The sequence below is a fragment of the Eutrigla gurnardus genome (genome assembly GCF_963514095.1).
Source record: "Eutrigla gurnardus genome assembly, chromosome: 2".
In the NCBI taxonomy this organism is placed as follows: Eukaryota; Metazoa; Chordata; class Actinopteri; order Perciformes; family Triglidae; genus Eutrigla; species Eutrigla gurnardus.
Window position 1 is genome coordinate 13,120,410 of NC_139916.1, and position 138,181 is coordinate 13,258,590.

The 138,181-nt window shown below is 43.1% G+C and overlaps 6 protein-coding genes across 9 annotated transcripts in view; all 6 read right to left on the reverse strand.

Moving 5' to 3' along the window:
- Positions 1 to 10,056, reverse strand: part of LOC311027546 (uncharacterized protein) — a 19,429-nt gene extending 9,373 nt beyond the window's left edge. Inside the window, exons 1-23 of the mRNA XM_084031584.1 lie at positions 9,908 to 10,056; positions 9,627 to 9,656; positions 9,431 to 9,454; positions 8,867 to 9,021; positions 8,624 to 8,728; positions 8,341 to 8,503; positions 8,075 to 8,185; positions 7,781 to 7,909; positions 7,436 to 7,552; positions 7,175 to 7,343; positions 6,954 to 7,079; positions 6,658 to 6,839; positions 5,906 to 6,091; positions 5,663 to 5,802; positions 5,321 to 5,481; positions 5,185 to 5,211; positions 5,033 to 5,089; positions 4,798 to 4,911; positions 4,462 to 4,663; positions 4,186 to 4,358; positions 3,369 to 3,480; positions 3,129 to 3,264; positions 2,317 to 2,613 (exon numbers count right to left, since the gene is read on the reverse strand). Of these exons, the coding sequence (XP_083887710.1) occupies positions 2,317 to 2,613; positions 3,129 to 3,264; positions 3,369 to 3,480; positions 4,186 to 4,358; positions 4,462 to 4,663; positions 4,798 to 4,911; positions 5,033 to 5,089; positions 5,185 to 5,211; positions 5,321 to 5,481; positions 5,663 to 5,802; positions 5,906 to 6,091; positions 6,658 to 6,839; positions 6,954 to 7,079; positions 7,175 to 7,343; positions 7,436 to 7,552; positions 7,781 to 7,909; positions 8,075 to 8,185; positions 8,341 to 8,503; positions 8,624 to 8,728; positions 8,867 to 9,021; positions 9,431 to 9,454; positions 9,627 to 9,656; positions 9,908 to 10,021 (3,030 nt within the window). The 5' untranslated portion in view covers positions 10,022 to 10,056. The remainder of the gene's footprint in view (positions 1 to 2,316; positions 2,614 to 3,128; positions 3,265 to 3,368; positions 3,481 to 4,185; positions 4,359 to 4,461; positions 4,664 to 4,797; positions 4,912 to 5,032; positions 5,090 to 5,184; positions 5,212 to 5,320; positions 5,482 to 5,662; positions 5,803 to 5,905; positions 6,092 to 6,657; positions 6,840 to 6,953; positions 7,080 to 7,174; positions 7,344 to 7,435; positions 7,553 to 7,780; positions 7,910 to 8,074; positions 8,186 to 8,340; positions 8,504 to 8,623; positions 8,729 to 8,866; positions 9,022 to 9,430; positions 9,455 to 9,626; positions 9,657 to 9,907) is intronic.
- A 17,482-nt stretch (positions 10,057 to 27,538) lies between these two features.
- On the reverse strand, positions 27,539 to 34,702 carry LOC311023246 (inter-alpha-trypsin inhibitor heavy chain H3-like). Its single transcript, XM_084024952.1, has 22 exons — positions 34,559 to 34,702; positions 34,273 to 34,302; positions 34,077 to 34,100; positions 33,513 to 33,667; positions 33,269 to 33,373; positions 32,986 to 33,148; positions 32,720 to 32,830; positions 32,423 to 32,551; positions 32,078 to 32,194; positions 31,817 to 31,985; positions 31,596 to 31,721; positions 31,300 to 31,481; positions 30,549 to 30,734; positions 30,302 to 30,441; positions 29,972 to 30,132; positions 29,800 to 29,826; positions 29,654 to 29,704; positions 29,419 to 29,532; positions 29,083 to 29,284; positions 28,807 to 28,979; positions 27,990 to 28,101; positions 27,539 to 27,885 (listed from the first exon to the last, which is right to left on the reverse strand). Exons 1-22 carry the CDS (start codon positions 34,670 to 34,672, stop codon positions 27,747 to 27,749), a joined length of 2,730 nt encoding a protein of 909 aa, XP_083881078.1. The 5' UTR covers positions 34,673 to 34,702; the 3' UTR covers positions 27,539 to 27,746.
- A 1,108-nt stretch (positions 34,703 to 35,810) lies between these two features.
- On the reverse strand, positions 35,811 to 48,645 carry stimate (STIM activating enhance). Its single transcript, XM_084022322.1, has 10 exons — positions 47,770 to 48,645; positions 45,565 to 45,613; positions 45,382 to 45,477; positions 45,122 to 45,243; positions 44,731 to 44,843; positions 44,183 to 44,260; positions 43,806 to 43,949; positions 41,895 to 42,002; positions 38,703 to 38,826; positions 35,811 to 36,026 (listed from the first exon to the last, which is right to left on the reverse strand). The coding sequence occupies exons 1-10, from the start codon at positions 47,954 to 47,956 to the stop codon at positions 35,911 to 35,913; spliced, it is 1,137 nt and encodes a 378-aa protein (XP_083878448.1). The 5' UTR covers positions 47,957 to 48,645; the 3' UTR covers positions 35,811 to 35,910.
- A 121-nt stretch (positions 48,646 to 48,766) lies between these two features.
- sfmbt1 (Scm like with four mbt domains 1) lies at positions 48,767 to 65,389 on the reverse strand. The gene is made up of 21 exons (XM_084022309.1): positions 65,306 to 65,389; positions 61,171 to 61,224; positions 60,990 to 61,078; positions 60,317 to 60,560; positions 59,158 to 59,246; positions 57,692 to 57,944; positions 56,625 to 56,722; positions 56,343 to 56,444; positions 55,970 to 56,129; positions 55,715 to 55,797; positions 54,836 to 54,962; positions 54,191 to 54,304; positions 53,983 to 54,025; positions 53,813 to 53,880; positions 53,550 to 53,689; positions 52,731 to 52,840; positions 52,264 to 52,439; positions 51,521 to 51,699; positions 51,211 to 51,432; positions 50,658 to 50,786; positions 48,767 to 50,494 (listed from the first exon to the last, which is right to left on the reverse strand). The coding sequence occupies exons 2-21, from the start codon at positions 61,190 to 61,192 to the stop codon at positions 50,354 to 50,356; spliced, it is 2,589 nt and encodes an 862-aa protein (XP_083878435.1). The 5' UTR covers positions 61,193 to 61,224; positions 65,306 to 65,389; the 3' UTR covers positions 48,767 to 50,353.
- A 1,769-nt stretch (positions 65,390 to 67,158) lies between these two features.
- Positions 67,159 to 88,015, reverse strand: prkcdb (protein kinase C, delta b). 2 transcript variants are annotated; one of them, XM_084032800.1, is made up of 17 exons: positions 88,006 to 88,015; positions 75,999 to 76,129; positions 75,456 to 75,728; positions 73,012 to 73,180; positions 72,327 to 72,358; positions 72,152 to 72,237; positions 71,704 to 71,833; positions 71,503 to 71,603; positions 71,277 to 71,361; positions 70,944 to 71,065; positions 70,006 to 70,179; positions 69,738 to 69,829; positions 69,546 to 69,608; positions 69,229 to 69,367; positions 68,919 to 69,107; positions 68,704 to 68,832; positions 67,159 to 68,525 (listed from the first exon to the last, which is right to left on the reverse strand). In XM_084032800.1, the coding sequence occupies exons 2-17, from the start codon at positions 76,105 to 76,107 to the stop codon at positions 68,367 to 68,369; spliced, it is 2,052 nt and encodes a 683-aa protein (XP_083888926.1). In that variant the 5' UTR covers positions 76,108 to 76,129; positions 88,006 to 88,015; the 3' UTR covers positions 67,159 to 68,366. The 2 variants fall into 2 exon arrangements, with proteins under 2 accessions (XP_083888926.1, XP_083888925.1); XM_084032799.1 differs by lacking the exon at positions 88,006 to 88,015 and adding an exon at positions 85,213 to 85,366.
- Positions 88,016 to 90,809: 2,794 nt separating this feature from the next.
- Positions 90,810 to 120,452, reverse strand: fgd5a (FYVE, RhoGEF and PH domain containing 5a). Of its 3 annotated transcripts, none has more exons than XM_084038517.1 (21): positions 120,213 to 120,452; positions 115,540 to 118,306; positions 110,264 to 110,381; positions 109,169 to 109,227; positions 108,775 to 108,805; positions 105,545 to 105,699; positions 104,519 to 104,675; positions 100,487 to 100,577; positions 99,801 to 99,851; positions 99,555 to 99,613; positions 98,786 to 98,857; positions 98,608 to 98,676; positions 96,045 to 96,128; positions 95,878 to 95,957; positions 95,682 to 95,778; positions 95,087 to 95,224; positions 94,878 to 94,980; positions 94,660 to 94,796; positions 94,069 to 94,170; positions 93,573 to 93,727; positions 90,810 to 92,368 (listed from the first exon to the last, which is right to left on the reverse strand). In XM_084038517.1, exons 1-21 carry the CDS (start codon positions 120,220 to 120,222, stop codon positions 92,332 to 92,334), a joined length of 4,572 nt encoding a protein of 1,523 aa, XP_083894643.1. In that variant the 5' UTR covers positions 120,223 to 120,452; the 3' UTR covers positions 90,810 to 92,331. The 3 variants fall into 3 exon arrangements, 2 of the variants coding, with proteins under 2 accessions (XP_083894643.1, XP_083894642.1); XM_084038516.1 differs by having other exon boundaries at positions 94,042 to 94,170; XR_014599122.1 differs by lacking the exons at positions 90,810 to 92,368; positions 93,573 to 93,727 and having other exon boundaries at positions 94,042 to 94,170; positions 94,660 to 94,789; positions 94,870 to 94,980.
- Between the last annotated feature and the right edge of the window lie 17,729 nt (positions 120,453 to 138,181).

Sequence of the window (138,181 nt, forward strand, 5' to 3'; positions counted from 1 at the left end):
GGGGTGCTGTAGTGGGCGGTAGTTTGCCAGAAATCCATAAAAATAGGCTTTATTTGTACGAAATTGATTGTATTTATTGAAATGCCTCTGTAACAGTACAGCATACTAGCATTGCATGGCACACAGCACAGGCATACATCACTGTCAAAAAAAAAAGCGACAAAATGCAAAACGCACACAGATTGATACTAACGCAAACAAAGTAACCGTTTGCTAAGGTAACAAATGTTGCTGTACAGCCTTGCACCGAAATTGACGGTGAAAACAAACACGTGAAAATATAAAAACTGTTATAAATTAAATAAATAAAATAAAACTTCATTATTGACGCTTCTGACATGGGCATCAAAACAGGCTTAAGACAACCCTATTGTACAGCATTTTAGACAGAACACACTGACTCAAAACATCATAGGCCTACACGACGCATAATTCACGGAGACAGAGAGTTTTTATTCATTTTTTTAATATTTATTTTTTGATCGCGAGTGGTATGACACATAAACCCCCGCACCCCCACTTCCCACGGCTATGGTTAGAGAGGGAACTTCAGGCTTAACTCTGGGTTTTCAGTCCGCTGGTTCACTTCTTACCGGGGTACATCGCCATGACTTATTCTTACAGTGACAGACTGTAAGAATAAAAAAAAAAACTGTTTCTATGTGTTTCTCAATCAGGAGACAGAGTGTACCGGGGACATTTAAAATCATTTTACAAAATCATGAAACACAGGAGGTTACTGAATTTAAGTTTCTCTGGATTATTTTAGACTAACAACTTAAATTTGATGCACATAAAGAAAATCTCAAAAGCAGTAAAAACGAACCTCAATTGTTTTAAACTAATAATAAATGATTACCTACCCAGGCAGCTTAAATGTTTATGCATGCTATGATCTTTTCTCAATTCTCCTACTGTATGACCGTTTGGACCCAAGCATCACCATCTACAACCAGACATATCACATCCCTATATAACCAGGCACTGAAAATAATGGACAAAAAGCCCATCCGTTGGCATCGCTGTCAAATTTTACAAAAATACAATTCCCATCTTTGTTTTCTTAAACTGATTTTCAAATGTCTACATGGTCTAGCCCCCGAGCCTCTTTCCAGGCACATTCAAAGACCTAAGGGAAACAGAATAACTAGGGGCATGGTGACTGGTAACTGTCAAATACCAAACCGAAGAACTACATTTGGACAGTCTGCTTTCTCCATTAAGGGCTGTCAACTCTGGAACACACTTCCAACGGAGATGAAATTAATTACTGATATTACAACAGGGGTTAAGTGTTGGCTAAAGGAGAAACAAAGCTGTGCCCATTAAGTCCTCATGTTCTGATCCTCCTAACCCTAACCCTAACCCTGAATTTTGGAGGTGGTGTATTCAAGAATGTACAGGAATGGTTTTATGGTATGTGTATTAGTGTACAGTGTAAATGTAGGCTTTTTATCCCATTGTGCTGATTATGTATTCTATTGATGTGTAATACAGTTTGAGCATGTTGATCATTTATATAATTTTATTGCTCATGTACAATGAGGGACAAGAGTTGGAAATTAGCAATAGCTATAAACTCTCTGTACAGCACATCAGTTGCATTCTTTGTATTGGAACTATATGTCAACTGTATCCCTGTTTATCCACTGTGTCCCTATTTAAATTCTATTCTATTCTATTCTATTCTATTCTATACATGGGGGCCAACTCTAGCACTGAACTATCACCCACTATTAACTCAATGGAATACACAATTGTAATTATAGTCGATATAGTAGATATTGTAATATCTACTCGTGCCCGTGTGATGGGGCAGTGATATTATAGTGATATATAGTATTATAAGACTTTTTTTGCCAGCTGTCCTTCCTGAATTTGGCAGCTCCAACTGTGTTGCTTTTTGCCTAAATTATGTTTAACGTCTTCATATTTCTATAAGATTATGGTTTGCTCCTCGTACGTGAAATATGCCGCTCTGCTGCCCGGAGACTGATCAATGTTTGATTGGTCAAATACTGCAAACCCCGCCTCTTTTAGCTCGATTGCATTTGTTTAGTGAAGTCAGATAACAGAAAGATACCCTGGATATGTCGTAGTACAGGCCTCTGGTACCACACCTGTCATCTAACATTGCTTTTTATGGGAAGAAATCCCAGTTAGCTGCAAAAACATCATGAATGCTGAACAGAAATTCTTCTCTAAAAGCAGTTGCTGCAGCCAGACCTGCTGGGGGGGATTTCCATGCGTAAACTGACCGTAGAAGAAGACAAAACAGACATGTGTTTACATGCGAATGCTGCACGTGTTAAATACCTGTGTCGAAGCAACTCTGCGTGAAATGACCCGAGCTCCCTGGGCCTGAGCTGGGAGCCAGATGCAGACACAAATCCACAGCAGCATGAGTGTCCAGAGCGCAGGCACGGCTGGGAACCGGAGGACCCTCTGCCCCGACATGGCTGGGAACAAGTGCGGAGGGAATTCTCGGCATGCGGGCATCAAGTCTTCCCATAAGAGTTTCACCCCACCCACACTCTGCAGGAGGAGGAGGAGGAGGAGGAGGGCCCCTCTGCAACTAACTCTGCGTGACTCAGTGTTTCCCGTAAACACAAAAAAAAAGTCCGCAAATCAACGTGGCTATCAAGTGGCTGATTTCCCGCTGTGCGTGCGTGTGCGTGTTTACTGCATGCTTTAAAGGTCACACGAATCTTGAGATTTTCTCTTTCACGAATGTATTTATTTCTTCTCCACATGGTGATATATGAACATGGTTGATTATAGCATCACAAAGTGTAAACTAACAATTAAGACTTGCATCAATGTCTGTGAAGTTTTGTATGCTAGACAATGTTGGGAACAATGAAACACTGAAACGAAATGATTAAATCCAGCTTGAGTCAATCTTTAAGAACTTTGTCCCATTTATTTCAGGACAAGGGATGAGGCTGTCTCCCATTTCCCCCTCTATAATGGCATGTTGTTACGCCCCCATTCTTATAATTCCAGTGTGACATTGGCTCTGTGAATGAAGCCTTAAAGTACAGGATGTCATGCAGATTTTAATATTTATTGTATGAATTGAGTTATATTATTTCCGCGGTAGACACGGATGCGTGCACGTTTTTTTAAACTGTTTTAAAAAGGCCAGACACAACATAGTCTGCTGCATCTCCATCGATGAGGCCTGTTCCATTACTATGAATGAACCAGCAGGGAATCTTTTCTCCGTTCTTCTGATCCCCCCTGAAGTCTCTCTGCCAGCCTCTGTGGAGCGAGACAACACATGTCATTTGGACCATTTATTCATTTAGGACACACACTGCATGCAAACTGAGACAGGACACACTCAGCTCTGTGTGCATGTATACCTGGTCACATTGAGCTCCTGTCCTTTCACAAACATGGTAGCGTCCGGTTTCTCTGGGACTTCACCTGGACGCAGGTCCGACACCTCATATTCAATCCCATGGTAGAATTGACCTAGAAGATGACCCACAATTTAAAGTAAATATCCTTTTCAATCAACTCATTCTAGCCCTGCATCTCTCCAACAGTAAAAACTGCACTTAAATAATTTTTAATCTATTATACTGTAATGTTAAAAAGATTAAAATGTCTAAGCATCCCTCTGTTTATACTGTATGACAGGTGATTAATGCAGATAATGTTGTTGAAATATGTTTTTTGCTTAATTTAAAGCATATTTACACAATGCTGCAAAACAATTTTTTTGAATTATTAAAAATAAATTCCTCCTTTGAGGATCTTTAAAGTCAAATGTTCATTTTACTTAAATAAAATTAAATCTTCTCCTGTTTCATAACGTTTTAAGGACAAACCTAAGGAAACTGTCCTGTTTGATTTTAAGCCACAATATTTTTGGCCACTTGAGTGAAGCGCAGCATACTGTAAATACTCAATAAAGTTGCCTTTTTACACATCCAGTCAGCACAAATAGACATTAGCATTCATTTGGAGTCGTGTTTCTGGCCGCATGTATTAAAATATTAATTATAACTGCTTTAATGTCTTTCACTGATCTTGTTTTAATCCTGCTTTAATTCTGCCTGGGCTGACACTGCATTCCTTTTAAATCGTCATGATTATGATTTGCCCAGTATACTGTTTACAAAGTGTAGTATGAGGTTAAGTCCTCCATTCAGCCTGTAAGTCGTCATGTTGTACCTAGCAGGCCGTGAACAGAAGGAGACAGGAGGTGGCTGTCCAAGGTGTAGAAACCCAAGTAGTCCCGGTGGTACGGGTGCTTCGCCCATACTTTGTGTAGCAGGATGACAAACTTGACCGAATCCTTTAGAGTTACTGTTAGGCTGTTGCCCTTGGTTAAGAGAAGATCCACACTGTAGGAGAAAACAGGGGAGGGAGATGACACGCATTCATCCTGATCTGGATTTTATATTTCCCATGTAGAAAGATAGTTCTCTTTCACTAAAGGTTCCTTACTTGGGTCCTTTGACAAAAGCTGTTTCAGACCACAGCAGCTTGACCCATTTTCCATCCTGGAGCACTGAGATGTCCTGAGTGCTCACCTGCAGCCTCACCCCCAGAGTCTGGTGGACGATGCCAAAACGCCAAAAGTAGGTGTTCATTTTACCATCAGGGGCAATCTGCTTGTCTCCGATGACCTGGCCATTGACCAAAATACCTAAGGAAACCACATGGGATTCAGTCAGTCGCAGTGTAACTGCTGGGGGTGATTTACTGGCACACATCTGACACAAGAAATATACATACATAGTCAACGGTCAAAGGATTGTCGTGATGATGTTCAGGCCTCACCTTGTGCCGGGTCTCTGACCAGGTTGAAAATGGTCCCTGGCATGTTGTCAATATTGAAACACAGTGCGTCGCCTCTGTCAGGGAGCTCTACCAGGAAATGAGGATCTCCATCCACTGCAGGTCACACCAGAATAATGATATTCAAATACAGAATGGATATGATTTTGTTCTGCCGATGACAACAAGTCAACAAGACTAGGAGAGCCATACTAGCGGCTATTTAAAGTCCACTTACCTAAATATGTGGGTGCCATGTTATTGTAGGCATAAGAAGGGGGTGCATATCGATGTGCTAAATATAGGAAAATACAATTAAAATTGAAAGCAATGGAGATAGATTTGACTTAATTAATCCCAGAAGACTTTTTTAATGCTGTCTGGTCTTACCCGTTCTTTCTGCCTGTTGTCTTTGCTCTGTCAAAAAACAGATGGACACAAACAACTTAGTAAAACATGAAACCAATAGTCAGTGCTGCTTGTGCTGCCCAGTATCACTTTTAAAACCCTCGTGTTGTTCCCTTACCCTCAGTCAGTTTATCTGCAATGAGAGGGCTGTCTGGTCCGTCCTCAGTGTCAGGCTTGGTGACCACCATGGAGGTGAGAGGGGTGACAAAGCTGTACTGCAGAGACATTTCCAGGGCCTTGGCTGTGGCGTTGGCTTTCTCGTCTGGGGCGCCGTTCTTGCTGCAAATCATAATTAAGTTGTCACATATGACACTGGGATTCAGAAAACCATCATAGAATCTAATGCTAATGCTATCAATTAATATTACAAGATTGATCAAGGCCAATAGCGTCATTGACAAATGATTTCATGTGACCAAAAGATTTCAGGTGGATTCAGGTGTCAGCTACTCAAACAGACCTCTTCTCCAGTAGCTGCTGGATGGTGATGTAAGCCCACAGGCGCTCTGTGAAGTCCCCAAAGATGTACTCCTCCTTTGGGTACATCACGTCCCAGTCCACAGCGCTGGCCTGGCCCTGCACCTTGAAGTCCTCCTCGAACTACGTGGGAGAAAAAAGGATAATACATCTTTTTAAAACTAGTAATAAACATGTTTTCGACCTCAGCATCATCTCTAAATTGCTACCATTTCCTGTTCCTCACCCCCTGGCCATACACTTCTACCAGGAAGTTGTCCAGGTCATTATCTGTCAGCCGACCAGCCACCACGATCTCTGAGCCGTTAAACAACTGGCTGTAGTGGTTGGTAGTCAGTGAGTCCACTGCGTTGTCAGGATAGCGCAGGTCCACCTCTAACAGCAGAGGGCTGGCCACCTCCTCATAGAAACCCTGGAAGAAACGCATACACATTGTATTATGTGTAGTTGTATAAAAGGTGCTATGAAATAGTTTTTTTTATTATAATTCTATCAAAAACTGTGTTTCCATAGTCGTAGAAGAATGAGACATTATAGAGTGCAGGGATGACATATTTTTGTAGGCCAACCTCGGAATTTGCATCGCACTGGTTCCCTCAGCAAATGATTTCAGAATCTCAGATGGGATTTTCCATTGGCTTTTGGATAATTGCAGAGAATGTGACAAACACAATTGTATGACAATTACGCCTTTTGTTCAGCAAGATAATCTTCACAAAAGAGCACCACTTTTATGATTTTTGAAGATTGAATGCAATATGCCAAAAGCACGTTCAGGCATCCAAACACCCTTTAAACAAAAAGAACATATTGACTTTGAGAAGAGGGAACGGGAAGTGCAAAAATGCTACTAATTTCTGGGCTTTAGGACTCATTCCTGCAGCGCCCTATTTACAATAGCTAGCTGGTATCTTTCACATTTATCTTAACAATCTCAAGAATTGGCTCAAAGATGGGTTAATAGCTTCGAGGCTCCACCTGAAGTTGAACGGTTGCATCCGAACCCTCATAAATTCTGCGGGCCACTCCCTTGTTTTGTTTGCTCATGACATCCAGGAAGGAGTAATCCACATCGTTTCCAAATCCAAGACAGAACAGAGACATATTTCCTCCGATAGCGGAACGAACATTCTCCTGGATGGTCGGAAGATGACTCACTCCTTCAAATGCACAGATACAACATGCAGAAATTGAATGCTTAAGTTCATTAATTAAATGTGCACTCACGTAAATGTACAGTCATCCTTGAGTAGATACACACTCCACATGCTCACCACCGTTTGGCATTCCATCGGTCAGTAATATAATCATATCGGCGCTTCTCTCTGGGAGCTTCTTCTCCAGCCTGTCTTTGATCAGCATGTTCACGCCTTTCAACACTGCATCGTTGATATCGGTTCCTTGAAGGAAAACATGCACAAGAGTGTGTTTATATCATTTACAGAGTTAAGATGACATTGAGCATAAAAGCTGTGTCACTTTTTTTTCTATTAACCTCCATAGTCATATATGCTTCTGATGTATTCCATGCCCTGAGTCACGTTTTCCTTAGTTGCCTTGGTGAGTGATTCCCTCCAAGTAATGATTCTGTGATCAAACTGGATGAGGCCAAAGTGGTCGTCCTCATGGAGGTCTTGGAGGATCGCCAGCATTGCCTCTCGTGTCTACAAAGAGTTGCGAGGTCAGAGGTCAAAATGTATGCATGTGGGCTTCAATATATATTGGAAACACATCCAAAGTCGGAAGAGTCTCTCACCTGTGTCATCTTATTTCCACTCATTGATCCGCTCCTGTCGATCACAAACACCACATTCTTTGGGACTCTGGGCAGGTCAGGGGGAGCGAAGAAGTGCACGAAGTATCCATTCACAATCTGAAGGGAAGAGAATCAATAAAGAGCAACACATGAATGAATGACAAGGCAAAAGTTGCAAGATTGTTTTCCCCCCTCAGTATGTAGTTGATTCATTTGGTGTTGTTGGGGGACAAAATCACAGATTCATCCTTTTTTTATTCTACAACTCAGACATTAAAGAGAATCTGCATAGTTGTACGTGTGAAGCCTGATTTCAATGTGCACGAGTATTCGTTGACAGCTGACCTGAACATCTCCAAGGCCCTGTGCTCGCTTCACATCATAATTGATGACAAAATCTCCGTCGATGACTGTTCCATCGCAATCTGGACACTTTCTCTGCTGCTCCATAGTTGGTGAGAAAGAGATGTGTGCCTGACAACGGGATATGATACAATCAGTTTGGTTTACTCACATTTCTTGGATGAGGCATTTTATTTAATGTGAAGAAAAGAAACTGAAAAAAAAAGAGAGTGGCTATGCAGGAACTGCAAGAAAGGCAAACAAATAACATTAAAATCAGAGGCCTGTTGTAGGTACCTTGTTGTCTGTGACTTGTTTCTCCACCAGGGGGAGCAGCTCATTGGAGAGGAAGGTCGCATGGGCATCCAAATGAGCAATGCCCTGAGGCTCATAGATGTTTGCCACAATCTGTCTCCACACAGGCAGGCAAACACACACACACACACACACACACACACACACACACACACACACACGGACACAGGAGTTGATTGATAAATCACTCACATTTAGAATATCTGAAATGACTGAGAGATAGGATTTGGACATGAACATGGTTTCACCTGAAACTCCTGTACTGGTTGTTTTGGTTTGACTCTGGTTAGAATCTCATACTGGCCCAGCTTCCTCTGAAGGAGCTCCTCGTAGGTCAGAATAAAAGTCACGTTGCTTTCAGCTGCAATGTTCACAGACACCGAAAACTTCTCCATCTTTCTGCCAGAAGCCCTGTAATGAAACACAGACATCATTGACAGCAGCTAATGTTAAATGATCCATTTGGGTAAAGCCATAAAAATGGAGATAAAGTCTGAATTTTGTGTATTTTATACGTCTCGAGTGACTCACTTGACCAGTCCAGCCGTCTGCCCAGAGGAAACCGCCTTCTCATACTGTTTCTTGGCTTTCTCTTTCTCCTTCACCTCCCCAACATACACCTCACCATCAATTTCCCTGTGAGGCACAATGAGGGAGCACAACATGATGCAACTTCAGGAAAGGGACCTAACTGGGAACAGGAAGCACACTCAAATGGCCATGATGCCGGCAGGACTGTGGACAGAGTGGAAATCAGGGTGGAGGCACACTGACATGCTGAAGTTGACGATGAAGGCGGTCTTGGGCAGCTCCACTTCAAAGAAGATTTCCTGGGAGGAGTTTGCTTTGTTCAGAGCCTTGGAGGTCATGACGGTGTGGGCGAAACGAGACGTCACAGTGCAGTCCACTCTCACACTGTACACCTCCACCTGAGACAGAAGGAGAGGGAAAGATTGAAACACTAATAGATACAGCATGTTTATACAGGGAATTACTGCAAGATCTGCCTTTTTTGAACGTTGCTTTGAACTGAATGTTTTTTTAAATTTGCAGTCCACATCATTCTGCCCAGGTCTTTATGTAACTGATTCTACATTGGGAGTGTTTTGTGAGACGGATTGCGTGAGTCGACCTGGGTGCTTCATCCCCTACGCAGGGATAGTGTGGATAGTCACTTTCTTTTATTTGCTGGGTGCTCAGGCTGCAAGAGAAGGATGCTGTATGCTGTGTGTAGTTTGCTTCATACCATTATCTTCATAGAATAAATAAAGTTGGCATGAATTGAATATTCTCAGCATCATTATCATGTGTAGAGATTGAGACAGATTGTTTTCTTACCGTGGCCTCATTGGTACTTCTTTTCTGTTACAAAAAAAAAGAAAAAGGAGATTCTTTTTGGGGATGGAAAAATCCACAACTCCGGAATTTGATCTGCCACTGCTGCTTTATGTTGTTTATTGTTATGAACCATCAATATAGCCGTATCCATATTACTTTAAGGATTCAGAATGAACATTTAGAAAGTTTCTGATACCTGCAGTGATTTGGCAGCTCCTCTTGTCCCCTGAAATACAAATGCAGCAGCAATAACATGAACCAACATATCGGGAAAAACATTTGGTGCTGCTTGAGCAAAGACGTTAGAGGTCATGATGTGATCGTAAAACCAAGTTAGACTTAAGTTGCAAACTAGTGTTGAGATTATTCATAACAAAACTGACCGGTGGCAAAATCAGGAGAACCACATGAAATTAATATTTCTGCTCTAAAACAATGTGATTTCAAAAGTACAGAAAGTTCAGTGAGTGAAGTTACCTGCAGAGTTTCATGGTCCCCGGAGATGACCAGAGCCCCCTGAGCCAGGCCAGGCAGCCAGAGGCAGGCGCTGCCCCACAGCAGCAGCAGGCGAACACCCTGCAGTCCAGACATGACTCCACTTCCACTGAACAGTGGCTGACTTCACTGCTGCGAAAAAAGTTATCTGCCCAGGGGGAGGGACAAAAAGTGTGTGTGTGTGTGTGTGTGTGTGTGTGTGTGTGTGTGTGTGTGGGTGTGTGTGGGTGTGTTTGTTCGTGTTGGCCTGGAGTATTGACCAACAGACCTGAGCTCAATGTGCAGGAGGTCTAAACGTCGTTGGTAGGAACACCAAACTTACACCTAACATTTGTATTGCCTATTATTATATATTAGTGACCCCCAACATCCTTTAGTGTAGGCAAATGCAAACACATTATGTCACAGTTGTCAGGAACTCAAAGGCGACACAATACAGAGTCAGAGGGTTCGGGCTGAATCAGGGTTGTTTTATTCAAAAAAGGGTCAAAACCAGGTGGTCGATCGAACAGGCAACAGTACAAATCCAGCAGGCAGGCTCAAAGGTCAAAAATACACAGAACACGTCACACGGTGAAAACTCTGGGGAAATAATGCTGGAACGCTCGCAACCACACGACAAGACGATCTGGCACCAGAGGAATGGGAAGCACAGCTTAAAGGAGTCATCACCTGGTTTTATACGTATCCAGCCCCCCTTGGATCGCTTTGGATCAATTCGTAAAACTTATTAGAAAAAAAAAAAAAATTTTAATCAAACATTGAGCTTGTTCTGACCCTTTTTCGTACCGCGATTTTATCACGCGAGATTACGCGCGAGGTTTTGACTGGTCCGGATGTGCATTGTATAATATGTAATGAGGCGCGCGTTGATTCGCCGCAGGAAGGACAGAGCCGGGGGTGCTTGCCTGCATGCAGACTCCAAAACATAATGGCGGCGCTTCGGCGATTTCAGGTAGCGGACGGGGCGGGGTTGGGTGGTGAAAGAGGGGTGGGCTTATGCAAGTAGCCGCCACGGTGACGTCACCGAAGGCGCAGAATCAAAATCTCGTGCTTTAGGAATGCACACCCTTGTGTGCTATTCCTGTTCGGAAAAAGAGCAGAAGCGAAAAAACGGCGCCACTTTCAAACTCCAGCCTTTCAGGCAAGTTTCAACTGAGGTCAAACACAGATATGCATGTTTTAACAAGAGAAATTGCGATTTCCAGGTGATGACTCCTTTAAGAGCCCCACGCTAACGAGACACAGGTGAAACACATAGGGGCGGGGTAGACAATCACACAAGCGGGAAACTTGACAGGAAGACAGGGGTAGGACGCTGGCTTCAAAATAAAACGGGAAATGAGACCAAGACCGAAAAAACTCAACTAAAAACCTAACAGAAGACAGTCTTATGTCTGGACCACATTATGTGGTCCAGACAACAGTAGGCAATTCACATTGCAGCTAAATATCTGTGTTGCTCCCCATTATTTATAATAAAACATGATTACTGCGAGATATAGGCGGACATGTATCCCATGTCTTTACTGTTAATGAATAAAATCATGAAATACAGGTTACTGAATTTAAGTTTCTCGGGATTATTTTAGACTAACAACTTAAATTTGATGCACATAAAGAAAATCTCAAAAGCAGTAGAAAACGAACCTCAATTGTTTTAAACTAATAAGAAATTATATACCAAGGCAGCTTAAATGCTATGATCTTTTCTCAATTCTCCTACTGTATGACCGTTTGGACCCAAGCATCACCATCTACAACCAGACATATCACATCCCTAACCAGGCATTGAAAATAATGGACAAAAAGCCCATCCGTTGGCATCGCTGTCAAATTTTACAAAAATACAATTTACTTAACTTTGAGAGCTTCACCCATCTTTGTTTTCTTAAACTGATTTTCAAATGTCTACATGGTCTAGCCCCCGAGCCTCTTTCCAGGCACATTCAAAGACCTAAGGGAAACAGAATAACTAGGGGCATGGTGACTGGTAACTGTCAAAATACATACCGAAGAACTACATTTGGACAGTCTGCTTTCTCCATTAAGGGCTGTCAACTCTGGAACACACTTCCAACGGAGATGAAATTAATTACCGATATTACAACAGGGGTTAAGTGTTGGCTAAAGGAGAAACAAAGCTGTGCCCATTAAGTCCTCATGTTCTGATCCTCCTAACCCTAACCCTAACCCTGAATTTTGGAGGTGGTGTATTCAAGAATGTACAGGAATGGTGTTATGGTATGTGTATTAGTGTACAGTGTAAATGTAGGCTTTTTATCCCATTGTGCTGATTATGTATTCTATTGATGTGTAATACACAGCAAATTCAGAAGTGTTAATTCAACTCCTAGGGAGTTAAATTCAACACTTTAAAAGTGTCTATATTGGTCCACACTAGATCGAGTTAAAATAACACTTTTGATAGTGTTAAACATGACAGAGTTGAAACAACACTCTCAATAGTTGAAATTTAACACTCACCAGTGTAGAATTTTCCTAACACTAGTGTGTAGTGTCAAAAATTAACACTATCATTGTGTTGTTTTAACACTGAATAAGATTCAGATTATATTAACACTATTGATAGTGTTAAATCTATATTAACACTATGGATAGTGTTAAATCTACTACTACTACTACTACTAATAATAATAATAATAATATAATTTACAAAGAAAACCACACAAGTTGCAGTTTGAATCTGTATTTATTTCAAACAAGCTCACCACATAAAAACAGCACTGGCTTTGCAATAACCAACAATGACCAACACAGGTCACACGATATGACAATGTGGCACAATATAATATTTTTCACACATCTCATTAGAAAACTGTTTGTCATAGGGTCTGTAATAAATCAACTCCTTAACTGGAAAAACAGAAAATGAATCTGCGCTCTCACTGATACAGTATGCATTGAAATGATCATCAAAATAAAGAGTGTCCACTCTGCATGTCAAAATAAATGCTTGCTCATTATGTACAAGAATGTTTGTGATCTTTCTGAAAACAGGATCTTCCATATTTGTTCCAGTGCAAACAAACATACCAATCTGATATTTTGTCCCATAGTTCTTCACCCAATTAGTGGTTGACACTTCACAGTATGCATTTACATTAAATACAGAACTTAAAACATCACCTCCTTCCAAGCTATCAATAGTTTATTTTTTCACTGGACCAAACTCAAATCTCTGAAAATCAAAATTCTCCCAGTGGTAAGCTAGCTGTCTCTGGTGTTGTTTCATCAATGCTTTTGTGATGTTTTTGAAATTTTTCACTGATCTTTTAAAGGAGTCATCACCTGGAAATCGCAATTTCTCTTGTTAAAACATGCATATCTGTGTTTGACCTCAGTTGAAACTTGCCTGAAAGGCTGGAGTTTGAAAGTGGCGCCGTTTTTTCGCTTCTGCTCTTTTTCCGAACAGGAATAGCACACAAGGGTGTGCATTCCTAAAGCACGAGATTTTGATTCTGCGCCTTCGGTGACGTCACCGTGGCGGCTACTTGCATAAGCCCACCCCTCTTTCACCACCCAACCCCGCCCCGTCCGCTACCTGAAATCGCCGAAGCGCCGCCATTATGTTTTGGAGTCTGCATGCAGGCAAGCCCCCCCGGCTCTGTCCTTCCTGCGGCGAATCAACGCGCGCCTCATTACATATTATACAATGCACATCCGGACCAGTCAAAACCTCGCGCGTAATCTCGCGTGATAAAATCGCGGTACGAAAAAGGGTCAGAACAAGCTCAATGTTTGATTAAATTTTTTTTTTTTTTTTCTAATAAGTTTTACGAATTGATCCAAAGCGATCCAAGGGGGGCTGGATACGTATAAAACCAGGTGATGACTCCTTTAAAAAAATTATGTTTCGCTTCAAACCGCATACACCATACATGAAGGAGTGGACCTATTTTTCTAATGCAACGCGGGTAATGTAGCATAAAATGATGCTTTGGAATCAATCTTTTCTCTGAAAACAAAGATTTAAATAGCTTGTGGTGGTCCTTAATCAAGTGCTTCAAAAAGTATGTCATACCGTTAGTTACAATAGGTGAAAAAACAATATTCACAATCTGAATCAAGAGGAGGAGCAGATTCCAGTAAGTTATTTCTTTCCAATACATCACCAAAAATAAGAGGAGCATTTCTCACAAGACACCACGACTGTATTGCATTTAGACCAAGGGCCTTGCTAGCATCATCCATTTTCAACCCGCTTGGCCTATTTTTTCTCTCAATATAACCATAGTTGAAACTTTGGATCCTCTGTGACAATGATTCCAAAGACAGATACTTATGGTTGACAAGGTATTGAAAGATTAGTTTGAGTTCGTACTGTACAACACCTTCAAGTAAGTCGTGCATTATGTCAACTGCATAGTTGTCAGAGGTGTGGAAAAAATGCAATGTATTGAGCAAGCATGTCTTTTTGACACCAAATGTTGAACTCAACATAGGATTTTCCTGTAGAGCTGCACAATGTTCTGCATGCATTTCTTTTGTACGAAAAATCATGCCAGGGTCATCTTCAGTAAACATAGACTGTGCCTCAGCCTTACTTGTCAAACAAAATGTACAGTAATAGTTAGCGCTGAAGGACTCGACAAAACCGAACAGTCCATGTAAGCCTAGGTTGTCACCTGTTACTTGTATAACAGAACCAAGCAAAGGTGAGTCTGAGAAAGGCACCTCAATTCCTTGTGTTTCAAGTATTTTAAGATCAACAAGAGGCTTTAAGATGTCATCAAATCCATAAGTCTTCAGGTCTTGTGAGTGCAACAACATGTATATTCATCAACACAGAATTATATTTCTGGAGTACAGCTGTGAACTGCCTCTCTTGCTTGCGTATGAATGTCATTTACAAGATCCTCCATGGAACCCACCATTGCTTGGACTGTGCTCTCAGCAACACCAGATGCTTGCAACTGTGCTACAACAGAAGCACACATGTTTAACACAAGATTATTGTCAACAGAGAGCTCGGTAGTTGTTGGAGAGTCTGTAACTGCCTGTGAAGTTGAGGGCTCACTAACTTCATTCTGAGTGTCCACATTGTCATCAGTATTAGTCAAAGCAACATCTCTATGTAAATGAACAAGATGCTTCTTGAAACCTGAATAGGTGCAAAACGATAAACAACATCCCGGCTGTCCACATTTTAAACGTAATGTCTTTCCAGGATATAGACCGTGCTTGAGTCTTAAATGCTGACAAAGCAATGCAGAACTTTTGTGGTGTGCCTTACAGACATAACAAAGAAACATATTTGCATCCAGGGATATGTATCACCTCAAGCGTCGTGCAAAAATCTCGCTCTGAGCTCCTTGACTCTGGGACTTTCCTTGGCACTTCCCACATCAATGTTAAAAACTGTGGTTTGGATGAATGTATAGAAGTTGAAGAGGGATTCGTGGTAGTTGACACTGAAGATGAAGTGTGCTTTGAAGAGCTCGTCGAAAGCTGCCAAGGATGTCTGTGCCTTGCAAGGGATGGCCTTGTGGTCAATGATGATGTAGTATCTTTGGATGCTGTTCTTCTTTTGACCCACACACAGGAGGAAGGGCTGACCCAGCGCCACACCAGCAAGGAAGGTTTCGACACTGGCTCCATTCTTTAACAAAATGTAAACAAGAATTATGAGAAAATCATGAAATAAACTGTGAAATATGACTGAAGGCACAAGTGAAAGTTTGCATAATTATGTCCACATGTCTCCACGAGTTGATGACAATAGGAGTTTTTTTTATTATTATTAATTAATTGGTCAAAGTTATTGTTATCTGTTAAAGGAAAGGTTGATTCGTTAATCATGTTATCTGCAGCCTTTCCAAAATGGAGATGGCGTACCACAGTGTTTTTGTAAATTAATAATTGTTAACCTAAAAACAATCACAAGATTAGTCAAACAGCCCTACATAAGTACATTACTATTTGCATACCTGCAAATATCGAACAACATGGTCTTCAGCTTGACATGCGCTGATTTTTGGACTCTTTTTGTGGCCTTTGGACGTGGGCGGCAGCAAGTGAACCAACAGTAGAATGCTTGATAAGTCACTGTCCCAGCCTAGGGGAAAAACAGAAGAAAATGTCTGACACATTCACATCATATAATTTTAAAGAGAAGAAACTAACCAGACCCACCTGAGACGTGCTGCGCAGACAAGAGGTCTTCAATGTGTTCATTAGAAGTCAGTTTTTTGCAGTCTGTCAGGATCCTAGGTTTGAAAAAAGTAGGCCATTTTGCCAAAAATCTGCCCGACACTTCCTCTCCGAACATCATGGTGAAATCTTGGTCAATCTACAAAAGAACACACATTTTTATACTTATGCAACTTAAAAGTTTATACATTGAGTGACAATTCACTCAATATAAAGAAGTTGTCTTTCTTACCAAGCCAGTGATGTCGAGGAATCGTGGGAAGACATCCAAAACTGTCGAAGAGCACTGCTGATCTTGAACCAGTGTTTGGCGGTACTGAAAAGTAGCCCTCATCTTCTCTTTGATTGCCGATTCATCAGTTGAATGTTTCAAAAAGGATATTGCTTCATGACACTGCTCACCAAGCAGCTGCTTATCCGTGCTGAGAACCTCCCTCTTTCTCTTTGGACTATCCTGGTAGGGTGTGCTGGTGGAAGATCTCCGGGACTGACCTGCAGTGTTGCGCTGAACAGTCTTTATCCTCCAGGCCAAGTACCCGGATCCACTCTGTGGGTCATAGAAGTGTTCCTGTAATATTAAAAACATTAAATTGTAGAGTAAGTTCAGACCATATTACTACTCCATAAATTGCTATACAAGCTATTCATTTATAAACTTACATATCCATTGTCTGAGTATGGATCTCTGAGGCTGGGAAATAGAGAGATGATGCCCAAAGCATATTTACTTCGCACAGACACAGGCGGGCTCCTCCTGAAAGATCAACAGGACATTACTATAATTCCTTCAGTGCTTACAAGTTTTACTGTTGTAGCTTCACTGAGTTTTAGTCTCTCTCAAACACTTAGTTTTTGTATCATGTTTTAGCCATTTAGTATTTATCTCTTTCATAGGAGAAAATAAATAATACGTTGCTTTACTAATATGCATTACGCAATGTCCTAAAATAAGTGTTCTGTTAAAAAAAAATTGCATTGAGTGAAGTATAATAATGAACAATGAAGTCTTACCCATGAATTTCAACCATGTCAGCCACAAGAAGGTTCACCAACTGTCTCCTTGTGCTATCCATCAATGTTTTCATTTTATCATATTCATCCAAAATAATCTGTCCACCCGGTTTAGCCTTTAGAGCATCTCTCACCATCTGAAAGATAAAGCAAATTAGCAATCACCATCATTAGAGCTGCAACAATTAATCTAACAATAATCAATTATTAAATTAATCATCAAATATTTTGATAATCGAATTATCAGTTTGAGTAGTGTTTTAAGAAAAAAAAAAAGGTCAAAATTCTTTGATTTCAGCTTCTTAAATGTGAATATTTCTGGTTTCTTTGTTCCTTTATGACAATAAACTGAATATCTCTTTGGACAAAAGAAGACATTTGAGGACATCATCTTTTGGTTTGGGAAACACTGATGATACTTTTCAACATTTTTCTACTTTTTATTGACCAACAACTAATCTATGAATTGTTTAAATATTGGACAGATTAATCGATGATGAAAATAATCGTTAGTTGCAGCTCTAATAATCATTACATCCAACAACAAAACAGTTTAACACAGTTCAACTGCACAATATATTTGTGTGTGATATTTGATAACTAAAACCTCTTTTGCCGATTCCCGTTCAGCATGGGTTCTCTTCCCTCCATTTGTCTGAACAATCACTGTTGCATCTGATGAATCAGAGGATACTGCCAGGAAGTCTTCTGACACTGACAGAGAGGAGTTGTCTGATATCGGTGACTCCAACGAAGTGTATGAAAGATCATCATGAAGCACAACTGTAAACAGTTTAAAAAAATGTAAACACAAAAGGAAAAAATAATTCGTTCTCCACAAATCTCTTTAATATTGACGATCCACTCCTGGCCTCACAAGTCTGAGTCTCACCTGTTGACTTGTCAGTTGCCACCCTAACAGTAAGGTTTCCTGCTTGCACAAGCTCCTCAAAACACATCTGCATCGATTTCTGTCCCTGTTTCATCCGTCAAGTGCAGCTCACTCTCAAGTGGAAGATCTAGCTTTTGAATGACTGATAAAAAAAAATTAAATTCAGAGTAATGGAAAAATTATAATAAACAGAAATTTGCTATACTTGTTTTTCTTAACATTTTAGGTCAAGGGCACACAGGGCATTACCATTAGCTATCATAAACACACAGGGCTTGAAATTAGCGGTCGCCACTCGCCATTTGCGACCCAGATTCCTCTGTGGCGAGACAGATTTTTAGCTGTCTCGCCACTTGGCGAGCTAGAAAAAAAGAGACTCCCAATCTGTTTCCAGGATTTCCCCCAGTGTATTATAAGCTTATAGTCACCTGACAACGTCACAACTTAGTCGCGCATAACGGGACACGTCACGGATATCATGCTTATCAGACCGCTGCTGCTTCACAGCTGACCGAGAGGAACGCACCGAGTCCACGTTAACGTGAGCCAAGCCGCGGCTCCAAAAGTCTCAGTCAGCTGCTGTAGCATGGCTGGTAGCTGTTAGCTGTTAGCACGCCGGAGTCGGTGGTCAGACTATCCGACGGACGGACGGGGGGTATTTGAACACTGTACAATCAGCGCGATATAGCGCATTTACGAGCGGCAAAGTGCCAACTGTCCATGCGCCCGTGTCTGTGTGTGTATGTGCTATATAACTAGTGACGTCGAAATACAATAGTGAAGCAACTTGTTGGTTTTGGCTAGTAAAAAATCTGTCTGGCGAGTAACTTTTTTGACCTAGTAGGTCAAAAAGTTAATTTCAAACCCTGTAAACACAACTCCATAATATGAGACATTTACATATCACATAATTTCAGTAGATATTATAATAATTAGTCAATTTCTCTGCTCTATTAAAAATGATGCCAACCTTTCTGAAGAAATGTGTTGAAGTCATCATAGCCATCTTCAGTCTCAGCCACTTTGACATACTTCTGCGTTTCTCCAAATCGCACCTTCACCAACATGATGTACTAAAAATAAAAAATAAAATGAAATAATTAAATAAACTACTCATGCCCGTAAGAGCAGAGCACCGTGTGGCAGGCTAGGGTGGTCTGGTGTGTCTGTTTCTCCAGGAAGCCTAACTTACAGCAGCAACATGCTAACTTAACTTGCCCGACTCACAAAGCTAGTCTGACTTTTAGCATTATCAGCAGTCTTTGGGCAGGCAGGAGCTCAACCCCCAGGCCCAGCCCCGGCTCTCTAAAGGCGGGTCCACACCGCACCGACTGCCCGACTCGCGTCGGTAAATGAAGTCGGGCTACTTAAAATGGCCGACTCTAATGGCGGACATTTGAATCGGCTAAAATGAACGCCGACGTGGGCCGATTCGAGCGACCACACCAAGGAGACTCATGTCACGGACGCCGACTCTCTCAAAGACGCCGATTTTCGGTCCGGTGTGGACCCGCCTTAAGTTACTCTATCGCCTGGCATTTTCATCGAGACGAGACCATAACTAATTAATTACCGTACGCGCACGGAACGACAGATTTTTCCCGACAGAAATCAGTTAGCCTCGTGCGCGTGCTAACGCTACGTCATTTTAGCTAACTTAGCTTTTTCCTCTCACAAGAAATGTGTAGTTATATACCGTGTTATCCGAACGTGTAGCCTATACTTACGCTAAGCAAATTGTGTACATTCATCAACACTGATGTGCAAAAGGAACATTAATGCACCCTTGAAAAAATATAAAACAGCCGCCATGCTAACCTTAACATGGGACTTAGCCTACCTTGTTAGAGCTATAACGTTAGACAGGACATTCGACACATATAACATTAAAATACTACTGCTTACAAAGTATTATTAAATGGGCATGACGCCTTTCATTTACTTACAGAAAGATACTCCGTAGAGTCTGGAGGTGAAAAGAAAGTCGTCCTCTGCCGACCTGCTCGAGCCTCGAGTCTGACTCCGAGTCGTCCCGCTCTTTAGACAAACTCTTTAGACAACATGCTCAAACTGTATACAGTTTGAGCATGTTGATCATTTATATAATTGTATTGCTCATGTAGGGACAAGAGTTGGAAATTAGCAATAGCTATAAACTCTCTGTACAGCACATCAGTTGCATTCTTTGTATTGGAACTATGTCAACTGTATCCCTGTTTATCCACTGTGTCCCTATTTAAATTCTATTCTATTGTATTCTATTATATTCTATACATGGGGGCCAACTCTAGCACTGAGCTATCACCCACTATTAACTCAATGGAATACACAATTGTAATTATAGTCGATATAGTAGATATTGTAATATCTACTCGTGCCCGTGTGATGGGGCAGTGATATTATAGTGATATATAGTATTATAAGACTTTTTTTGCCAGCTGTCCTTCCTGAATTTGGCAGCTCCAACTGTGTTGCTTTTTGCCTGAATTATGTTTAACGTCTTCATATTTCTATAAGATTATGGTTTGCTCCTCGTACGTGAAATATGCCGCTCTGCTGCCCGGAGACTGCTCAATGTTTGATTGGTCAAATACTGCAAACCCCGCCTCTTTTAGCTCGATTGCATTTGTTTAGTGAAGTCAGATAACAGATAGATACCCTGGATATGTTGAACTCGCTTCGTAGTACAGGCCTCTGGTACCACACCTGTCATCTAACATTGCTTTTTATGGAAAGAAATCCCAGTTAGCTGCAAAAACATCATGAATGCTAAACAGAAATTCTTCTCTAAAAGCAGTTGCTGCAGCCAGACCTGCTGGGGGGTTCTATTTCATCCTTACTGACCGCCAGAGGCGGTGCTTAAAGCACTGGATATCTCCACCTCGCGCATGCGCATTTCGAGTACCAATAACAACATAGTCACCTGTGACCCCCACGTGACACCAGGAGGGCTATATCTTCCGGTGTCGTAAGAGGATCTGTTCCTTTTCATCTTCTCGCTGCGCATGTACCGTGTTGCACTTTGTGCTGAGAAGGAACTTGGAAACTTTGCTTACAGCTGGCTGCGTGCAGCCTCGTGACGACAGTCGGAGCCGCGGGCAACCCGTCCTCCAGAGGCTGTGGCTAGCTGATCTTCGTCTGAGACCAGACCAGCGTGGAGTCAGGTTTGTGTCGGCGTTTGTTGGTTGAGGCAGTGTTTTTCGCTCCCGATCCTAGCACTCGTTGGCCTCCTTGCTCTCAATGTTGTGTGTGGCTTGCCGGTGAAAGTAGTGTTTTCGCTCCCGCTCCCGGTAACGCTATTATTTGACTTTTGTTTAGCAGCAGCGCTTACGCTCACAGCTAATTGTCCTTGGTTGATTGCTTACTGGTGAAGGCAGTGCTCCCGCTCCCGGTAACGCTATTATTTGACTTTTGTTTAGCAGCAGCGCTTACGCGCACAGCTAATTGTCCTTGGTTGATTGCTTACTGGTGAAGGCAGTGCTCTCGCTCCCGCTCCCGGTAACGCTATTATTTGACTTTTGTTTAGCAGCAGCGCTTACGCTCACAGCTAATTGTCCTTGGTTGATTGCTTACTGGTGAAGGCAGTGCTCTCGCTCCCGCTCCCGGTAACGCTATTATTTGACTTTTGTTTAGCAGCAGCGTTCACGCTCACAGCTAATTGTCTTTGGTTGATTGCTACTGGTGAAGGCAGTGCTCTCGCTCCCGCTCCCGGTAACGCTATTGTTTGACTTTTGTTTAGCAGCAGCGCTTACGCTCACAGCTAATTGCCCTTGGTTGATTGCTTACTGGTGAAGGCAGTGCTCTCGCTCCCGCTCCCGGTAACGCTATTATTTGACTTTTGTTTAGCAGCAGCGCTTACTCTCACAGCTAATTGTCTTTGGTTGATTGCTTACTGGTGAAGGCAGTGCTCTCGCTCCCGCTCCCGGTAACGCTGTTATTTGACTTTTGTTTAGCAGCAGCGCTTACGCTCATAGCTAATTGTCTTGGTTGGTTGCTTACTGGTGAAGGCAGTGCTCTCGCTCCCGCTCCCGGTAACGCTATTATTTGACTTCTGTTAGCAGCAGCGCTTACGCTCATAGCTAAGTATTGTCTGGTTATTTGCTGGTGACGCCACGCTCCCAGTAACACTATTATTGGCTACCTACTATAGGAAGGGTGATGGCCCATCCATGTGTCGCCTGTGCGGCTCCTCTTGAGTCTGAGGACGGTCATGACCGCTGCCCTCCTTGCCTCGGCCTCGAACATTTGAGAGAGGGCCTCACTGACAGTGCCTGTATGAACTGTGGCCTCCTGCCTTGGGTGCTCAGGGTGGCTAGGCTGGCAGAGTTGGAGCGTCGGGCGACAGCTGACGACCCCTCCGCTTTGAAGAGTCTCCCTCCACATCAGTCCCGCCGTTGTCGGCCTCGACATGAGGGAGCTGCGGCCATGGGTGCCCCCCCCCCAAGAAAAAGGGGAGGGGCGGGCTGTCCTCCAAGGTGGACGGTTTGACGGCCGACATGGAGCAGATGAAGGCGCTCCTCCTGGCCCTTCAGCCTGGGGCTGGTCGGGGGCCGGCTGGGCTACAGCCTGCCCCCCCCGCGGAGGATGCGCCTATGCTGGACGATGCCCTGTCGCTGGCGGCTTCGTCTAGCCTGTTCCGTGAGGCCGTTACGGAGGACGACACCTCCCACACTTTGGGGGAGGCCTCCTGCTCCTCTGCTCGGAGCTCTCTGCAGGGGGCAGCAGACACCTCTATCGGGGCCATCATGCGTATGGCTCTTGCTCGCCTACAGCTGGATGTGCCACAGACAGACGCGGCTCAGGCTAGCGCCTTTTTCAGGCGCAGCCCTGCCCCGACCGCACTCACTGTTCCTCCTTCAGAGGAGTACTTGAAGGAGCTTCATGCGTGTTGGAGGGACACCAGGGCCCTTTCCCATCCGTCCTCAGACGCCCGGACCTTGGCTGCCATGCATGATGCGGCACAGGTTGGGCTAGGCCGCATGCCGCCAGTTGAGCCTGCCATCGCGGCCCTCATTTTGGCTCCTGATGAGGCTTTGAGGCCGGATGCCAGGTGTCCCCGGCCTCAGTGCAGGGTCACGGACGACCTTCTCACAAAGGCCTATGATGCTGCGGCACGCATGGGTCGGATTGGCAATTCCCTTTCCCACCTACTGCTGGGCCTTTCTACCTCTCTGCAGCAGGCACAGATTGATCCGTCGCTGCAGAGTCTGAGTGATGCCTCATTACAGGCATTTGCCCTCATGTCGAGGGAGCTGGGGCGCACAATGTCCACCATTCAGAACCTGGGGAGCTCTTTGGTTCTGCTGCCCTGGAGGCGCTGGAGAGAGCTGCCCAGGCTACTCAGACCAGGCAGCGGCTATCCGGTCTACGCAGGAGTGTGTCCGCTCCTAGCAGGCCCAGGGGCCCCTCGGCTGTCCCCCGGCAGCGCTCTCAGCCACCTGGTTATCCTGGTGGCCTGCGGAGGTCTCAGCGGCCTGCTCAGCAGCCTGTTGTTGACTTTCGGCCCCCCGGGCGCCTACCTTCCCGGCAGCCTCGTGCCCCGCAGCCTGACCGCCGCCCCCCCAGAGCCTCGAGAGGCGGGGGGGGGGCAGGCGCTAGGGCCACGGGGCCGGTCGTCGGATGTTTTTCCCAACAGCAGCTCAGTTACTGGGCTGCCTGTACTTCAGACCCCTGGGTAGTTTCCACCTTAACCCAGGGGTACGAATTGCAGTTCCGACGCCGGCCCCTGGCCTCCAGCCGGGTCGAAATGACGCTTGTCAACGATCCGGCGAAGGCCTTAGCTCTGAGCCAGGAGTTGTCCGCCCTCCTGGCCAAGGGTGCGATCGAGCCAGTGGACCCTCTGCTACACCCCAGGGGGTTCTACTCCAGGTACTTTCTGGTGGCAAAGAAAGGTGGTGGATTTCGCCCCATTCTCGACCTGAGGGGACTCAACAGGTTCCTGAAGGTGCTCCCATTTCACATGCTGACCACGTCAGACACGCTTCGTGTGGTGACCAGGGGGGAGTGGTTCACCACTGTAGATCTGAAGGATGCGTACATCCATGTCCCAATTGCGTCGCACCATCGATGCTTCCTGAGATTTGCTTTTCGCGGGCCGGCATTTTCAGTTCAGGGTTCTTCCCTTTGGCCTCTCCCTCTCCCCGCGGGTGTTCACCAGGGTTGTCTCGGCAGCTCTGGCACCCCTGCAGAAGCAGGGCATGAAGGTTCTGCCATATTTGGACGACTGGCTGGTCTGTGCACCATCCCAGTGCCTGGTGGCCCAGGATATGGCTCGGCTGCTTCAGCACGTGGCCCGGCTGGGCCTGACAGTAAACTTTCCAAAGAGTGTCCTGGACCCATCCCAACGGGTAGTATACCTGGGGATGGTCCTGGACTCAGTCACTATGAGGGCGTATCTGTCGCCTCGGCGTGTAGACGACATCCTCCTCCGCCTTCCCCTCTTCAGGGGTGGCAGGATGGTGCCATTCCTTCGGTTCCTCCAGCTCCTGGGCAAACTGACAGCTGCTTCAGCTGTGGTGCCGTTGGGCTTGCTGTCTCTGCGCCCACTACAGATGTGGCTGAACAGCCTCCACTTGGACCCCAAGTGGCACGGCTACCGGAAGGTCAGGGTGTCTCGGCGGTGCCTCTTTTCTCTGTCCCCATGGAGACAGAGGTAATTTCTGTCTGTGGGTGTACCCCTGGGCGCCATTCCATCCCGCCGGGAGATGGTCACGACCGACGCTTGCCTCTCGGGGTGGGGCGCGGTATGGCAGGGCAGGACTGCCCAGGGGCAGTGGCCGGCCCAGCACCACACGCATATCAATGCGCTAGAGCTCCGTGCTGTGCATCTGGCGCTTGTTCACTTTCTGCCTCACCTGTTGGGCAAGCATGTGCTGGTTCGTTCGGACAACATGTCCACTGTTGCCCAGATCAACCACCAAGGGGGCACCCGGTCTACACAGCTTCTCCAGGTAGCTCGGAGCCTGTTGACTTGGGCGTATCCCCGTCTGGCCAGCCTGCGGGCAGTTTTTATACCAGGGGAACGGAATCTGGCCGCAGATTTTCTGTCGCGGCGGAAGCCCCCACCAGGGGAGTGGCGGCTTCATCCGGAAGTGGTGGAGATGTTGTGGGGTCTTTTCGGCAGGGCGGAAGTGGACCTCTTCGCTTTGGCGGAGTCAACACATTGCCCCCTCTGGTTCTCCTGGACGGAGGTGACCAGCCCCCTTGGCCAGGACGCTCTGGCTCACGACTGGCCGCAGTGTCCTCTGTACGCCTTCCCACCGCTGCCCCTGATTCTTCCAACACTCCAGCGGGTACTTCTGCAGGGCCACAGGCTCCTTCTGGTGGCCCCCTTTTGGCCAGGGAGACTGTGGTTTCCATTGCTGCGCAGGCTCTGCTGCAGCTCTCCGTGGCGCCTCCCCTACAGGACGGACCTCCTTTCACAGCTGGGGGGTCTGATTTGGCATCCGGACCCCGGTCGCCTCCAGCCCTGGGCCTGGACGCTACAGGGCCCGACCCACTGCTGAGGGCTTGCCCTGCGGACGTCAGGCATACTATTCTGAACGCCAGGGCACCATCTACCCGGGTTCAATATGAGAACAGATGGAGGCTGTTCTCTAACTGGTGTGTGGATAAGGCAGTAGATCCAGCACGTTGCTCTGTGGCCACTGTTCTGGAGTTTCTGCAGTCTCTGCTGGATGGTGGTCGCGCTCCTTGAGTCTATGTGGCTGCTATTTCTTCCCGACACGAGATGGTCGACGGAGCCACAGTGGGGTGCCGCAGGTTGGTGTCCCTCTTCCTTAGAGGGGCTCTGAGGCTGCGTCCCCCTAGGACCCTGAGGGCTCCAGCATGGGACCTGCCCCTGGTGCTGGAGGCCGTGTCCGCTCCTCCCTTTAAGCCTTTGACCCAGGTAGGGTTGAAATGCCTTTCTATGAAGACAGCTTTTCTGCACGCCATTACCTCTGCGAAGCGGGTCGGGGAGTTGCATGCCCTCTCCGTGGCTGATACCTGCCTGCGGTGGAACCCCGATGGCTCAGGGGTGGTCCTGTGGCCGAATGTGGCGTTCCTACCAAAGGTGCTTTCACGTGCCCATCTTAACCAGCCTATCCAGCCCGCACGCTTTGACTCCCTGTCTGAGGATGGTCAGTCGGAGCTGCTGTGCCCGGTACGGGCTCTTGAGGCTTACATTACCGCCACTGCCGGTATGCGGCAGTCGGAACAGCTGTTCGTGTGTCATAGTGGCCCTAACAGAGGCCGTGCGCTTTCCAAGCAGCGGCTGTCCCACTGGGTTGTGGATGCGATCACGCATGCCTATGGGGCCAGTGGCCGCCCCCCGCCATCCGGGGTAAGGTGTCACTCCACCAGGAGTGTTTCAACGTCATGGGCGGCACTAAGAGAGGTGCCCCTGGAGGCGATCTGTGCTGCGGCATCATGGACGTCACCTGGCACATTTGCACGTTTTTATCGGGTCAACGTCGCTGCTCCCCATCCGATGGGTGTGGTCCTGTGTCCAAGCGCTGCTGCCCCCAATGAGTGAGGTGGGTGTTGGATTCTTTGTGACCTTGTTGGTATGGGTCATCCAGTGCTTTAAGCACCGCCTCTGGCGGTCAGTAAGGATGAAATAGAACGAAAGTTACGAATGTAACTACGGTTCTATGAAATCTGGATGACCGCCAGAGCATCTTGTCACTCAGAATCCGTGTGTTTTCGCGAGAAGATTCTGGGAACAGATCCTCTTACGACACCGGAAGATATAGCCCTCCCGGTGTCACGTGGGGGTCACAGGTGACTATGTTGTTATTGGTACTCGAAATGCGCATGCGCGAGGTGGAGATATCCAGTGCTTTAAGCACCGCCTCTGGCGGTCATCCAGGATTCATAGAACCGTAGTTACATTCGTAACTTTCGATTTCCATGCGTAAACTGACCGTAGAAGAAAACAAAACAGATATGTGTTTACATGCGAATGCTGCAGGTGTTAAATACCTGTGTCGAAGCGACTCTGCGTGAAATGACCCGAGCTCCCTGGGCCCGAGCTGGGAGCCAGATGCAGACACAAATCCACAGCAGCATGAGTGTCCAGAGCGCAGGCACGGCTGGGAACCGGAGGACCCTCTGCCCCGACATGGCTGGGAACAAGTGCGGAGGGAATTCTCGGCATGCGGGCATCAAGTCTTCCCATAAGAGTTTCACCCCACCCACACTCTGCAGGAGGAGGAGGAGGAGGAGGAGGGCCCCTCTGCAACTAACTCTGCGTGACTCAGTGTTTCCCGTAAACACAAAAAAAGTCCGCAAATCAACGTGGCTATCAAGTGGCTGATTTCCCGCTGTGCGTGCGTGTGCGTGTTTACTGCATGCTTTAAAGGTCACACGAATCTTGAGATTTTCTCTTTCACGAATGTATTTATTTCTTCTCCACATGGTGATATATGAACATGGTTGATTATAGCATCACAAAGTGTAAACTAACAATTTTTTTGTTTTGTATGCTAGACAATGTTGGGAACACTGAAACGAAATGATTAAATCCAGCTTGAGTCAATCTTTGAGAACTTTGTCCCATTTATTTCAGGACAAGGGATGAGGCTGTCTCCCATTTCCCCCTCTATAATGGCATGTTGTTACGCCCCCATTCTTATAATTCCAGTGTGACATTGGCTCTGTGAATGAAGCCTTAAGGTACAGGATGTCATGCAGATTGTAATATTTATTGTATGAATTGAGTTCTATTATTTCCGCGGTAGACACGGATGCGTGCACGTTTTTTTAAACTGTTTTAAAAAGGCCAGACACAACATAGTCTGCTGCATCTCCATCGATGAGGCCTGTTCCATTACTATGAATGAACCAGCAGGGAATCTTTTCTCCGTTCTTCTGATCCCCCCTGAAGTCTCTCTGCCAGCCTCTGTGGAGCGAGACAACACATGTCATTTGGACCATTTATTCATTTAGGACACACACTGCATGCAAACTGAGACAGGACACACTCAGCTCTGTGTGCATGTATACCTGGTCACATTGAGCTCCTGTCCTTTCACAAACATGGTAGCGTCCGGTTTCTCTGGGACTTCACCTGGACGCAGGTCCGACACCTCATATTCAATCCCATGGTAGAATTGACCTAGAAGATGACCCACAATTTAAAGTAAATATCCTTTTCAATCAACTCATTCTAGCCCTGCATCTCTCCAACAGTAAAAACTGCACTTAAATAATTTTTTATCTATTATACTGTAATGTTAAAAAGATTAAAATGTCTAAGCATCCCTCTGTTTATACTGTATGACAGGTGATTAATGCAGATAATGTTGTTGAAATATGTTTTTTGCTTAATTTAAAGCATATTTACACAATGCTGCAAAACAATTTTTTTGAATTATTAAAAATAAATTCCTCCTTTGAGGATCTTTAAAGTCAAATGTTCATTTTACTTAAATAAAATTAAATCTTCTCCTGTTTCATAACGTTTTAAGGACAAACCTAAGGAAACTGTCCTGTTTGATTTTAAGCCACAATATTTTTGGCCACTTGAGTGAAGCGCAGCATACTGTAAATACTCAATAAAGTTGCCTTTTTACACATCCAGTCAGCACAAATAGACATTAGCATTCATTTGGAGTCGTGTTTCTGGCCGCATGTATTAAAATATTAATTATAACTGCTTTAATGTCTTTCACTGATCTTGTTTTAATCCTGCTTTAATTCTGCCTGGGCTGACACTGCATTCCTTTTAAATCGTCATGATTATGATTTGCCCAGTATACTGTTTACAAAGTGTAGTATGAGGTTAAGTCCTCCATTCAGCCTGTAAGTCGTCATGTTGTACCTAGCAGGCCGTGAACAGAAGGAGACAGGAGGTGGCTGTCCAAGGTGTAGAAACCCAAGTAGTCCCGGTGGTACGGGTGCTTCGCCCATACTTTGTGTAGCAGGATGACAAACTTGACCGAATCCTTTAGAGTTACTGTTAGGCTGTTGCCCTTGGTTAAGAGAAGATCCACACTGTAGGAGAAAACAGGGGAGGGAGATGACACGCATTCATCCTGATCTGGATTTTATATTTCCCATGTAGAAAGATAGTTCTCTTTCACTAAAGGTTCCTTACTTGGGTCCTTTGACAAAAGCTGTTTCAGACCACAGCAGCTTGACCCATTTTCCATCCTGGAGCACTGAGATGTCCTGAGTGCTCACCTGCAGCCTCACCCCCAGAGTCTGGTGGACGATGCCAAAACGCCAAAAGTAGGTGTTCATTTTACCATCAGGGGCAATCTGCTTGTCTCCGATGACCTGGCCATTGACCAAAATACCTAAGGAAACCACATGGGATTCAGTCAGTCGCAGTGTAACTGCTGGGGGTGATTTACTGGCACACATCTGACACAAGAAATATACATACATAGTCAACGGTCAAAGGATTGTCGTGATGATGTTCAGGCCTCACCTTGTGCCGGGTCTCTGACCAGGTTGAAAATGGTCCCTGGCATGTCGTCAATATTGAAACACAGTGCGTCGCCTCTGTCAGGGAGCTCTACCAGGAAATGAGGATCTCCATCCACTGCAGGTCACACCAGAATAATGATATTCAAATACAGAATGGATATGATTTTGTTCTGCCGATGACAACAAGTCAACAAGACTAGGAGAGCCATACTAGCGGCTATTTAAAGTCCACTTACCTAAATATGTGGGTGCCATGTTGGCATAAGAAGGGGGTGCATATCGATGTGCTAAATATAGGAAAATACAATTAAAATTGAAAGCAATGGAGATAGATTTGACTTAATTAATCCCAGAAGACTTTTTTAATGCTGTCTGGTTTTACCCGTTCTTTCTGCCTGTTGTCTTTGCTCTGTCAAAAAACAGATGGACACAAACAACTTAGTACATTGCAGAATTCCTCTGTTGGCATATAGTGGAGTAAAACATGAAACCAATAGTCAGTGCTGCTTGTGCTGCCCAGTATCACTTTTAAAACCCTCGTGTTGTTCCCTTACCCTCAGTCAGTTTATCTGCAATGAGAGGGCTGTCTGGTCCGTCCTCAGTGTCAGGCTTGGTGACCACCATGGAGGTGAGAGGGGTGACAAAGCTGTACTGCAGAGAGATTTCCAGGGCCTTGGCTGTGGCGTTGGCTTTCTCGTCTGGGGCGCCGTTCTTGCTGCAAATCATAATTAAGTTGTCACATATGACACTGGGATTCAGAAAACCATCATAGAATCTATCAATAAATATTACAAGATTGATCATGGCCAATAGCGTCATTGACAAATGATTTCATGTGACCAAAAGATTTCAGGTGGATTCAGGTGTCAGCTACTCAAACAGACCTCTTCTCCAGTAGCTGCTGGATGGTGATGTAAGCCCACAGGCGCTCTGTGAAGTCCCCAAAGATGTACTCCTCCTTTGGGTACATCACGTCCCAGTCCACAGCGCTGGCCTGGCCCTGCACCTTGAAGTCCTCCTCGAACTACGTGGGAGAAAAAAGGATAATACATCTTTTTAAAACTAGTAATAAACATGTTTTCTCTCGACCTCAGCATCATCTCTAAATTGCTACCATTTCCTGTTCCTCACCCCCTGGCCATACACTTCTACCAGGAAGTTGTCCAGGTCATTATCTGTCAGCCGACCAGCCACCACGATCTCTGAGCCGTTAAACAACTGGCTGTAGTGGTTGGTAGTCAGTGAGTCCACTGCGTTGTCAGGATAGCGGAGGTCCACCTCTAACAGCAGAGGGCTGGCCACCTCCTCATAGAAACCCTGGAAGAAACGCATACACATTGTATTATGTGTAGTTGTATAAAAGGTGCTATGAAATAGTTTTTTTAATCATAATTATATCAAAAACTGTGTTTCCATAGTCGTAGAAGAATGAGACATTATAGAGTGCAGGGATGACATATTTTTGTAGGCCAACCTCGAAATTTGCATCGCACTGGTTCCCTCAGCAAATGATTTCAGAATCTCAGATGGGATTTTCCATTGGCTTTTGGATGATTGCAGAGAATGTGACAAACACAATTGTATGACAATTACGCCTTTTGTTCAGCAAGATAATCTTCACAAAAGAGCACCACTTTTATGATTTTTGAAGATTGAATGCAATATGCCAAAAGCACGTTCAGGCATCCAAACACCCTTTAAACAAAACAACCTATTGACTTTGAGAAGAGGGAACCGGAAGTGCAAAAATGCTACTAATTTCTGGGCTTTAGGACTCATTCCTGCAGCGCGCTATTTACAATAGCTAGCTGGTATCTTTCACATTTATCTTAACAATCTCAAGAATTGGCTCAAAGATGGGTTAATAGCTTCGAGGCTCCACCTGAAGTTGAACGGCTGCATCCGAACCCTCATAAATTCTGCGGGCCACTCCCTTGTTTTGTTTGCTCATGACATCCAGGAAGGAGTAATCCACATCGTTTCCAAATCCAAGACAGAACAAAGACATATTTCCTCCGATAGCGGAACGAACATTCTCCTGGATGGTCGGAAGATGACTCTCTCCTTCAAATGCACAGATACAACATGCAGAAATTGAATGCTTAAGTTCATTAATTAAATGTGCACTCACGTAAATGTACAGTCATCCTTGAGTAGATACACACTCCACATGCTCACCACTGTTTGGCATTCCATCGGTCAGTAATATAATCATATCGGCGCTTCTCTCTGGGAGCTTCTTCTCCAGCCTGTCTTTGACCAGCATGTTCACGCCTTTCAACACTGCAAAGTTGATATCGGTTCCTTGAAGGAAAACATGCACAAGAGTGTGTTTATATCATTTACGGAATTAAGATGACATTGAGCATAAAAGCTGTGTCACTTTTTTTTCTATTAACCTCCAAAGTCATGTATCCTTCTGACGTATCTCATGCCCTCAGCCACGTTTTCCTTAGTTGCCTTGGTGAGTGATGCCCTCCAAGTAATGATTCTGTCATCAAACTGGATGAGGCCAAAGTGGTCGTCCTCATGGAGGTCTTGGAGGATCGCCAGCATTGCCTCTCGTGTCTACAAAGAGTTGCGAGGTCAGAGGTCAAAATGTATGCATGTGTGCTTCAATATTTATTGGAAACACATCAACAGTCGGAAGAGTCTCTCACCTGTGTCATCTTATTTCCACTCATTGATCCGCTCCTGTCGATCACAAACACCACATTCTTTGGGACTCTGGGCAGGTCAGGTGGAGCGAAGAAGTGTACGAAGTATCCATTCACAATCTGAAGGGAAGAGAATCAATAAAGAGCAACACATGAATGAATGACAAGGCAAAAGTTGCAAGATTGTTTTTCCCCCTCAGAATGTAGTTGATTCATTTGATGTTGTTGGGGGACAAAATAACAGATTCATCCTTTTTTTATTCTACAACTCAGACATTAAAGAGAATCTGCATAGTTGTACGTGTGAAGCCTGATTTCAATGTGCACGAGTATTCGTTGACAGCTGACCTGAACATCTCCAAGGCCCTGTGCTCGCTTCACATCATAATTGATGACAAAATCTCCGTCGATGACTGTTCCATCGCAATCTGGACACTTTCTCTGCTGCTCCATAGTTGGTGAGAAAGAGATGTGTGCCTGACAACGGGATATGATACAATCAGTTTGGTTTACTCACATTTCTTGGATGAGGCATTTTATTTAATGTGAAGAAAAGAAACTGAAAAAAAAAGAGTGGCTATGCAGGAACTGTAAGAAAGGCAAACAAATAACGTAAAAATCAGAGGCCTGTTGTATCGTAGGTACCTTGTTGTCTGTGACTTGTTTCTCCACCAGGGGGAGCAGCTCATTGGAGAGGAAGGTCGCATGGGCATCCAAATGAGCAATGCCCTGAGGCTCATAGATGTTTGCCACAATCTGTCTCCACACAGGCAGGCAAACACACACACACACACACACACACACACACACACACACACACACACGGACACAGGAGTTGATTGATAAATCACTCACATTTAGAATATCTGAAATGACCGAGAGACAGGATTTGGACATGAACATGGTTTCACCTGAAAGTCCTGTACTGGTTGTTTTGGTTTGACTCTGGTTAGAATCTCATACTGGCCCAGCTTCCTCTGAAGGAGCTCCTCGTAGGTCAGAATAAAAGTCACGTTGCTTTCAGCTGCAATGTTCACAGACACCGAAAACTTCTCCATCTTTCTGCCAGAAGCCCTGTAATGAAACACAGACATCATTAACAGCAGCTAATGTTAAATGATCCATTTGGGTAAAGCCATAAAAATGGAGATAAAGTCTGAATTTTGTGTATTTTATACGTCTCGAGTGACTCACTTGACCAGTCCAGCCGTCTGCCCAGAGGAAACCGCCTTCTCATACTGTTTCTTGGCTTTCTCTTTCTCCTTCACCTCCCCAACATACACCTCACCATCAATTTCCCTGTGAGGCACAATTTAGGGAGCACAACATGATGCAACTTCAGGAAAGGGACCTAACTGGGAACAGGAAGCACACTCAAATGGCCATGATGCCAGCAGGACTGTGGACAGAGTGGAAATCAGGGTGGAGGCACACTGACATGCTGAAGTTGACGATGAAGGCGGTCTTGGGCAGCTCCACTTCAAAGAAGATTTCCTGGGAGGAGTTTGCTTTGTTCAGAGCCTTGGAGGTCATGACGGTGTGGGCGAAACGAGACGTCACAGTGCAGTCCACTCTCACACTGTACACCTCCACCTGAGACAGAAGGAGAGGGAAAGATTGAAACACTAATAGATACAGCATGTTTATACAGGGAATTACTGCAAGATCTGCCTTTTTTGAACGTTGCTTTGAACTGAATGTTTTTTTAAATTTGCAGTCCACATCATTCTGCCCAGGTCTTTATGTAACTGATTCTACATTGGGAGTGTTTTGTGAGACGGATTGCGTGAGTCGACCTGGGTGCTTCATCCCCTACGCAGGGATAGTGTGGATAGTCACTTTCTTTTATTTGCTGGGTGCTCAGGCTGCAAGAGAAGGATGCTGTATGCTGTGTGTAGTTTGCTTCATACCATTATCTTCATAGAATAAATAAAGTTGGCATGAATTGAATATTCTCAGCATCATTATCATGTGTAGAGATTGAGACAGATTGTTTTCTTACCGTGGCCTCATTGGTACTTCTTTTCTGTTACAAAAAAAAAGAAAAAGGAGATTCTTTTTGGGGATGGAAAAATCCACAACTCCGGAATTTGATCTGCCACTGCTGCTTTATGTTGTTTATTGTTATGAACCATCAATATAGCCGTATCCATATTACTTTAAGGATTCAGAATGAACATTTAGAAAGTTTCTGATACCTGCAGTGATTTGGCAGCTCCTCTTGTCCCCTGAAATACAAATGCAGCAGCAATAACATGAACCAACATATCGGGAAAAACATTTGGTGCTGCTTGAGCAAAGACGTTAGAGGTCATGATGTGATCGTAAAACCAAGTTAGACTTAAGTTGCAAACTAGTGTTGAGATTATTCATAACAAAACTGACCGGTGGCAAAATCAGGAGAACCACATGAAATTAATATTTCTGCTATAAAACAATGTGATTTAAAAAAAAAAGTACAAAAAGTTCAGTGAGTGAAGTTACCTGCAGAGTTTCATGGTCCCCGGAGATGACCAGAGCCCCCTGAGCCAGGCCAGGCAGCCAGAGGCAGGCGCTGCCCCACAGCAGCAGCAGGCGAACACCCTGCAGTCCAGACATGACTCCACTTCCACTGAACAGTGGCTGACTTCACTGCTGCGAAAAAAGTTATCTGCCCAGGGGGAGGGACAAAAAGTGTGTGTGTGTGTGTGTGTGTGTGTGTGTGTGTGTGTGTGGGTGTGTTTGTTCGTGTTGGCCTGGAGTATTGACCAACAGACCTGAGCTCAATGTGCAGGAGGTCTAAACGTCGTTGGTAGGAACACCAAACTTACACCTAACATTTGTATTGCCTATTATTATATATTAGTGATCCCCAGCATCCTTTAGTGTAGGCAAATGCAAACACACTGCATTATGTCACAGTAGGCAATTCACACATTTATAATAAAACATGATTACTGCGAGATATAGGCGCCCAATGTCTTTACTATTAATGAATATTTCTGAAGAATCAGCAGATACATTTGCCTCATTCACCCCTCACTTTCTGCTTTTTCTCCTCTTTTGCTGGACTCCTTCAGCTCAACGTTCACACTGCTTCACTTTATGTGGATGTTTACGTCATTTCCCACACGAGGAGCAAACAGAACGGTACTGTAAGAAAATCTGATGGACTCGTCTGTTTTTAAGTTAAATAAGCTGGCAAAAATAAAGCTGATTAGTTGCAAGTTTTGGCCAGCAGGCACGGTACATGCACATGAATCAGACCACTGTGATGTGACACTGGGGAAAATAAACATGTCCATGAATAACCCACTGGGGTTCCCAGAGTAACAGTGAACTGTGCGCTCCCACTGACAATTCACAGCTTACCGACACTAACAATAAGACTAAGTAAAATCATTGCACGCATGTGTATATGAATGCTCATGCATGATTGTGCTGTTGAAATAAAGGTTTACCATTTCCGTAGAAATTAGCCAGCATCTTTTTGTAGTTTACTACCAATAAAACACATTAAACGACATTATTTCTACACAAGGGGAAATCATTTATTTCAGAAAAACAGTCAATTAAAAAGAACAAACGAGTTTTAACAGTCCTCGTCATCAAATACATGTCACAACTAATTCACAAATCATCAGCCACATTACAGTCTGACACACTGTGTAAACTACAAAGTATCAAAGCTGATTACACAACAGTAATGTCAACATATTCTGACATAAAACGATCTCTACTAAATTCCACTTTGTTAAAAAAAAAAAGACATGTTTGCAATGTATATAATGCAGCATGACTCAGCACCTTAGAGACAGTGTGTGTCTTCAGGGCTTTGGTTTGATGCTGCAGTGTGATTACTTGTTGAACACAGAGGCTCCGGGAGCTTTGGACGCGGCCGGCTTGCCCAGAGCCGTCTCCGTCCCCGACCGCACACCGCTGAACACAGACGGAGCCACTTTGCCCATTCGTTCTGAACACAGAGACAGACACACACGTTTCCTCAGAAAAACACATGTACATCCTCAACAAGTCAATTCCACTTGGGTATCGTCAGTGACCTTGTTAGGCCTAGTTTAGGGGGGCTGGAGCTACCCTAAATTGTTCCAAAGCCCCCCCCCAATAATTTAGCAATTTTTATTTTATTTTTTTCTTTATTTTCAGAATAATTTCATACTGATGAAAGGGTATAAATAGAGAGTTTAAGGATTATATCATCATAGTCTGTAGAAAGAATATACTTTCAAAAGAAGCATTTCTGTAAAGCCTATTTGTCTTTTTGTTTTTTCTTACAGACACTGTATCCTCATTTTGCTGGAATAAATACAAAATAAATACATACAAAATACAATTATTTGGATAAAGTTCATGTTTATGTTCTCAGATATAACTGTGACATTTAAAATAAGTCTTTGTTTATTCTACTGTATACTTTATGACAGGGAAATTACTGAGCAAAATCACACTCTGATTCAACAAATCTACAGTTTTTTGCACATTTTTTGTTTGTTGTTGTTTTTTTGTCCAAGGTCACATATAAACAGTCTGATAGCAAACTATATAAACCTGGTTTCATTTCTTCTAAGAAAAAATGAATAATTATATATTAGTACATAATTAAATTTGTTTAAGTATGGTAATATATGTACAATTTACTCATTAAATTGTAATTTTTAAGTCGTACAACAAAACACATGCAAAAAAAATTACAGTAATCAGTGTAATGAAATGACATTCTTTAGACCTGCAGCTTATCTAATGGACAGAGGAATTAGATACGGTATCACTTTAAGACACGTTTACATAATCAGGGCCTGTTCTGAGCATGCAGCTTTAATGTGTCTAAAAGTTAACATTCAAGTAACTCTTGTTCAACAGAAGAGAATGGAAGAAGACAATGTCTGTTGTTTAAGTTGTTACTAGCTTTACTTCTTCACTGGTTGTTGTGTTTTCTAATACAGTTCTAAAAATATGCAAGCAAAGAGTTTGCTTGCTCTCCTGGGGGCTAAGCCCCCCCCCCCCTGTCTTTTATGCCGTCCCTGGGTGTTGTGAAGGGAAGTATGTGAGAGTTAAAAGTATCTGCTGGACTTTTGTGACTTATCTCTGAGGTTGGACATTGTCTCTCAAGTAGAATTCTAAAGCTCTTTTGATTTAGCGAGTTACAAAAAATGTTGGCTGCCTATAGGTTGACTCAGATCACACAAACAAATATAGACTTAAGACTATTTGTGTGGGTGGGTAAAGATTAAAGGGCATAAAAACAAACCGGTTGGGGTTTTGCCATTGAAGCAGGGGTGTATGTGTGTGGATGGTGTTAGCTTCTTCCAACAAGAACATATTTTAAATGACTCCGCATTTCCTGTGACCCAGTAATTAAAACTTGATTAATTAACTATGACAGGACAGGAGAGCATTAACACAGCAGTCAGCAACATCAAATCCTGGCATAGGAATAACAAAACAATGTGCTTATATCTAAGCGTTAAGTATTTAGATATAATATATTTATTTAGGCAAATATTAGTAATTTGTGTCCAGTCTAAAATGACCTGCTTGAAATTCACTTGCAAAAACTTTAACTCTAGCTAGATAACTTCTGGTGCCATTTTGAAAAAGATTTGTGTGCAACGTTTGGACGCCTGTCCCTGGTGGTCTAGTGGTTAGGATTCGGCGCTCTCACCGCCGCGGCCCGGGTTCGATTCCCGGTCAGGGAACACGCTTTTGATGTCGGTCTACTTTCTCAAAGACACGGTAAATTGATAGAAAATCCTTAATGGCACTGTTGGGACCTGGAAACTGCTCAGATATTGATTGACAAGGACAAATAAAACGGATTGACGAAGAGCTGTGTAGATTAGACAGCTTTACCTGCATGTTATGGAGGATGATAATTACCTATTCAGAATACAGTACTAATACAGAAATACATGAATACATATTCTACTGTGTATATCACAAGAGGAATATACAGATACATGTTACAAAATGTATAGTAAAAAGTATAATTGCATATATAAATACATGTTGGTATTTTGGCAAACCAAAATATACAACAAGTTCTACAAATCTACATGAATTTATTTTTGTATTTCTAATCATTTTACACATGAATTTATCAAAATAATGATGCATTTAAATATTTTATCTATGTATTAATTCCGGCTGAGATATATTTATTTCGCTTTCTATTCATGAATTCAAATATTTATTACGTCATGTTTATTTCAGCATTGATTTAATTGATCTGTTTTATTTATTAATTCATTGAAGAATAAGTGATATATATATATATATATATATATATATATATATATATATATATATATATATATATATATATATATATATATATATATATATATATATATATATATATATATATATATATATATATATATATATATATATATATATCAGTGTTAGTTAGAGCCTCTTTTATTTAAGTTGTTAGTTGGATACTTAAGTTACATTAACTGTCAAGAAACATGATATTTTAGGTCTATAGGCCAAGGAAAGATTCTTTTTGAGAGGACAGAAAGGCAGAATATCTTTACAGAGGGGAGTGTTAACATCTGAAATGGTGTTACATCATGTGTTGGTTTTTTTTTCAGTGTCAGAAGGAAAAACATTAGAAAAGGGCTTTACTCACCACACTCCACCATGACCTCATAGGTTTTACTTTTGACCTCGCCCTTCAGTCCCAGTTTGCTGCGGGCTCCTTTCAGGTCCTCCTCCTTCATCGGGGGACGCTTCTTCTTCTTCACCTCGGCTGGCTGGGGAGAATCAAAGAAGGATTATGAATGTTAAGGTTGAAAGGCAGGAAAGTGTTACCTCTCTGTCGACACAACATCAAAACAACATATTTGACCTGACTGACCTGTGACATGGCGACTGAAGCTGGTGTGTTGATTCCAGAAACACCTCTTTCCAATGCGACAGAGTCACTGGTTGTTTTTCTTGTGCGCGTCTTTGTCTCTCAGCAAGCCTGACATTATATATAGTCCTGGTCCAGACCCAGACCCCCCACCCTCTGTCCCACTCTGCCTGTTGTCATGGTGTATTATTAGGTGTGACATGAGGGATGGTGCAGCTGCAATGGTCTCCCATCTTTTACGATAATCTTACAGGCCAACAGCTGATAATTCGGGACACAAGTGGCTGTCCGCCTCCCAAACACATGATTCAACAAAATAAAAGGAGTTAAGAAAACCATCCAACTGTTGGAGTGCCATCTTTCCTTTTCTAATGTGAGTCTGCAGGTCAGATCTGGCCCCAGAAGAGCTGTACTAACATTTGCATAGCAAGTGCACCTTTAGTTGTATCTACAGCTCCAACAGCCTAACAAGCACACATAAATATTTAATAAAAATGTGTGATCATGACAGGTATACATTTAAATTAAAGTATTATTATTATTATTATTATTATTATTATTATTATTATTATTATAGTTAGTGCAGTATACCGAGCAAAACATGGCACCATCACCTGAAATCGAGGTGTAACTGTAAACCGTGCAGTGATGGACTGACTCACTGTTTTAAAACGACAGACTGAGCGACACAGAAAGACCCTGAAAGCCTCATTCGAGTAGGAGGACAGTCTTTTAATATCCGAGCATATCCTCCCTCCTGACTCACACGTATGTGATGATTCCCAATGAGTCGTCTTAGCCATCTACTGCGTGTCTCACAATAAAATACACGTTTGTGCAGCTGCTTATTAGGCCTTGACAAGTGCAAAGCGTAATGTGATTAACATTTTAAATGGTGTTACTTAGTAACTGGGGATGGAGGAAAAACGACATACAACACAAGAAACAGATCATCCACAAAGAGCACATTATTAATTGGCGTTGCGCTTTAATCGAAGCCGAGCGCTTCTGAAAGATGACGCTAAATGTGCGTCTCTTATATATTTAAGCTATAAATAATAGTCATATAGCTCAGTCGCCTATGCAGTGTATCTATATATCAACACGGCACTTCGATTTTTACCGGCGTCCCTGGTAGTCTAGTGGTTAGGATTCGGCGCTCTCACCGCCGCGGCCCGGGTTCGATTCCCGGTCAGGGAACTCGCTTTTAACCCACATTAATCAACTGTCACGATAATGCGTCACATAATTTATTGGAAAAGCAATTAGAATGATAAATTACCTCCATCGCTTGTCTTCTTAATTATCTAGCAGTTTCACGATGCAACATAATTAAAGCCCCATTTGTCAGAGTTACCACAACTGCTGCAAGATGCTGCACTTTCTGCCATTTATTCTTTGCCAATGTCCCAAAAACATCGTAGTGAATTTATAACCGTCACCATGTCACAGTCAAAGTACATGTCACTCTCCATTTTCTTCCAAGAGGACCAGCAGTCACGCCAACTATGCACACTTGACCCAGCACGCGCCAGTACATGCAGGTATACTGTATATATACACTAGCATGCACACACAAATTCACACACGCCCTTTCTCCCGACTGTCTGGTCCACAGTCACTTAACAGTTTAGAGGTCTATGCATGTCACATTCTTAACATCAGAGCCTGCTGAATGCTGCTTCATGCCTGCACATCTGGAGCTCTGGATAAATCGGTCCAAAAAAACCCCCAAATAAAAACGAAACAAAACAACAACAAAAAACGTGTTACCTGCTGGTAAGTTCATTCAGGCACATTATTGTAACAAAACAAGTAAAATCACACAAACACAAAAGGAAAGGTGAAAGCTGTGATAAATGGGAAATTGTGCAAGAATGGTTCCCATATATACTCTCCCTGTTGGAGTTAAGGAATAAAGAACACTTTTGGAACAAGCATAGTCACCTTTTTGGCCCGAAAAATACACTCAAAAACTATATATATTTATAAAAAAAAACCCCTGACAACTGAGAATGAGACCAAAATACATTCAAAGACAAAGAACACACAGTCAGCACAACAGTAAAACAACCACAAACGGAGACTGCAGTCTTGTGTCTACAGACGCACAACACATGCAGAGCTGATATCAGAGGGATGTTGCAGTGTGGTACCTGCAGTACGGCAGGTTTTACAGTTGTAAGACAGGAGATTTGAAAACGTAAGGTTGTTGCAAGCATGAATGTGCTCCCTTTGACATGAGTAACATTACATAAAAGATATGCAATAGGGTGAAGAGTTGCATCAACACAGTGATTCAAGCACTCTGACGTAACGCTCCTCTAAATTAGAGGTGTCCAACTGTACGCACACGCACGCCTATATGAGAAAACAAAGGACAGCGTTTGTGTGATCTACATGAGTAATACAATCACTTTAGAGGACATATTAGATGAAATGTAACAAACTCATTGAACAGTTTTGTTTGCATGATGTTTGGTTCTGTTGTGGCCATTAAGACGCCCCCAACCAACTTGGTCTTGGACCACCGACCTCATACACACTGCCACTAGAGTCCAAACATGAGTTAACATTTTTACTATCATGCTTACATAAAAGATTGAATGATATTGTCTTTCACGGGGGATTCTTTTCCCATTCTTTTTAAAACACACTCACCCCCAGGAGTGCCATGTCAAAATGCAACAGTGATCTGAAGTACCTGGTTAACTGCAAAAATATCTCCCAGTGTATTAAATGAAATCCCACGTTAGAGTTTATGACGAGGTCCTCCAGGACAATAAACAACAATAAAGGGAATTCAACTACGGTATATTCTTCTGTCATCAAAGGACAGCCTATGTTTGAAAAGACCGTATCAACTCTTAAGGCTGACACTGGATCTGTCGAGGTAAGGGGAGTTCGTACAGTATGTGGGCCTGCGAGGTGCACAGCTATCCGTTCAGCAAGGCACACAGGTCAAACGGCGATCCCCATTCGAAGCTTCTTCTTCTTCACCGTCTTCAGGCCAGTGAGCCGTCGAACATCCTCTTCATCCGACTCGTCCATTTCATCGTCTGCTGAGAACAGGATCTAAAAAAACAGGAATCAGAGACGGACTTGGTTGTAAATGGCTGAATGTTTTAACAGAAATCTAGACACTTTGATTATAGTACTGACCCAAACAAACCAAAGGACTCCGCTGTCACTATTTCACATTCATCAGGTCAGATTTGAAAAAGAATGATAAAATCAAAACGTTATAGTTACCCTCTCTCCCACTGAATGAGTGTCATTCTGTTTATGGTCTTACGTGTGTTGTTAGTCTTTTGAGTTTTACTGTTAATGCCTGAATAACAAGACACAACCATACTTATGGGTGGAAAAATACAGAAATATATAAATAGGGAAATTAATAAAAGGGAAATATTTAAAAAACGTAATAAATGTCAACAGAAAATAAAGCATTAGTAAATGAATTAACACAAAATATGTAATTTGACAAATAAATGTAATTTGATAGTCAGTAATTTATTTATTTATTCTTTGGAAGGTTTGTCCTCAATGCTGTGGAAAATAAGCATTTCATATAATAGCCTTTGAGAATTATTGAATTAGTATTTTACTCTTTTTTCAGTCTGAAACGACTGAAACAATGACTTTTATTTTGATAACTACTTTCAGCTAATGTTGCGTTTCAGCCTGATGAAACCACAAAGAGTGAAAAGACACCAACGAGCTAGCCAGGAGTCGAACCTAGAATCTTCTGATCCGTAGTCAGACGCGTTATCCATTGCGCCACTAGCCCGCATGCCTGCACTCCCCCTGCTGAAGCCATTAACTTTGTTGGGGCGCTGCTCAGCCCATCCCCCACCCCGACACTTGGCCAAAAGCATGTTCTCTGTGGCTTGCTGCAGAACGCTGGCGGATAGTGACACAGACCATGAAGCAGGCTTTTATTCAGACTGCCTTTACCACTGAAACGTTAAGACGACTTGAAAACCAGCTTTGCGTTTCCTTTTGTGGTTTAACAATGTACTAAAATGTAAGCGGCAATAAATGCAACTACTCGGGCTATTCATAACAGAAAGAACACCGTGTTCTTCAAATCCAAGATATGTGCTGTCTGTTCGCAAAATGAAATTTCAACATGGGCTTCCACTTTCCCCATAAATGTTTTCTTCATAAATGAATGAGAAAGTAACCACTTTCTGCAACCACTGACACAAATTTGATTAAAGAATGTTTGACCTAAAAGCTGAATGTGCCCATAATTGGAGATGACCAATTCACAGCATAAGGAAAGACTGCAGGAACATGACCAACGTGTATAATCTGGCCTTGATGGTCACAATCTTTATTTAAGTAAAACGATTTGGGATAAATCTGTTCATGAACAGTGTTTAGCTTGTGTCTAAAATCCCACTACTTGATAATAATCTATTATATTATATTATAATGATTATACATTAAGTATGCTGTTCTATTACATCTATATAAAAAGCTTAATTACAACCATTTGTTGAGCACAACATACAATATTAACATATTCCTTGTACAGCATTGACAATTAAGATAATTAACGATGATAAATGACCATCTTTATAATGTTTGAATTACATTACATGAATAACATTCTTTGGCATTTGCAAACTATATGATATTGTGGAGTAGAACTACACTATTTATCCAATTCTTATGTAGTTTGAAAGGTTGTAATACCTTATCTCTACCATATTCTGGTAGAGTTTTTATATCAAAGATAGCTCGACAAACACGTTGTTTCCTTCTGACTTTAAGGGCCACATTCATATACACAAACAGAAAAACACATTGCTGTGAAAAATGATGGGGATGTTCTTGAAAAGGAAGCTACATAACTACAGTGGGACTCACCTCGGACTCTGAGTCATCATGGGACAGAGCTCGTCTGTAGCGCACCTTACTGTTCCCCCGAGAGTCCTCCTCTCTTTCCTCCAGCTTTGCTTTTGTCCTGTGCTTCTTCATTAAGAAATTATCTACCACCCAGAACATGAGGGCCTAAAGGAAACACGGAAAATACAATGAGTGATATTTCCCTCTCAGAAATGAACAGAAGTGCTATTTATATTAAACACCAACACTCTGGAGGTTCTTTTACATCCTTTTACAACAGAATGGCCATGGTATACGAACAACCAGACATGATTCCACTTGGACATGTGCAGTAATGGAAAAGCAGGAGCTGTAAAATCAGAGTGCAAAGGAAAAACACGTAGTAACATCAGACTTACGTTGATGAAGAACGGGACGATGAGCATGACGATGGCCAGTTCCAGGTCAGGATTCTCTATGGGGTTGAGGGGAGCCAGCTGCAATACATACAAACATACACACAAGTACAGACATAAGCATGTACACAGCAACACGGACAGCAACACTAGCCTCAGACTGAAGGCTCAATACTGCTCATAATAAGGTAGAAGGATAAACTACTGGAGCACACACCACAACTTGGAAGTTACAAGAAACCATCAACCTCAAATAAGGTATATCTGGTCAGCAAAGGCAAAGTAATCTAATAATTTGCTGAACAAAATTCCGGTTGTGAAGGTTTTAAACAGAATGGGCCTCATTCACAAACCATTTTCTCCGTAAACCTTAGTTTATTTTTCCTTCACTAATCTACCTGATGGAGTCAAAATCAGGTTTATAATGGCTCAGGAGAGTGCTGCAACACTTTGAAATATTGAAAATTAGTGAATTGAAAAGAAAAATCATAACATTACCGGGTAGTAATGTCAAACTGCTATATTTTCAAATCAGTTCCCTTTTTTCTGACCTTCTTCCACAGGGGGATGAGGAGGACCAGCATGATGAGGACTTTCTCAAACATCATGATGAGGATGTAAAGGATACACTGGCCCAACCAAGCTGTGCACTGCACTGGCTCTCCTGCATACACACGCACACACACGAAAAGAGAGGCAGATTTAGGTTAAAAAAAATGTGCTTAGGTACGTTTACAGCTTATGTAGCACAGATCTTTATTCAATTTCACTGTTTCAGCGATTCACAAAGTGTTTCAGGGACAAAAGAAGGCACCGGCAATGTGAGAAATGACATTGCAGCACTGCAGTACTGAGGGCAGCTACTGCCCTCCATTGGGCATTACAGGCACTTTAGGAATGTGCTGGGGCTCCCACTTTTCCACTCATACACATGGTCCTCACCGTATTCACCAAAACGCAGAGACTCCCACTGCCTCCACTCTACAATAGCACTGACGGCTCGCACCCCGGCGTAGATCAGCAACATGCCCAGAGAAGCATCCAACAGGAAGTTAATGAAGTATCTGGGAGAGACAGAAGAGCGAATGTAATTTGAATCAGCAGTTTGCTGTTTGCTTTCCTAATGGACAGCCAAGTGGTTTCCGGTTAGAGTTCAACACTTCATGTCTATGACTGAAATATGAAATACAGGATTGACTCACAGTGAGCATGGATCCTCCTCTGTGAGGTCTGATAGGTATACATTAGCAAAGTGGATAAACAACATCCCAATGGCCTGTTTTGAGGTGTCCAGGAACCTGCAGAGAGACAGGACAGTTGATATGCTTCCAAGGCACTCCAGACGGATTCATTTTATGCCTTTATTTAAGCTGGCTCAGACTTACCAGATCCTCCAGGGTCTCCTCTCATGTTTTGGCTCCCTGAAGCGTTTCACTATGGAGGAAGGAGTGTACCACAAAGATAGTGGGATTTTAGTGGAGATCCCAGAATCAGTCAAACAGAATATCTCTTGTTTTTATTTAACGGAGTAACAACCGTCCCGTGAGCCGCTATGGGTCCAGTGAGCGTTCTGTTGTTCTTATAGAAGGTTATCGGTTTAGTTCCACTGAAAATCCAGCCTTGTATTTATGATTTGGAAATGGGGGCTGACAGCCTCTTTGTGCAGCCAAGCCATAATAAGAGTCGGCTCACAAAGGAGACGTCAAACATCAAGCCTACAGGAAAATGAATAGTAGCTATTTGAGTTAAAGTGAGACGGTCTGAACAATACAGGCTAATGGCCACATGACGTTGGTCAGAAAAAGCAGAACTAGTGGCCCAAACCACAAGCTAACGCATAACCTACTATGCTGTACAGCACTTGTGAAATAACAAAAAGGGAAAAGCGGACCAGTCTCTAAGTACTTACATAGTGTTACATAGTAGTAATACAATTACACTGATTGAAATAAATAAGACCTGTTTGTGGAATAAAGATAACAAACTCTACATTTACTAAGTGTAAATGTATGTATGGAGTTTCTAAATGAGCGTTTTAAAGGAGCTCACTTTAATTAATCCCTTTGTGTAAAGGAGTAAGACTTTGTGTAAAGGAGTAAGAAGGGTTTTCTGCGAGATGGCTCATCAGTGAGAGCACTGTAGGTCCAACACAATAGTGGCTTGTTTTTCATGACACACCCACAACTATCTGCTTTTAACTCCTATTACACAGAGCTGCATAACCAGAAGAGACTGTCACCATGTTATGAGTACATTTCTATCATCAGAAAGTGACTCTAAATGCATTGTTCGAAGCTGTGATTCCTCGCTCTTACTTTCTACACATGCCTCATACACAGAGAACAATCTTACATCACACATCAAACAATCTTCCCTCTGAGAACTTGCACTAAATGCTGTAGTGTTGCCCAGCCACTCGAGGCGTTTTGTGTTTTCACGCAGGCAAGCCATACTGTATGCTGTGACCTCAGTTTCTGCTCTGAGCCCATGACTAAACTGGGTGCTGGGTGTGATGTGAACGCAGGCCTCAGCCTACTCCTTCTGCTCAAAATGCTGAACATTCCTCATTGTTGTGATGTGAGGCTGCTCTCATTAGGACACACAGCTGTCTGCACTGTGTGAGACACCGGCTAAATGAAACATTGGCAAAAGCCAGGGTGTCATTTTTTTAGTACGCAAATGTTTCCCTCTAACTATGAGTTTTGCTACCCAACTCTAATGTTAAGCTATCTTAGCCAGAGTTGGAAACAAATCTGAGCAGTTGATTCACTAGGACAATTAAAATAAAAAACAATGAGGTCAGTGGACAAAAAAAAATCAGTTTTGCAATGAAGTATGTTGTATGTGACATGTGAGTTTGCACAAAACACTCTTCACAAAGAGAAATTATGAAACACTCTTAGTAAAGAGAAATTATGTGACGGCTTTCTGTGAGTAACAGTCAGTTGGGTCGGTTTTGCAAAAGTTATACACCCACAATGGGACAGTTTTCAGTAATTGGACCTGCAGGCGCCTAACACATTTGAGTGAGGCACAAATGCACATAATCAAGATTAAATAACACGTCTTTCCTCCTGCCATTGTTCCCTTAACTTCATGATTTTTTATTAACTTGCACCTGCAAGACAAAACTCCACTGGGGAAAATCAAAGTAGTTTCATGATATAAACTCTCATTTAAAATTTAGGTCATTTAGCTTTTGTCCAAAGTGACTTACAATAAGTACATTTGTCAAAAGAAGGAAACAAAGAAACCACAACGTATCATTGCCGATAAAGTAAGAGCTAAAAATAGAACAAGTGTTAGGTCCTCATCTGAGTTTTACGACTGAGTTTTAACCCGAGAGACGCAGAATATACTTTTACTATCATAATCATCATTTTATGTAGCAGGAAAGGTCAAACATCTGCAAGAAGTGTAGCGTAAGATGGATTTGGCTTTAAAAGCCGGTCGGTGTATCTCACTATCGTTTCCCGTCAGAGACTCACAGCTGAAGTCAATAATTAATGTGATTAACCGAGTGATTCTATTGGATAATTGCCCGGATATATCAGAGACCCGACACACAGTCGAGCAGCGGTCATACTCACACATCAGCGTGCTGAAAGCCATCATAGCCAGCAGTCCTTGCAGGAAAATCCCAAAGGAGTCCATCAGGGCGCCGTTCTCGCATCCCCGGTTATCTGTACCTGGCGTCGGGCTGGCGGACACCGACGTGTTTGTAAAGGACATAGCCGGCACCACTGCTCCTGGGCCGGCCATAGCAGCAGCAGCCATAGGGACAGAAGAGCTGGACGAGACTTAATCGATAAAGCCGAGAGAGCAGTAACTTCTCACGGACTCCGTGTGCTTCCCCAGTCCTCTCCGGCAATTGTCGGGTCAGCTAATCGATATGTCGAGCTGGACAGTCTCCGGTGAAAGATGCTGGCATCCTCTCCCTTCCAGGCGCCCACTCATTCTCCTGCTTCGGACACCCGTGCAGTCATAGCGGGGTTGTCTTTCTGCAAAGCCGTCGCTCCAACGACTTAACCTGCAAACCTCCTCGTCGACACGCTGCGACGTTGAAAGGCGAGTTTACGGGCTGGCTGCTGGGAATCGGCGAGCTAACGCTAGCATCACGTACCGCACAGCATGTAGCTGCTCAAACACACGGCACCGGTGTTGTACTTTTAACGTGAGTGTGTTCCACAGCGCAGGTCGATCAGCAGTGACATGTTGCCAACACACAAACGTCCATAGTTGTTTTTTCGTTTTAAAGATCCGGAAATCCAACGGCTGAGGCTATCCTTACCCACCTAGCTAGCTCCCAAGCTAACGTTGCATTAAGCTAACCCTGGGCAGGAAAAGTTCAACGCCGTCGCTCAGGTGTAAAAAGGCGGCTGCAGCGGCTCCTCATCACGTTAACTCCTGTAAAATCAGCCCGTCTTTGTCCACGGGAACAGGTAAGAAGTGCAGGTCGCGGCTAACCTACATTCAGCTGCTTCCCTGCCCAGCGGTACCCACTCATGTTGACAGACTCGGGCCCACGTGACCAGCCTCGCCACGCACTGCATCCTGGTTAATGTGTGACAAACGCCAGAAGCCGACTACAATTCGTTCAGTTTTAATTGCAGTATTTTCTTTTTCAATAGCCATTTAAAAAAAAAAAAAAAAAAAAAAAAATAAACTACAAGCGATTTAGTAAACGAAGAACCTACGGAGTTTTTCTCTCTCTCAAGATGAAGCACATGACTGTAAATCACACTACAAGAACTGGTAAAAAGGAGGACAAACTGATATACAAAAGCACTTTCAGAATATCTTCTTGCTTTAAAACTGCCGTTTATCATTACGGTAATTGTTAAAAATGACTTGAATGTTATGAAATGGCTCAAACAATCAAATGTTGAATTAGGTTGAACCATTCACCCCATATGTGGAAGTTTATGTGTATTCTGTGCAAATATACTATAGCCTGTATTTAGGGGATTTACACATAAAAGTTAATTGCTTTTGATTTTTTTTCCTTCTTTCTAATCACCCTGTTGCACTAGAAGATACTTGATTTTATATACACACTATATACAAACATGCACTGTTGTATTTGCATACCACATTACAGTACTGGTTTTGCTTGTGCTTGCATTAGAGTTCTCACAATGTAAACTGCTCTTACATACCAAAGAAGTTTGAACAATGAAGCAATTTGATCTCTTGAGAAGGCCATCTTTACATCTGTTGTTCAGCAGATTGTATCTGATTTCAGCTGGATAACATTTGCAAATGGTGTTATTAACGCTATATCTAGTCGAGTATTATACCTGGCTTTTCATTAAACCATATCAATTCTATGCAACTTTTAATTGTGTGTGACGTTATTGTCGTTGCTTAATTACTGGGCCAAATTATCTCAAGGAATGTAAGCAAGTCTCTTTACACACAGGCTCCAAGGAAGAGCTTGGAGCTCTTGCAGTGAAATGGATTTGTTTTCAAGTGCTTGAATGTAAGCGTCTGTCATATACTGCATTTAGCCTCAGCCGCACTAAAACTTTGGAACTGCTTTTCAAAGAAATTAGACTACAGTGTAAAATCAGCAGATAATGAGGCAACACCAACTCATTTCTCCAGCAAATGTTGACGGACTGATACCAAATAGAGACCAAAACAATCTAGTGATTGACTGTGATTCAGTGGTATACGCCTTTAAGAAACAGCAGGGCAGGCTGGAGATCCTGAATGGACACATGTCCAGTTGTAGCGCTGGCACTCTGTCATTCTCATAAATAAAACTTAAATAAAAAGAGGAGAATCCAAGACACTCTGAAGACAGACAATGTGGAATTGAATCCTTGATGGTGGCTTGCTCCCCCCCCCCCAATCCTGAAATGAATAAAGGCCTTTACACTTATTCATGACATCAAAGTATCTTGAATTCTTCTGTCTTTCAGTCCTCCCCCGTTTCTTTGCTATTGAGCCCCATAACTGTTTATGTCGCTCTTCTTTGTTCTTTTTTCAACGACCAGAAAATAATGCTTCTTCCACCTCATGTCCATGTTTTTCTGACACCATGCGACATAAGCAGGATGCTTGAAGGATGTCCAGTGTTGGAAAAGTAAAAATTGGAAAATACAGTGTTTTTCACAGGATTATTACTCAGAATTGTATGTAGTCACGTCCATGCTCATTCCTCATCAGCTACGTTGCAAACTGCTGATAAAATGCCAGCTTGACCCTCTCAATGTGGTGGCACAGCTTGATGGCCGGTCCCAGCTTCAGGTCCATACACTCCTGCACTGTCGGGAGGTTCAGCAGCAGGAGGGCCTGTCCGTCAATCTCCTAGGAAAGCACACATTCACATCAGATGCAGTTTCTGAAATTAGTTATGGCTGCTTAAGTGTTGTGTATATGTGACCGTGGATACAAGTGTATAATGCTCTTATTGAAGTGGAGTTGAGTGAGCTCTCATCCTGAGTGGCCATTAAGTCCGAGTATTTCTTACCTGATCTAAGAAAATCCGTGCAAGAGGTGCACAGTCGGTGGTCCTGATGAAGCGAACCACATCAGTAACGCTCCACTCCAGGGGGCTGGTGTCTAAACACAACTTCTGAGGAGGCTCAATCTTTGAGGTCTACAAACACACAAACAGGCTGAGTCAGACGGAGGCTCTGAGAGATCTCCCAGCTTAGGTGGAAAGGCTCACAGCTCATGCTGAGGAGAAGGGTATCAGACCCTGAACATTTCATAAAAGAAACACTGGTTCAGTCGATTTCCTCGTAAGCTGTTTAGAGCAAGTTCAGGTCACGGTGAAAACATGATTGAAAACGTTATGGAAATGGCTGAGCACAAAACTGGGCAGGAAAGGGAAGATGTATTTGATGGCAGGGGCAGAGAGGTGGAAATGTGCATGAAATCATGAATTTTGTACTAGTGAGACTTTTTATTGTAGTCCTAAAAAACTGAAAAGTCAACTTTACCATAAGATAAATATCCTAAAAACATTTCCGTATCTATTGTTACCTAGGAACTTTAAAACTCTTGGTGACTTTCATTACCTTTGGTGAAGGAGGGCGGTTCTCATCATCAGAGAATGAGGGCGAGCGGGGTTTCCGGCGTCGGCGCGTGGGCCTGGGCGTTGCCGGTGGGGACGGCGACGGCGTGGTGGGCTGAGACTTCCCAACTGATTGTTCAGAATCATCCTGGAGATCGTCCTGCAGCTCAGAGCCAGAGTCACTCAGGGAGTCATCTTCATCCAGATCCTCTTCCTCTCCACTGCCCTGTGAGCCAAAGACAAACCGCTCATTAGCAAGGAATCAAGTGAAGTCTACCTTTCATATAATGCTGAGTGAAGAAAATGAGTGTTACCTGTGGAGATCCAGCAGGCGTGTTGTCCACGGAGGCTGAGGAGCGTCTCTTCTTATGCACAAAAAGCTGCTTCCTCCTCTTCCTCCTCCTCCCTCTTCTCTTCACTCCACCCTCCAGGTTAGAGTGGCCCCCGGGTGGCCGACCGACACGTTTACTCTTCTTCTTTCCACAGTAATATGCTGGCGACAAGACATAAGGCTTATTGTGAAATGTCACATTTGATATGTCTGCGATTTCAATGATGGATGATGATGGATATTAATCTATCAAACTGGTTTTAAATAGGCTGTAAAGGCATGTCTGTGGAGGATATGTGCTGTCTGGAGTGAGATGAAAACATAAGTGTGATCATTTGTCTGTTGCTATAAAATTGCATTAGTTTTTTAACCTCGACGCTACAGTGCAGCAGCAAGTGAACAACACATTTACGACTTTGTGCTGTGCAGCGAGATGAAAGAGGCCAACTCTGACACACGTTTTCACCAAACCATGCATTCAATGCCTGTGGAAAGTTATTGTATTCTTAGTCACATATTCATTAAGGGGGCATTTATCTACCCATTTCTATTCATGAGCAACACAAAGGAAAAAGAAATGAAGGTTTCTGAAAAATTTCAAATTAATGACTGACTGAGGATGTTTGAATAATATGTCTAAGCTATAACCGTCACAGCCATTAGAGGTGATGTTCATGGTTTTGATAAGAAAGCAGCCACATCTTTAATCTAGTTCTGTAAACCTACTGTATTTGGTCTTGGTGAGGACAGAGCAGTTTTCCGAGCAGCGCTCCAGAACCATGCGAGGCCCAAACAGGTTCGGGCAGCACTCTAGCTTGTTGCAGGTTTTCCTGCAGAAGTCTGCCACGCGGTCTGCAGTTCGGACTATTTCCACAGTGGCCCGGTAACTCTTTCCCTTGTACCTTTGAAGAAAAGCAAGGTACAACAGTAAATACGTAGAATGACATTTTCAAAAGTAATTACTAAAACTTATGCGACTCTACTCTCTACTTAAGATCTGACAAGGTTGCAAAGATCAGCAAGGTCTCAGAAGCTCTTGTTGGCTAAATAATTGCTTTAATGAAGCAAATGTTTATTTCCACTTGTGCATTCAACTACATGTTTAATCCAGTAGCACGTATCCTAAAAAAGGCCAGCTGTGAACACTCCTACTAGTATTTTGAGTTGAAGATAAAATTTTCCCTTCCCCTCACTTGGCTTTAAGAGTCTCTCCGTGGCCTTGCCAGCGGCTCTCCTGGTCCAGCTGCAGTTCTCTCAGCACACGGCTCGGCTTGTATGCCGAGTTTATCAGCAGACTCAAAACCTGGATGAACGACATGCAGAAAATCACAACGCTTACAGGTTATCTATAGGTTGGAGGGTTATCTCTTTTATTCTGTAATTGGTGCTATGTGTAGCATTTTGCAAAAGGGTTTGTAGGAAATGTGTATCAACACCGTTATGTGAGATGGAAGATATCAGTCATTTTCAACATGACTTCATTTATTTGTTTGAAATATTGAAATTAATCACAACTAGTTGAACAATTATAAAAGTAAGTCTACAGCTATGCTAGCCAGTGCTTTAAGCTAAATGCTTAATTTAGCATGCTAACATGCTCACAGTGACAATGCTAACATGCTGATGTTTAGCAGTTTTTTTGTTTGTTTACCATGTTCACCATCTTAGTTAGGTGTGTTAAAATGCTAACATAAACACAAGCTACCACTGAGGCTGATGACATTAATTTTGCAGGTAATTAGTCATGAATCAAATAATTGGACAAATTATAAACTTGACTTCATGCTGTATGGAAAGCTAAGGGTTCCTCAAAGCTTCCAATGCATCCTCTGGTAACCATGACGGTGTGTACCAAACTTCATGACAACCTATTCAACAGTGGTAGCACTATTGAATAGAGACATGCTGCTAATGTGTACATCATCAACCTTCCTCTTTGTATTCAGGTTCAGGAGTGACGGTGCGCATTTAGTGTTATTCATACAGAAAACAGCGAGACTCGCCGTCCTCACCTCTTTGAGCACCAGGACACAGTTTCCAGGACCGATGAACTGAGGAAGCTCTGAGATGCGTCCCTTGTTAAGGTAGGGCCCAGAGAAACAGCGGTGGTTGAAGTAGATCTTGGGACAGCAGTATTTCCCGTTCCCCTGCCCTGCACATGGAAACAACGTGAGATACAAATGATGAAACAACCACAGACTACACAGACAGTCAGTAGACCGGACACATCGCAGTTTGGAACCCTTCAATGGGAACCTGAGACATTCAGACTCACCTGTCTCTGAATGGTGGGCCATGTGCTGCCTGACAGCGTCAGGCGAGGATGACTTTGGTGGAATTCGGCTGTAAAGTATTGAAAATGTAGTCAGATGTCAAAGGCGATATGACTCAATCCATTCAAACCAACAAGGCAGTCAACACCCCCACCCTTCCTCTTATACTCACTGTTTCTCAGGCTGCACCACAGCAATCTTCCTCTCTTTTTCAACTGAAACACAAGGACAGTGTTCCCAATCACACCATTTACATTATGCCACTAAATTCGAGGTCAATACAAAAGAAAAAAGGATCGTATTGTGTTTGTTACAGCATTAGAAACAATCTCGTTAAGGCAGATGTGTGACGTCCATTATGAGGCCTGGTGTTTGTGTACCTGAGGGTTTGATGGGGTAGACAAGAGGATAGCCGTTCGTCTCGCACCAGCTGACAGGGAAGATGTCGAGGGAGTCCACGTGGACGATCAGCTCTGGCATGGGCTGCTTCAGTCCTGTACAAACAAGTGGCGACAGTGAGCAGCGCTAGAGAGATCACAGACTACATTCTGACCCTGGGTAAGGGTGGTACCCATGGGTGGGTTCAGCTACAGCCACTGGAATCGACTCCTTACACTGTACCTTACATTGTATATTATGTCATGTTTTGAAAAGTAATCAACTGTGACATGAGCTATCGTTTATAATCAAACAGATGCATCACAATTTAATTCAACTTTTAGGTTCTTCTTCTACTTGTTTTAAACCCATATTACCCTCTTTTAAATGTGCAAAGGCAACACACACTCTTACATTGTATAGTAAGTAATTTTGTGCGTGTGAGAATATGGGGTAAATAAATGTTTCAAATGATTTACTGTCACGTGAAGATTAATCTGTGACAAAACATCTAGTGACACATGAATGCAAATCTGCAGATCTCATTTGTAAAACCATGTTTCCACACCTTAAATACCTTGAAAACCTATTATTATACAGCTCTTCTACTTCACTATAACACACATTCTTTAAGTTCCCCCTCTCACCTTCCAGGCAGAGCCAAATGTATTGCCCTTTGACCTTGGTGACAGTTGCCACATGAATGTTCTCAGGTGAAAGCAGGTTGATAGCCTCCAGTTTCATGGCCTCTTTGAAGCTGTGGTCACACTGCTCCTGGCAGGAAAACAGACGGGGACAAAACTGTGTGAGAGAGGTTTATGCTAAGCTAGGCTCTGTCAAATGGGCAAAATCTCATTTCCTTCAGTCTGTCATATTGTGACTGCAAAATGTATTTTTTCCATAGTATAATGCCATTTTAACAATGGCTGCAAACAGCACTGACAAGCTCACTTGTCTGCTGCAGAGTATTATAGCATTAATATGAGCAATGTTCAACATGCCCCCCCCCCCTCTCTGCACCAAACCCATCCATGATACAAGCAAGTGATCATGAGATCTTATAGGCTGCAATAGTACAATGCTTTCAGAGGAATACTGCCAACTCACTCTGTCTTCATCATATTCAATTTAAATAGAGCTCTACAGTAGCTGCTTGGATAATACAATCCAAGTCATAGGAAGGAGGCTTTCAGCCTGACAGCTTGTGAGTGGTGATCAACGTGTTATTCATTCACGCAGGCACAATGCATTATAGCACAGATGTCATGCAGCCTCCAAGCAACAGCGATATAATGACAGTAACCTAAACTTTCACATTTAACTGTCATTTTGACCACGACCGGCTGAGGAGAACAAAATGCACTGGGAGCCGGTTAACAGCTCAGTAGCTTTCACTGAGCGACGAATGTCACGTGTCTGACCAGCTGTCGGGTTTGTACGTGCGGTGCTGGACATGAGACGAGCCTCGACACGGAAGCCCCACCAGTGTGAACTCTGTGTCAAAGGTCAAACAGAGGTTAACTTACTGTCGGGAAGCAATGTTGAGGAGCTGCCTCAGCCTCACACTGTTTCAGGTAATCTGCCCAGTCAAAGTCCGCACCCTGGTATCCTGCACACGGTAGAATAAATAAAGAAGGGAGAAGGAATGGACAAAGGGCAGATCACAAAACAAACAAAGACACAGAGAAAGAGAGAGAGGGGGGGGGAAGCAAGCCATTCGTTATTTTCTGATATCACTGATAACTGATAGTTGTCCTAAAAAGACATTTGACAGAGCAAACCTGGTGGGGGGCTGAGAGTCACTCCATTTTTGAGGCTCCACTGAGTAGGGAAGATCCCTGGACTGTCTCTGTGACACAGAAAGGACCTCCCAGCACCCTCCGACTCCTCAAGACCACAAAGGTCATCCATCTTCACGAGGAAGTACTGCTCATTGAACACCTGAAGATGAGAGGAGGTCAATTTAGGACACGTCAGGCATTCTTAATGGACAGCTGTCACACTAGAAACGGTTTCAAGTTAAGGAGCTCGCCTAGACTGTACTGATTAAAGACGACAACGACAGAAAGCAAGAACAACTAAGGCCGATACGCAGCAAACAAGAGACAAACACTGCAGCACAGGAGGGACAGATTTGGTAGGGAAATGGTTTACCTTGGTGACAGTAGCAGGCCTGATGGAAATAGGAGCAGCAGGATCAACGGCCTCCAGTTTCATTCCTTCCTTGAAACAATGAGCAGCGATGGGAGGCTGGTCCTGACACAGACAACACAAGTCATTTTCAAAAGCTCGGTTCTTAGTTTTAGGATTACATTTAGAGGAGAACGTCACAACTCTTTGCTTGATGTATCATTTTAAAATCTTAACCAGTGGATAAGCAAGAGGCAGTGATGCGTTTGGGCCAGTATGAACAACTAAGAGCATAGTTGTCCGTACCTTGCTGAGCTCGGCAGTCAGAGCTTCATCCTGAGGCAGGTTACTGATCCTCTGTCTCACCTCCTCCCACTCTTTCTCCGTCCGCAGGGACAACAAGTCTGAAACACACAAACACACACAAATCAGTAAAACCCGACGCCCTAATTACGAGGCTATCACTTTATTATCAATGCGCTTTTTAATGAAAAGCATAAACATTCACATATGAATTCGTTTTACACTGCACACTTTGTTATTTGAATAAATTAACCTACTATCTGCGTTGCTAATTCTTTGCTCTGGACCTCTAATTAGGACCAAACAATTAATTTAACAAGCAAAAAATTAAAAAATAAATATTTGGGCTCCATAAAACCCATTAACTTCTTATCACGCTGCACATGGTTCCAGACACCTTATAAACAAGATGATATGCAGAATTAATAAGACTGAACTTTGGTTGTTACCTTTAACGACATAAAAAAACCATTATATATTCCCTATTATTTTAGGAAATTATAAAATACATGACTTGGAAAAGGCTTATATTACTTCTATATTTTTCCAAACCAGCTTTATGCACGCCTACTGCTCACTATCTTCACTACATTTTGCAAAATGAAGGTATCCGGGTGTGATAAAAGCCTGGCATTAAATATCAATAAGGCTTTAGCTGTAGTGGTACCAGAAGGCATATCAGCTGTGTCAATAGAGAGAATGGCCTCCAGTGTTTCTTACATCTTGCATATTAACAAACTTTATTCACTTGAAGAGCATTAGCAGATTGTGGCCCTGAACACATTCGTCTATGTAATCCTGCAAAGAAAATCAATTTCAAGATCGACTGATACTCTTACATAAAGAATATTGGTTCAAATATTCTATAAAAATGAAACCGTGTCACAGGTAATCACAGGATTATTCTATATAATTGGACATGCAGCCAGTGTATGATTGCCATGTGAAACCGTTACTTACGTCTGCTTTGGCAGTAAACCTCAAGATCTAGACATTTCATGTTTTCTCACTTCCTTACTTCATTTTGTTTGTAGATGTAAAATATGCCCCATGATGTCATTACAACTGACCTGAGGGAGGCCTGAGGGTGCAGCCATGCTCTTTGGCCCAGCCGGGTGGGTGGAGGCGTGGATGGAGGTAAAAGAGCCAGAGGGTTGTGGGCGTGTCGGGGAGGCCCTCGGTGCCTAGTAGACGCAGCTTCAGCCTTCCTCCGACGTTCTCCTCCACCTCAGCAGCCCAGGCAAACCCCAGATCATCACTGTCCTGGAGCTCCACGTAGCAGCCCGCAGACAGGAGCTCGACAGGGTCTCGACCACGCTGGGGCTGGGGGGGGTTAGGGATGGTAAATGAGAAGCTGAGAGCACATTCACGCACTTACACAAACACAAATGAACACACGCCTAGGCAAGGTGAGGAATTTGCACTGGGAGAGAATGCACTGCATGACTAAGTGGCAGAACTGCAGCACAGTCGAGTCACTGAAAGCTAACTAATAGCTCTAAAGAATTTCACAGGCTGTTCCTACAGCAAATGTGCTGTCGGCAGCACAACCTCGGAGCTCTTAACAAAAGCTTACAGCCTTGGTTTCTGTTGACTTCCCTTTTTATAAATGCAAGACTTAAAAATAGCTACAAAATTCTATTCAAATGGGCATTTTGGGTGTGATGCCAAATCAACATGCCATACCAAGTACTGAAAATGCTTACTGTTTAAAATGTACACTATTGTGACCGCAGAGTCAAAATTGTACTATTCTGATCATCGCGTGATGTACTGTATGAACATGCACACTGTTCATTGCAATATTCTCCAAACTGCCAGAGGGAAAACAACATATACAGTAAAGAAACAAGAAGTCAATGAGTTTTACCAGCAAAACAACATAAACAAGATGCAGAGGATGCCGAGGAGGAATTGCAATTAAGAAACCTCATATTTGTGGACATACTTTAAGGCCCATATATTTGCCCTGTAAAGAACCGAGTAAATGATCAAATGTATTATTATGAAACAAAGGATGAATATCCTGTTTGATTTGGCTGGCAAAATATTTGTTCAAATGTAGATTTTTTTTTTTAAAGGAGGTCCTGTTCCCAAAGCATGCAAAAAACAACCGTCAGTCTCTCTAACAGATTCACAGCGCTTTTGTCACGTAAACCATTTGTGACTGTCATGTCTGAAAAGCCCCAAACGTGCGCACAGCAAGTGTCTCATGACATAAATTCAAAGGTACGCGACCAAGAGCCTTCACGCTGGACGCACAAGCCGTGATGATGTAATATTCTGGTAAAGCAGCTCGAGCCGGTTTCACTACGGCAAGGATAAACCTAGCTTCCATTATGTATTTTGGTGTTTCCCTAATTGTATTTAGCAGGCTTGCCTCGCCACTTAAACAGTTATGGGGGAAGTCCGAATTTATTATGACAACCTCAGCAGTTTTAAATACAGGCTTATAGTCGTCAGATTAATCAGGGGAGTACAGACAGGAGATGGTTCTTGGCACAGACAGGACAGCTGCTGCGTTCCCCTGCCTTACCAATTCCAGCAGGCTGGCAGGCGCGCTACACTCCTCAGCCAGGGCCTTTTCCAGCAGAGCCTCCCAGTCCTGGTGCTTCTCACGCACACCTGAGGTGAACATGAACATAAAGAGTTTATTAACCAAACAAGCTTTATTAACCAAACAGGATGACACACTTAGTCCCCCTGAAGCACAGCATCAGCCTTAAAATAAGAATGAATACTGGAATTAATGCAAAGATGATACATTTAAGGGCCTTTGTCCACAAAGTGTCTTTTCTGCGAGCGAATGTTTTCCGAGCGTGCTGCTTTCTTTGTGCTCTTCAGAACTTTTCAGAAAAGCGCCCATGACGTCAATAATGAAATGGCGGAGAAGCTTATTTTGTCTCTCCTGAGCTTTATATGTCAGAAAGACACAATCACAGAAAAGCCCCGAAAGCCCATTTGTGGGAGCAGATTGGCCAGGCGGACGCTGAATCTTGCTGGTGAGTGCTGTGCTTTTTATCGTTCTCCTTGCTTAAATGTTACAGCTGAGTGGAGACAAGCTCGCCCATACAAAGCATGAGCTAAAAAAAACCAATAGAAAGTAGCCCAGTGGATAATAAAAGCAAAGGGGTGATCCTATTCTATCATACAATGGTGGGTAGAGTGGTGATGTGTTGTCAAGATGTTGTTGTCATAGAAACAAAAAAAGGTGCTCAGAATGGTTTTTTGTTGAAATGCTGGGATTTAGTGCTTTTTCCGCCAGAAAATACTTTTTCCATCACAAGCTGAACATTTTCTTCATAATATTTCCTCAACATGCTCAGATATCTGGATTGTATGGGGATACTGAGGAATTGATTGCACCTTCTTGCTATGCTGAACAAAACAACAAAAGGAGAATTACTTAGCTGAGTTTGACCATTAAATAGTATTTTGACAACGTGTACACGGTATAATAAAAACATGTGCTCCCTCCACTGCTCACCTATCCCTGAAGCACTAAAATAAAAACAAAGATGGGGGGAAAACTGACTGGAAGCACTAAAGTCACACTAGAGATGTATAAACATAATATGAATAATAACCGTAATATCTGACCAATGTTATATATACTCACTCAGCCCTACAGGAAAGACCGACACCATGGATCACTATGTTCAATCACAACCAACACCATAACGGCCATGCCTCACCCTCGGGGGCCCTCATTGTCTTCCCGTGCTGGCGGCTCCAGCCCAGCGGGTGGAGGTCTGCCGTCATTAAGTCACACCAGAAGTCTGCACGCCGGTCATCCTGGTCTCCCTCATAGCGCAGCAGCAGCAGCTGGCCACACGTGGTGATGATGTTGGCCACCCAGTAAGGACCGTCGGCCTCTGAGCGCACGCATACCTCCAGCTTCATGCCGGGAGCCAGTCCGGTCTGCAGGCCCTGGTCCACCTGAGACAAAGCGATATTGGTTATTTTTGTTTGCCATCTGGTTACACAAAAATAACTTACAAAAGACCACAAAGATGAGAAAAGACGACTTTTATTCAAGGCTGTACTTGGCTTTTATTCCAAGTAACTCTACCTGCCAGCAGGAGTTTTATGTGTGAAAAGGATTATTATTATGATTATTATTATACAAGCTTTGTTACTACTGTGTTCATGCTGTTGATTGCTTTATGACGTCTACAGATGTTTTAGGGGCTTGACTAGCTGATCCATCCATAGGCCCGAGTCAAACTATCAGATTTAACACAGTTTAGTTTGGAACTAACTCGCGTGTCTGCAGAACTTCACACAGATGTTCATTAATGGATAAGGAATAGCTGGCACAGGCTTATCCTGCTACGTGTGTTAGCTGTGAAGGTTGTCAGCACCCACATGTTTGAAGGCGTGATGGGGCACGGACACGGCTCCGGTCTCCTCCAGGTAGTCATCCCAGCTAAAGTCAGACACATCCTGACCAGAGTCTGAAACACAAACACACACACACATTTCTCATACAACATAACATATTATCCTACTTAGTTCAAGCTGCTGTTCACAAAGAAGTAGTTCTTACCAGACTCCAGCAACTGACTCATGCTGTGCCCCCTCAAGGCCAAGACTAGGAGCTCTGAGGAGGAACAGAGGAGAAGGTTTATTATCCAGCCAGAGTAAATAATTCAAAACGCAATCCGTAGATCTTGACATCACTAAATATTCTGAACTTGATACCATTTTCAAAAAACTACCAGATTAATGAGGCAGATACTGTTGGCTTGTACCAGCGCACTCAGCAGCTCACAAGCCAAACTGTGTGAGCAAAAAGTGACTCAAAGGAGCTGGCAGACACATGGTATCTATCAGCATGCAATGTGTCAGCAAAAGGCTAGAGATAATAAAAAATATTATGAGTCAAAATTCAAACACATCATTAAAAGGACTAAATTCAACAACCTTAATTCATAAACCCTGTTTCAGAACCAAAATATGTAATGAAATTGCATGCGTTTGGATTTTCAGAGGCCTCGATAATAGAGCTGGTTAAGTTACTATATCAATATTCAAGTGCTTCTATCTGGTGCTGGACTCAATCGATACAAAACAGGAGAGTGGTGGTGATGAATAAAATCACATATTACATGCTGCACATTTGCCATTCATTGGGGTGGCACAGGCTACCACCTAACTAAGTAACGCACCAGATGGTGCGTGATCGGGAAATATATTAAACTATGCTAATCTCATCCAGCTCCACCTCTACTTGTGAAACTCATTTGGGCTCGCATTTTTTTTTTTTTTTTAACCATAATCATATAGATTTTCCTGCTCAGACTTGAACATTTCAAAACAGTAGCCTCGACACACACACGCACATCGAGCTGTGACACATCAAACTGACCCAGGGCCATTGTGAAAAGCAGATGAAATAAGTTAATGCAACAAGAGAGATGGCATGAATGAGACAGAAGGGAGCACTGGGCGTGACGACAGTGGAGAGAGCGCTGTATGGGATGCTGAGGATAGCTGCTCTGTCATGGCAGCTCCATTCAGACGGCCTGTCAAGTCCGTCTTTGTCACGTCTGACGTCTCTATTAAAACCAGGACCGCCGTCAGGACCCCCGCCCCCCCCTCCCGCTGACGGCCGGGCTGCCACGGCGACCCCCGTGCTCCACCGGGATCAGCGCCACCTTTCACCCGCGACCCTGCCCCAGACTCTCTCCGTCTTTCCACCCCTCCCTCTGACATACACACCAGAGGGCCTTATTGTCCCGGGGGGTCACAGCCCTGACATGAGAGTGGAGGGAAAAAAAGAGCAGAGGAGACAGGAGTAGAGATACAGGCCTAAAGTTGAGAGTAGAGCCCGACCGATATATCGGCATTTTCCAAACTATCGGTATCGGCATTTATAATGGCCGATAAATGAATACGAAAACACCCTCATAGAACTTAACAGAATTTGTCTCCAGTCTTGTTCGAAGTTATATTTATGAAGCTTACCAAGTCTTTTAATACGGGTAACTTTGTGTTTGGTTGTTGTTGTTATTGTGTTTTTGTTCAAAGGACTTTAAGTTTTATATCTTAAGTTTGTATTTTTATACATTTTATTTATCAGAACTTTAATATATTTTGATGTTCCTTCTGTTCCGTTGTGACAATAACATAAAAAAAGTTTTTTTTAAACTGCATTATCATATTATTTTAGTGAAGACTCATAAATAACTACAAATAACTAATGTTAGGGAAATCTGTTAATGTTTTGTTACGCAGTTCTGAAATTAAAGAAAAAATATCGGCCGATATATCGGATTTTGAAATCAACAAACATTTGGATCGGTATCGGCCTTCAAAATCCTTTATCGGTCGGGCTCTAGTTGAGAGGCTGTATTTTCACATCTGATTCTGAATTAATGGCGGTATTTTAAATTGATTCTGTATTGACTTTCCTACACAATCGATCCCATGGCTTTTCTATGAACTTCAGAGAACTATAATCTGAAGATTCCGAAGGCGAGCTTTCAATATTTGCTCCGCCTAAGCTTTAGGTTTTTGCAGCGTTTAAACTTTGCAGAACAGCACAGCTTTGGCTTGTACAGACAGACAGGAAGAAAAAAACCTTCCCCCGTTTCATATATACGGCATATGAAACCCCCGACTCTGACTGAACCTGAAAGAGAAAGGGCCAAATGCCCACGCACACACACACAAGCACTGGCAGACAATCGAGATCCACACTGCATCCTCTTCTCAAGCACTTACTGAATCACATTCTGATCTGCACTTAGCACGCAGTGAGCATTTCTAAACAGGCCTTCCTGAACCTCGGAGGTCCCTGGCTGGGAAATGCAATCTGACAAAATACACGTTCACACATATGGCTTCTGAAGGAAATAACACTAAAAGTTAGCTTTCAATAAACTTGAAACAAAGCGTAATTTCAATCAACATAAGTACAAGCATTAAATCCGATCTCCGCATTTAACCCATTCTAAGCATTTCAGTGCAGAGAAATTAAATGTGCTTAAACATTTCCCCTCACACTATTTAAAAGGCATCTGTGGATTACCAGCATTTAACGTAGTGGAAAATTAGTATGCACTCACACAAAACCCTTTCCCCATTAGAACACTTGTTTGTTTTTCTAATTATTATTTGTATTGGTTTTATGCCATGGTCTGTGTGTTATGAATGTGTCACTAAAAAAGGTTAAAAGTTCATTACAATGGAGGACGAAAAACGTTTTTCCACTCACTTTCCTGTAGTGCTATATAGGAATGCAATTATTTCTGGTTTTATGGCGCCAAGTTTTTGACATATCAGTCTCTGAAATTTCTGCCTTTGCCCGAATAAAAACAGAATGGATTGGAATTGTGTTCGTGGTGTTAAATGTACTTTTAACAAATCAACGGAGACACTTCCATCTCCCAAACTCTAACACTGAATGATTGTCACAGGAAATATGTATGGATTAGAAAGTAGCTCCAATGGAAACTGGTTACAATGAACCTCGCCTGTTGGTGTATTAGTTGGACATCATAGAACCAACCATTTTTGGATAGTTTGGTGAAATTACTCTTTAAAAATGATGGTAACAAAGTTGTGGTAGGTTGGTTATTGGCTGCACACACATTGGATTCTCAATGTTGTCATAACTAGAGTAGGAGGTTCCTTGAAGACACCTGCCACGGTTCATTTGTTCATTGTTTACTTCAAAGAACCAAAAGAGCATTAATGTGGACGCTATGGTTGCCAACAAAGGGTTGCTCGTAGTTTGCCGGCCTGCTCCATCAAACTGATCTCTCATTATGTCAAACTGACGTGTTAGACCTTAACAGCAAGCAGGATAAAAAAAAAGAGAAGACCAGCGAGCATCAACAACGAGGGGGCTTCATTCAGAGAGCATGTTGCTCGTTTCCATCGCATAGCGGCACGTCAGCCGGAGCGGCGCTGCCGGCGGACCGCTCAAGTTGCACAATAGGGAAGTTAAGCGCCATACGAAAAATAGCTTGCAATAAAGCAATAAGTCAACGCGGGGCAATGACAACAACCAACAACAATAACCCGACAACCGTCGGAGCATCCTCCCGGTCGCCAGCTGCAGAAAGCACGCCAAAAGCGAGCAGCGTTCACAAAACGAACGAGTTGGTTTTAGCGGTTTGCCGAGAGCCACGCAGGAAAAAAAAAAAAAAAAAACGTCGTGCAAACGGTCATTATGTAAGGGCTGCGACCGCACAAACACACAGATATCGGAGGGCAGATCACCGGGGGGGTGGTGGTGGTGGTGTCCACGCCGAGCCTCGAAGTGAAACTATAGCTGGAGATCGCGCTGCTCGTAAAAGACGAGCCGCAGCAGCCTTCAGGGAGAGAGATGGGCCATTAACACGGTGGCTTTGCAGCGAGAGACCGTCCAACTTTCACGCCGAGCAGACCGGGACGAACACGGACCCCGAGGGGGGGGATTATTAAATGTGCTCCCCGGACGTGCAGCGACTCACATGGCACAGCCGCCTGTGTCAAGTTACTGGACGTCACGGTTCGAGCAATAAGACCAGGCTGACGAGCAATAAGGGCGCTTACACTCGACCGAAGCCGACTCGTCTTTTTGAGAGACGGGAAAAAAGACGGACGCGCCGCCTCGGTGCGAAACACGCGTAGGGACGCGTCGCCAACAACACGGAGCACGTGAATATTTAGTCGCAAAATTGGCCTCTTACCGCTAAGTAGTTTTTCCAAGTCGCTTTTTTAGATGCCGTTCCTCTCCGCCTGCTCTGCTCGCAGCAACGTGAAGCGGACGTGAATGAAAGCAGAGAGCGCCGGTCGGACGTTTCACAATAAAACGGCTACGCGAGTAAGGGGAGGTGCAGCTGTCGTCAAGGCAACCGCGGTTCTTTTAGTGTCGAGGGTTAAATGGCGACACTTCCGGTGTAGCCCCCGGCGGCGTGTCGCCAGCTTGACGCGCTTCTCGTTCACGACCTCATTCCAATATGGCACAAACGTCCACTGCGCATGTTCTGCCGCCTATATGCCTTTGAGCCCGGCTACATCACGCTGACTTCCATCTTCACACACACACACACACACACACACATACACACACACACACACACACACACACACACACAATGAAATATCACACAATCAGAATCAAGAACAAAACATAAATAAAAAAAAACACAAAATAAAATAAACGGAATAAAGCAGTTATTTCCGTGTGCTTTAATTATCCCAAATACACGATGGTTAACCTGTCCAGTCGTCAAATAGGCTTTTATCCCCGACGGAATCAACACTTACTTCATGGTTGAGCTAGAATTAATTGCACATATAATCGACCCACTTTCGTTTTTTTTGACACGAAAAAGCAATTCGTTCTGTAATTAAGTAGTCTATAGATTGTCTTATTGAAGGTGACCTCGAGTTGCTTCATTTTCATTCACTATAATCTTTTTGAAGTAAGTAAAAATAGCCCCACGACGCGCAATAAAAGGCTGAATGGGCAATTACTTTTTCAAATAAATCACAATAACGCCCTATCATAATGACTGGATGCAATCCCGGCATTGCTGCTTCGGTACTTCTGCTGCACAAGGATATCAAGTCGGGTTTTTTGGAGGAGAGGGCGGGAGAAACTGCTGGAAATATGCCTTGACACTGTGAGTGCGATGCTCAAAGTCCTCCTATTTTTGCAGTATATGTGCGATTTATTTATTAAATCAGCGTGTTTCTCGTTTTGGAAAGCGTTTATATGAGCCAGAAAGAGCCTGAAACAGGTTTTTGCCGCTCACTTGGACCATTTATATGTACGCTACCTCAGACAATCCTCCACAATAGACGATCCCTTCGGATGCCTATTATGACAAAAGAAAAAAAATTATTCAGTTGAGGTGGAAGCATTACCCGACAATAAATGTGGGCTACAAAAAAAAAAAAGCAATTGGATTTTGAACAGTCGAAACAATCGGAGAGCCATGAATAAATCAAAAGGGGGCAGGCTTCTACTCCTAAAGGCATTCAGTCATTTTACTGAAGTGTAGTGGTGCTCGCACTATACGCTTTCCAACAGAAGATCTACGACTATGTTTAATAAATAAACACGTATTTGTTGCTTCCGATATTTGGACACATTTTAACTGCCAATTGCGTGGGCTTGTTTTATTTTTTTAAAGGGTCTACAACTTTAATGCAGCATTGGTCAATATAGGACTGTTTGTATTAAAGCAAATGTCTCAACAACTTGCTGTTATTGGTCTCGTGTTAGTGATTTGTTCACTGTCCACATCCTGCAGCAGGAGGGGGATTACTGCCACCAACAGAGGACGAGGACAGGTCATATGCCGTGCGCACTGCAGGAATGTCTCCTCGCCTTTCCTTTCGTCCACACGCGGGGGTGCAACTTAAGCACCTGACCGCTAGGTGTCAGTAAAGACAGGCAGGGATCCCCGTGTCGCTTGGAAACGTGTTGTGGTACACCTACAAAGGAAGTCACATTTCCGTACTACAGAAGAGATATATATATATATAGCATGGAATCAAGCGACACTGGCTGACAGGGATTTAAGAGTTTACAATGTATTTATTTATAATCAGGTGTAAAAGACGAGAAGGGTAAAAAAAAGTACACCCATAACTCACAGGCAGCTCATTTGCGATGTACATATTAATTTTAAATATACAGCATTATTTATTATTATGTTAAAATCCCTACATTCAAGTAATACACATTGCGGATACCTTAATGCTTACAGTGAAATGCCCATCTGCCACAGAAAATAGCACACCAATCAACACATATACAGGTACCGTAGCATTGCCTTCCAATAAGTGATAACAGCCTAGAAAATCAATATTATCCATGGAATGATTGTTTGCACAGTGCTTCAGTTTGGCACACAAAAGACTAGACAAAATGTGTGCTACATGTAAAACAGATAAATGCTTTTCAGACTCCGGGATGTGCTTAAAGCACTTCCCATTGTTCAAGAATGTGTAGTCAGTGAAGCAGGACACTACTGAGTTCTGCTACGATGTTCCTTCAATTCAGAGGGATTTAACCCCACCCCCACTTTACAGTACCATTCCTTCTATTATGCCTATGTCTGGCAGAAGGATAAACTGAGGACTCATTCAACATCAGACCATCTTTTCGACTACAGTAGCACCATTTGCATCTAAAAGAAAATACCAGCACACACCCACATGTTTGTATGCATGTGGTAACATACAAGTACACACAGGTGGGGTGTAACTCAATGCATGCAGTAGGCAAAGCACACAGCTTGAGAGTGAATACTGTATGTACCACTGAGCTCACTTGACTTGCATGCGTGTACATATGGGAATAACTAAATATTAGGTGTCATGCTTGTGCCTGTGAATTCAAATGTTCAGATACAGTACGTTAGATGATTAGTCTAGATTCAAGGCGTTATCATGAGGAAAAATGAAAGAAAAGTAAGAAAAGACAGAATGCATTGACCGTAAACCCCAGCATTGATTCATTTCATCCTTCTTTTATAAGAATCTCCCTTAATTTCCTGGAGTGATATATTCTTTTATACACCTATACAGTTTAACAGCTGAGACAAGATTATTGCTTTAGACGCCAGCGAACATCCTGGTTTCACTTCATCCTGGTTTCACATCATCTCTCATGCTCCGATAGAGGAACTTGAGAAGTCATAGTCGAGCCCAAATATTTTGATGTTCTTCTTTTCCATCCAGTTGAAGAGTCTATTTCCAAGTGTTCACCCAGGGTGCCACTTTGTTTTAGTTTTTTCATTTGCTGATCATATTTTCCAGTTTGGGGTTAATGAAGGAAAAGCCAGCGAAGGCTGCCTGGTCCATGGAATCGATGAGGTTCTTGTCTGCGTGGGAGAGCCGCGGCTTCTCGCTCAGAAACTCCCGGTCGAAGTTGCTGCAGTCGCTAGGGGATTTCTGTGTGTGGCAGTTCAGGGGTTTCAGTCAGGTTAATGTAACAAAGCACACTGTAGTATTCAATATCCTGGAGGCATGCAATCATATTTACACAAGTGGATTTCAGGTACAGTTTGTTAAACACAACAACAACAACAACAACAACAACAACAACAACAACAACAACACAGGGTCGTACCACTTTGGGCTTAAAAGGAGGCTCCACTTCTCTCTTCTCCAGTGCTGGCCACTTGATGGATTTGAAGAACGGATGGGTACGGATGTCTCCCACCACCCCCAACCTGCGACTTGGATCTCGCTCAAACAACTGGAACAATGATGGAGAGAAAGAAGTCAGACATTTTGATTAATTTGATTCGTGCCGAAAAATAACATGTGTGTCCTGTTACGTACCAGTTCAATGAGGTTCTTGGCTTCCTTGGTGATCCACCGAGGGTAGTGAGGGGTGTCCGACCTGATGGACTCAAACAGTTCATCCTCATCGTCGCCTTGGAAAGGTGACTGACCGATCAGCATCTCGTACACCAGCACACCGAAAGACCACCAGTCCACTGAGAAGGTGTACTTCTGTCCCCGCAGGATCTGAGATGAAAGACAGTTTCACGAAATACATCAGTTAGTGAGGAGGACAAGGAAACGGAGCATCCAGATGGAAGCACTCTGCTGTTGAACCTGTGCAGAGTGTGTGCCACGTGAAGCTCACCTCTGGTGCGATATAGTCTGGCGTCCCACAAAATGTGGTGGCTCGGGCTTCTCCAAACACATGCTCTTTGCACATGCCAAAGTCTGCTATCTTTATGTGTCCGTCCTTGTCCAGCATGACATTGTCTAGCTTCAGATCTCTGTGGAAAGACACAGGAAAAGATATACATAATGTACAACCAGTTCCGCTACGGTGTATTCTGTTTGAAGTACTGTAGTCGGAAATCCCAAAAGACATCCAGTTCCTTCCTCTGTTCCAGGAACAGTTTGAATACGGAGACTGACATGCATCAGTGCAGTGTGGCTGTGGGATCTTACCTGTAGATAATTCCTTTCGAGTGGAGGAACTGCAGACCAACGATTATCTCGGCAGCATAGAATCTGAACGTTGAAAGGTGGAAAACAACCATCAAAATCGTTTTACAGTGTACAAGTGCTAGAGTTACAGATCCTCCACTGTGGAAAATAACAGTTGCTGTATTGCTCGTAGTTCTTTGAGTGGTATCTTACGTGGCTCTGTTGAGATCGAAGCGTCCCTTGTCTTGTATGTGGAACATCAAGTCGCCTCCATTCAGATACTCCATCACAAAGAAGAGGTGCTCCTGTGCAGAGAGAGAGAGAGAGAGACTGGATTCAGATTAGGAAGGCTGGGAGTGAGGGTCTTTTTCAACAATTTGGAATCGTCTCTCTTGTCGCCGCTGCCCGGGTTGATTCCCTATCAGACACACACGCTTTTACTTGTTTTGCTAGTAGAGATGTTCAGAGCGTGTGTGCTTACTTTAGACTGGAATGTGGAGTAGAGGTGTGTGAGGAAGGGGTTCTCCCAGGCAAGGGCTAGGACCCTCTTCTCCACCATGGTGCACTCCACGTCGTCATCCATGAGAACGACATCCTTCTTCAGGACCTTCACAGCAAAGTACTGGCCCTGCCCCTTCAGCTCTGCCAGCAGCACCTGGGGAGTCAAAGGCCGTCAGAGTGAGTGCTTCATCACTGTGATCACGGCGTACACTCACAGCAAAAATCTCATCAAAATGAGGAGGTTATTTATATCTCCCCCTCTTTTGGTGTTCTTGCATGCCCAGTGTACCTCTGGGAGGACACTGGATGTTTCAGCTCACTGAAATGCACTGTTACCAGGCTACATTGGATACATATTAGCCTTCCATCATCTGCTTCTCTGTCTTCGTCAAACACGTCAACCTTCATGTAAGATGTATGTCATTGTCAAATGTTGCCAGACATCTATAATGATTGATATATAACCAAGCTCTTTTCTCATTTAAAAGCCATCTCCCACAATATCGATGTGGGAACTCACTTAACAGGCAGAGTTGTATTGATCTAGTAAACCCAGTTCATCAAAAATGAGGTAAACGACAGCTGAAGTGGTCATTAATGAATTAATTATAAAATGAAGGGATTCAGCTTTCATCATTTCAAGCATCTTCACATATTTCTATATTTAGTAATTCCACTTCTAATGCTTCCAGACATCCTAAAACATGAAGCTATCAGTGTCGTTTTAATGGTTGTATTCGCGAGATAATGTTCACCTACAAAGATAACATTGTGTTTTTTTCTTACCATATGTGTAACATAATTGGCATAACAAGTGCGTTCAAGTTTAAGTTTGCGGTGTCTTCCATTTTTGTGTTCACACAATCATTCCATGTTAAGTTCAGGAAAGGATTTGAAGATGGGGATCATGGGGCCTACCTTGCCAAAGCTGCCTTTTCCCAGCACCTTGTGGAACACCAGGTGGTTCATGTTGAGGCGTACCTGGGGAACTGCAGGTGTGGCTGGGGTTGGGCTCAAGCCCTCGTGTGCCTTGCCATCTGCTATAAATACACATTTGTAGACAGAGTAAGTTGCATATGCAAACCTGAATGCAAAGATGCATGCAAACTCACACAAAGGACCTTTGAGAATGTGAATAAAGTTAAACAGACTATCAGCGACATTACTATCCATTTTGACCTTAAATGACAAACCTTGATATAAATCAAACAACGTTGGATTACAGCGTGTGTGACAATGAACACATCTTACCACTGGGGTCTGCTGTTGCACTATTAATGTCTTGATAGATCCCAATATCTGCAGCATTGGCGTCGTCAGGCTTCTTGATAGATTTCTAGGGAGGAAAAAAAGTTTGCTAAGAGATTTTCAACATTGTGCATCAACATCAATAATTTGCCCTCTTTTTTCAGCATCGACTGGCACAAATTTGCAAAACATCCAAACAAAATACATTTTTTGTTGTTACAGTACAAACCTGGCTGATTTGAGAAAGAGCCTCTGCCAGTAGTTTCTGGTTGATTCCACACAGATTGGCCACTTTTTTCTGACAGTTACCATGTACGTTCATGCCGCAGTCTGGTCAGAGGTGTGAAAAAGGTATTAGTTAAGTGGAGAAAGGGAAAACAATGAAAGTCAGAAGCATGGATGGAGGCAGGAGAATATGTATTAGACCCACCTTCACATTTAAGGCCCTGTTTGTAGAGACCCCAAAGCAGACTGCCACAGTGGTCACAGAAAGTGGGGCTCTTATAGTTATAGTATTTGAAGCGATGCGGCATATCAATCTTGAAGCGCTCTTTCTGGAACTACAAACAGACGGAGATCCATTAAACCAACAGAAAGCTGTTTTTGATAATAAAGTAGATCTATATTTGACTATGTTTTGCCATGTTTACTCGCTTAGTGTGAAGAAAAACTTAAATTAACTAAAATACTTAAATATTGAATCTAATAGTGATGTTGTTTCTAGACTTTGAATCTGGATTATAGTGAAAAACAGGTTGAATTTTATTGAGGATGTAAAAACACAATGACCAAATGAATGAGTCATGGACTACTTGATACCAGTGCATCACTATGTCATAAAACAATGATCGATGTTGGAGAACATTAACTTTGCTCACCACGGTGTCACGACTGTTAGCCGCCGTTCCAGTGCACCTGCCGATTATTTTTTCGATGCATTTCTTGTGGATTGCTGCGTTGCATTCTGTGTAAAATAAATAAATAAACATTGTGTTAAATGAGACGAACACAAAAGGATCAAATGTGATGAAAGCAGTTAATGAAAAGACTCACGTCGGCACTTGTAACCTTGCTTGTTGAGCCCCCTGTATTGGGACAGAAGAAATTGTTGAAATGGGTGAGATCGAGCAAAAAAAAAAAAAAAGGATTTTCCCCAGTCATAACTTAAAAAATGATGGCTCCTGATATTAGAGCAATATATCCAGGATGGCTTTTTGTATGATTGTGGTTATGACAGTGATGTACTGCAGATAGCATACAGATACAGATAAATGTACTGCATCCTTTATGCAACAGCTACCCAACTACATCTGCACTGAGTGCAAACTTTTCTCCAAAGTATTATGGAGGTACAAAAACAAGCAGGGGAAAAGCATGAGACACCCATTACTAGGGTTGGCACAGAAATGACCCATGGGTTTTACATCTCATCAGCATAACTGGAAGATATCTTTCACATGTTCGATCATGAGATTGAAACTGGTACATACAGTATAAAAATGCTCAGCTGATAAGTGGCTACAGTCACACACATAGGAGGCAGTAAAATTGGCTGCTTCTGGTAAGGTCAAGCCCAGGCAGAGTAGCATTAGAAGTTACTACCATTGTCTCTCCCTGGAATGCAGCAGATACTCAAATCATACTGAAGGTCAAAGTAAAACAAGTATTTGATATGTTAACCAGCCAAAGTATACACAACATGACGGTGACAGAGCTGTAATGTAACATGGCATCTCACCAGACGAACTCTCTGCAGACAGAGCAGAAGGTGGGCTGGCCAAAGAAGGTGGCGGTGAACTCGTGGTTCTTGATGAAGTGAACTTTTGGCTGCTTGAAAGCTCCTCTCCTCCTGTTGAGGGTTGTGATTCCATCCTCAGGAGAAACCTTCACTGATGGCTGACACGACGCTGAGAGGAAAGATACATTTACAAATCAAACTACTGCATTGTTGGTCAAACAGTTTTAAAATGAAATAAACTAAGTATTAATTTCATAAGACAAACACAAATTATATCAGGGATAGAGTGAGGTGGGATTCTTTTTAATTGTGTATGTAACCAACAATCTTTTTTTACAATCTTGATTGATTCCTTAAATTATGTCAGAGGGCGCATTACCATAAGTTGGTCATCAGCTCTAACAGCCATGGAGTATTTATTCAAAAAGCCTTATAAGCTAACGAAGGGGACCATTGTTGCTGCTGCTAAATGGAGGGTGACACTGACACTGAGAAATGCCCTCTTGGAGAAATAGCTTTATCTGGCGCAAGTAGACGCTGTGGGGTCAAACGTCACCCAGAGAAGAGAGCAGAAGAGGCGTGAGAGAGGTAAACAAAAAGGCAGAAACTCTGGAGGAGATAGGGGGGGTGAGTGGGTGGACAGGGGAGGGAGGGGAGAGATAGAGGCACAATTCAAAAAAGGAGTAGACTCAAAGAGACAATTGACAGAAAGGGAAAAGTGGGAAGAGTGACGTGGTGAGTGAGATAAACTAATTTCCTCTCTGCCACCCTACTGACAGATGTTTATGTTTGGACAGCGATCCAGTGAGCTGAGCCAAGACAGTGGGAGTGAGAGAGAGAGCCCCAGAGAACGAAGACAGACAGGGGAGGCAATGAGGGCTGTTCACATATGCCTAAAAATATCCCAGGCTGCTTTTCAGGAAACCTGTGGAGTGTGTAGGAGGGAGCTGATGGACCTCCCGACCTATGACCCTCTAAAACCCTGAACAGTGAGCCCCTACCGTGCTAACCCCACGCACAAATTCCCCTTTGAACAGAACCAGTTTGAAAATCTCACCAAATTCCACTCCATGTTGGCAGACAGCAGTGACTACCATAGACCGAGTTCCCTGTCTAGGGTGGTGAGCTAGCAGCTGAATGCAGCACTACCAGTCAGTACCGCTCTGCTTAACTTCTGCTTCTCACAGTTGAAGTGAAACTAAAATACAATTCTATAAAGCAGATAGCAATATGATTTTTAATTCAAGCCGCCAATGGTGGATCATTCGTGCTGCTATACATCATATCCAAACATCTCAATGATTCCTCCTCCTTCTTGTCAGGATAGACCATGTAATACTAAAACTGTACATTGATACGCATAATAAATATGCATACAATAAAAAATCACAATAATAAAATACCAATAAAGATCAACTATTCTGTATGCGCCTGTTTAACCATAGTTCCCGTGTAGTTCTAGTGATCTATCTTATCAAGACAAATAGGTATTCACACTTGTTGTTACACGTGCTGGTCCGTATACACGTGCAATCATTGCTGTGTTCACTATCCAGGTAATTAGGTAACGTCAGCCCCGGGTCCAAATTCCTCCATCTGAATATCTGGCCACACCTGTAGTCAGTGAAAAGCTGAGTGTGAGATGTCGCCAGCTTGCTGATTAACCCTTTGCAGTCTGAGGTAGACAGTTTAGTGCAGGACAGTAGGCCCAGAGCATAATGGATCCACAGAAGTCCACAATAACTGTTAAGCGGTGGTTGTGTGTGAAAAAAGAGAGTGCAAGGAAATAAATACTGAATAAGGAATCCTTTCCACCAGTAGGGGGCATTACATATCAGCACTGAGGAGGAGTTATTTTCTGCGGGTCTACAGCAGAGTAGTGGGAGAGGACAGGGGGAGCTTTCCTAACAGCCATGACCAGTAGGCTATCTTCTTACATGCAGCCCACCACTCCCTGGTGGTCTAGTGGTTAGGATTCGGCGCTCTCACCGCCGCGGCCCGGGTTCGATTCCCGGTCAGGGAACTCACTTTTGAATGCCGTGTAAACACCTTTTCTAAATCCCCTACTTACATTATATTTAGTAATGGGGTCTTACAATAACCTGCAATTTCTTGCCGAAGTTGGACTAGTTTTGGTTATTTCACATGGGAGATGTCTGTCTGTGCTGTTCTCGCTAGTTTGAACTTGGTTGGGCTCAGCTAGGAAAAGGTGATGTTGTGATGTCACATATTTCTAATTATTATTTAGCAATATTTGACTCTAAATGTGATGACAGATGGCTTCTTGCTGAAATTGCTCAGCCAATTAATCTGACCTCCTGATGAAGCAGATTATACTTCTGAACAAAGAAAAATGTTATCGTCTGATTAAATCATACAAATCTGATGTTTGAAAAATACTTGATTTAAAACCAGGTTTCCGGGGGGATTAATATACAGCATACCTGCATCGGTGTCCTCCAGGAAGAACTGTACAGCCATCTGGACCTTCCCTGAAGGTAGAAGGTCCACCCAGAACTCAGCACGCCCGCTGGTCTTGGACTTCTTACAGCGTTCCGCCAGTACAGACACGCCCACTGTGGCCTTGGCCAATGGCTCCTCAGCACTCTGCATGAGGACCACTTCTATGACACGCCCCTCGTAGATGTGAGCATCAAAAGTGGACTTCCAGGCTGGATACATCGTGGGCTTCCTCTGGACCAAGGTCTTTCCTCGCTCTGTGGAAGTACATTTGGGTCATCATGAATGATAAATCAATAAGTAAATGATAAAACTAAAATAAATAATTATACTTTAAGTCTCAGTTAAGGGGTGATTACAGCACAAAGTGCCTGCAGTTGAAAGAGAGTTTGCTTGTGGATTTTTGGACGCAGCAGAAGGTGACCGTTAAGACAATTAAACTCGGGATGTCTGGTCTCTCTACTCACGGTGTCAATCCCCCATCTACATAAAGTTATGACTGCATGTGTGTGTGCATAATTACATACCAGTGTTGACAGACTCCTTCATCTTGATGGCGCAGATGGGAGGCTCAGACAGAGGCGACAGAGTGCCCACGTCATAAGCATTGAAGGCAATACGCAGGAAGGGTGCCATGGTGACCACTCACCTAAGCCTCCTAGGAAAAAAGAAAGAAAATCACAGTTAGCCCGTTGAAGCAGATTTGTGATATTGGGCTACATATTTAAATTGGCTTGAAATGACTTGACACTCGTACTTGGATTGTTCAAGTTCTGTACTGAAAAGGAGAAGTAATTTAGTCTGTGGCTAACAATGTCCTCATATGCAAACTACAGAGGAAGCAGAAGTTTCAACTCAAGACATTAGATTTGAAACTACTTGCCAGTAATGAGGGAAGAAGAAGAAACGGAGTGTTTCTTTCGTTCTTCCTGCTCTTACGTGCAGAGTTTGGGACCATTTCAAAGACAAACAGAAAGTGTCAGTGTTAGTTTAAATGACTAACAGGGTGAACAATGAGCAGTGAAGTCTAGTTGCTACTTTACGTTTTTTTTACATTTATTTTTCACACACACACACACACACATACACACACACACACGCGCACACACAAATTACCCATAATATATAATTAATTATCTCTATGGCCTGTTTTTTCGCAAAATTTAATTACATCTTTCCACAACGGCTATGTTTCTGAGTCAACCTAGACTAGCATCAGGCCACAACCGAAAAGTGCAGGATTAGATCTATTACTATGATGTATTATATTTTGATGTATTAGTTGTGCTGAAGTGTATTCAGAGTTTTTTACTACCCAAGTGCAACTTAAATGCTGCAATCAATTTCGAAAGGACAAAACTGAAACAGAAACCACAGCTTGCAAAAGTGTCCACCAACTTGCTTCATCCAAAACGGATTGCTCCACTGACAGATGTGTTCATCACTGCTTTCTGTGTGTTTCGTACACTTCCTCTTAAAGTGCTTCTAATGGGGTTTTCAGTCTTTCCAGAGTCACTCTTAACCTGCCGAGTCTCTGTATAAAGTAATGTAATGCATTAATGAATGGTTTCCTCAAATATTGTGATATATAAATTAGATAAATACGCATACAAAATACAACAAAAAACATTTTGGGCAACTTTCTGTGGAAGGCAACATGGCAGCAGGCAAATAGGGGCCAGCAGCTTGCGGGTACGGCGGCAAGTGGGGTGTTGTGTGACGGCTCCGCAAGGCTGCCTACAGATGTGTCTGCAGACATTGTTTGTTAATCGGCCTCGTGAGCGCAAGCATTGGCCTATGCCGATCATCTCAAAATGCCATTAATCGGCCTGATTAATCGGTTGGTCGACCACTAATACTTACTATACGTTAACCTATAGTATCAAGCAATCCCAAAGTATCATGTAAGATAGTCAGTTGAAAAAAAACAAAACATATTTTAAGGAACAGTCAGTATGACAACACAGAGTTAACCATAAGATTGTAGGAGGACAAACACTCTTTTTTTTAATCAATCTTTAATACTACACTGTTTTACCATGAAAACAGCCTTGTTATAACGGATTACAAAGTGTGTCACACATATGCTTCGTCACTCACTAGGAAATCCCAGAGGGCATATCAGCCTACATCCTAATTCTCAAAGCAGCAATAAAATCCCACAGAATTCCTCTATGCTGCACACTGCTTTAGCTTCTTGCTCTATTAACATTATGCAAACTGCAGAGACATCAGTCTTTATCTTAAGTTAGTATACATATGTACATTAATCTCCAGGACAGCAATGTACTGTAGCCTACTTGTGTAATGAATCATTCATAAAAAAGATGAGTTTTATGCATGCTGTGATATATGTACATGTATGCTGCTGAGCCTACAAAGGTAGACTAGATGCTATTTTTAGCGAGTGAAACTCTAAATGCAGAATTTTAGAAAGAGAAAGCATTAGGATCTTCAGAATTCTCTTGCTGCAGCTGAAAAGCTTTTGGAAGTCCCAAATTCTCTACAGTTATTTCTAAACTGCTCTCTGGAGCTGCTTAGCAGTACAAGAAGTTTCTGCACTTAACAGGTCTCAGGTGTTAATCTACCTGCAGTATAAATGTGTGCAGCTGAGCATAATTCTTGTTAAATTGATTCAGCCAGTATATGTAGTGTGTAGGAGGCCCTGGGGCCCAACATAGGCAGGCTTGTGATCTGGAAGTTGCTGGTTTGATAACCCAGAGCAGCAAGAGAAATCTAGATGGGGAAGGTTAATGACTAACACAGGACCTGTCAGCACCCATCAGCACGCCTCTTAGCCCCCCAACTGTTCCAATAGTCAGAGGATACTCTCTCCGTTCGTTCCTTGTTCATGGCAGGGCCGTTCTGTGTTCTCCCCATGTTCACATGGGTATCTTTACACCACCAAACCTTTATCCCCTCCCCCAGAAGCTGAATTTACAAATGTTAGTTAAGTTAACATATAGATGAGCAATTTTCATTTCAAGAGAACCTGGAGGCCCTGGAGGAAACCTACATAATCCATGCTGCTACACTTTCACACAAACAGGACACTAGCCAGTTAATTCAAACCAACAACCTTTTTGTTGTAACGCAACGGACCTTAACCCAAAGCCAAAATCACAAACCCTGCCCAGGTTTAAGTGAAGTCAAGATGGACGATGCAAGAAAACTTTAAGGATCTTAGCAGAGACACAGGTACACTGTGGGCTACAGCTAAGGAAAAAAGGAGAAACACGAAAGAGGACCATGTTATTAAGATGAAGAAGCTGAAGAATAAGAAAGCAAAGTACACTTAAATAGCAGACAAGTTGAAATATAATCAGTATACACAAAATACATATAGAGTAAATGTGATAAATGAGAATTCAAGACTAGAAAGATCCAAATGAATTCACAGATAGTGCCCAGGCATTTTAATGTGTTATATTTTGAGGATAAGGCTATTGCTCATAGAGAATGCATGTAAGCTATGAAAGCTGTGACATTGTGGGCCTCTCAGGGATCCTAATACTCCTAAACATTCAACTGTTACTGAGTGAGGTCAGGAGGGTCAAGGAACTAATTAGAGCTCTCACAATACAGCCCACACATGCTCACATACAGACAGACAGACACATATGTCAAAGTTTTGTAGTTCACCAGATGTAATATACACACTAAGATATACATTTGTACAGTCCATTTCCAAATTACTTTCCACTTTAAACACACACACACTCTCTTATGTTGGTTTACACAAACACACACACAGGCATTGCTACATAGAAAAGAGAGCCTTGTTTCTGCAGAGAGAGTGGAAAAAATGAGCACACGCTATTGGGGAAGGGGTGGGTAGAGGAAAAGAGCAAAAGGGAGGGAAAGAAAAAGAAAACAGTCTGGAAGTCAGGCCAGTGGACACATGGAGAACTCAGACTCAATGATAGAACCAGATTTGCCTTCACCAGATCCAGCCACAATGACTTTGACTTCTAGTGAGAAGGATATTGCACATGTGCGTGTGTGTGGCCTCAAGGAGCTTTAGCTGCTCTTTAATCTTCAGCTTTTGTCCGAATAAGAACTGTAAGAAAAGGACCATTAAATATTATGTTTGTGTGGTACAGTATATAACTGGAATATGTAATTTAATGTCACTTTGTCTTGACATGAATATCCCTGTCACCTGTCATATCAGCTATTTCAAAATCAGCATGACAACTTTTAATACACAATAAGGAACAAACCTTTAGTTGTAATGGCGTGAACCAATATTCCATTACATTGCATGCAAGAACACAACACAACGCTGGAGATGCGTGACTGTCAACAATAGATGGTCATGCTCAGCAAAGACCACAAACAAGTCAAAGGTTTGGTATGTACTGAATTAAAGGAGATGACATTTAACAGAAGAAGTCATCAGGTCTAGCAGGTTAGGGCGCTTTTGTTTGTTCACCTTTAATGAGTAGGAATGAGCGACGACAGGTAGAATTACACAGGGAGCAACAACAGAATTCCTTCCTATATCTTGCACCGTGAATTCTGCCACCAGCAGAGTTGAGTATTGATCCCTATCTGGAAATGCTTCTTATACGTCAGCCTTTAAACTGCGTGGAGAACAGCTGAAAGGGATTCAGTCTTTCAGTCAGAAAAATGCATTAATTCTACAGTGTGAATTTGACAACACAGCATTGATGAACAGTTAACCCGTACCCGGACTAGGCTATCCTTTGCTGCAGGATTACAGGCAGGAAGGCAACATGGCATCATGACTTTTCGTAAATATACATGCCACTGCCTGCGAGCCATCTGCGTGTATGTGTACGTTCTGAGCGAAACGACCCATCACATCCGCGTGTTTGTCAGCGCCCTCTAGCGAAACGACCATCCACGTGTATGTAAACGCCCTTTAAGGTTAGGGTTAGGGTTCGGCGTTGATAAACACGCGAAAAGGCGATTGTGCGTAGTGATAACACGCCATAATGGCATACGAGTTGGCGTGTCATGCATACGCCGATTCATGAGATCAGTCTGAGGAAGGTGTGTCTACACCAACAGAAGCTTGCCATGCATGTAGGGATGTCACTATCAGTTAATTGGCACTAATTGGCATTAAGAGGCACTCTTCCCGCTGCATTTCAAAGTGCGATATCCATCCAGTTTTAATGTTTTGCGTTGTCAATGTCTTTTCTTTCCTTTTCTGTTGGTTTTGCAGAATTTTGTTGCCATTTCCGATTCGAGATGATATGGGGGGAAGATGAGAGAAACACCAAGCCCAGCAGTATAGTGGCTTCTTTGACTCAGTACTTTGATACATTTTGAACTGACTGCCTCATTATCTTCACAGATGTTTTCAATACCATGGTGTTTGTTTACTAAGAAAGGGTGAAAAACAGAGTCACGCCCTTTCCGGCGTCCCCCATGGGACCTTATTTTGGAAAAAATAAATATTTTTTCCTAAATAAGGTCCCATGGTGATCCACTGGAAGGGGCGTGACTTAGCCTCTCTATTGGGCCGTGAAAGAGCTTTGAAAAAGCTGAAAATTATGTCTGCTTCAGTGACAGAAAAAGACCATGAGCAATGAAAACTGGCCTGACAGGACTCTAAATACAGCTTGAGGTGAAATAATTGGACGCACCGTGAGAGTATTACAGGTTTGGAAGTTCCTTGTTCCTTGTTCAATTGACGATACTCGTTCTATTTACTGTAATATATTCAATAATGTCAGGAAATATGGAGAAAATTTAAGAAAATGCACCCTGACTTGCATCCCATCTGATCAAAACACCTTTCAGTTTAAGAATTACACAAACATTGGTTTCCTTGCCCTCCCAGTTTGTGTTCCTTTACATTTACTTCTAGAGACTATGCCGTCATCACACAATGAGAAATTGAGGGGGAGAGCGAGGCTGAGTGAAAGAGACTCAAACAGCCTGGTTGGGTGGGGCCGGCCCAGGCAGCTTGCTCGCCTGGCAAATAAGAGCTGAGCAAACATGATCCACGCGATTATAATGTACCTGAACGAGCATGGTCAGTGTCAGCGGGACCTCACTTGTGCCTAAACCTAATAACCTGGTGTGTAGTTGTGAGAATAAACATCTATTTCATTATGAAACTGCCCTTTATTGATAGCTCAAAGAAAAATGATTCCTCCCCATTGGAAATTAAACCATGATCATGGAAAAGATTTGTTCCTAGCTGTGACAGCATTGTTGATTGTAAGAGTCTGCTAGAACATTGTTTTCCCTGCTTCACATACACATCCACACATTCACAATCCCCCAATCATCTGCATCCAAATATACTTCAGACAGACTTGTATAGATGAATTGTGCACAGTTTCAAACCGCTGAGTTTTGACAATTTTATTTTAATGATGGGGCCTTAACCTATATATAAATATAAATATAAATATATATATATATAAACGACTTAAGAACTTTCTTTGAGATCAACCAAATGTAAGTCAATGTGAAGTGTAAATTCAAATCTGGGCCATACAAACAACACAGTAGAACCAAAAGGCATTACCTCCTTGGTGGAGGTAATAACAGAAGAAGGTAGTGTTTGTGAGCAAACAATCACTTTATTCTCCTCTTCAATGCCAATTTTTAAAAACGTAATTCTCACAAAACATGCTTTAATCCATAAGTCTTGCACCGAGGCATGGTGGCATGTATTATTACCGCATTAACTACACACACACACACACACACACACACACACACACACACACACACACACACACACACACACACACACACACACACACACACACACACACACACACACACACACACACACACACACACACACACACACACACACATACACACACACACACACACACACACACTAATAACCTTGAACAAAGCAGCCTTTAATGAATTTCAGACTTGCTTGAAAGAATCAAAGCCTTCCTTTCTTTCCCTAACCAAGGTTAATGTCTAACAACCCACCGCCCTACCCCCAAACCACACACAGGTCAAGTCAACAGACAGATGAGACACCAACACCTGCAGGCAACAATAGCATGAAAATGTGTATTATACCCTTCTGGGATTTTTAATTCTCTGCCTGCCTCTCTTGTGCATGCACCCAGCGACCAGGACAAAGTAGGACATAAAGAAAAGTCAGATTTAAAGAAGCTGGTGTAGCTGGTTCAAGGTCAGGTGAATAGCTGTTGTTATACATGTATTCCAGTGATAAAATTAGACTTGAAGAAACCTTGAGATCAAATCAAAGCAGGCTGTTAATAAAACAATGTTTGGACCGGCGGCATACATGAACAGAAACTTCAGTGTAACTGGCATGATAAGCTTTCTCTCCCTCCTGAGTATCACTGATCTTTGGCAGGGTGTCAAACCTGCTATACCAGCACGGAATTAATCCGGCTGCCACTGTGTGTGTGTGTGTGTGTGTGTGTGCGTGTGAGTGTGAGTGTCTTCTCTCTACATGCATTAAGAGCGGTGTCCTATTCTGCCTCGCTCACAGTTCACAAAGCTCTGGTTAAGACAGGCAAAATAGCATCCTAGCAAGGGGAGCCAAGCGGGATAGCATGAGGTGGAGTGTGTGTGTGTGTGTGTCTGTCTGTTGGAGACAGAGAGACAAGAGGCGAAGGACAAGCAGTGAGCCAAACTATCATCACCCAGTGCTGATTTAGCAAATGCATGTCAACCAACATCTGCTGTGCGTACTTATGCATATGCTCTTTTAAGAAGAATCGTCTATTGTCCATTGTAACAAAAGCTGCTGCAGTGGAGATACTGTACATTTTATATGAAATGACACTGACAATGAAACTGTTCCCAGTTTCAGTTTAACTTTTGTATTTTTTTTTTTGTTGCTATTGCCCAAATGATAACTGAGTTTGATATCAACACCAAAATTCTACTTTTCCCCAATACAGTACTTGGTTGATGAATAACAGGCTCTACAAAACACACTTTTCAGTTAATCAAATAAATCAATATTCTCAACTAGATTAGTGTTGAATATTCAATCAAATCAAACAGCAGTTAATCTATGGCTATTAGGAAAAAATGTTCTATAAATCAGGCTATGAATGATATTGATATATGAACGGCCCCCTTGGTAAAAACAACACAAAAAAACTCTGAATATAGATAGAAATTAAACTGGGAAGTTCAGAGAAAAAAATATTTTGAGAAAACAGCCTTTAAATGATGTACTGTAAAATTCCATGCATTTTGAAGTCATTACAGGTAACTAATAGATATTACCATGAAACTTTCCCAGAAGAAGACAATTGTTGTTTTTGTTATATTTTTCTGAAAATGTCATATTTAAATATGTAAATGTGGCAATTTTGGTGACTTTAGGAGAAATCTACATGCACAAACAGACACAGTAGTAGAATAAACACATAATGTGTATGTTGAATGTTTCATTTTCCCACAAGACCAAAATAATTCATGGAAGCAAAACAGTTCAAATTCTCAAAATTGACTAAACATTGACTGCATTACTCAGGGATGTTTTTATACAAATGTTGCAGAGAGATCAGTGCTGCATGGGCAACTCCTCGCTGAGCAAATGTCCCAACCGTGTCCTCAGAGCAGCTCATGAAGCCACAGGCCAATATTGACACACCAGTAACTGCAGGCAGATGCAGGCGTATAGTGTTACCTGCACCCACAAAGCTGCATCGCCTCCAGAAGATAACACCAGGATACAGTCTTGCCACAAAGGATGAAATTTGTTGTAATGTGTGACACAAGAATTTCGCAAGCAATTGGATGTAATTTTCCAAAATGTGTTTAGCGATGAGTCCGGTCAGCTCCTGTGGATTCAGAATGCTGTGTTGTTTACAGCCACAGCAGCCAAGAATGCAGTTTAACCTCAACACCTATTTAGTCATCCCGCTGACACATGGAACTTCTTCTTTTTTATGTCCTTACGTGTTTTACAAGTGGACTGCCTGCCTATCAAACATTTGACTTTGCCCAGAAAAGGTGACGATGGATATTAAATTTGCTACACCTTGAATGCAATGAGGCCTTTGACCTTTAACCTGTCAGGTTAGCCGACTTTAGTCTCAGGTGAACAACGCAAACCGGCTCCATTTCAAGTTAGACCACATTGAGCAAACATGATAACATGAAGTAATAGTTACTCAAAATATGGGTATCCACACTAAGGTACATTTGGGATGGAGTTAAGGTGTTTCAACGTGAGGCTTTATATATAAAACGAAACCCTTACCATGACTGAGGTGGTTTACACTAACGTCGTTTTGGTTTATTGTGTTCGTCGTTAGCATGAACGCACCGTTTATGTTCCACTAAGTTAGCTAGGCTACATCAACGAACCGACCCCTCTGTTGCCATTGGAGACGACACTTCGCTCGAGGAATTTATGAAGTAAACAAACTGGCGTCCCAGTGATGTAGTTAATCAGGGGAGTCAATTAAAACTTGTGTTAGCGGCAAGCGCTGAAACACGGCTTAACTTACGTAACTACCACTGTTAACACGGCGAGACACGGGAGGCATTCCGCGACAGCAGCGACTCCTCTCATTCCCCAAAAGCCAGACTGTCCTTTTACTTCCACTAACGATGTCAACCGAGCTTTCTTTCTCTTGAGACAAAACACAAAACACCAGCTAACTCCGGGCCACAGTGAAGACGGGCGACTCCTGCCCCCAGCAAGCAAGTGCTGTTGTCCCAACTGTCAAACTACAGTTTTTTGTTTTTTTTTGCCAAGAAGTCGAGCCGCTTCTCTAAGAAACAATGACTTACCTCTTCCGCTGAGTTGCAAAGGGTCTCGCGTGTCTTGGCTCGCGGGGTTTTGGAGTCTTTTTGAACCACGGCTCTCTCTCGAAAGTTCGACTTCAAAATCTTCAACGGTAGTTAAGGAAGTGTTTCAAGTCGGCTGCTGTTCATTCAAGCTCGCTCTCTCTCGCTCTCTCTCTCTCTCTCTCTCTCTCTCTCTCTCTCTCTCTCTCTCTCTCTCTCTGTCTGTGTACTGCGGCGCGCGGTGCAGAGAGGCGTGAATGTGTGACGTCAACCAGGTGAATTCCCAAACACACACACACACACACACAAACAAGGTGAGACGCGGTTGACACACGCACACACTCGCGCGCCATTAAGTCCCAGAAATAGAATTGAGGATTGGTGTGATTTATTGTCTTTTAGATTTTTAGGTGCTGGCAGGACTGGACCTACGACATCGGAAACCTGATATTTTTACATTGTGAAATCAACTTCCCTTCATATCAGGTTTAATGGAGTGTCTTCCTGGGATTCGGTTTGTTTAGTAAAACCAAACGACAATGAAATGCAAATTAAAGTTGAATCAATCATTAAAGTGACACTGTGATTTCCCCCTTCAATATGGCTGTATGGTAGGAAAACCAGGTGTGCAGCCTAAGTTACCATGGTGATCTCGAAGTATACCACCGTGGTAGGACTGAAAACCCAGGGTTCAGGTCTCCCCCCCATCTGTCTCTCTGTTGTACACATTCAGGTTGAGCCATATATCTCCATACTGGCCCTGCCCACATCACATCCACACAAGCCACAGCACCGAGATTCACATGGTGCTGAGTCATCAGACCCCACCCACTAAAACTGTATAAGAGAGACCTGTAAATGCGGACAGCCTGTCTCAACTCCTAAAAGTCTATTTATAGATCTGAAAAGGGTGCAACAATGACGGTCAACGCAGCAATGACGGTGACCGGGATTGAATGCTGATAGCGATGACTAAACCATGGAGTTACCCATCACTTCATCGCCTAACCATTTAAGGCATGGGACGACAAGTCATCTGTTTACCACCACTCAAAGAGCTTTGTATCCAAGCGTATATTACAATTTCTAGATCAGTCAAAACTATAGTTTGTGGTTGTGACAGAGAGTAGTAGCCTATTACATTGGTGTCCACTAACCTAACACACACAGAACACAGAAAACGTGACTTTTCACAATACTTTCACTTCCTGGAAAACTGTCTTATCCTCTCTGAGTGGTTGTAAATAAAAAAAAAAACACCCAGGAAAACTAGATCAGTGACCCTTGCCTGACACTCCAATCAAATAAACCTGCCTCAGGATTTCCTGACTGATATCCAATGAATTTGGCCTTCAGTGACCCCTCCCTGTGTTTTGTCCCGCCCAGCATTCTGGTTGAACAGGAACTATATCAGATTAGGGAAGTAAGATTTTCTCTCTAACATGAGCAAGTGAAATACATTATGTCAACATCTTCACCCTCTGAGGGAAGAAATGGTGTGAACTGGACTGTTGTTGAGTCTGTGTGCGTGTTTTGTCATTTCACTGTACGATCCCTGGCAGCCTGATATAAAGCAGCATCTAGCCTACAAAGCTATACTGGCTTCATAGTGGTGAAGTGAATTAGGCTTCGTGTCCGGGCAGGAGACCCAGACAGTTCCTGTTGTGATGGCCAGCTGTTTCTGCCATCCCAGCGGTGCCAGGGCAAACATCAGAGTGACTAATGAGAGGAACGGGGGGAGTGATGGATGAAAATAACAATCCCTGAGAAGGGAGAGAAGTAGTCCTTTCATCGAGAGACGTGCCTTACTCCATCTGTCCTCATTTACGACTCCTCTCTCTTCAGCTGTTTTCAATTCTTTGCCCTTCACAGTCAGTCCACCGTTTTCATGTTTCAAGGCTAATAGCTGCATGTTTGCAGGCAAAAATAAGTTTTGGGTTTAGTTTAGGTTCTCCGTCCTCAAAGGTCTGTGTGTTGATGTGGGGTTATCTCTCTAAAAGCAGTAACCTTACTTTCCTCTTATAGACCCATCAAAGTGACTAACCCCTCGAGCGTTGATAGCACGCTGAGCTGGAGTATATCAGCAAGGCTTCGTCCTGTTGTGTCCATTAGTGTACTCAGCTGCCGCTATGTTATGCTGTCATTCATACTTATCCTTTATTGTCAAACCTCTTTCTACATTCATTCTCTTGTGGATTAGAGCAAAGATCAAATAGACAGCTTCCCCTTAAAACACATACCTCAAAGTTTTGCCAGGTGTTGCATTGGGAGCTGATTTTTGCATGTACAGCATGGAAGGGTGTCATGTAGGCTAGGTAGCCTGGGAACAGAGGCCCCTTTTATATTCCATCACACAGGAGGTACCACCGAGTGATCGGGAAATGAATTTCACACCGTCTTTTGCTTTTCCCGTTGATCGCTCATGATGATCTCAGTGTGATTCTTGACCTTTTTTGCTTGCATGGGATCGGAGTTTTGGAAATGCAACACAGGCCCTCGGTCTTCATTCCTTATTGGCCTCCTCTGAGACTACAGAAATCGAAGGCTATTGATTAAAATATGCAGGCGGTTATCCGATCACTCTGCTTCCCTGGCTATTAAGGGAATGTTTGCGTGAGTCCATGCGACCGAGAAGTGGAGCAAGGCGTCTTTAAACGTTGAGGTGCTTGAAGGAAATTAACAACTTTCCTCGCTTATGCCTTTCTCACTTGTCTTTCTTTCGGTACTTCAAGTAAGTATTGGGTCACTGACACTCCTGGGATCACATATCTAGAGCAACCCCAATCTTCCTATTTTCTCTTCCGCCTACTTTCTGACTGACATGCAATTATTTCATCTCCACCCATGAAGATCTTTATCTCTTGATCTCTGTATCCGGTTGTATTCTTATTATCACATGCAGCCTTTAAAAATAATTAATGAGAAATATCAAATGACACTTTTGAATGATCAAAGGCTCATAAATGAAAGCCACGTATTTTTTTTCTTCTGTTAATTCGTAAGCATTCACAGTGGGCCTAAACTCTCTCAATGATATTGCGGGCCGTTGAAAAAAGAAATCTTTAGTGCTGTTTCTTAATGTGTTGAAATATTTATGCGTGCACTGCTTTCCTGCTGCCGTTGCTGCCTGACTTGGTTGTTTTGGCTCAGTGGAACTCTTTGGGGTCGCTAACTAATTAACTTATCTGAGATGGCTCTTATTGCTCAGCAGTCTAAGCGGCTGGAAGTGGAAAGCCAGGAGAAAAGAATGGTTCATTATGGTCTGTACTGGCAGGGGATGGGAATGTGAGTGTGTGTTATATTTGGCCAAATTACATCGGCAACAGTTACCAGTAATGATGTGTAACCCCTCTGGGCACTACACATATTATGGCACCTTAATTTGACCTAAAATTGGAGTGCCTCCCTTGGGTCAGTTAGTGTAATGAAAATGCATTGAATGAAGTTCTTGTTGAATTCTGATCTAGCACGACGTATAAACGGCTTGACAAATTCAGTATATCTCAAATGTGAAACGTCAGGATGTTGCATGAATTAAAAAAGCCAAAGAAAGTAAAGATCAGATCAGTAGTCATGCAGACGGCTCCGAATATGACACATCGGAGCGTCTGAGACTGAATTCATGCCAATTGAAATATTGGATTTGGACCAGTTTCCTGCTAGTGGAATAACTGCAGTAATGTTTTGCTGTTGTTACATTTCTGCATGCCACTCTTTTCATGAACAGATCTTTTGTTAATTCAAAATTTCAAATAGAGATATCGAGATCTAGTCCCCATAGAGATCTAGTCCCTATAGAATTATATATAGCCTTTCCAGTCTTCCAACCACTGTACAGACATTCACCAAGACATACACTGATTGCCGAGGCTGCCATTCAAGATTGCAAAAGCTTTCAGGGGCAATGTTTTTTTTAAATTTGCTCAAGGACACTTAGACAAGTTTGACTGGCAGGGATCAATCTTCTGATGAGAAGATGATTCGCTCTACCTCTGAGCTACAGCCGCCTGGTTGATGAACATTGTTTCACATGTCATTTCTCTCCTTCAGCCATTAACAGAAGACTGATACTTCGACCCATAAAACACAGAGCTGCCTGAACTTTTAGTAAATATCATGCTCTCGTGAATTTGTCCTGAAAGTGAAAATTCAACCTTTTCCAACCATCTCATTCATCTTTGAGCTCTGTGAACTCAAACACCTCCAACACCAGCAGGTGTGATGTGGTGGACAAACATAAATATGCAGGAGCAGATCTGTTTGACGGGTTGCACGTTGGTGTAGTGGCCAGTGTCGCCTCACAGCGAGAGGGTCTTGGGTTCGACTCATTTACATTTACATTTAGGTCATTTAGCAGACGCTTTTGTCCAAAGCGACTTACAATAAGTACATTTGTCAAAAGAAGGAAACAAGGAAACCACAACGTATCATTGCCGATAAAGTAAGAGCTAAAAATAGAACAAGTGTTAGGTCCTCATCTGAGTAAACTAGTACTTCAAGAGCAACAGTGCTACGATCAGAGTGCTAGAACAGAGAAGAGTCTGGACTTTGCTGAGCGACATTTGTTTGATTTCAGCGATGGTGGTACCAGCCGGCCAGCTGAAGTAGAGGAGCGAAGTGCTCGCTTCGGGGCATGAGGTTTGACCAGTGTTTGAAGGTAGACGGGTGCTGTTCCATTGATGACCCTGAAGGCCAGTGTCATCGTCTTGAATTGGAAGCGTGCTGCAACAGGGAGCCAGTGGAGGTCACGGAGGAGGGGGGTCACATGGGAGAATTTGGGTAGATTGAAGACAAGGCGTGCTGCAGCGTTCTGGATACGCTGCAATGGTTTAATCGCAGAGGCCGGGAGTCCGGCCAGGAGAGAGTTGCAGTAGTCAAGGCGGGAGACTCCTGGTTCCCCGGGGTTCCTTCTGTGTGGAGTTTGCATGTTCTCCCCGTGTTTGGGTGGGTTCCCTCCAGGTTCTCCGGCTTCCTCCCACAGTCCAAAGACGTGCAGGATGGGGATAGGTTAATGTCTGTAGTTGTGAATGTAAGTGTCCAGGGTGAACCCTGCCTTCGCCCAATGTCAGCTGGGATCGGCTCCAGCCCACCAGTGACCCTGAATACAGGATGGATGGATGCTCGGCATGATGGACCAATGCCCTCTGCTGGACGAACGATGCATTTAATTAAACTATTTGCCAATGCCTCAAACAAAAGACACACACAGGTACTTATTTCAGCGTTCACCCAGTATTTATCACTTACACGGGATGAACGCACCATGAACACCTGCCCAAATACAATGCATAGCATCAACCCTACAATAAGTTCTACTTCTGTGAGCCTCATAATTATAGCTGCTGAGGTTTGATTGAACTACTGTACATTGCGACTGAGAGTGTGCAGTGTTTTTTTGTTGTAATATTTTAATACATAGATATAGCCTTTGAGTAGAAAGAGCATAATTTGATAAAATTCAATCGTGTATAGGACATACAGCCTTAAATATGACATAGACATTTAACAACGAAGGAACACTGTGCTACAAACTGGTATTATAACAAAGAAACGCAAAGCTTAACGTGTAAGAACAGGCAGCAGAGCACTGTGAAAGCACATTAACTCAACGTTTTTTAAAGGGGTTTATTTTTTTATATGTATCTATATACATAAACATTTACATTGCACTATATGCAAGAGGTACAGTCCATAATAACACTACAGGTATGGCACATAAGAAACAGGTAGAAATGCTGAAACAGTACTTGATGAACATGTGTGCTTTAGAAATGTAGTTTGTTGCAGGTGACTTCTGAGTGGAGCGGATAATGCCTTATAGGTATTGAAGAAGCACTATGGGTGTTTGTTAGATGAGTAGAGGAGAGTGAAACGTCAGTATCACACTACTGCTGAGGACATGAGCGGCTCAGATGAATATGTTTTAAGGTAGCATGACAGCGGCTTTTTTCCCTGCCGTTTTCATGAAGTCCATGTGTGATTTTATCCAGCAGTGTATATACAGCATGAAAAAAGCAGTAATAAAAATATGGCACAATACTATATCCTCACGTTACTGGACTGTAACCAAACAGTTCAAAATACTAGAAGGTTAAAGTATATAAGAGTAGATAAAACGCTAATGTTATCAAGGTCTCTTCTGGAGACATGACAGTAGTACAGTACTTCGATAATATAAAGACAAACAGAGAATACAATTTAATTTCAGGCACATTCATCATCAAGTGCAAACTGCACTGCATTCAACTGGAAGAAATCAATTGGCACTTCAGAACTGTAAGACATTTTTTTTTTTTTTCAAAACCTACAGATTCAAATACAAAGTGTCTTTGAAAGTGTTCATCCTTGGAAATATTGTTGAGTCATGCTGAGGGTCATTCCATAGCTTTGTAGATTCAATATAAATGTAACACTGTGTAAAACTCCACAAGAAATATAATGTACACGCTCAGAGATGATTAAAATGACCTCTTACCTGGAACATCATGTAAGGGCATTTCTATACAAACAAATCCAATAATTCACTGTGTATATCTCACAATATATATTCAGAAAACGAAAGATCTCTCTAAAACAGTGACCAAATATTGTCCCTTTTACTAGCTGCGTATACTGCTATGGAGCAACGTTCATTTGTGATGTTATGACCATCACAGATCACAGGCTGTTACTGTCTCACGTACGAAAAAAAAAAAAAAATTAAGTCGTTCTCCTGCAGATCCGAAAGAGAAGATAATCCTCAGGCAAAAGCAGAATACAGCAAAGTTCTTTGTGGGGAAAAAAAGGTCAAACCAAAGGGAGGGAATCAAATATTCTCCCGGATGAAGCATTTAATGAATCCAAGCTGCTAAAAAGTGAAGGCTCCTGTGAACTCGGCTGGATCAGCACATCGGTAAAGTGTTCATATGTTGGATCATTCTTCTTCACTTCTACTTTTGTCAACGTTCCCACCGCCGTGTAGCAGCCTGGTGATTAAACGGTCACGTGATATTCCACCACAGGTGAGACGTGATGAATTCTTACCGATGGTGAGTTGGGAAGCAGCAGGTAGCTTTGTTGTGCTTCACAGAGGAGCTGCAGCAGTCACAGACAGCAGGCCGTGTTCTGTTAACGGACCGGGTGCTATAAAACGGTAGCCTCCTCTATGGCGTTGACCCATCTGAAACACAAGAAACATGGAACCTTTTAACACCATAGCTCATGGAACACTCTATTTTATACACTACTGGTTGCATTATTGGGAAATGAAGGCTCCATAATTTTTTGGAGCTTGACCCAACCCAAGGTTTAGAGGTCAGGATATCTCAGCCTCTGCTACGGCATTTAAAGCATCCAACTCACTTTGTCAAGATCAGATTACTCTCAGCTTTAAAGCAAACTCAGATCTTTAAGAATGTTTTTTAAACCAATTTGTTTTCTTTTTTTTTTGACTTCACAACTTTATGTTTTTAATTTGTGAACTTTTTTAATGGTTGATATTTTGCCCCTTCTTTCTCTTTTATTTCCAATTTGCGCTTTTCTTTTTCCTGTAATATACTGCTATATAAATAATCTGGTGTAATTACAGCCTGATATTGTTTATTCAGCTTGATACTAGTATATATATTTGGGAGTTAAACATCCAATTAATATATATACCAGTGGATAGTAAACAGCAATCTTGATACAGATTCCATTTAAGTGATATTGTTTTTTGATATTGCACCAAAGATACATAGTGACCAGGATATTTCTCGGCGCCCTCTGGTGGACAAAGCATGTAATGCATCTAGGTCTAGGTCTACTGTAAATTACAATTGCTTGTTTGCTACTGCACTTATGTGCAAAAATATGGACTCAACGCTTTTTTGAACTCTTTTCACAAGAAAAAACCCAGAGAGACACGTTCTGTCATCTTCATTGGTTACCGGGAGCATAGGAATGCCATACAGCCGCATATTCATCATTACAGTGCAATTCCTAAGCCCAAGATACATCAATACAGACTTTAATGATGTCAGATTGATACACATGTTACTAAGCATCTCAGCATTCAAGAACACATATACAGTTTAATAAACAAGTAAAAATTAATACTAAGAAACACAAAAGCAGAGAAGACACCATGGAAAAAAGCATTGGGGGGAAAAAAAAGACAAAACAATCCAAATTAATTAAAGCTAAAAATAAAATGACGTCATGTGTGAGTACAGGGCCGACATACTCAGCCCACCCTCACAGCTCCCTGGTGGTCTAGTGGTTAGGATTCGGCGCTCTCACCGCCGCGGCCCGGGTTCGATTCCCGGTCAGGGAACTCACTTTTAATACTTGGAACACGCCGGTACAGAAACAAGTAATACAATACAAACGGCACCAAAGCTGACCTGCGTGCAGTGTGCGGATCGTCAGCCTTGAAGGTGTAGTACAGGGTTTTCTTGTGGTAGAGGTGGAACACGTTACTGCTTTCCTCTCCTTCCGGCCTCTCAGTCAGCTTGACGGTGAAGCCCTGCACAGGTAGACTCTCCGAAGCCACTTTATCCTGAAGGAACCAGAGTGAAGACGTCAAACAAAAAACACTGATCTTACCGTCGGCAGCAGCATGCACAAGAATTTCATGCCTCCTGAAGAAGAAAGCAGTGCAACGCTGAGAGAGAGAGAGCTCAGAGAATCCCTTCGTTAGTTACATAACGTGTTCTGCAGGTTCAGCAGCAGAAATGTGAGTATTAAGTAATTCTGTACTGCATTAGCCAGATGTTAAGAAGAAAAAGGATGGACAAAGGCGGCGAGGAAAGCGCCTCTGTGAGAGATCACGATAGTTTTGGGGCTGGTGCGGGAGACTCTGTGCCCCCTCACCTCACGGGCTGTGAAGGTGTAGAGCACCTTGTCTTTGAGGAGGAACCACAGGCGCTTCCACTTCCTCTTGCTCTTCTTACGGCGCTGCAGGCTGCCGCTCATGGTGGATCCCTCCACGGTAAGAGACACCTGGTGAGATGAATGACACAGTTGACCTTCGTAAACAGATACACAGACAGAGTGAACCCTACTGGCGTCTGTTTGACACTACACTCCAGCATCTGCAGCGTGTCGGTTGTCACACATGCCAGACATTCCTCTACAAAAGCCTGATGCTCCCATGCAGCTCCCTGGTGGTCTAGTGGTTAGGATTCGGCGCTCTCACCGCCGCGGCCCGGGTTCGATTCCCGGTCAGGGAACTTCCCTTTGCTTATTGAATATTAGGAGCTGTCTGATTGTAGATATTAAGTACTACAGTAGGGAATGTGTTGTGTGAGCATGATTTCATTCAAACACAACACTTTAAATGTCACTAGCCTCCCACCTAAATGGATTCAGTGACATTAGTGTGTCATACATTGTGATCAGAACTGGGCCTGTGAGCGACCGTACTTTCAGACTTGTCAAATGCAAATGTTTGAACTGAAAAAGAAGGACAGATGAAGAAGTGTAGTCCACCTGGTTGAGAGGGGAGGTGCTCTTCCTGCTCTTCCACAAACTCGGGGGCTGCAGGCTCTGGAAGACGGCGGAGAGCGGACGGCTGGCCCGGTGTGACCGCGGGCTGGAGTTACCGCACGCCCCCGACACACTGCCACCTACACACACACATAGTTAGAATACTGCTGTGCTGTACTCCCCCCCACCAGTGAGACTCTACTGCATACAGACAATCTGACCTTTTTTCCTGAGCTCGGCATAGCAGTGGTCACACACTTTGGCCATCCTGTCTTTGAGGTACTTCAGTGGGTATCTGTTCCTGGAACACGCACGGCACACCACCTGCTCAGAGAGAAAGAATACAAAGACAATAAATACTCACACAGAATGATCGAAAGGGCGACAATAAATAGTCCCAAAGTCGTTTTTGCCGTTCTGTGTGTCTGACCTTGCCGCAGGCGTTGCAGTGGTGCCGTCTCAGCGTGAGGCTGAAGTCAGAGGTGCAGTTCATGCACATCAGCACATGGGAAACTGGCACCAGAACAGGGGCAGCCTCACCCAGGGCCATCCACAACTTCTCACGGGCCTGTGGACACATATGATGTATTAGAGGAGGTGAACAACCTTTTGCATCACAATTACACACAAACACCAGATAAAAAGCTCTTCTCTGATGCCGGCTGCACACTGATGTGTTTAGTATCAAACACCATCTTGAGTCTTTGGCATTTTCATTTGGAGAAATGTGTTTATTCTCAATAATACTCATAACATTGTCAGAAAATTACTTTTAACTGAAAATTACATGAATATAGTTACTGTACTGTTAACAAAATACACTATATTGCAAGAACAATCCTCTAATTCTCTCTTTCCAAATTGACCTCTACTGTTGTGTGCACCACAGAGTAAACCTGAATCCTATTTTTAGCCCTGATTTCTCAGTGTGGAGTTATTTGTAAAACCGTATTTTGAAAAGCAGACATCGTGCTTATGGTTCAGCATACTTCGTCAACTTTTCTGACTGACTTTACTTCTCTTACCTCACTGCAGGGTCCACCAAACGTACAGAGTCCGGCAGCGTGGTCTGCTATGGCTCGACTCAACGTGTGGAACCAGTCCTCCCTCTCTCCCACTGAACTGAAGAGAGAGGCAGAAAAAAAACACCTCATACTTCTGAAAGGCTTTAAACTCCAGGAGTCTAACTGCCATCAACACATTCACACACACGACGCTCACCTGGCTGACAGTGTAATAGTGATGTCAGACACCTCAATCCGGAGACAGTTGAGCACGTCGTCGAGGACAGGTTTGCTCACCTGTGTGAGGGGCAAAAACACATCACAGTTCGGCCTGAAAAAAACATAACGAGATGAGATTGCCAGAGAAGGGATAAATCAAAGTACCTTCATCCCAGACAGAGAGAGTGTGTTCTTAAGCCTGTATTTTCCATCCTGCTGAGGGTAGGTGTACAGCATTATATCGTTCATCTGATAAAGAACATAGAAAGAGAAAGAAGAGGTTTATTTTGTTATATTTACCTTATTGGTTTATCAAAAGAATAACTTGTAAAATGTAAATGTAAAATCTTGTTTTTGTGTTCCAGAAATGAGTGAAACTGTAATTCCCAGCTATTCACAACGTAATTCCCCCTAGTTACCACAAGGTGGCGGTGTTACCTTGACAGAAATACTTTACATATCATTGCAGTGCACACCTCATTGTTTATTCTTTTTTTCTCAAAAGCAACTTTCTGAGATCACCTTGCTCAGCTCATGTTTCCGTTCACAGCGATCACACATGTCTATGCATCCCCTCGGCACAAAATTCCCATGTATGAACCCAGCAAAAAAAGGCTGTTTATTTGCTTGTCAGAAAGTATTGTGATCCCCTGAACGCACTGTGAAGTCCATTGTGTTATGAGAGGCATTTCATTTCTTCCCAGACAAAAGAGATGACATCATCGGTCACACCTAATGTATGCTCTAAACATCCGCTGGGGCCGTAAAGGCAGCATCCAGGAATTCTCCACCCTGCTCCGGACTCCAGGCCCCCACCTTGTCCCCCCCCCCCCCAGCATTCTCAGGCTACACTGTGAACCAGGACTGGGTGGACCCGGCCACCTTCACCACAACAACAATAACACAAACAGCCACAGTTACGGGTTCACTGGCCTGACTGGGCTGGAGACAAAACAGAGCGTGAGCCGGAGCCCTGCCTGCGACCTCTGGGCTGCAGCCACCGCAGTTGTTCGTCGGCTCCGCCCTGCAGCTCATTTATTCAAAGGTTCCTTTCACACAATCCCAACCAAGTGACAAGTTCACAGACTTAACAAAGGACTTTCCAGATGAGACCCAACATGTACCTACTTGACCCCATGGCACCTAAGACGTTTGCCGTTTCGTCTCATCCACTCGTCTGTCCCCTCTTTCACCTGCCCTCTCTTCCCCCTGGCAGCTCTCTGGATCTCCATCCTCCTCCTAATACCTTCCAGCACTCATTCACCCCTCTTTCTTCTCTGAGCCCAGGCTTGTGACATGGCTGCAGACTCTCTCTGTCGCTGTGGTGAGTGATGACTTTCATCTTCACTGTTGTCTAGATTCTCTTTCCTTAAAAGCCCATAAAAAAAAACACCTGACCCACTGAAGCCATCAATTTCAAGGCTATATAACCCTAATAGCCGACAAATATCACCCACTGATGCTTTTTTGTTGTCGCTCAACTGTCATCCTTTCTCAGAGACTGGGAGTGTGATCGAATAAAGCAAAATGAAAATTTAAAAAAGAAATACACAAGTGTGCATCTTTAAGTTGTATTCTATCAGGATCAACAAGTAAAAGCCCAAATCATAAATGCTGCTCCTGCGGATATGTAGTTAAGGCATAATTCATAACATGAGACAGCACTGATTACACATGGAACAATAGAGTGGGGTTCTCTATTTCACGTTATGTGTTTGTGTAGCACCACCACCCCTCCTCCTCCCTGCATTCTACTGGGTGTCTGGCCTTCACTTTGCTGTCAGTCCCCTCCCAATACACAGGAAGCCAGCATCCAGTGACCCACACCAAACATCCTGTAAGGAAGTGGGGCCCTGGAAAACAAGTCCTGAGAGGGGAGGAGAGGAGAAGAGCGGAGAGGGAGGCCCCTCTCTGGATGGGTGTGGTGCCAAGTGGAGGTCTCACAGCCTTGGCTTCGTGGCCTCCTCCCAACCTTGCCTACCTCGCAGACCAACCTCCGCCCAACAATATTTTCACAGCCCACGTTGGCAGGTGTTTTTAACTGCAGGGCACCACGTCGAATCACTGATGAAACTGCTATTTACGCCGTTGTCATTACCAAATCATGGTGCATCCAACACTTGTTCAGACCCACAGGACTTGAAAAGTCTTCTTGGTGTAAACATCACATCGCTTCGATGAAGAGTTGATATAAGCTGCAGAATATAGTGTGTCTGACGCTGTTTTTTCGATTTTAAGACTCTAAAAGAAATAGTTTGACATTTTAGGACTTACATGAGAGTTAGATGAGAAGATTACTCTCATAGCTGTCTGATCAATTAGTTACAGCCAGTCAATAAAACTCACTTATTATTGCCAGAAAACTACAGACTCCAGGACGCCACTGTGCCTAGCAGAGAAATAGCCAGGCACATCGCCCTCTCATTAAACCACACATGATCATATTTTACACTGTGCATTAAAGTGTCTTAGGCAGATTATTTTTTATGGTTTTATTTTATAAAATGTGGACAGCACCACACTCGCGCTCTCCCTCTGCTTACAGTCTTCATGCTAAGATAAGCTAATCAACTGTTGGCTATAGGTCAGACGGAAATGAGGTCAGTATGGGACTTTTCATCTAACACTGAGCAAAGTATTTAGTCCCAAAATGTCAAGCTTTAGGGAACAAAAGGTTTAAAGACCAGCTAATGCAGTCTAATAATGTGTGATATGGGAACAAATTTACCAGAAACAGGTGTCGGGGCTGCCTGCATTTCCTCGAGACCTTCATGAGTGTGCCTTCTTTGACAAACATCTGTCAAAAAAAAAATAACACACACACAGACACACACACAATGCTGTCGGTCAGAACAGGACGACGTGTTGTGACAGTGAGACAGTTACACTGGCCACATGCTGCTCACCCTTCCGGGCTTCAGGAGGTCCCTCTTGCCCTTCACGCTGTACTCGATGTGGACCAGACGCAGCAGGTTCTCCTGAGGGAGCAGAGAGAGTAGAGATGGAGGGAGATTATCCACTGATGGACGGAAGAGGAAACCAAGAATGAAACTGTCCTTGTTTGTTCGTCAATGAAAGGGAGGGAGGCGGAAAGGGATGTGATACTGCACACTGAATAGGGGGGGGTGGCAGAGATAGAGGGAGCCTGTGTTTCCACTGTCTGTCAGCCTGTGCATGTGTCGGCGCATGGAGGAGAAAAAAAAAAGCGAGTGTGATAAACAGAGGAGACAAGCCAAACGGAGGCACAGGGGATCCTGACAGGGAGAGGCGAGAAATACAGGGGGGAGGGTTGTAAATGATCTCCATGAACAGCTCTGGGTTTTTGACTGTCACGTCCGCCCTCGCACCCCTTTGTAACGATACACCTGGGACTTTCGGGTGACATCATGTTTCCTGGCCGCTTGCGTTAATCAACGAGCTGCGGAGGCCGGCGCCAAAGAGGGATAGTCCTCTCCTTCACTCCGGCATGTGATTTAGAAGTAAGGAACTCACACACAGCAGAACCCCAACCTGTCTAAAATCTTCACGCTTGATCTCCGTCCCAAAATTGCTCCTTCATTGCCAACTGGCATGTAAAGACGTGTCTCAATAACGGCACGCTGGGCTGTGTGAATACATCAAGCTCAACCGGTCTGAATGTTGTAAACACATGGCGAGTGTCCAGAGTAAACTCACCCCCTGTTTCAGATTGTCATTGGCCTGGTCTGCCACCTCAGACACGATCACCAAGGCAGCTGCACGCAGAGAAAGGGAAAAGAGAGATTTATGCGCAATCCAATTCAATTTAGACACACTCAGTGACTGTGACTCAACAAATAGGGCTTGATACATGTCGAGCAGCTGCAGCGTGCATGCATGGGTGTCAAAACACCACTCCTGTGATTCTGGTTATGAATATGTGGTGATATTCTGCAGGTTTACCTTGTGTGTCCTCGTATTCTTTCGAATCAGGAGAGAGGTTGTTCAGGTAATCTGGAGAAGACGCAGAAAAAAAGACATCAAACTATAGTTGAATTAATGAGCAATAAAACACACCCCTGCTACAGCCTTACTTCAATCACTACATGTAGCTAACGGTGGCTACTGTTAGCTAACATTAGCAGACAGATAGAATCATAGTAATTATTAGTACTTTTCACACAGGGTTAACGAATGGTGCTAGTGGTTAATATAGAAATAAGTAAATAATAAAACAAGGGAAGGCACGAGTACAACAAACAATATAAAAGATAAGAATAAAGGAAAAGTAACAGTTAGTTAAAGGCAATGCTTAGAATATTTTATTATAAAACAACAAATAATTAGTTATGTAGGAAGGTTTCATATTAACAGCCTTGTAAAGAAGTGAATCCTAAAAGACACTGGGAGCCAGTACAGGTTAGCTACACAGGAAATTATGTTTCATCTCTTTCTTGTTGAGTTAAAATCCTGGCAACAGAGTTTTACATCTGTGAGCTGACTCTTCTCTACGTGTGCTCCTGTTGCATTAAGTTTACCAGTTAAAATGATCCCATAATTGCCGCTAATGGCCTCAACGGCCTCTATTGAGCAAAAATGACACGTGCTTGCTTTAAGGACTACTATGTACATGCGTGTTTCTGTGGTACCTGTGAGAAGCATTCGATATTGAAGCACTCTCACGATGACCTGCAGCAGCTGGTGTTTCAGTGGGATTTCTGCTTCCTCCGGGCCTTTTTTCTGCACACAAACAATGAAAGTCAGGTAAATATACAGATATCACAAGTTTACACTGGACAAACGAAACATAAAAAAAATATTGCTCAATGTGATGTCCCATCAACGGACCCCAGGGCCTCCCCGAATGCACCCACAAAACCACAGCTCTATGAAGATAACCTCTGTGATGCGACGCTGCAAGTCAAGGTCACAAGTGACCACGGGGACACTATCGGACTGGCTGACCTTCACGCATCTGTCGAGCACACAAAAAAGGGAACAACTCCCATTCTTCTTCTCAAGAGTAGTCATTTGCAGGTGAAAGGGGACAGACATTGGCACAATCAAAGAGCGCTTTAGAAAATCAATCAGTATCTAATTGTCTCTGACAGGTATTTATGCCCTGAGCGGTAGAGGAGCAACGGGGGACTGGGCGAGCACACACACACACACACACACACACGCACACACACACACACACACACACACACACACACACACACACACAGACACACACACACACACACACCCACACACACACACACGCAGTCTTTTCTAATCCAATGAAGTCCTATCCTTCATTAGAGAGGCACAGATAGCACCCTGCGGGAAACAGCATCTTCATCTTATTTACACTGCACACACACACACACACGCTAATACACACACTGAGCTCATCTCTGAAACACTCATGAACACACCCAATGATGTATTATTGATGATGCACCCCTTTACACATAAGCAGGAAAGAAGACACACACACAGAGACAGAGACCTTGGGCTGGCGTTGAGATAACACTGATTTGGCCTGTAAAGGGGAGGGATGGGATGCGAGTTAAACACACACCACTCTTTGTCTTCATTATCACAATCTGCAGTGTAGGAGTCAAAAGTAAAACAGCGAGCTGACGCCTCTTTTAATGAGCAGAGCCTCATGAATACACACTTCCTCTTTTTGTCTCTATTTTTCCATCCTTTGTCTCCTTTGAATTCGGTCCACAGCAACGGCCCGTTTGGGTTTTTTCCTCACTTTTCCTCTCCTGGTCACCGCATGATGCGTCAAGTACAATAATAAGCAGCTCTCTATTATTATCTCCTCAAGTGTAAATTGTCATCCAATCGACACTTGTTCAGAGGAAGTGGCTTTCCACGGATGGTAACTGGTGTGTGGTGTGGTTTGTTTGGGTGAGCGAGCCAAATGAAGGGGGAGAGAAGAGGGACCTTGTGATGCCTCGTGCTGTGAGATAAACACACACACACACACACACACACACACACACACACACACACACACACACACACACACACACACACACACACACACACACACACACACACACACACACACACATCTGATCTAATTGGGGGGTTGTAAAGGAGGCTGCTTCTCTAATTAGCTTCTGTCTGCCTCATTGCCCAGCTGCCTTTACAAGGAATCCGCTCCATTGCTCTCTCCCTCTATCACGCTCCGTCCACCTGCTGCACAGCCTCCTCCTCCTCCTCCTCCTCTCCTCCTCCTCCTCCTCGCACCAGAGAAAACACACAGCCTTTACACAAACACGGGCCAAGGCATGAAGATAAATCCAAGATGGTGTGCTTTGGAAAGAGATTTTTTTTTAATCAAACTGGTTTCACAAGATCCACACAATTTCGCATGCACATGTCCCTGCAAATGATCAGACACCAACACAAGGAGACACACAAAGGGGGTGCACACACATGTACACACACATACACCCACACTCTGCACTGTGTTGGCCAATGTTTATAGATGGTGCAGTAAACAAGCAACTGGCTGTGGAGAGGAGGCTTTAAGGCCTGGGGTCTAGCTGTGGTCTGATGCAGCGTCTGTGGCTACTTCATCACTGTCATCACCACATCCACAATGAAATTACTACCACTTATAAAGCTGGCTGGTAGCTAAAAAAGGAGGAGCAGGAGGGAGGAGAAGAAAGGTGTGTTGAAGGAGCAAAGGGTTTAAGTCTTGAAACAAAGAAAGAGCATTAAATTGCAGTGATTTATGAAGACTGAACGTTTAGAAATTCGCCAGAATAGCTGCAACCGATGAATAAAAAAACACTCAAATCAGTACTCCTACTCCTATGAAGTAAGGGGGACTTGTGTGAAGGGTCACATAGCCAACAGATAAATGAGCGCCGTCACTCTCAGTAGTACATATAGGGTATCCGGTGACCCATCCACTTCTTCTTGCTCTCCCTCGGCCCTCCTTCCGCCTCATTACAGTGGGGTCACACACACCATGCAATTCCCAAGGCAGTGTTCGGATTCAACACAGCATCCATCATACACACACACACACACACACACACACACACACACACACACACACACACACACACACACACACACACACACACACACACAATGCCCTGGTGTGGGAGGGTGGGGAGTGCAGACAGATTATACGCTTATATGCAACATGGGTAACGTAAATACAATATGTAGCGTGTATATGAATGAATCTGCCAGTGGACTCTGGAAAGGTTATTGAATATGCCTCTGGGTGTTCATGTTAGAGGTGTAGGCGTAGTCTTTATATGGACACAGATCACTCAGAACAACCTTTCTACAGAGAAATACGTACTTGTGTTCTTAAATAAGATGATAACCTTTCATACCCTTCTTTGCAAATCCAGCCTTTTATGGCTTCTCCAGATAGCAATTAGGGGTTTATGGTGTGAAGAGTCATAATATCAACTTCATGGGGCTAACATGAAGTGGCACATTATTGACTTTGATCAAGGTTGTCAAGGGCAACATTATTAGCTGACTAAGATAGGTGTGTAAGATACGAAAGGTCGCTGTGATGGTTTTAGAGTCTTCATCTCTCACCTCCACTCCAGCATATTTACATTACACTCCGCTAACGTCTGGCAGAGCCAAAGTTTGGCAGGGAGGGGGCAGCTGCTTCTGAATATTCATGAGCGGAGACAGTTGGTGCCTTGTCCGTTTGCTTTTCTTATCAAACTAGAAACGCCTGGAACCGCTGTGTCAGCCACTCACAGTGAATCAGAGTAGAGGAACCGGTAATGCGTACATGTGGGGGGGAAGGTGGTGAGTCGATCGGTGACAAGCGAAAAGTTTAACATAAACAGAAGCCTGGGAAAGGCTTTCATTAAGTCTATTTTCTTATTCAGGGTGACCTCTGACCTGCTACAAAGCAGGTTAAAACTCTGTACATTGGGAATCAATTCTATAGACGAAGACACAACTTCACTGAAATGAGAAATCTATTGCCGTATCCCTGTGGTCTTATCTATTAGCTCATAACATCCTGTCTTATAGATAAAATAGTCAGTTACATTGTTGAACTATACCCATTCCAATTCAACGCAAGGATAAAGTGTTGCTTAAGTGAACCAGGCACACAATCTGGACCACTGCAGCGGATTTAGTATGAGCTTTTCTTTTTTTTTTTTGTGTGTGTGTGAATTTTGATCCTGTCAGCCAAATCCCACTTCCCTGCACTCCAGGGAATAAAAAAGGATGAAAAGATCTATGCTGGACAAAGAATGAGTATTTGGTGTTGAGTGGGTATAAAATATGCGAGCATGACAGTGGAAAGGTCAGTAGCATGGGGAGTAGCAGGATAGAGGGTGTGTTGGAAAGGCCATTATATCCCCGTGGAAGCCGGGTGACAAAAAAGTTTCAGCAGCTGAGTGAGTGCCAGGGGAAATACCAGGTTCGATCTCTGCTCCCTGGAAACACGCACAAGGCGTTCACGTTCCAACCACAAACAGAGAAACTGAACCTGAGATTTGATGTGAAAAAATACTACATTCCCATTCCCTCTAGAAGAGGGGATCTTTTGTGTTGAGCACAATTAATGTGCTCAGTGAAATAATAAACACGTAGCAACACAAGGGGGAAATGGGAATATATATGAAGTCTTACTGCTGACAGGAGCTAAGGAGGAGGAGGAGTTAAAAGCCGACTCTTACCTCAAACGTCTTGACGATGCTTGCGAAGGCCAGGTTGGTCCTGCAGCTCTCCTCCAGTAAGGACATGCTGCGGTCATACTCTGAGATGAAGGTGTCAAACACCCCAAAGTCCTCCCGACGTGACAGGATCACATCTACTACCCTTTGGCTCTCCTCCCTGCACAGAAAGGAAAAATCACAGGTTCAGTACATTCTCTTTAGTCATTTCATGTGCTTTGAATGTTTGTGAATTAAATCAATGCAAGAATCGATGTGCAGTTCATTCCAAGAACACGTCACTTCTTTTTCTCCCCCATCCTGCTTATTTCTCCCTCACTTACTGGTTTATTCCTTAATGATGGTAAACAACCTTCAACGGAGAGATGCATACGTTTTTCTTTTGGTTGTATGTTGTGTTGTGTGACTTCTCTGTCTCTTTCATGATTGTGGAACATTTTGAAATGTTGAGCCCAGAAGGAAATTATTGCTGAGAGTCTCTGAATACCAAAGCACTACCATTGATGTTTTGATTTAAAAGAGTACTTATTTCGGAAAAATGTATTTTCTTATTTTCTTTCTTGCCAAAGTAAGATGGGAAGATCGATACTGCTCATATCTTTCAATTTATTGTATACAATCAGCAGCTAATTAGCTTAGCTTAGCACAAACAGCCTAACAAGTGAGTGTTAGGTGCTTCCCTCTGCTTCCAGTCTTTATGATAAGCTAAGCTAGACGGCTTCCTTTCATTAACTGGTAGACATTCTTTTTTTTTTATTTGAAGCATGTTTTTCTTTAAAGGACAGATAAGTTGATTACTATGAAAAACTCCTGTTCAGTGACTTGCTCAAAAGCACTTCGGTGTGGTGGAATTGCCTCCACACAAAGTGTCCTGGTTGAAGAATGCCCACTCAAATGATTATATCATCCTACTGTGCACTTAAAAGCAGGGTTAAGATAGTGTGGAGTCATTTTTGTAACCTCAGAGGACATTGAATGCTGTTTTTCAGGCCACAGCACAACAATAGCCAAGCACACAGTGTTTCTTACCACTGACTAATGCGTTCCTCGAGCTCAGTTAGGACGCTGCTGTGGAGGGTGTAGACCTGAGGGAGCACGCCCAATATCTCTCCCAACCTCTGCTCCTCCAGCACAGGCGCTCCTTCCTCACCCACCGGCGCCTCCATCACTGCGGACCTAAAGTCCTGCACAGAAAGTGGGGAAAAAAGGATTTTTAATAAGTCAAGAATGGGAAAAATGTGGATGAAAGGAGGAAGCGAGGGAGAGCGCGAGACATGAAAGGCATGGAGGAGTGAGCAATGAAACGGGGGAGAAAAATGGAAGGAAGGTCAGATCCTCCTAAACATCCTTCCTGCCACCTCCCCGCCACTTTGGGCTCTGTCCAGGCATTCAGGAAAGGCGGCACTGCTTTCACAAGAGTTACACACCAGGTGTCGTTGCATTAAGACCTTGGTGCGCAATTACACAATGCTGTTTTGTACATAGACCCCCAGCTTTTCATTTCTCTGTAGACAACAGCCGAAGAATTCACCGACATACAATGACTTTGGGTTCACTGAAGTCCATTCAGCACTCATAAAACAGAAGCAACAGGCATTAATAGCTGCGGTGTCAGAGACTAAGAGGACTAATATGAGGAGTTACGGCACATGGGAGTAGAAAACCAAGGCAGAGGTTATTTATCTACTTAGCAAATGAAGACAAGAAATAGATGAAGGGAAGGTGAATCATTAGGAGGTGTCGACACACTAAAAAATGTGTTTCCTCTGTTAAACGACATCATATATACAGTGTGTATATCTATCTAAAGTCGATGTGTCTGTGGGGGATAAGTGTCTGGAGCCCATCTATTCCAGTTCTGAGTAAAGCTCAGACATAAAACAAATAGAGTTATCCCAGTCGGCTGTGAGATAATGTGGTGACACTGACACTTCGGGACACGCCGTTCATCATGCACAATCGATCGTGTATGAGTTAACATTCATCACCTCTGCTGGGGAGAACAACGGTAACTCCCAGGTTACACACACACACACACACACACTCAGATCCATGACTGAGAGGAGCTTCACTCTCCATTTCACCTGTCCACTCCCCGCCTTATCCCCATTCTTCTCACGTAAGTCAGGTCAAGAAGCAGCATCAAGCAGTTGGTTGAGCAGCCAGTCGTGCTCGGTCACAACTCAACACGTAGAATCTGCTCAGAGGTCACGGGCTACAAATGAGAAATGATAATAAGCCTGAGCCTCATACGCTGAAGCTGTTATAAGGAAAGCCCTTTGGAAGAGGAGCGCGGCCTCCCCTTCCTATGTGGAGACAGCGTGTGGAAATTCTTTGTATTCTTGTTATTCCTTATCAAACAATGGAACAATAGCTCCTGTGTGCCTCTCACTTAACGCTGCTCCAGTGTGTGTCTCTCCCCCCCTCCCTGAAAAAAAAAAACTGTGTTTATGCATGTTGTGCCGCTGGAGTGTTTCCCGGCTGAATTGCTCAGTTTCATGGTCATTATGACATCAGTCTGCATCAAACGGTAACTTATACCATGACACATTACAGTTTGAAGTTTGAAGAATAATGGGAGCCTAACAGTGCGCTCATGTATTATGCAACAGCATGATGAGAGAGCCCCCCAATGTCACACTTGAAAGATGGCCAAAAGATTCAATGAGGTTGTATGGTAACACTGAGGAGGTTACACTGTATCTTTTAAGGTGGGAATGGATGAAAATGATCATTTCCACAGAAAAATTGATTTAATGGTTCAGAGGTATTAATGCCCATCTCTACATATGCAGAAGGTAATTAGTATAATTGGCCATGATGATGTGATTGCAGATTTATGATTATTAGAGGTGTCCATTGTATAATATTTGCTTGGCTTGCTGTTTAATGGCATCGAATTACACATTAACACTACCGCTCCTGTGCCCACATCAGGCTTTCATAAATCATGGTGAGGGCGGCACACGTAAGACATTCAGGTTATGACCTCATTCAAGGTTACAAGGTACAGGCTGACTGATGGGCTTCTCTGAGTCCAATGACTCTACCTGTCAGATGACCATCACCTTAATAGCAACTCTTCCACCCCATGCTTTCAAAGGTGTCTGACTTCTGTATGACTTTTCTTTTTGATGAAAATGAAATCATTGTTTTAACTCTTTCAGTGTTATTTATCTTACATTTGTAGTTATTATACTTCTTTGTTCCCAACTCTTAAGGGATGTGGAACTTGTTTGGACCGGCCGTGGGTGAAACATTATGGAATTAGATAGTTGGGAGTGATGCATCGATGACCAGGAGAGGCCGACCAAAGCTCACTTTAAACCCTTAAATCCTTCATCTGCTGAGAAGGGCATTCTCCATTTTATGGCCAGCCAGGTAATAGAGAGCTGCAGGGAGGATGTATTTTAGTAGGCCAACCCCAGAAGATAGCACCGCACTGGTTACATCAACAAATAGCCAAGGGGATTTTTCCACTGGATTTTGTTATAGTTGTTTAAATTCTCTTTATATCCTGACAGCAATCAATGTATCAAATGCTCTGACCGAAAGAAAAAAAATCCCAGTATCTGAGTCTGTGTCTGGATAGAAATAAGTGTGTCCAATCATTTCATTCCAAAGAAATGATTGGACACCTGCGTGTCTATTTACCTCTCTGTCTGTGCACTTATTGGGCGTAACCAATCTTCCACCAGCTGCAGCTAGCTGACATCGGTCAGTCCTACCAATATCTCTATCCATCCATCTCATTCTTTTTTTAATCCAGTGTTCTCTTGCCAGATTAACAACCCTAGCTTTAAGCTTGTGTGCTTATCTCAGGCATCTAAACGAAAACCCATTAAAAAACTGCATTGACTTGGAGATGAGGGACTCGTTCCCACAGCGATCTATAAGGAGCTCATCCAATACAACCACTATAAAACCTTTTTGTGACCTTTAGGTGGCACATTGCCAGCTGAGTCGAGTATCAGAGTACACGTATCAGTCGAGGGAGGACGCAAGGACGCCATCAGCAACAGGGCCTGTTGTCTGCACGATCTTACAACTGACCACTCCAGAGTGCAACATGTCAACTTTGTCAAGACCAGGAAGCAGATCTTGCTGCAACAACACTGATAAACCTGCAGGGGGGGGAGGAGGAGAAGACGGAGACAGCGACTGGGGGAGCAGACACACGGGATGTGATGTTATCAAGAAAGTTTTAATAGGCAGGAGACATTTAAAGCCAATGTGGTTCTCAGCTGAGCTTTTCTTACCTCTTGAAGGTACTTGAGGGCGCTGACGTGCCTGGAAAACACAAAGGGAGAAACACAAGATTTAATTACATTGCACAATTTAGAACCTTCGGCACAACTACATTAAACTTGCTACGAGACTCATTAGATTATCTAAATTATGCATGATGAGAGAACTACGTCAGAAGAATGGTTAAGTGTGTAGGAAGAGCGAGGGCAGGGCCGGTGTGTTTAATGGGTTACAGGAGACACGTGTAATTGGCTGTCAGTTACTCTGCATGCACGATGAAGTGGCTCTAGATCAGGGGAGATACAGCTGGAAGGTATAGGAAAGCCACAAAAAAGACAACACAACAAATGCCATGCAGGGGAAGCGTGCAAACGGGGGGAATCCAGGAACGTGAAGCATACTCACAGTCTCTCTGAGTCGACGAGCTCTTTGGCGACGTAGAAGGCTCGGGACCGGCCATCAATCTGGGTGACAGCGAAGGAGCACAGTGGGGGATGAATGAACGCAGCTAATGTTTAAAGGCTCTCTAAGGGCACTTTTTCCACTCTAACATTAATAAGCTATGCAGCAGCCAAGGAGACTGGCAAAAAAAAAAAGAAAAAAAGAAAAGCGAACTCACTTTTTTTTCTGTTAGATTTCTGCTGTCACAGGAAGACTGATTATTTCATTACAGTACAGCATAGAGATGACGACTCTCTCAAATAAGGACTTTTAAATTCAGATCCATTATGTATGAGAGGCAACAACAATGTTGCCCATTGATTTAGAGGCTAATCGCAGGGTCTCAAAACATCCGAGCCAAAACATAACATCAGAGCCATTTAGGGGTTTTTACCGGCAAAGGCTTGCTTGTCAGTGTTATTTTTTTCTGCGTAGGGCATTTCACAAATACTGCATCAAAAGCATGCTGGTCCTCATTTCCACGAAATAAAACCAAAACACAGTTTTGTTAAATTAAACTGTTCCTGAGGCCGACTAATGTCTCTCTTCTTCACTTTATTGGGTTTTTTTCTTTGAAGAAGGAGAAAACAAGGAAATGCGTGTCACGTGATGGGAGCTGCGGCCTGATATCATTATGTTGGAAGGACGGGTGTGGTCCATCTCTGAGCTACTGTAAAATGTCTGCCTTGAACTGTACGGATGTGCAGGGGAGTGTGAGGCGATACATTTCAACCAGCTTGATCTAGTTGGACTTGGAGTTGTCCCACAGGCTCGACCGAAGCAATAACGGCTGGTGAATGTGAGCCACAGCATTTTTCCCATAGGAAAGCAGAGTAACTGCCATTAGGTTTTTTAGTGTCATTTTTATTCAAATCTGACAACATCTGCATGTTTTAAATATTTTAGTTACTCCCTTATACCTTCATAAATTCCAATCCAGGGCCCATGAATAGGACTTGCAGCAGCATCTTCTGCTTTTGTGCCACTTGGTAGGTCAGAGGTTTGAATTAGCCACCTTCCAGCCTAGCTTTCATTTGTCTCTGTGTGCCATTATCTCACCTGTCGGTCATAACTCTGCTCAGCCCCCCCCTCTTCCTCCTCTGAAGTACGCCCGTGGTCCTCGTCCGCTGACAGCCCGGCGGAGGCGGGGTTCAGGGGGAAAGGCTCTGTGTAGGCACTGCCAAGAAAAGAAAAAGCAGTATGAAAACAGCAAAACAGCACTGCTACTGAAATATGAATATTAAATACTATAACAGCATCTCCACTATAGCATGTGCTGAATAGCATTGCTTTAACGGTAGAGAGAGACACTGAATATTTTCCACCGGGTTGGGATGAGGAATTGATGCCATTAGCACATTCACAATAAATATTTGCAGCAGCATATTCTCAAGACACTGAGCAATAAGTCCCCTATAAATATGTGTTTTTCCATTTCCTGTGTATGTCTCTGAACGTTTCCACAGTCCTCCAGTGGCCCACTGTAATCTCTTCCATCATTAGTTCGTGCACTAATCCTTGTGTGTGCTGCTGTTTCTGAAGGGGGGGCACGCCATAGGTCACTTTGCATCTAATCCCTTTAAATGCTACCTGTGGCAATTATTAATGTCCTCTGGTCCATTAAGAGGCATTCCGTGTGTTTGATCAAATTCATATTGATGCGATAATAACTGGATAACAAGTATTCTCAAAGCAGCTATGGGACAACTTGTCATGTAACTGTCTCACAACATAATTTTTTAATTAATTTTTAACTGATCATTAGGAATATGAAGAATACCAAACAACAAGACACCACAACATCTGATAAATGGCGAGTGGTTTATAAGAAGTTCTTTAAATTGTTCAACATTCTGAACACCATTCAGATGTTCCTATTTAGAGCTGCAGCGGTTAGCCAGAAAAACAACAGTATTTCAAATTGATTAATGGTCAAAAAAGGCCTTTTTAAGCAAAAACACTCTAGTCCCAACTTCTCTCTTTGTCTTATGTGATATTAAAATAAGCAAAGCAATATGAAGACATCTTGTTCGGTTTCAGGAAATTGTGATGGTTCACTGTTTTTTTCCTCTGAAATTTTACAGATAATAATGAATGCTTGTCCTGATGTCTTAAACAGCACAGAGTATACCACTATTAGAAGACCAAAGGTTAACAGTGTTACACACTGGACTCCATTCAGTCACACTCATTTTTCATGAGGTTTACACTAGAACACACACACACACACACACACACACAGAGCCCTCAACCCTATTGGGTGGGCTGAAGAAAGCACCTACAGGCCATTACTCATGGTTGACCTCAGAGTAGACAGATCAACCTGGCTCCTGGGTGATGCTTGGAGGGAATGAGAACAGGAGCAATGGGTCTTCTTTCAACTCATTCTTAAACTCTGATTTTTTCTACGAGTGAGGGGAATTCCTTCATATGTTCAAGAGAAAATATGCCGCGGATTCTCACCTTCACCTTTACACCCTCGACCATCAACAGCACAACACACCTTCTGGGCTGTAATGGGCGGTTGTGTCCAATTCATAATAAAGTCTGCCAGAAAATCCCAACAGAAACCTAAAAGCCAATTACTACACATAGTATACAGGTTCTCCTTTAAACTACATCTCACTTGTCTTGGACAGAAAATATTTCAAATTGATGTTTTTTTCCCCTCATGCACCAACGTAGCACATTCTCACTGCAAACCCCCAATATGGTGTTTGCTGAGCTTCATATCACGGTTCCATATTTAAATCTGTGGATATGTGATATTGTTATATGGTAATATGTGAAGCCCTTTAACAAGACCATCAAGGCAATGCTATTATTAAAGGAGACTGTTATAACATGGCAAAGTTAAATCTACTGTGTCAGATTCAGAGGGGGACTCTCTCAATCTCTGGGGAATTTGATGATGCCTGTAAAATGTAATTCAATTGAGCTAAACATTTAGTATTCAAATATATATTAGGAGCAATCATACAGGCCTTTTTCAACTTGTAATGGCACTATTATAGGAAATAGGAGACGCTGAATAGGTTCATTAGCCTGCTAACTATATATGATTGGGATACTAATGGGGGATCAAGAGATTGGGAGCCGTTTTGAATTGTTCGCTGCTTTTAGTGATGATGATTACATGTAGCCTGTGGCTGCTGTGCTGGCAGTGTGTAGTGTGATGAAGTGATTTGTGAAGACGCTGACTGCTCTGACTGCTACTCCCTCACCTGTGATAGGATGTGGTATGAGACAGCTTTGGATAATAATAACCCCACATCGTGTAATTCAGGGTCAGATATGCAACATTGTTAAAACCTTTGCTCACTTGTTTTACATTATATACATGTATGAAGTGGGAGGCTGGAGGCATTCCTGACAAACTGGGGCAACAATAACAGCAGACCTGGCATTCCTCGTGGTACCACACCTCATCTTGTTGATCAAGGGAGAGTCTGGGAACCTCCACCCCACCGCGGTTACCCCTTTCTCCTTCCTTCATCCTATCTGTCCTCTCCTGTCTCCACCTCTCTACCTCCCGCCAGAGCCCCGCCCTCATCCTGCATTTCCTGTAAACAGGCTGGTGGGAGGCTCCCAGGCTGGACACTTCCTCCCCGGGGATGACCTGGCAATGACCTCAGAGCGCATGGCACCAGGCCTGGCGAGCCAACGACACGCCCTGTCCACCACCTCGCCACACAGCCACCACCCAGTACAACAATGTACTTAAGATGGCTCCCTCATCACTACTAACGCTAACATAACAGTGGGTGGAGGAGCTGTTTCAGAGGCCGTGGCAGGGCTTTGTCATCGCTCTGAAGAGGGTGAACTGTTTGACGTGAAAATGACACTGAAGGGTTTTTCATACACCACTTTAGCTATGTGTAAACGGGGACAACAACGTCTACCTGGAACTGCTAAAAGTAGACACAAAGAACACTTGGTCTCTCCCATTTGTGAGGGCAATTCTGCTGAGACTGCATAGGAGCCTCATCTTTGATAAAGCAGCACTAAGTTGTAACTTAATGAGCATGCATATATGCACCTTGGTTAAGTTTGGGATTAATCATTTTCACTGTGGTAGCCTCGATAATGAACATGCCTCTTTGCTTATTCCTCGATGCTTGTGCGTGCTGAAGTAGTGTCTGAATGCTGCTATACATTAATCACACAAGTGGAAACAAGCCAAGCCTGTGGAACAGCAGCTTTGTGAGTTCTCCTCAAAGTGCATGTCTGCTACTGTAGGCACAGTCCTTTTGTGTGCAGTGCTCTGGGGCCATTCAGTCATTTTCCCCACCACAAAAATCCACTTTTTCTTCTGCGGGTCCAAAAAAAAAAACCCCATTGACTGTTGAATGAGTTCTCAATAAATCACTGCCATCATCAGCTAGGCGGCCATGAGACGGCGGCAATGTCAAGCTTTGAACAGAGTTTAGTGTAAGATGTACACACAGGCAGGGACAACCACTTCCACTGACTACACATGACTTGTATATGCCCTCAGATAAACATAAAAAGCCCCGTATAGACACAACAAAGAGTGGCCTCGGCAACAGGAGCATCTCCGGGGGGAATGCGGTGGAGGCGAGGCGACAGGACAGATAGGTTCTTTGCATCACTGTGAGTGGTGAGAGACTTCTACCACACAATGAGCCACATCGATAAAATCACTGGGAGTAAAGGAGGGTCCATTGTCTGGGATAATGGAAGGGTTTCACATGTTGAGATACGCCTAATGTTTAATACTTAAACGGTGGGGAAATCACAGTACAGTGTCTTCTGCTGCACAGAATGTCTCGAGGAGACAAGCTTTATGTGTAAAAAGTTGCTCAAACGATGTTAACTGCGAGCTGAACCCTTTCCTACATGACATAATAGTTATTAAAGACAACATCTGCAAGGTAAAATGGTGAAATAAACACATGAAATACAGACAGGGTAGCACACAAAATAAAGACAAATGTGGAAGCATTTTGCCCCAAGATTATCTTAAGCCGTTTAAGAGGCTCTTGTAATGGCCTTGTCTCTTTTACTACACACAGTTCATCAAACACAACTCTTATATCAAGACCGGGGAAAGACTGTAGCCCGTAGTGGCCAAAGCTGTGGCACAGGCCAGTGTAATTTGGTACAGTCTGACCAGGGTGATTCCTCACTCTATCACACTGCAGTAAATCCTGGCGGCCCCTTAAGGGTCCAATGAAAGAGCAGCACTCTGGAGAGAGCTACTTTAATAAAAGCCCTCCTAAACTTAACAATAAGTGTCAGGTACAGGAGAGCAATTACACCAGAGCTGCTCTTGCTCCCTTTCTCCTGTTCTCACTCACCCCCTCCTCTATATGACTTTATCACCTTACTGTTTGTATTTTTACTCTTCTCTCCTTTTATATTAGCACATCCACCTCCCTTTGCTCTCGCACCCTCTTCTCATCCTTCTCCACATCCTTGTGTGAAAGGTACTCCCCCACATGTCTTCACTTTTTTAATTGCAGCCCATTATGACTTCATCTAGCGTGAGGAGTAACCTGCGCTCAGTGAGATACCCATACCTTTACCTGTTCTCCCACCTCAGACTTTGCAAAGGAAGCAGCGGCACCAGATGTGACCTCTAAATCCACCAAATGAAAAACAAGAGTAAGCTCTCCCACAAGCATTGTTCATCTTCCCAAAGCCAGCGATGCTTGACACAGCAGGCTGCTCATCTCTCGCTGAACACTTTCCTACAGGAGGAGATCCGATTCTACTCAGCCCGGCGCCCTGTGCTCATCTGAGATACACTGTAGGAATATCCTTCAGCCTGTTCCGGGGTTAAGATGCCCTTCTAACAAATCAACGGACTACTTTAAGATTGGTTCCAGAGATAAACAGGCTCACCTTATATATAGACTGCAAAGAGAACATGCAGGATATGCTTAGTTTCTACAGTTTGATACCGGTATCGAGCAGAAACACTATTGGATCATACATAAAAACACATTCTAGGCATATTTTGTTGAAGAAATCTAATCAACATAATGTGGATTACTTGATTATTAAAATATTTATGGATGATCCTATTAATTAATACATTAAACGGTCAGTGCTGTTTGTGATATCCAGTCATGTGGGTAATTTGGGATTTATTTGCTCAGATATCTGCCTCTGGAATTTGTGCTTCAACCCCAATACAACTGAGGTGAATGGAGTTTAATTTGGGATTTATGATTGCATTGGAAAAATATTACAACAAAAAAGTTCAGCAGCAATTTTCATTGAGAACGTATTTGGCTAGATGCCACTAAATTTGCAAGGTAAGGTACTTTCGGATTATACAAATGTAACTTTATAGAGATTTACTATACCTTTCAGGGTCTTCTTTCGATGTCTGGGTTATGCTGTCAATCCCAGGGAAACTGTTCATATCCACATAGCCATCATTCTCATTGCAGGTGACTGTCATGCGATTTGGGTCCTCAAAAAATTCAGTCACAGTGTGGGATCTGGTGGGTCTGCCTGGGATCTGGATGTTCTCATAGTCTGAGCTCATAGCTGGGATGTTTTCATAGTCCGAGGTGTCCGCACTGGGGAAGGAGATGGAGCGGGGTTTGGTCAAAGGCAGCGGCATCACGGAGTGCCGGGAGCGCTCTTCGAAGGACTCCACTCTGGAGATGCCTCTGCCATAAGCTTTAGGGTCGCCTTTCCTCCTCTGTTGGTCTTTGTAGAGGACAAAGGGGGATGGCAGTTCTGAAGGACGCTGCTGGGGGCTCACAATTCGGTTCTGTAGCTGTGGAGAGCTGCCGGTGCTTCTATGATCAAGCTCTATGACTCTTACTGGGCCGTGGTGGCTGGACTCAGAGGAAGAACGAGAAGAGCGGACACTTCCATCACTGAAACCCTTCGAATCGTTCTTCCTCTTGAACTTGAGTGCCAGAAAGCGCTTGAAGGAGGACTTCTTCTTCGGTATGTCAATGGGTTCATGCTGGATCAGAAGGGATGGGGAACTCTTGGTGACTGGCCTTTTAGTGATGTATGCCAGCTCAAAGGGTGGTGGGATGTCCGCTAGAGAGGTTGGTGTGGAGACGCCACTGGATGATTGATGGCTACGTTGGGAGAAGCTTCCAGACGAGGTGATGACACATGGGAGCGAAAGGGTATCATCTTTCCTCTTCAGCCTGATGTCATCCTTCAGAGAGTGGTTGATCTCTGTTGGACTGGTCAAGGTCAATTCTGGACCCTCTGCAGACCGGGAATAAAACAAGAAACGTTGAGACTTCATGGATGGGATCAAACAGTTGACCCCAGGCTGCTGTGAATGGCTTTCGTTGTTGTTATCTAAGGCCACTGTGCAATAGTCATGAGTCTGGTACTCTGTCCCTGTCTCCTCTGGTACGGTTTCTGGGACATAACCTGAAAATTTACCAGAATAAGAGCGTGATCTTGTGACAATAGTCTTCCGATCAAGTGTCACAAAGTTCTCCCCTTCTGAGTCGAACCCCGCCTCTTCATATATATGCTCTTCACTGTCAGAGTCTGTGTCCTCATAGTAAGGCACAATATGGCAGTCCAATTCCTCAATATCTTCTTCAAAGGCCTCAGTGGTGTGGGCAAACACCACCCTGTTGGTGAGCTCCGGGGTGCGGCCCCCATCTAGGTCTGCCGGCACTGTGATGTTGCACAGCCTGAGGCGAGGCTGGCAGCTCGTTCGCTGGCTGAGGAAAGCCTGCTCTCGTTTAGCCGTTCTCTCTTTCACACTTTTTCCTTTGATTTGTTTCTTTTCTGTTTCTTCCTCTTCATCGTCGTCGCCTATCTCCACGTAATCCTCAGATGAGACACACTCCCCCTTCTCGTCCTCTGCTCGAAGACAGAGTGATTCGTCAATGTCTGCATACTCATCTGCTGACTCGCTTTCCTTTGCCTTGCTGTTGTGCTGATTCGACTGCTCGGTGTCCTCCTCAATCTTACCCAGTTCTGAGAAGACTTGCTTATCCTCTAGCTTGTCCACGTCATCTGATGACACATAGTAAGGTTCCTGGTGAGAAGCACCTGCCATTTGTACCTCTATTGGAGGTGTGTCATCGTGATCATCCTGACTCCATTCCGGGTCAGCGGTGCTGGTCATATCTGGCGGAACAGCTTCAATGACCGAATAAGGACCAAACACATCCTCGTTGCTGGATGTGAATCGGAAGCAGCCAGAAAGGTCCTTGGTGGCCCGTTCTGGTTGCCACACCCCTGTTTCCCCTGTTTCAGCTGGGTCACACGACTCACACGTATCACTTGCATCATCTGTGGGGCCAATCACATCGTAGGGATACTCCTCAGTTACAGTCGGAAGCACGCTAAATCCAAATGCGAAACCTCCAACTTCCAGCTCAGTGTCATCTGTGTGAACACAAGGCACACAGTCCTCACTTTGTTCACCGTCCAGCTCTTTAAGTCCAGTATCATTGGCCTTATCACCCTGACTGAGTGATTGTGTTTGATCAACATGTTGTTGTTGCTCTACATGTTGATCTGAGTGTCTCGTAGAGTCAGTTTTTTCACTCATACTGGATTCCTCCTGTTCTGCCTCCTCCCCCGTTTCATCCTCCATGTCAGCAGGAGAAAGTGAAGGTGTTGATGTATTCACATGATCAGTGTTATTGCCACCTTCGGGCTGGTTCAAGCCATTGTCAGTGTTTTCATCCTCAGTAGTGTCAACAGTAGAACCGTCATCTGCTTTGACTGTGTCCTCCGAGCCGATGTTGTCGCCATCATGATCTAATATGTCTACTTCTTTTTCTGTTTCCTCCTCAATTTCGCTGTCCTCTTTGTCATTGTGTCCGTTGCCATTGTCATCAACCCCGTCCTCTGCCTCACTTTTCTCCTCTTTGTCCTGGTTGTCCTCAGCCATTTCATGGAGCTCTTCGTTCTCCCCATCAGAGTGAGCCAGGTCTCCGTTACTCAGCCTCTGTGGGGGGCGGGCCTCCCCTTGTGTGTAACGCTCTGACAGGGGTCTGGGCTTGGGGGCGACAGGAGGTTTTGGACCACGGACAGGGGGACACGGCCTGGACATCAGTTTTGAGTGCACTTTGATGGTAAGATGACTGCGAACCTTTGGTTGTGGGACTTGCAGTGGTTTTTGAAAATCTGTGCAAAGAAAGCAAAAGTTAGTTAAAAAAAATGAAAAGTCACTTAATGATATTTTCATCATCCTTTTCTCATCTAATATCAGATGACGGAAAGATAAATATGAGGGTCCTGTTTTGGTATATGTTAAGAAGGAAGTCATGTCCTGCACACAGTGACATGCAGAATGCTGCAGGGGACATTATCAGCAGGAAAAACAACAGAGCCACGGGGTACTTAGAGGAGGAACAATAACATCTCCCTGTCTGGGAAACGACACATGCAGGTTGGAGCCTGTAGCAGAATCAGATTCAACAAACATGACTAACTGATTTAATGATTTAGTTATCGCTCCATGAGTGTATACAAATACATTGCAATGGCGACATGAAGGATAATGGAGCAGCTTTAATCCGTGATCTCAACATCACACTGAGCTAGTGTGTCGCTTTTACATTTTGGACATTAAATTAAGTTAAATATTGTGAAGCCATTAAAGAGAAGTTCTTACGAAATTTAGAACTGTCATGAAACACACCGGTACTTAACAAAGTGTGTACACCCCTTGTCTCTTCCTGTTATTTAGTACCTGCCCTGACGCACATCCTATTAAACCCTGTGTGCACTCTGGCTATCTCTCTCTCTCTCTATCATTGTCTCTCTCTCACTCTCAGTCTAATATGAGTTCTTGAAGAAACCCTTCATATATTGTTTTCTGCCCACAATTATATATTCCTCTATTAATGTCTCTTCCTTATAAGAGCTCCAGGTTCATTAGCTGCTCCTTGGACTCCAAACAGGATGTGCATGGGGGGGGGGGGGGGGGGCATTAACACCAGGGCCCCCCATCACTCCTCCATGAACCTCTCCAGGAGTACAGATTTTTCACAACACAAATGGACTTCCTTCTCGTCATTCTTCCCCGATTCTCACAAACACACACACACACACACACACACACACTTTTTTTTTTTTTTGCTGAAAAGGTCCTTTGAGTGCGTCAAAGAACAATAAAACTGCACGCGAAAACAAGGGTCCCAGTCTGACAAAGCACCCAACGGCTAACAACAGGATATGAATTATGCAACAAGAATTCAATTAAAACAAATGTTTGAAAACAAAGGAAGACATAGACACTGGGACCTTGGCCGTGCCAAACTCTCAGGATATGATTTCAGACTGTGTCCTCATCATGAAATGTCACCCGTTAACGCCTGAACAACCTGTCTAAAATCCAAGGCAAGGCTGTAGAACAAAATGAGACATTGTTCTTAAAATAAAGAATTCCTTTAAAAGAAATCTCATAGGAGAACCAATTTCACCTTTTTTCACTTCACAAATTCACACTGCACTTGCAAGACAGGTGACCTTCTAATGTGTCTGCTTCCAATGACATGGATTATAATCCTGTCTCTAACCCTATTACTAATCCTAAAAGAGATTTCCCATCAGATAATTCCACAGAACGCAACTTTATCCATGGCTTTGGATTTAAAGTCACTTCAAATACTAAAAGAATTGTTGTTAAGGAAAAACAGAATTTCCAGAACATTTCAATAGTAATCTGATATGGTATTTTTTTCCTATGGAAAAATTGCATCAAATTGCATTGGATATCAATTTCTATGTAAAATAGGGGGAATTAACAGATTAAATACGTTTTTAGACAGAATCAAGCAACGTCATTAATTACCACCGATTCCATCACACACACGCACACACACACACACACACACGCACACACACACACACACACACACACACACACACACACGCACACACTTACACTCCCTCTCTCTCTCTCTCTCTCTCTCTCTCTCTCTCTCTCTCTCTCTCACACACACACACACACACACACACACACACACAACAAAACATTTCAACAACATCGAAACATTTAAAGTTTGGTGAAACGGTGAACACCAACCTGCGTTCATTGTGGGACATCATCATCGACGAGAACCTGCAGTTATCCCCATGTCTCCCCCGCACCGACCGCCTCGCTCCAAACGACGTGAAAAACTTCATCCAAATACAAACACCTCGCGAAGAAATCAGGCGGTGAAAAGAGAGTCGCGGAGCGCCTTGGGTCTGGGTTTTTCCTCCAGCGAGAGTCTACTTGACTGATCCCGGAGCGGCAGCGGAGCCTTCAGCCGGCGTGCATCATGTCCAGTGCTGCTGATGCTACAGTGAACTGGTGCGCTCTTGTGTGGAAACGGGAGGTGCTGCTTGGCGCTTCCTGAGGCAGGACCAGACCTACGTACAGCGCGCAGCGCAAACCAAGCCCACTTTCTATATGCGCCATTTTTGCAATGCACAGCACTGTGTTTAGGGACGTTTTATATTCACACCGGGTCACATTTATTGGCAAATGCGCAATATTAGAGATGCAGCACGCTGGACTAGAGTTGAGTCACACCAAATCCAATCAGCGGGGGATTCTGACCTTAAATATGATACATTAAACCAATGCAGCATTGTGCTGATAAGCTTTAAATCCGCAACTACTACTATTACTATTACTGTTACTACTACACCCACATACACAAAGAAAATTCAAATCACTCTGCCCATGGTATGTGCATTATGCACGTCCATTCATCCACACCGTTTCATGGCCTCAACTGTAGGCAATCACCACTCCTGCTTGGAATAACTGGAACACAGAAAGGATTATACACTATCAGACGCTTGGAAATCATCTTCTCAGTGTTTTCTCCAGCCTGTTTTGCCCTCATATTATTTCCTGAACCAGAACAGTGCATAGAAAGGTCCCTAAAAGCAGTTCCCAAATACAATTTCTCGAGGACACCAAAGCATTTGCTATTGGCAGGGCTTCCTGGCTCGGCATCTGTTGCATGACTGAATGAATGCAAGCCTTTAAAAATCTCTCTTCATAACAGGAAACCGCTCTCCCTGTTTCCTGCACAACAGGCAACGCTTCCTTAGCAACAGATGGGAAAGGTTGGCAGCGTTAACCCCTTAGGTAAACTCTCACAGAGCTGATTGACTGGTGCGGCGCAGGGCCTGATGGTTCGAGGAACAGACAAACTTTCACCTGCTTCGTTTGGCGCTCATATTGGGCTTTCAAGGACAGAGGCACCTTGCGCAACACAGGGTGAGACTGATCATCACCCACTTGGGGTCTTTGATTCGTCGGCCCCCAGTGCTGGTTAAACACCCACACCTTGAAGGTCAAACAACCTAACAGCGATCTGGGATTTTTTTTCCAGCAGAGTTCAAATGGATCGTGATGGAGTAGAGAAGCTCAAGAGAAGATCAGCTGTGTGCCGCATCACCCCGGGCTTCTGGTCCTGACTGCTGCAACGGCATACAGACCCATACATTATACACAAAGCACAATTCCCATTCCAGATGGTTTGGTGCAGGACGGATTAAGCTCTGCTGCAGGTGCAGAGCTCTGTCAAAGAGAGAGTTCATAATCACCTCATGTTATCTTCGCACTCGCACGAGGGTCATCTCATTCAGCAATCAATATCATGACATTTCTAATTATTAAGCTCCTCATTGAAGAGGATAGTAAATATAGCATGGTTTCTGTTGAAGAGGCACCCATTGTGTTTGCTGCAGTAATCCAGCTGTTTATGCGTGTAAATAGGATGCTGACTAATGTATTTTGTAATATGCTACAACACAACAGTTGAATCACCGTGAATCTATTGTTTTGCTTCCCCTTGTTACAATGAGATAATGTAATATCCATTACAGAGTGTTGAAGCCAAGACAATTTTAAGTGTGTCAGTAGTAGCACATTTATAGCTGCCATAAAGTAACCTTTTGTTTCTGAACTGGACGGCTAAAGATATCTCCACTCCGGTGTTATGGCAGTGCTAAATTGCCTCTCTCAAGAGTATTCCACTCACAATTGTTACATACAACTTTCTTTTTTTTTCTTCATTTGTGCATAATATGTTTTGCGTTTTGCAGGGTGTGCAAATAGAACCTGTCAAGAGTATTGTGTCATGTGGCTGCAGAAAAGAATGGCTTTAGGAGTAAATACCCCTCCAGATGTGGCACAGACGGTCAAAACATGTTTTTGGACGGAGGACACAAATTTCCTGGACCGCCTGGCTGCGTGCTGCGCTCTATCCCCCCACCTGGAACACGACTTGACTGGAAGAGAAAAAGGGGGACGGAGACATTAGGAAAAACAGCCCATAGTAGCGAGGGCACAAACCGACTCTATCTCCCCTCAACTCGGCTGAACACACAATGCCAAACAGGAAAGGGATCAGGGAAAGGGGTCAGCGACGTGTTCCCAGCGCTGAGACAATCCATAACACCTGCCTTGCCAGTGACTGGATACTGGGCTCTGTGGATGTGCTGAGTGTTTTTATCCCCCTCTGAGACTACAGCTATATGTGACATCACACCATAATGCAGCTAATTACTGGAAAGCGCTTCCTTTGGGTTTTGTCCCATTATGTCTGATCTTTAATGTATGTCAGTGGCAGCTTTGTAACATAATTCTTTTCAAAAAAAAAAAGAAAGAAAATGACGCTTAATCATGCCATTATGCAGACTAGCTGTTGTGGATTCAGTTCAGGTATTGATTTATGTGATACTCAAGTACAATCAGGCTTTCGCTCTTGTGACCCCAGCACCTTTGTAATTGGATGGCAAGGCGTTTGACTGCTAGAATGGATCAAATCATCATTGACATGTTGTATTGATTCCTAGCTGTGGGACCACAGCACTCTTCTGAGACTTGTGCATTTGCCCCGAGCTTTAGATTCTGATTAAGGGACTTCGGAGTAGAGGATATGTAAAAGGACAGCAGACTTTATTAAAATGTACTACTGGAGTTTGATTGCATTTAGCAAGATAACGCATTATTACACAGAAACACATCAACGGCTGGTGCAGAAACTCAGGTGTCTTTAAGAATAAAAATAGTTTTGTGTAACCTGAGTGAAATAAGAAAACCCTGTTGTCAGCAGTGTACACTTCCCTTTCCCAACAATATAAAGCTGCCCCACCCCCCTTCAGCCCCAGTGACTAGTTTTGCATGCACACACACACACACACACACACACACACACACACACACACACACACACACACACACACACACACACACACACACACACACAGAGTTGCAGTAAACAGGTGGACCATGGAAGTCAGCACTTCATCAAAAAGCAAAAGCAAACACAGGTTTAATTCCCCACAGGACCTTCAGAACTCCGCAGCAAATCAATACAACCAGCCTCTCTCATTGTTGTCATTTGAATAACAAATACACATTAAATTGCATTCAAAAAAGTCCAATGCGTGTTATTGTTTTGGTGCTGTAGTCATCACATCGTGGATTTTCCCCATGTGTAAGCACTTAAAAAAATTTAAAAAAAAGATACATCCAGTCTCATTAGGTCACATTAACTTACAATTACAGAAGAGCTGTTTGTGTTAAGTCTAGCCTACTAACCTAACCTAAGATAAAGTGGCATTGCTCCATTACCAGAAAGTATTATTGCTCAGCAGTAAAAGGCCACGGCTAGAGCACAATAGCTGTCACAATGCCGTTAATTAACCAGAAGCCAAGAGAGTAGGTCAGACTCTGATAACAGATGAATTTTGTTATTCTTTTCCTCTCCTGCTGCAGAGACAATCCTCTGAGCTGCACTGTAAAAACAATGATTTACTGGTTCAAAATAAAATTCCCAAGGAGCCCTATAAAAAAAAGAAGCATTTATGTCCTCTCCAAATAAAGCACAATAGCACAGTCAAAACAGTATGCGCTGGCTTTGGCGTCACAGATTAACGAGCACCATCGAGGCCTTTTCATTGAGAGGGACTGTTGAGTTCATGTGGTCTGTGTCTCTGTTGGGTTTTTACTGCATTATATATTTCCTCAATCTCTGCACTGTGTTTGTGTTAACCATTTTAATGGCCTTGAACACTCGGGTCCCACGTGGCAATATAACATGAACTCCCCAGCATGGAATCTGCCCAGCGTGTAAGGTGTGTGCGTGTTATGTGTGTTCATGCAGGTGTATGCTATACATACAGTATGTGTGTATCTCCGATCCACTTCCATCAGTCTGAGAGCGAACAGGATTGTGAAACAAGCTCCCGAGCAAGAATTTGTCTTCTCTGTGAGTGTTTTTTGAGATTGGGAACCTGCTAGTGTGACATACGTTACTTTGGCAGAGCTGTTATGCAGTCTCACGCAAGTCTAGCTGCAGGTGTAAACACATTGTACGACTTATGTAACAAGATGCAACAGAAGAAACTGTGATTTAAACCCACATACAAGGCCGTGCCTGCCACCTCAGAGTGCATTCACTGTACAGCAAAATCATTTATTTATACATCAGTGTTGCACTCAGTGTCTCACTTGAAATGAAACCCACACACATGTTTTGCACAATTTCAGCACAATTCATAAGTCCTCTGATAAATCAGTATCATCATCTATCATCTTAGCAATAGCATGTGCATAAATTGTGTCCGTTACAAAAACAATGATACTCCTACGCACACCTCACTAGACGGAAAACATATCTGGGGGTTTTCCAATTTCTTCTGACAATGCATCCTTCATCACACAGATACGAGGCATCTGTTTTGTGATGTCTGTGTGCATGCGTGTGTGTGTGTGTTCACTCTGCCCGGCTGTCCGCGCTCTAGATAGCCGCACCGGAGTGTGTGGAAAACACAGATGGTTGTTGCTTTTGCTTCTTCCGCCAGACCTGTGTGACCTTTTACACAAAGATAACAGGGCGGTCTCTTATCCTCAGGACCCCCCGCCCAAAAAACAGCCAGGCCTGGTAGCTCAGACAGAGAACTTCCTCCCTTTCGAGCTGTCTGATAGAACAATATCAACAGGCAGCACCACTCGCTCCCTTTTGTGGCTCCACCAGGCTTTTGTTTTGGAATGATTAAGTCCTTTCTGATTAAGGCAGGTCCATGACAGACAGGAAATGAGGGATCTGAATTAAAATATGATCAGGCTTTTGGTAGCCTTTGCAATAATGTGACTCACTGGAATGTATATATGTTGCACTCAGATGAGACCCACTGTTCAAGTCATGCAAGACATGCGCTCATAGACCAGCAGATCATTGGTTTGAGCATCTTTTGAAATTTAAATCTGAAATGATTTGTGTTTATGTAAAGAAATGTTGTATAATTATTAAACTTAGCTTACTTACTTTCTACTCACACTTAACACCTCAATGCTGAACATCAACTTTTTGTAGATAATAGAGATTACTTTTCTGTAATGTAACATGTGTGTGAATTCCATATGCTTTCAGACTCAGACAGATAAAACCATTCAATTATACTTCTTTAAGGATAAGACTGACTTTTATTTCGATAATCAGCAAATCCCATGAACTTGAAACAGATCTTTGTAAATGAAAATGGGTCACGACTGTTTACATTAACTTAAAAAAAAATCACCAGAATGTCCAAACAGCTGGGCACTGTAGCTTAAAGCACACGTTACCCAGAAAGGAGTATATTAAGCATTTGTTGTTATTTTTAGCTGGACATTTATACACATTTGAGTATGTTCAGCATCAGGACAGTGCCAGTGGGGTTGACTCAAAGTGGCCATGTTCATGCTAATGAGGGAACATGTCAACCAGTGCAACAATGTCGCTCGCTGATGTGTTTCTAATAGGTTTTGGACAACAATGGAGCTCTAAGGCACAGATGAATGAGCTGTGTATACACGGACAGTACTTGTTAGTAGGATCATTTAATTGTTGTTTTTGTTGTTTTTATGGGACTTGTTGACAACAACAACAAAAAAACTATACATCACCAGATTTAGCCTTTTAATTATTATTTTATTTCATCTTTAATTTCACTCCAGGCTGCTCATTTTGTTCTCTATACAAATGTGTGTGTGTGTGTGTGTGTGTGTGTGTGTGTGTGTGTGTGTGTGTGTGTGTGTGTTCATATTCACACGATGTAAATTGTGCCTGTGTTCTCCTGGACACTGATGACTGTTCTGAACACAAGGTGACCCAATAGGAGACTGTTATGACAGCATGTGGAAGCTTGAATATATTTGACTGCTAATTTCTCATTTCTTTTATTTGTTTTTAGCTCTTTCTCCCTCCTTCCCTCCATCTCTCTCTCTCTCTCTCTCTCTCTCTCTCTCTCTCACACACACACACACACACACACACACACACACACACACACACAGTGAAACACTCTCAAGGGTCATGAGTGGTCTAGCTGTCCTGTCTCTGGTCAGATATTTTGCTGAGGTGGTCTCAGCCGGGCTCTTGTGTATTCTCATGCACAGTGAGCCCCGGGGGAAGAAGGGTGTGGCGGGGGGGGGGGGGGGGGGGGGGGGGGATGCTTCATGTTCAAACTGGAGGATTTTCTACCAACATCAGCACAAACAGCACGGTCAATTTTTCATTTATGGAAGCCGCAAAACCACCAAAGTGTGGAATATGCTTCAGCGTGTGCATTTGATCATGCGATTCATCACAATGCACGGGTCACAACTTCAGTGGTGTGATCATTAAAAACACGTTGACCTGTCCGACCTTTGGCATGTGTGCTCTCAGCGGGGAGCAGCACAGCAGAAGCAGAAGAGGACACTTCTAATTAAATCATATGTAAGGAATATCTGCCTCTAAGTGATGGGTGTCATTCTCAACACTGTCAATCAGCAGCTATAACTCCCGAGGAGACCACGTGTTTCCATGGCAACCTAGAGGTCAAAGGGGTCAGATTTGATACAATGAACCACAACTGATCGTTACTGTTGTCGCAACACATTGGCAGGGGTTATATTGCCTGGGTTGTCATTATTTGGTGCAGTGAAAATCCCTCTTGCTCCGTCTCCTGGGACTCACTTTCTCTCCTCACCCCTCATTGACCCGGTGGCCATTGTCTGTAATGCCCACACTTGTTTCCTTTTGAGAGGGGTCTGGGGTCTGCTGTATCATATTGGTTCATGAATTCAGCACCGCGGAGCCAGTGCAATAACCGAGATCCAAATGTCAGGTGATGTAGCACACTTAAAGCCTAAGTAGGTAATAAAGATATATTGCTGTAGAAAAGGTCTTTTTAAGCATTGAATGTGTAACGGTTGAAATATTTGTTTATAAGCTACGTGTGTGTGTGTGTGTGTGTGTGTGTGTGTGTGTGTGTGTGTGGCTGAACAAATATATATATTTTGTGTGTTTTTTTTTTCATTTTCCCTCTAATGAGGTTAAGTGGCACCTGGAGGTGAAGCAGGGCAATCTTTTTTATTTGGAGCATTTCGTGTTTTATTCAATTGAGTTTGGTTACCCTGCATGAAGCCAGAGCAACGGAATAATATATCTGACTTTAATTAAAAAATACATGTTGCAATCGAAGCAACAACTCAGACTCATATAATGAAATGTGTCTGTTTGGATTAACTAGATGTATTCAAGTGCTTTGCTGGCTTTGAGTTAGCCAGGACTGAACCACAACTGCCATTACCATCATTACAGCCTCTCAAGCTCTTTCTGTATCTGTAGACAGTTTTTCAATGATTTTTTTTTATTGTATGTGTTGTGAAATGTGGATATGAATGCCTCAATGTCAAAATGTATTCTATTTGCCAAATTCGATGCATAAAATATGAAAATAAAAGAGATTAGAAAAAAAAAAACCCCTTAACATTCAGAAAGTACAAGCATCAGTGCCCTTTCTACTGTAGCCCTGTCGGTCTCCACTGTGAGGAAATCTGTACCTTCAAGCAGTATGCACATTTTATGACCTCCATTACAAAGTTTATGCTAACACAGACATAAATAGGCCATAAAACAGAAGTTATCATCCTTGGGGCAAACCTCACTATTGGATTCCTGTTCTCCTCAGGATGGACACATGCTTATTGCGCTAAACAAACCCTCGCACCTTCAGCGTGTTTCCCCCTCCTGCCTTTGGGAGGTGTGAACGAGTGTGTGTGTGCGGTCTACGTATATCCACAGCTGCACTTTTCATAACTCTCTTGAGGTGAGGTCAAGGGACGAGGTCTGTGTGGGTGTTATAACCAGTGTCGGTGGAAATGAGATGTAATATGTGGCAGAGTGGCTTTTATCAAACGATGCGTCCTTGCGGCAGGCAGGGAGCAGGGCGGCCGTGACAGGCAGGGAAATGAAGCTTTAGGTGGCTGCCGAGATGGAACAGGAGATGTCTCAGTCAGATTGATAACAGCAAGCTAACAGCAGAGCCACTGAGCTTCCTGCAGAGACGTCAGCGGAGCACAGCATAAATTATAAGACGGACGCATGCACTCGTAGGCTACACGCTGCAGCAACTTCAGACTAAAGGGGTGAACATAAACAGGAAATTCCAGCAGCAAGGTGCATATTTTCGAATTTTGAACCATCAAAATCGATAAAATCAGAGCACATCTTATAAACAGATTTTGTTTTTTTTTTGCAGCTGTGACCAGTGTCCTAACCTGCAGAGGACCAACGTTTGGGTCACAATCTCATCTCCGATGTGCATCCATTACTGTGTGGAATTATAATGGGACAGAGCCGCCACAAGGGCAGAGCCAAACACTAACATGATTATGGTAATGACTGCCAACAGCTACTCCTCTCAGTGCCAGGAAGATGCGCCCTGAAAAGGCGATTCCTAGCAATTAATCAAAACACATAAATAGACATAATGTCATTGACTTTCACTTCTGGCGGACAAGCGATTGGTGAATGTTGTTGATAAGTGTAAAGCTATTCAATCACTATGACGCGTGGGGTTGGAGGTGGGGGGGATTTGGCAGGCTAATACATCATCTCAACATTTAGTTCACACTTTGTCAGCAAATGTAATTAGCTGGAATCCAAATTTTACACCAGATATTTCTAGCATCCAAATTGGGTGGTTGTATTAATATTAAGCAGTCTCAAGGGGTTCTCTTTGTGCTGATAAACCACATGGATATTTAGCATGATATGACAAATATATAGATAACGTGTAAAGTGGTAAGAAGTCTGAGCATAAAGAATTGTAATTAATTACAGTCATTCTAACGGCTCTGTGAAGCCATAGACTATATATCACATGGTAGCCACGCCCTAAACCCTGAATTTTTGGCTATTTTACCTGAAATAGGACCAAAATGTACTAAATGAACATCATGCTGTAATGAAAAATACCAGCGATTAAGACCGTAAACTTCTGTTTACAATATTTACTGAGGTAATAAATCAAATGAGAAGTAATTTTCTCATAGACTTCTAAACAATCAGACTTCCTTTTGCAACCAGACGAGTCGCCTCCTGCTGGTCATTAGGAAGAATGCAAATGTTAGGCACTTTAGCTTTGGCTTTACTGGTCAGACCTGGACGTTCCCGCCTTGAGCCATATGCTAACATCGGCATGCTAATATGCTAAGCAGGTATAATGAGAAGAAAGAAATGGATTGTTTAACTTGCACCAAAATGATGACGTGAAAAATGCTTTGCTCTAATTATCTTTCCGTCTTATCACATTAATATGATGATATAAAAACATGCAGTGATGACGGAACCAGCTGTATTTTGTTGGATGGATTGGAATTATATGCGATAAACAATAAGTCTATGCTAATGTTATGGGCTAATCAGAGTCAGTGTGAGCTTTACAGCGTATTATTACTATGCTCTATGTGCCAGACATTCTGACACTCTCCTGATTGCTGAGGGGAGAAGCAGTCGCCCACACAGGGTGTAAATCCCAACACCTTCTGTGAGCCACCAGCGTTTCACAGGAACATCCCACCTCAGCACATATGCTTAGTGATCTAATATGCAGTGTGTGTGTGTGTGTGAGCAGTCGAGCATGTGCTTAAATGCAAGTGTTCAGTGACACTTTGTGCATGGACACTTCTTCCAGTATTACCTTCCCTTTCCTCCTCCTCGCAGTGCGTTTGATTTATGTTCCACCGCCATTAGTCGCTTCCTCGTTTGCTCTTCTTTTCTGCTTTTAATTGCTACAGTGTTTTTTCTCTTCTCACACAAAGCCACTTATTGTAGAAATAGAAAGAGAGGTGGTGCTTCTTCTTTGTGGAACTGAAGTAAAGCTGTAGTATGTATGAGGCTGGCGGATTTGAATCAAGGGAAATATGATTTTCTATATATATATAGCCTTATTCTGATCCAGCTGGAACCCCGGCCTCCTATCTGAGACAACTTTATATCTGTTTCATATCTCAGTTTATATTACTGGTTTCAGGCAATAAGAAAATTCCTAAACCACAATAAACAATGATCTTTTTTTGATTTACCCCCATTTAGGTTTTCATCGCTTTCCCTTCAACACATGGTGTGATTTCTCATCTTCAGTATCACCATGGGAAGAATGTAACCAAGGAAAAATATATATGGTTCTTATCACACAGTAGCTTAAGGGTTCCAGTAAGTCAGCAAGGGCCTGCACTCACAGATATACCTTGCATTATCACATTATGAAAAATATGGCATGGGAAGGACTGATCCTTATTTGATTTCTTACCATTCATATGTACAGTAAGCTGATATATTTCTTTGCAGAGGATGCTTTATTTCAACATTCAAAATGCTATGTAGCTGTTAATAAAGTTTAGGTGAGGCATCAAATGGAGATATTTGGGGGCAGATTGAGCAGAATAAAAAAAACACGAGATGGGCAACTGTGCTATGTGTGATCCCATCCCAAGTGTACAAACAGAAGCACCACTCTTTCATTTGTTAAGCCCCTGGTTTCTCCCTGAACATCATAAAGTGGTGAATGGTTTGTTTTTATTAGCGGTGGGAGGACAGCTTTGCCATGATGGAGTTGTATTGATCCTCCATCAACACCCCACATGCTAAATCCTAATCTTGACAGCTGTGATTGAACACTTGATATTTGCATTTGTGTTCTGTGTGATGAAGAAATCTGTGGTAATGATGTCAGTAATTTCTGGTTTTAAAACTCTACTAAACTCTTTATTTGATGAATATAGGATCACAATATGTGTTTTTATTGTGGTAGAGCTGAAATGAAAGACCAATGAGAGCAGATGGGCATTTTAAACTAGGAGCTTCCGTCTTTTTCTCTGTTTTTTGTTTACTGCTGCTGCCTTATATTTGACTGGAATTGTGTGTAAAAACATTGGTGCACCATTCCAATAGTTTAAAAACCTGAATTCCCAAACATAAATTCATTATTTGATCAAAAGGTTTAGACCAACACTGAATTTCCATCTTCTGAGACAAATTAATTTCTACAAAATGTAGCTTGATGCTAATGACAACCATTTGCTCCCTGCTGTGACAATAGATTACTTCAAACAGCCAGGTTGATCAACTGCAGGAAGACAATGTGCAAACAGATTATCCAACAGACCCTGACTGGCAATAGAAGGATGAGTGTGAAATTGTCAAGACATTTAAAAAACAAAATCATTTAAATACTTTCAGAAAAAAACCGAGGCGAGGCAAATGGTAACAACCTCACCTACACTTCACCACCAAATCCTACACATTTGTCCTTACATTATTTTTTGTTTCCTTATTACTTTCTCTTTTAAGAGACAAACGACTAGTAACTCATAAACTGATGTTGCACTTCAATAAAACAAAAGTTATCCAGGCCCACTGGAGGAAGATTTCAAGGACTATAATCAAGCCTTCTGGTGACTTTGTGCCAACAGTTATGATCACTAGCCGAACCATTATCTACTTCTACGGAGGGTTATAAACTTAATGACTCAGTATAATCTAATCTCCGACTTAATTATTAATGTGTTCCTCGACAGCTGTTATCAGGAGGGAGAATCTGTTCGAAATGAATCGTTTTATCATGTTTGTTGCTATTACTGTACAAGCTGTTCATACTGCCTTACTAGCTCATACTGAACAGACAGAGGTGTGAGGAAATGATATTAGGAAACTCAAATCTGTATCTTAGATTTAACGGTGAAAGATTAAAATAAATCCTGTAGGAGAGAGAATCATTTTTAAACATCGTATACTAATTGAGGCAATATTAATGATGTGAATAGCAGGATTTGAATTTGCCTTCATCCTATATGCACAAAACCCACTCAGCCTTCATGCCATGTGAGTAAATTGTGACTCAGAATTGTCTGTGCTCAGTCATGAACTGGCCGGAACGTGACCCGCACGCTGCACAGACTGAGAGTTGGTTTTTTGGAATGGTGGTAAATCCCACTCGGTGTATTCATGCTGGGCTGTGATTCCCTTCTGCACCGGGCTTTATTTGGCAACACGGTTGTCGGCACAAACACAACCGGGATTTACTCTCTGTATTGTATCGATGGAGCAATTCATTTCCAGGGCATTTGGGTGGGTCAGTGGTACAAGCATGTGGGTGTCAGGACTGGCAATCACTTAGGATGATGCTGGGAGACAGTGAAATACGACGCAGTCGCCACTTCAGGTAGGGAGGGGGTGAGGTAGACAGAGAGAGAGAGAGAGAGAGAGAGAGAGAGAGATAATAATAATAATTTGTTTGGCGTGCCGTGATGAGGGGCCAGCTGGCCTGTGTCGAGTAAGGGGATGTGTGCAACATACACTTGCAGGTATTATATGAATGTGTGAGTGCCTGCCTCTGTGTATCTGCATTCAGTATGAGTCATGTGACAACCATTACTTCACTGAGTGGCCCACAGGAGTCAATAAACACCACTTGGCTACCACCTTAATAAATAAGTAATCACCCAAATTGTTTTAATCAAGATATAATTTTAGTTGCGCTCTAATGAATTCATTATGGTGGGTTGGGGAGGACACTGAGCTCAGCGCTGGTTGGTGAGATGCTTGCATCCGCATGAGGGGATCCACTGTTCTTCAAAGGAATTCCATGTCGTTGATTTTCAAAATAGGTATTATTTCTCAGTTTTGTTTCTCTTTTCGATGAGTTATGTTAACATTGCATTCAATAAAATAATTGCTACAAGGGAGTCATGAAGGGAGGGCATGATTTACACAAAACATATTATCTCAAAAACTAAATTTGGAGAAAAAGTGATAAGCAGACGTTTTTTACATATTGACCAGAACTGATTTGGAGTTGTCTTTGTGTCCATATGACCTAGAAGGAAAGAAGCTAAAATATTCCATAGAAATAAATATCGACGACAGCAGCTTTTAAGTGTGATGGATGTTTACGGAGGGCTTTGTTTAAAACCATATGATCGTTTCTCGCCCCATAATTTTTTTTATCTCCAAGGCCCCATATCGCCACAATTCATTTGTTGAATACGTTGTTAGTACCGTCAGGAATGATTAGCAAAACTACAAAAATAAAATCTCAAAATAATGAACTTGAACCATCCTTTACACTTGTCAGGCTACTCATTTGATGGAGGGATTCAAACAGGCTCAAACGTCTCCAACACTGAGATGTTAACCAGCAGTCACATCATATTGTCATTATGGCTGTTTAATGTGGTGATAAATGTGTAAGTGTATTCATGGGTTAAATTATGACACATTACAATGCAGGCTGTGTGCAGCTGCACAGCCACCATAAAGATTAAAAGTCGAGAAGAAAACACAAATGAACAATCTTATGATTCATTAATGTGTGATGTCAGCGTGAGTAATGTTGTGCTTTCAGCTCTCAGCAGATTATCATCGGATGCGTTAAATGAATTGAAGTGAAAAGCAAATAAACATGTTTTCTTCCTTTCATTATGTGATATAGCCGCGTAACGAGAAAAATAAAATGAGCTATTGTTTCAGTGGATGGAGCATCAAAATATCATTAAATCACGTTGGATAGACAGTATCACAAGGCTAAAACACGGTGATACATTTTGCTGCAATGGAGTTGTTACAGAACAGCATGTTTTCTTTTAGAAGTCAATTTATCAACGCAAATCTCACAGGCAATTTAACTCTACGGGATACAAGGTGCACTGCTGGGTATAACTCGAGTGAGGAAAGATTTTAGCATACTTCATCTCCTGTGGCTGTTTCATCTGAATACGACTTGTAAACATGAGATAAGCTGTAAGGAGCTAGTGGTATATATGTCCTACGTCCTATCACTGGCCCAGAGCCCCATTCATCCAGCCTCTCTCCTCTAGTCGTGTTCTCAGTGGAGAGGAAGGATATACCCCCACTTCCTAAAGCTCCACCCAGCCCCATGCTCTGCAGAGGAAAGAGGAGAACATACCATGCAGGGCTGAGGAACCCCGCGGGGGTTGAACTGTCGGGTGGGAACAGCATGTCTATCACAAATCCATGGCTCTTTATTTGGTGACATGTGATGCCTAAACCTGAGATTGAGCTTTGATTGAGATTTGATGAAGATCAAGCACAAATACAAAGAGGAAAGGACATTTCTGAACCACTGTTATGGTTGCAGTCATTTTTAGGTGACATGAGAGTGGGACTTGAGATGACCATGTGGTTATTTGTGGTGACAAAGTGCTGCTGGCCAGGTGTACTGGTTCACAGTGCTTTAGTTAACCTACACCCCTCCATAAAACACACCACACAACACATTCAAGGAAAAGGGGAGCTTCCTTTTCAGTGTATACCTTCTCTGTCAGGTTCCACATCTTTTTTAGATGTAAAATCAAATGAAGTATCTTCATTTAGGTGTGTTTCAGTCCTGTGAGGAAATTCTTGGGTGACTGCTGACAGACTGGATGTTGTCTTCACAATGCACAATGTCTCTTATTAGCAAGGAGGGGACAATAGTGATGGAGGAATGGCAGAGCAGGAAGCACGCTGAGGAGGACAGGAAATAGGAAGCGCACGCAGGAATAAACGCTGTTGAAATAGCCGGAGGGAAATTTCCGTTCACTGTCTTAAGGTTCTCCTGCAAGTAATTCCTCTGCTGTCCTTGAAAGTCACAGAGAGCCTCTCCCAAAGATGAACGCTCTGATAAGAGGAATGTATCAAGGCTTATTTGAACTCAGATGAGAATCAGGATAATGGAGGCATGGGATCCATGCAATTGTTTGTCTTGTGACATTTGACCGGCCTGAAGCATATTATGTAAATAAGTCTCAGTACCAAAACCACTGAAAATCAGCGCTACCATCAGTCGCCCTCCAAGATTACACCAGAGGATCGACACACCGTGATGTCTGTAATATGTAGTTGGTTACAGCAGTTGGTTAGCTTAGCTTAGCACAAAGACTGGAAACAAAGGGGGGAACGGCTAGCCAGACGTATTTCCCACAATGTGGAACTATTACTTTAATTTTCACAAAAGATGAGGGTCATTATATTATGGTTATTATTCTTTTGTTCAGCGTATTTATTATTTTTTATGTTGTTGTAAGCTGCAATATGACCAACAGAGAAACAAATAAAATAATAACAAACAACAATAATAATAATAATAATAATAATAATAATAATAATAATAATAATAATAATAATAATAATAATAATAATAATAATAATAATAATAATAGGAGGGGGGGGGGGGGGGGGGACTATCTGCAGCAAGGTCATGCTAAGTCCTCCACCCCTGTAGGCAGGAAGTGCCGAGCACAAATCGTCTGCGGGGCTCTGCCCATCAGAAACAGGAAGAACAAAGTGCAAACCAGCAATGACGCCACACCCCTCGTGCAAGGAAGATGGATTGTGTTGTTGAACACCTTGGTGATTTTGCAACAACCCCACGTGAGATCTGGTCCAGCCTCTTCACTTATGGACATGTTATAATGGGAACCTATTTGTTATAGTTGCTGCAATACAACTCATTATTTTTAAATAATGCATCTGGATAAGAAATGCAAATATAATGAAAAGAATGATTAACAGTGGTGATCTTTTACCTGGAATAAACACATTTTTAGAATAAACTGCTAGGTTTCTTCTTCAGTCAAACTAAAGAGACCAAGACAAACATCCACCACAGCATGAAGCATTTTCAAATAAGATCTATTTATCAAACCTCTTGGCAACACTAAAGCAAATACACTCCGGGCAATTTACGTTAAAGGTAAACACATCCATCACATATTAAATAATTAAAAAATACCTCACATGACACAAGACATTTCCTGCTTTAATACCAAAAAAAAGTCAACAGAGATGTGTGTTTTCCCCTGGGGATCTGTTCAGACAGACTTTAGATGCATTTGGATGCACACCATCACAATACATTGTAATAATATATGAAGATAACACACGAGTGTGTGTGCACAAAGACACACACTCACACATATTGGGATCATACAGCAAGACAACAATGTTTTGTTGACTGTATGTATGGAGTCTAATTGAATTGTGAGCAGTGGTGATAAATCACTGGAGTCTTAATCAAAGCACTACAACAGAGAGAGAGAGTCATCAATCACTTACTACAGCGCTACACAACATCAGCCTGTAGTGTCTCCTTGTCCTCCGGATGGCAGCCCAACTACATGCCTAACACGGGACGCATCGCTGTGACACATTATCGTTAGCGCAATCAACACCACTTTGGACATCCTGACAGCAAGCCATCATAAAGCTGAAAGACCCTGATTCCCATGTCGATGCAAAGGGGGAATAAACGGACAAACTGGAGTGCGAGACGAAGAAGTCCTGGGAAAACATCAACAGCTCCTCTGAGCTTCTTCTTTCCAGCATGGCGTCACAGTCCTGATAGCCTGCCATGATCAAGTATTTGGAGTAATGGTCTCCAAACTATTCAATCTCTGTAAAGACACCCTAACTGTAGCTGGCTGTGATGGATGGCAGGGAGCTGGGTCACCTCAAAGGCACAGTAGTGACATTCACAGTGTCCCTGCTTAAGGTGTGGGAATGACAGATGGCATTTCAATGGAATCTATAAATATGTGTCAACACTGGATGGCGGTTTTCTTCTTCTAGTCCCCCGCTACCCGACTTTAGATCCAATCTACATTCAACAATATTTGATGCTTTAAGGACCTTCAAAATAATATTGGAGGCAAAACCAATAAAGGAGACATTGCTTCAACCTGAAGATCTGGACACAATCACACCTAAGTGCCTATGAGCAATACTCTCACAGCAATGTCCTCATTCACAACAGCACTGATTTTTAAGTGTTGTTTGAGAGCATGGCTGCGGTGAAATGAAAGAGGACAAGACAGAGAGAACAAATAGAAAGAGAGGAGGAGGAGGGCTGAGATGGCAGGCAGTCAGCTATGAAGGACATGGCCACAGCAGTTATTTTTAGTTATCAGTTTTCGGAGGCTGTCATTTGGAACATCTCATTAAAATCAGAAAAAAAAAAAATCTTGATGGTCCATCAAACCATTCAAATCACCGAAACTCAGGGAAAAAAAGAAGCTCAATGTCCTACTGTGCTCTCTCTCTCTCTCTCGCTATCTCTCTCTCAGAGGGTATACTATAATACTATTACAGTGCCAAATAATTTAAGAGCACCAGGCTATCAATGCACACATTAGGCAGATCTTTGTTGATCTCTGCGATAGGAATTTACTACATCTGCTATTGCAGGCAGATGGATTAATCATGTGTGCTGACAGACATGTCTCTTTAATTGCATAGAAGCCCATCCAAGGTGTATTAATTGTTCTATAATGAGAAATTAAGCACCGAGATTCACAATTTGGACAATGTTTACTCGTTAGTAAAGTCGTTAAATAATAACAGCATCTCAATTTCATGTCTTATTCATGCTTAGACCCTCATGCAGCAATTCACAACAAGGCAACTCAACGCAATACATCTGTGCCCAAGTTAATTTTCATGCAGTTTCACATAGTTGTTTTGTTCAGATGTTTGTTACGAGTGCTGCAAATAAATTTAAAGATTGAATAATTAACCTTGTTACAGCATCAGGACGATTTGATTATTCTCTTGAAACTGGTTTATATAACTCAAATGGGCCATTTCTCTCCACCTCTCCCTTCTTGACTGTTAACAGGTTTTATGGGTAATTGCTTAAGTTACAGGGCTGAACCATACAGAGCGGAGCAATTAGCAA

What these genes read in the sequence shown, in the direction of transcription:
- stimate (XM_084022322.1), bottom strand. Translation starts at nt 47,956, where the DNA reads ATGGCTGCTGCTGCTATGGCCGGCCCAGGAGCAGTGGTGCCGGCTATG. An exon ending in GGCTTTCAGCACGCTGATGT is followed by an intron (nt 45,614 to 47,769) that starts GTGAGTATGACC and finishes CTTCCTCCATAG; the next exon opens with TGAAACGCTTCAGGGAGCCA. An exon ending in ATGATGACTCAGAGTCCGAG is followed by an intron (nt 42,003 to 43,805) that starts GTGAGTCCCACT and finishes CTGTTTTTTTAG; the next exon opens with ATCCTGTTCTCAGCAGACGA.
- LOC311023246 (XM_084024952.1), bottom strand. Translation starts at nt 34,672, where the DNA reads ATGTCTGGACTGCAGGGTGTTCGCCTGCTGCTGCTGTGGGGCAGCGCC. An exon ending in AGGGCCTTGGAGATGTTCAG is followed by an intron (nt 32,195 to 32,422) that starts GTCAGCTGTCAA and finishes TCTTCCCTTCAG; the next exon opens with ATTGTGAATGGATACTTCGT. An exon ending in TAGAAGTGTATGGCCAGGGG is followed by an intron (nt 30,442 to 30,548) that starts GTGAGGAACAGG and finishes TCTCCCACGTAG; the next exon opens with TTCGAGGAGGACTTCAAGGT.
- prkcdb (XM_084032800.1), bottom strand. Translation starts at nt 76,107, where the DNA reads ATGGCACCCTTCCTGCGTATTGCCTTCAATGCTTATGACGTGGGCACT. An exon ending in CTAACAGTCGTGACACCGTG is followed by an intron (nt 71,834 to 72,151) that starts GTGAGCAAAGTT and finishes GTCTGTTTGTAG; the next exon opens with TTCCAGAAAGAGCGCTTCAA. An exon ending in CAGACTATATCGCACCAGAG is followed by an intron (nt 69,108 to 69,228) that starts GTGAGCTTCACG and finishes CTTTCATCTCAG; the next exon opens with ATCCTGCGGGGACAGAAGTA.
- fgd5a (XM_084038516.1), bottom strand. An exon ending in GCATCGTCAAGACGTTTGAG is followed by an intron (nt 100,578 to 104,518) that starts GTAAGAGTCGGC and finishes GTTTGTGTGCAG; the next exon opens with AAAAAAGGCCCGGAGGAAGC. An exon ending in ATATCGAATGCTTCTCACAG is followed by an intron (nt 99,852 to 100,486) that starts GTACCACAGAAA and finishes CGTCTTCTCCAG; the next exon opens with ATTACCTGAACAACCTCTCT.
- sfmbt1 (XM_084022309.1), bottom strand. Translation starts at nt 61,192, where the DNA reads ATGAGTCAGTTGCTGGAGTCTG. An exon ending in CCTCACCAAGACCAAATACA is followed by an intron (nt 51,700 to 52,263) that starts GTAGGTTTACAG and finishes TCTTGTCGCCAG; the next exon opens with CATATTACTGTGGAAAGAAG. An exon ending in CACGGATTTTCTTAGATCAG is followed by an intron (nt 50,495 to 50,657) that starts GTAAGAAATACT and finishes GTGCTTTCCTAG; the next exon opens with GAGATTGACGGACAGGCCCT.